The sequence below is a fragment of the Dipteris shenzhenensis genome, chromosome 31 (assembly GCF_047967505.1).
Source record: "Dipteris shenzhenensis isolate YYH24624 ecotype China chromosome 31, Dip_SZ_1.0, whole genome shotgun sequence".
Classification (NCBI taxonomy): Eukaryota; Viridiplantae; Streptophyta; class Polypodiopsida; order Gleicheniales; family Dipteridaceae; genus Dipteris; species Dipteris shenzhenensis.
The window spans coordinates 4,952,061-5,075,397 of record NC_141626.1 but is presented as its reverse complement, the minus strand read 5'-3'; the positions used below and the strand labels follow the sequence as shown (position 1 = coordinate 5,075,397).

Here is a 123,337-nt window from a genome sequence, read left to right as displayed (position 1 = left end):
ACTGGCTACCACCACTGGGTAGCACATGAGCTACCATGAGGGCAGTACAAGACAAAAGAACACATACCTGGCTATTCAAAGTAGATTGGAGTAGATCCACAAAGGTTTGATAGGACCATAATTAGAGGTGATGATGTCAATACTGCTATGATAATACGGAGCTGAGGCGCACATGTATGGGTAGATTAGGATGCCCAAAAAGGGCCACAATAGGGTGAAGTCATGGCGAGGGAGCTTAGGTAGCCCCCAATAAAGAGGGATGGTGGGGCTGGTTGGAGCCAACTAACTAGGCTAGCATGCAGGTAGATAAAAGGTTGGGCCCTAGCATGGAAGTGTGGACCAAGGTCCTTGGTTTTGAGAGCCCAGAGGGGGAAGTTTTGTGAGCAATAGAGTTGGCCATCAAGCCCTCATAGGGTCAATTTTGAGGCAGGGGATCGTCCAATATACCCCTTCTTGGTTGGTACTTTGGGCTAACCTTGGGGCCTATATAAGAGGAGGGTGGGCCCCATTCTACATCACCTAGAGTAGCCTTCCAAGGAGTAGATCAGCATCATCTAGGCCTCATCCAAGAAGAGAGAAGAGGATTGGAGTGCTGCTATTGTGAACTAAACTTGAAGGACGACTTAGGCTGAGGTTTTGGACAACAAGGTGGAGGGACCATTTGGACAGAGAATCTTGTTACACTCAAAGGAGCACATGGGCTCAGATAGGCATTTAGCAAGAGAACCTTTTGGTATTGTATCTTGTCTAGTTTGTGGATGGACAAAAATAAGAAGTGTTGCTTCTATATTTGTCTCTAAGCACAATCTATTTCCTAGTTTGCACATGCACATGAATGTTGTGAAGTACACACATGATGAAGCATTGATTCCATAGTGAACACTTCTGTGTGTAATTCCTGGGCTAACTATTAGTATTCTATTGTGGTATACACTCTATGTGAGAGAGGTCATCTTTTCTAATAGTGATTTGTATGCCACAAATTGATAGGCTTTTGAGTATGTAATTGATAGGTGTTGCTAGGTGTTGCTGCTACGTTGATATAAGTGTGGATAGAAATATAAAATGTTGCTTCTATATGTGTCTTTAAGCACAATCTATTTCCTAGTTTGCACATACACATGCATGTTGTGAAGTACACACGTGATGAAGCATTGAATCCATAGTGAACAATTTTGCATGTAATTCTTGGGCTAACTATCAGTCTTCTATTGTGGTATACACTCTATGTGAGAGAGGTCATCTTTTCTAACAGTGATTTGTATACTGCAAGTTGATAGGCTTTTGAGTATGCAATTGATAGGTGTTGCCGCTACGTTGATATAAGTGTTGGGTTTATAGGCATTGAGTAAGTCCCCATATATTTGTGGATAGACATTGTTGTTATGCTAATAAGCATTGGTACACAATCTTTCAACGATATGTGAAGGGGTTGTGTGATGAAAATATGGTAGTGGAGTGAGTATCGCACCAATTTGAGCTTTGGTAGTGATTTGGAATGTTCATGATTGGCTTTGCTTGTCTGGGTCTATGTGTAGATTTGGGCCATACTATAATTGGGGTTGCTTGTCTATGTGGATTTGAGGCAAAGAGACCTAGTAGAGTATGAGGTTTTTCCTCGACCTATGTGGTTTTCTTTTCTTTTTGCAAGGTTTCCTTCCACTGTCTTACGAGAGGCATGCCAGCTTCTAAAAGTCTATATCTTCGTTTTTCTCATGTGAAATGTTCTTGTGCCTCTTGTGCTTTGGGGCTTCTACTTCCAGTGCATGATGCAAATATGCTAAATGTTTTGGCTGATGTATAATGGGCAAACTGTGATATCAAATATTATCATTGTGCATCACATATGCCTTGTATGCTTAATCAAGGGAACCTAATGCAAAATGTTCTTCTTCCATGCTAATTTTATACAAACAAAATAAAAAATATTGTCTTTTGAATGGTGCTCATATATCCTCGTGCATGCTATTACAAAACCCGCCCAAGCAAGAAGAGGAACCCTTTCACTTTTAATTACCATGCTAAATGATCAATCCCTTCGACCAATGGAAGGAGGTTATGGGGCTCTTCAATGCTTAGTACTTAACTCTATCCAAGCACGTTCAAATGTGTTGAGAAGATTTTTCAATAAAGTTTGTCTCTAATTTGGGTTGTAGACACGTGCATGCAATAGGCTCTTCTACAATTTTTGTGCACCAACATTTAGCTTAATCCAACAAGTCAAGAATGATATGTTAACCTACAATGATTAGGTGTAGGATTCCAAAGTTCCAAGATATTCTACAGGACTCTCACTTTCCTAAAATCTAGGTCCCCAAGCCTTTGACATATAGAAATGTTCTTGAAGCAAGTAACCATCAAATGGCTCTCTACCATCACAAGTCACCATTTGACAGTGACTTGCTCACAAATTTTGAAGTGTTGATGTGTTTGCTTTCCACGGTATCAATAGTGATTCAAAGTAGTAACGAGGAGATATTGTAAGGTACCAAAACTTTCCCTTAGCTGTAGGATGACCCATTGAGGCTCCACACCCCTCAATATTAGCAAATACCCCTATAGGCTTCAGCCTAAATACCTCCCACATAGAATCTCCTCTTGGGCATCCACATCCTTATCCCCAAGGAGCTGAGTGTGCCCATCACAAGGGTTCAAGAAACTCCTCAATTGGAGTTTGGATGCAAAAGTTATGCCTTCTCGAAGTTTGCCCTTCTGTAGGGCTCTTAAGTGTGTGTGCAGTGCATTGCCTACCCACAATTGTAGCTCAATACTTCCCCTCTACTCATGCTCTCAACCTCCAAAATCCTAGCTCTCCTTTCTGTGTGATTTCATGCATGCAAGAATGCTTGTATTCACAAACGTGTCAAAAACATCCACACATGTTACACCACTTGAGAGCACCACCTCCCATATACTCTCACTGGTTTGATGGGGCTTGAAATCCCCTTCAAGCATTTTAGAAGTTGAGAACCATGTCATGATAGTGTCAATTATATGTGCCTCGAGAATGCAATTGCATTCTTTCATGGGCCTACCTTTAAACTTAATATAAAATTCCACCCTACTCTATAACATTATGTATATCAATATTGCCTTCAACTCATATGGCTGTCTTACAGTGTTAGAGAATGATGGACTTTCCTATCAAACTTAATGTTTGTATAGAAAGGATGCAAGAACTGTACATGAAAAACATTATGAATGGCAACCTTTGGTGGTAATTTCACCTTGCAAGTCACCTCATCGAGTGCATACAAGAATTCATACGGTCCATAGAACCGATGATTGAACTTTGGGCTCATGTTTTGCAGTAGCTTAATATTGCAAGAACTCAAAAGTACCAAGTCCAGTGAAGAGCTCCACGTGCTTGCACATTTTATCATGGTATTTCTTCATGGACTAGTTTACTCTTTTGCAAGTTTGATTTGCCTTTTTTGTCTGTCCCATAAGATATAGGTTGAAATGATGTGCTAAATTGCAATTGATTTCCAACACTTTGAAGAGTTGAGTCCACATGTCACCTAGGAACCTAGGATTCACCGATCGGAGATAATTGCTATCGGCATCCCACGATACTTAAAGATATGCATGAAATACAAGTGTGCCACATGCTTTGCAATGATGGGTGATTTGGATGGGGATAATATGAGCTTCCTTAAAGAAATAGTCAACCACCACCATGATTGTAGTGTAGCCATGGGAGTTGGGGAGCACGATTATGAAATACATGCTCACCACATCCTATGGCCTCGATGGGATAGACATGTTTTGCAATTTTCCCTTTTGGTACGATTGGCCTTGACAAATTGGCATTGTTGGGCTTGTATGCACGTACTCCACTATGTCTTCATGCATGTTGGGCCAAAAGAACCTTCCAGCCTAAAGTACAATTGTTGTAATGTTTCTATAGAGACAATAAGTTTGGTAGGAAAGTCCCTCCATCATTCTCTAATATTGTAAGCCCGCCATATGAGCCAGAGGCAATGTTTAAATATAGAATGTTATAGGGTAGAGTAGAACTTTATGTTAAGTTTAAAGGTAGGCCCATGACAAAATGCAGGTGGATTCTCGAGGCACATATGATTTACAGTATCACGACATGGTTCTCAACTTCTATAATGTTTGAAGGGACTTCAAGCTCCATTGAACCGATGAGAGTATATGGGAGGTGGTGCTCTCAAGTGGTGTAACACGTGGATGTTTTTGACACGTTTTGTGAATACAAGCATTCTTTTGTAACCGTCGTTCTTGGCTCCCTTGGTTTTCTTGCATGCACAAAGGGGAGCTAGGATTTGAGGGGTTGAGAGCACGAGTGAGAGGGGTGGTATCGAGCTGCAAGTCATGGGGTAGGCACTGCACTACACACGCTCTTGTTAAGCATGGTGTAAATTGCACCATCTAGATAGGGCAAAAGGGACAAACCCTAACCCTAACCTTGAGTGATTCACATGTAAATATATTCATCTTTATGTTCAATAGAACATAGTGTACAGGTAGCTATATTGTGCATACTCCTCTCTCTCTCTCTCTCTCTCCCTCTCTCACTCCCCAATTTGTCATGCCATCATAGCACTAGGTGTCACCAAGCCCTTGCATCTTGTCAAGGCATCAAGCCCTTCGCGAGGCATTCTCCTTCTCCGAGAGTGAGATTCATGATGTTCATCCTTTGTGAGAGAGTATAAGCCCTTGCTCCATTGAGGTGACAAGCCCTCCTCTTCCATTTTGAGAGAATGTAAGCCCTTGCTCCGTCTCGGCGAGCCATCCTCTTCTAGCTCTCATTGTAGAGCTCTTCTTCCTCTTTGTTTTGGACCAAAAGATTCTAATTCCACTTCTTGGAGCTCAAGTTATGCTCTTCTGAAGTTCCAAGAGTTTCTTGAGAGGTGTAATTTGTAATGTTCTTTGAGGGTGAGAGATTTTCTTTTGTGAGATTTTTGTCTTCTTATTGAGAGAGAGAGAGAGAGAGGTTTCCTTGAGAGAGATTATCTGTTATGGTAAACGATCCTTCTTGTGTGAGTTCAATTGAGGGAGAAAGTATCATTGTAAGGCCTAGGAGAGTAGATTAGACTATGTGTGAGAGCCTATCCTAGGAGCAACAACAAAAATAGGGCTTTAAGGCCTCAACTTCTATGACTTCTGAGTAGCTGGAGCTCCGAGTAGCACCCTCAAAAAATCCTTCAAACAAGCATCAGTTTCTACAAATGTCTCAAATGGCTTCTACGGCAAGCCATAGGACCAAGAAGTAGTAAACGACTTGCAAATTCAGCCCAAGCATTCATGCACCGTCTCTCTAGCTTCTTCGACTTGCCTGCAAGCAACAGCACCTACATCAACAGTCGAGATGATGGCTTCTCCATAGTAGTGTAAGGTCCCAAGGTGACTAAGGCAGTGACTCCAAATGTAGCTCCTACGAAGCAACACTCGCTCCATGCACCACAACATTGACCAACATCATTGACTGCTCATAGGCTCTGCTTTACGACTCCAGTGACCCTTCTCCAACACAAGCTCTGCCATCTACAGCCAAGCTAATTGTCTAAAGTATGCTCCAACTCTCTAAAACAGCAACGCCACAACCCATGCAAGAGAAACTCCACCAATGCTTGATGACCAGCTCCTCCATGACCTCACGTAATGCTCCCAAGCTACAAGCTCTAGGAATTCCAAGCTAAAACGGCAAGCCAACCACCCAACATCGACTCCATAGTAGAAAAAAATAAAATCTTAGAAGATTTCAGAGATCTTATCCTAGCTTTCTTTTCCACATCATTTGTACAATTGGCATTACCACATCATCAGTATAGTTGGCATTGCCACATCATCAGTATAGTTGGCATTGCCACATTATCATATGTAATGTTGGCATTGCCACAATAGCTCAATTTCTAGCTCAGGTCCACATCATCATTGACCATCTACCTACCATGTCATCATCATGACGCGTGGTAGTGCCATGTCATCATGTCCACATTAGCAAGCCATGTGGTAGAGTGCTTTACAGGCACAATTAGCATCTTCCATACACACCCATGTCACACCTTAGCATACAGGGTCACATAGGCACACCTTTGCACCTAGCATGTTAGCTCCCATTGCCACACACCCTCCATCCACCTCATCACTTTGATCACCCTCTTGGGATCAAAACTTGGTTATCCTTTTGAGAGCCATAACTTTTGATCCATGTGGAATTTGAGGTGGTCCAAAAAGAAAAAATGATCGCTAGATTGTGCTCTATGCATTGAGCACCTCAAATATGCAGTTTGACATGTCCATAGGTTAGCATCATTAAATCATCATCACCAGAACCACCTCTTGATCCACTGCAACATACCCAACACATAAAATGAACAAACTAAGATTTATTTTGTTGCATTTTGTGCTTTGACATCTAGTCTAATAGTAGACTAATGCAACCATAGAGGAAATTCAACCCCACCAAGCCAAGTTAGCCATTGCCACATTATTTGATTAGTTCCCATTGGCATCCATCCCAGTAGATCTATCATCAGTGTACACATTCACATGTACACATTCACACATCTGACACCAGCTCAATCTCTTGGCATTCAGCAATTCAACATGTCAGTTTGACACTTGGCAGTGATCTTCCTTGGATACAAGATTGTTGCACATTTGCACGCACACATCCCACCCATGTAAAGTCACACATTGTTGACTATTTTTTTGACATTGGTTCCTACATGCATACACATCAGCCTTGTATAGACTCTTGGCTACACCTGACACCCAGTTGTCATTATGGAAATGTACGAGAAGGAAAATTACTGAACAATGACGTTTTAGTACTTTCTTTATGCAAAAAAAAGGGGGAGGGGTTGGGAAGTAGGAGAATGAGCTAAGAATTAAGCCATAAAAATAAATGTTAAACAAGAAGTTTAAAGCTAGGCTAGTATATTAAGCGCTGCTTTAAGTTTAACTATATATAAGGGAATGGAGTGTGATTCATGATAATATAGAAGGCAAGGAAAAAAGGGAACACAAACTAAAATGTGTAGTAAGACGTGATAGTGATGATAGGGTATGAAAGAAGGGGAGGTATATGAAAGCAAGACATAGTATTAATGAGGTAAGAGAGGGGAATTTTTGAAAAAAGAATATCACTATCTAGGAGTCCATGTGGAAGGAGAGGCTGAGGGTGACCAATAGTTTTAGTCAAGCTACAATGGGGGCAATCAATAGCTTTGATGAGCCTTGAATAGTGGAGCATGTGATGGATTTGGACGAAGCGAGATGCACAGTGCAAGGAAGGAGGGATAACTTGTAGATGTGCAGGAAAATGGAGGTGGTGGCAAAGAGTAGAAGAGGCAAGCGGTGAGGAGCATAGTGCAAAGATGACAGCGCAAGCGGGTTGGCAAGCTGGTAGAGTAGGAGGCAAGCTAGTGGAGTTAGGAGGCACAGATAGTGAAGAAGGGCTCAGATAGGGGGGAGAGAAGGTGCAGTCGGCACGATTGAAGAAGGCGGGTTCAGGGAATTACAAGCAACGTGGCGGGGACGAGTGCAATTGGTGCAGTGACTTGACGTGGGGACTGACAGAGGTGACGGGTGAGCTTTGAAGGTGGGAGGGAAGGGTTGGAGATAGGGGTTTAAATAGGTGAGGGAGTGAGGCAGTCAGGTAAGTCGGGGTAGTTTGAGGGAGGACAGCCAGGGAGCGAGACAATTTGGCCAGGGGGGTTAGGTAAAGTAGTTGTGTTTAGGGAGAGCAATTTGGTTAGGGAGTGAGGTTGAGTGTGTAGGGTTGAGGGGGAGTAGAGAAAAATAGGGGGCAAATTTTGGAGGGAAAATAGGTAAAATAGGGGAAGTGGGGAAAAAATAACGGACTTTAGGGGAAAAATATGGGGCTTTAGAGAAGAAAAATGAAAACTTTGAGAAAAATAGGAAAGTTTAGGAGAGAAAAAATAAAAAAGGGGGAAAAAAAGGTTAAAGGGAAAAAATTAGAGGAAAATAGGGGGGAAGGGGCAGATGGGGTGGAGGGGAAGAAAAAATAGAAGAAATGGGGAAAAGGATTTATTAGAAAAAATTAGAAGGAAGTTAGGAAAAATAGAAAAATAAAAGGATTGGAAACAAAGACGGGAAATTAAGGTGTAAATTAGGGGGGAAACTGAATATTAAAAAAGGAAGCAAGAGTTAAAAATCTAGAAATAAATTAAAAGGAAATTAGTATGAAATACTAGGTAGGAGAAAAATAAGGAAAAATAAAGTGTCATATTGTGGCTTCTGCAGTGTTAATGGATTTCATTCAACATGACTTCTACTTTGTACCAAAGTTTTATTTTTCCTTTTTTCCTAATGGGTCGCTACTAATCGAAAATTCATAGCTTAGTACTAACCTATTGACAATTCTCAACGCAGATCTATTCCACTGCATTCCTATTTTTCTGAAGAAAATTCATGCACCTCTTCTGTTCCCAGCTCGCTCCGCCTCTCTTTCTTCTCCCTTCACAAGGCTTTTCTGGCTATGGCAACTTTTGCTGCATCCAATTGTTCTTCCCAGAGGCCTCCCCATGGCTTCATCAACTATTTGATTTCAGGTTGCGCAATATGGTCGTCGTTCCGTTCCGGCTGCCTTAAAGAGCTTAGAGATAGAAATTGAATCGCACGTTTTTGGCTAGCTTTCCCTATATGGGTTCCTTCAAAAATTGTCGTTCCTTCATCCCAAGTATGAATCTTTTGCCTTTCCCGCCACCGAAACCTTGGGAGCGAGCTCCCAGCACTGGTCCTCCTTCCGTCAAGGCGCCCTCTGCGATAAATAATACCATTGTAGTGGTAGAATCTATGAGTCATCGACACTAGAGACAAAAGGGATACCTCAAATGTGCTGCCTGCGAGAGATGCCCTCTCTGGTGCTTTATACAGTGCACGGGGTGGTGGAGAAGGATCTCGAACGCAAGAGCGCCAGATTTTTATTTCATGCTAGATTTATGTTTTGCAACACGTGGCGCTCCCATTAATCATTGATAACACTTAGCTTAATCAACCATAAAAATTAGGTTAATTGAACTCTCCCCCCCCCCCCCCCCCCCCCCGGCTCACTAATACTAATTCCATTTTTTCAACATCATGGGGACCTATTAGTGAGATAATACAATGAATCATCAAAGAAAGTGAGATAATACAACCATCAAAGAAAGTGAGATATTACAATGAATCATTAACACTTCTTATCTACAAATATTCTTAAACATTTGAGTTAATCAAGTCAAGAATTCCTCTTGCCCTACTAGTACTTTTACCAAAATTGGCTCTAAATTATTCCTGAAATAGTGAGCTCAATATTGCTTATTTCAAGTGGATGTTGTGATACATACTCCATAAGCATCAATTTACAAGTGTTTTTTGTGGCTTGGTCATGAGAGTCACTTTCTATTGTTTTTCCATATGGTTACACATGGCTCAATGGAGAAGTGCTTAAAAGTTGTGTTTGATCTAAAGAAACAAATGACATTTATGCCTAGTTGTCATTTGAACAAAACCCACTTTTTTTTTCTTTTTTCTTTTTTTTTTGAAGTGCCACTTTTAAGTGCCTCCCTTCCCTAAACCCCCTCCTAATCCATTCCCTTGGAAAATGAGAAGTCTATTTTCAAAACTTTTGTCACAACCCTTACCACACCACATTTCTCCTTGCACTCTCTCTATAGAGCCTTTAACCATCGTTCACTCGTAGGAAAACCCTTCCCTCTCCAAGGGATGCCTAGCATTGTCAATTCAAGAAATCTTGCTCCAATAACCACAAACCAAAGGACCAGAAATCATGGTCAATACTAGGGGTATGTAGCTTCATATAGACCTATGAAAAATAAGATGAACGATATGAAACAAATGTGTACATCTTTTCCACATAGTATATGCATTCTAAAAATTTGTCTTCATTAACACGTTTAATTCCCTTTAATGTTTGAATTGATCACTTAAATTTAGGACACCAGTCTCATAACATTTGAATTCATCATCTTTCCCAATCCGGGTGAAAGAATTGTAATGGTCTCTCGTTCAACCCACATCATCATCTTGAGGGAATACCACTTTGTGATATTCAGCTAAATTTGGGGAAGGCATTGAGGATACCATCCCAACTTCATCTGTGTTGGTGTATGTGATTGTGTAAGTGCATATAGCTGAAAAGCATTAAAGGACTAGAAACCTGAACCATATTATCACAACTAATCTAAAGAGTAGGTAGTCTATTGTGTTATCCTCTTTGCCTCACGCTGCATGTGCACTCCCATTGCTTTTACTACTTGGTTAATCAGTTTTTTTTTACTTTTAACACCAAATATGAGATCTAAAACCCAGGACGAGGTGGCCAAAAAACTGACATCTTGAAAAAAATGCATTTGAAGGGTTGAAACTTATTTTTTGGGTGATTCCTAAAATAGCTTTGAGAAATCTACCTAAATCCTAAAACCCAGAGCAACCCTGAACCCTTGACAAGCTACCAACACACACCAATTTGTTCTATTGCTTTGTGCCTCACAGATACAACACCATTGTGCTTGAAATAGTAAACTGTTTCAAGAAAGACGGTTACTTTTCACCTAAAACAGAATTCATAGTGGCAGTCTTACAATTCTCTCTTGGCATTACCCTGCTATTAGTCTCACCTAATCTACCAACACTCAAGGCTTGATGCAACATAATTTCTCTGAATTAAAAAAGCTAACATGCACTTGAACCTTCTCCATTTAGTCTAGCAATTGCCAATTCTGAAATTCACAAAAGAAACATATGAAGGAATCTTTTCGAATTCATAACCTTCAACTTAGCTGGAATCACTTTGAGATGAGCTGGACATCTGGAGGCCAAAAAACAAGGGGAAGGGGGGACCAGGGGATCTGTGTTTGCATCAACTTCAACTTGGTCTAACAAAAATAACCAAGAAGCGTTTGGATTAAAGTAATAAATAAACAGAAAAAAGGGTTATCGCTCAGGAAAGTCAAAAAGGAGCATCCAAACTGTCTCTGCTCATTTCTTTAAATTAAGTATATAATAGCATCCCACCAGGCTGAATGACAGCCTATTGATATGGCTAGAGCACTCAACTATGAGCCACAAATTATGGGGAACGGCATATAGACCTTACGGGATAGTCTTGCTGTTCCCAGCATATCAAAACAGACACACCCCTTCACATGAAATGGGGATATCATCCTTTACACTCCATCACGTGAATAAACAATATCACCGTGTTTACCCAAAAACAGATACTTTCCTTCAGTGCCACTGCCCTGAAACTGCAATGAAAGAGAGCATTTAAGAGACAATACTCGCGACACAGTTGAGTTGCCCACACTTGCTCTTTTGTATATGGTGAACCTTACGAACTTCCAAATGAGAAGTTCTTTTATTTTATTAATGCACCCCAGATGCCCTTTATATACACTGCCAGTGACCAAAGTGCAAGTCCAGCGGAAATGTACAGCATGCCAATACCAATTGCTGTAAGTAGGTGAGTCGTGCTGTTTTGACTGCCAAGGCGAAAAATGGAGACATCATGTCAGCACATATAAACACTACCAATAATTTAGGGGAACACCTGACAAGAAATTTTCATATCCGACCAGAAACATTATAGGATCACATACATTAAAGTCCAAAACGTGACAAAATTCAAAGGCCCCTTCACCGCAATAAATAGACGTGTGAGGCTGACAGAAATAGTATTGAATACAGTTTATTACCAGTAACTCGTGCCAAATCAGAGTTTACCTGCCGTCTCTTGTGGCAAGCAGGACTGTTAGAGCCACCATCTGAGATGCGGTTTTCAATTTACCTAGCCTATTCACAGCAACAGCCTGCAATTATAAAGCCAATGCTTGACATCAGTCAAACATCACCACTATTTTAGATGGCATGTTCCTGCCAGAACGCACAAGCTTTAAACATCGACATGATTTACATTTTCCAATTGTCATGCTGTTAAACCGTGTCAATAACTAGCCAAATGCAGGAGGCATGGGCAAGGGGTACACATGGATTACGGCACTTACTGCTTGCAAATCTCCTCCTTGACTTGCAGCCCATTCGCGAACGGCTGACATGGTAATCTGCCACCACCAAAGGATAAATAACTGAGATTAAAGGCCATCTTTATGAGACAAACTAAAACTTGAGTGGAAAAATGCACACAAACGATGAGAAAAGAGGCTGCTAACCCTAAAAGATAAGGAAACTAAACCATGGTTGTCTGCCGTGTACCTCTCTTCCAATGATTGCTGCTGCAGGTAAAGGAACAAGCCATGGAAGGGCAGCAGCCCAAGATACACTTAAGGGCTTGGTACATAATAGGACCAAAGTAGTTGCGACCATCAACTGCACAAAGATGAACTGAATTGTTAGGTCATGCAGCCTTTTTTTGAAGGCGATTTTTAAATTGCCCATACTCGTTGCCAAAAAGCAGTTTTATATATCTATAGAAATAGATAAGCATGGCAAAACCCATCCTCTTAAAACAAAACAAATAGTGCTGTTGGAATCTTAAGTCAGTCACCCACAAAGGCTAAAAACTATAAGCTCTATCATGCATGGCAGTGAATAGCTACTACATTCCATCAAAGAACCCCAAAAACAGACTTATTACAGATGTTCAGCTTAGTCACTTCCAAAAAGTTGTATGAATATAACAAGCATGTGAAGTAGGGCTACTGACTGAAGGGTGAGGGATAGATGGAGAGACAATTCAAGTAGTCACCTTGTCTGCAACGGGATCCAAGAATGCTCCAAATGTAGAATTGGAACCCATCTGCAATAAAAAGCAAGCAGATGAGAAACAGATACAATGACTCAGTCCCTTTGATGTTGCAACTCAAAATTATAAGATATTTTACACACAGGCCTTTCAAGGAATTCAGACTCATGAAACTTCCCCTTCGAGTTGGAGGATGAGGTGATACCAACCTTTCGTGCTAGAAAGCCATCGAGCCAATCTGTTATAGCTGCCAGAACGAAAATGCAAGCTACAGCTGCCGTGGCCCACCACTTACTTGAATAAAACACTGGCCAATGAATCAACAAGTGAAAAACCATAGCTATCGTTAAGGAGACGAATACTAAACAAAACTTCCATGTTGCATGTCAATGTAAAGGAAAGAAGCCCGATACTAATGTAAACACTGCAGCATGGAGATGTTGTATGTCCATTGTAAATACGACCGGATTTCACAATTCATCCTGGTGCTGTAAACTCAATCAAAATATAATTTCATATTCTTCTAATTACAGTCAGAGGAGGACTCTCAAGGTTTACAGAATGCACCCTCATCGCACCGGTATTTTAACTCGGGCAAAGACTGGGAGCTGGGAGGACAACAAATGGCATAAGCAGTTCATGTCCTTTAAACAGCCGTTGTGACGAGTCGTGGGTGATATTGACAGACGAGATAGTCCGACTTAATCATATATCCAGAGAGGCAAGGTCGACGACTAACGATAGTCGTTTCCACAGAGCAGTCGCATTAAGTCGCGGTGCCACAGCACGAAAGCAACCTAGAAATCGTAATACGAGGCCTCGTCGAAGCTCAGAAGCGCTGAAAGCCTTCTAAAAGAAAGGGAAACTTAAGATCGGAGGAAGGAGCACTTACCGCAAAGCAAAACCGGAATGGCCGCAACGCGTCCAAGGGTTAGAACAGTGGGAAGGGTGAGAACTTTAGAGGAAGCAGCGTGAGGGCGGAGGCGATCCTTCTCGGAGGCAGGCTGATGGTTGCCAGGGGGGTCGGCGTCGAGAAGCATCGCAGGGGGGTGGTCTCCGCAGGGGGAAGCGGAGATCCTCCGGCGGAGGGGGGAGGGGGGGGGAGGGGGGGAGGGGGGAAAGCGCTGCAAAGTGAAAAGGGTGATTGGCATTCCAAATTGGGGGGCGAGGGGTGAAGGGAAGGAGGGAGAAAAGCGAGAGCCGAAATGGGCTATTGTGGGTGCTGCTGCTGCTGAGATCCGAAGACGGGGGCACGCAACCACGGGGGAACGCACTTCTGGGGATGGTGATGATGATGAAGATATTGATGCACCGACCAGCATCTCTCTCTCTCTCTCTCTCTCTCTCTTTCTCCGACTCTTGAGGCTTGACCTCGCCTCCTTCCTACAAACTACGCCTCCTTCCTTCCCACGTCCTCTCTACATCACCATCCCGCCACCATCATCATCACCACCTCGTCACCTGCCGTCTCTGCTTTTGCTTTTCCTCCCCCTCTCTCTCCCCAGCCTACCCTTGCCCCCCTTCACTTCCCCCTCGTCCTCCCTCATCTTTGTCGGTCCATCTCCTACCCTCTCCTTCTCTTCCACCATGCCTCATCTTTGTCGGTCCATCTCCTACCCTCTACTTCTCTTCCACCCCCTCGCCCGTTTCGCTGGACCCTCTCCCACTTCGCCCCGCCGCGCCTGTCTATTGTGCCAACCGGCTCCCTACGTCAGCCTCGCAGATTATTTAGCGCAACATCGATATCCCTGCCCCCACCCCGTTACATCATCCTCTCATTGGTCCCCTGCGTAGAATGGGAGGCTTCACCTCGCAACCACCCCCAGCAACTGCAGCAAATGCTTCATTCGTGATGCATTCCACGCTGCGGGCAAAACGAATCCTCGCCAAGAATCTCATGAACGCACAACGAACAAAATCTCAATTCCCGTCGACTCTAGAGCACTGCATCTTCTCTACTCGACCTGACACACACCCTTCTTTTCAAGGTCCTCTTCTCTTGAGGGCGATCCTTATCACCAGGTGTACCTATTCCAACCCAGCCATTTTTGCAACAATGTATTACATTCTAGGGAGAAACGTTCAGCTTTTCAATATGTAATCCCGTCCGATGGTGCCTTATTGACACCTACGCAGGATGTGATGGAACCACATGGCCATGGGTTTAACCACATGGCCATGGGTTTGTTGAAAAGCTCTTCCATACACACACACACACACTCCATTGTCGCACAAACAACAATTGTTGCATAGGCAATTTCATCTTAACACTTCCAAATCGCCACTTGAAAGTTGCTCTACATGTGTCAACAACTAAGGTTTGGGCCAACTCCTCAACGGTGCAGATAGGTGGCGGAGATGAGTTGATAGAGACCAAAATCTGACAACTTAGATAATTCACTAGATGATAGAGATACAAATGTTGTTGAATGATTGACGGAGTTGAAGAGGAGATGAGGCATGGAGGGAGGTTCAAGATTTGTATGAAGACAAAGCTTCGAGATTTTGAATGTTGGGCTTTGCCGAAACCTTCCAAGGTTTGGCTTTTGATGGTCAGTTTGGTTAATGTTGATTTACCTCCTCTCATGACGATTTTCTCCTAATATGATCATATGACTTACAGCAAGCAACTGTGTACTTTTTGTTTCTGAAAAATTGACAAATCACATGGCTTTACCACTTTACATACAACTACCAGCCTCAGGAAAACTTTAATCATGTCAATTGTCTCAAGGAGCAATTTAATCTTGTCCATGAGTGGCAACCTTAGAGCATGGCAATTTGCATCTAAGAAATGCTTCAAAGGATGTAACACCCATGTCAACAAAGAGGCTTGTCTGCTACATTTCTACCCAACCTTGGGTCCTCAAAAGCTCCCGTTTGTGTTGTTCCCTCCTGTACTCTCTATGAGTTCTTTCTTTTCTTCGGTTCTGCTTAGTTAGAGCTTTCTCTTGAACCCTCCCCTGTGCCCAATGCATGCCCAATGGCTTAGCCTTATGGTGCCATGTGTCCCACTAGGGTCCCTTTCTTTTAAGCCCTCTCTTGGGCTACCCTTTGCACCTCCTCGCGAATGCCTAGGCCTAGGTGCCACCCTACATTGGGGCCTTCTAGGCCCATGATTTGCCAAGCACTATCGAGCCCTTTAGTTTCCCACCTCGCCATAACCAACTGTAGCTCGTGTGACATGGCTGACATAACAAAGAAGGACCTAAATAGTTGACAATCGGCCTCATGTCACACACCAGTGCCTTTAGGGATTATCTTATTGTATACAAATCCTTGAAAGGTGTAGGTTGACAATGAAGACACTCGATCTCAATTGAGGAATTTTATGATGCCTTTGTGGTTACTCTAGTACTTAGTGTTCAGTATTAGTGTAGTGTTAGCTAACCATAACTTCACTTTTGTGCATCATGTCATGATCTTTGGCCTCCATCGTGTTTTTGCTAGTAAGCATTGTGGAGACTAATGTTTGTGTGACGGCAACATGTTTGGTACCTTTTTAACATGCCCCATAAGAATTGATATCCCCTCCAACACCCTTCACCCTCACCTCTTTTCTTATTCTAGTTCTCCTCTAATATCTTATAGTAGCCTCGATGCAGTCTACCCCTTTGTTTTGGCCACCAAAACCACCCTCAAATTACATAGCTCCCATGTTCTACAAGCTTCATTCAATAAAAGAAAATTGTTCGTGCCCAAAAGAGTACAGCCAAAAAAGTGAGAATTCACCCTCCAAAAAGAGTATAGCCCCAAAAGTGATAAATGATCCCCTAAAAGAATATGGTAGTTGTCCTTGCCAAAGTGCATGTTCGATGGCTCTAAATGACACTTTTTATCTATCATGTGACATGCGACACGATTGGGCTTACACTCACATAATGCTTGCGCATGCACATGATGGTGTTTGTATCCATTAACGCAAGCACAAGGATGATAGGGGAGTTTCAACCTTGTCAACATTATCTATGCTCTAAGGTTGTTTTGCTATCATGTTCAAGCATAAACAAGTGTACGCTCTAGCTCTAAGAAGAGGGCAAGTAATAAGCACCAACTCCCCTCAGACCCATGTATTCTTGCAACAATGCTTGGGATAGGGGCATCAAATTGTCAGGTTAAGTCTAGCTTCACCTTTGAGTGGAAGTTTTCTCAAGCCAAACATGTTGGAAGTGCACTGCAAAATAGAATGACATGATAACTTAGGCACCAAAAAACGCTCTAGAACATCTGTGAACAATAGGAGCCTAAAAAGCAAGAAGTATACAGCTATGAGAAAGCTATAATGTCAATTTATTGGTACACATGTGTCACCTTTAGCATAGCTTCTCTCAAACCACATAGTGGGTGTTAATTCAAGGGATATATTATCTATACATGAGAAGCAATGAGTTCAGAAACCAATACTTTGCACACCATATTACCATTAATTTGTCCATTCTAGCTTTGAAATTCTAAAAGTGCTTAAGTAGTGCAAATCTTTCCTACCATTACAAAATACTCAAGCTCTATTTTTAAAAAGTCAATTACACATTCAACTACTTCTAGCTATTTTAAGTGCATGAAAAAATCTTTCACATTGCAATCATTTTACTCTCGTATACTTTATCCGTATTCTTAGAAACGTGAGTCTTTTGTTAAGAGTTTCTCGTACCTAGATATTAGCAAAGACAAAATGGAACATTATGCAAATGGAATTGAAGCCAAACTATTTGAAATACTAGATAGGATATATCTACGGTGATACATGAGCTTTTCTAAGATATTAGATAGGATAATAAAAAACACATCTAGGATATTGCTTGGAAGACAAAGGAACAAGATGCAAAAATCATACTCAATATTATTTTCAAAAAATTTAGTGCATGTCAATCCATCATATTGTTTTGGATTTGTTCTTCTTACATTGTCAAATTTCAAGAAATTACTCACAACTTACCAACTTAACATAAAACAAACCTCTAAATAGATATCTTCTATTAAAATTATCAAGATATTATCATTAGTACTAAAGGAGAAAAGTAATTTACAACAAAATAGTTGTGGAATTAATATAATCTATGCAAACTTTGGCAATTCAGCCAAAAAAGATGAGCTAAAGGTGATCAATGCAAAATATTGAAGAGAGTAGGCATAGAACTTGAAGAATTGAGTCTTCAATATCATAAATATTAACTAAAGTTGTAACTTGTAGCTAATTCATCATTTGCAAGTAGTAGCTTGCAAATGATGAATCATCAGCAATAGAATGCATGTCATAGACATCTTGATGGGTACCTTGACATTGTAAAGGTTAGCATATGATGGATGGATGGATGAATTTAGATGCATAACTAATGTTATGCAAGTTTCTCTTTATGCATTGAGTTACTTGAGTTAGTGAGGGATGATGAGGGCATCCTAGGATGAAAGATCTGGCATGGCTTGAACTTCTTGTTGCTACTAAAGATCTAAGTAGGCATTCTTTATTCATAAATCTATTTATTCAACATATCAAAGGAATAGTGCAATATTCTTTAATCGAATTGATAGATGAGGGAATGAAATTGGTTAGTATTCTCTAGGACAAACAAAGTGAAAATAGATCTATCTATAGCTATGCTTTGGTTATTTCAAGCCCTTCACTCACCTCCTAATTGTTCTTCATTTAAACCAAATTGTGAGGCCTTCTATCTAAGCTAGGGAACATCATTTTCATTGCATTGAAATGTCATGTCACCTTTAATGTAATGGACAAAATTAATTGGATTTCACTATGTCAAATAAAGAAAGTATTGAATGATGTCATGTGGCAAGTCACCTTCAAGTAGATGAGTTATTATTCTCTTTTGAATATTAGTTAATCTACGTGTTCCAAAAACTATCTTCAAAAGTTAAAAAAGCAAATAATTGATGTCTCTATCGGTTAGTTTTGTCTTGCCTTTATAATTTTATAGCTTTATTAGATTCAAATTTACTCTAAGGGTCCAATGAAAATAGAAAAGTACTTTGGTGCCCCTTCACTCTTACATTTATTTTCTCTGCCTTTCCACACATCCAACGCACATCTCCTTTTCCTTTACTCCACCTTTGCACATGATATATTAACTCCACATCTAATGCATGTCTCCTTTTCCTTTGACTTTTGCAATCTTCTTTATTGTCTAATTGTTTAACTATGTGATGTAGCACCCCAACTCTAGTACTCACTCAAAAATACTCTCAAGGACTAAAACCAAATGGGGGAAGACAAGCATAGACAAAAAATGTATTCTATTACTGCAAAAAGGAAATGGAGGGAAAGGACCCTCAATAAAAGCTAGAAGTCCACCATGGGCAAAATGCAAGCTAAATATAGAAGCATCATTACACCAAAAGACTATAATACGATTTCTTGTTGCTTTATGAACCCTCCTAGTGAAGGGAGGAATCAATGACATAGGTTCTTCAAGGTGCGGAGGAACATCCTCCACAAGCTATCACCATCTGTCTCACCAAGTCTTAAGATATAGCAGTTAGGGTTAGGTGAATATATGAACATCCTTGTTGTATTTGTGAAATCCCTTTGATGAGGATGTATAGTTATATGCAAGATGCATATTATTAGCTTTCGGCGCCAACTCCCTTTAGTAAGAATACCTATGAAAATTTTGAGTATGAGATGAATTTAGCATTATGCCATGATTAAAAGTTAGTCAAATTAGCATGATTCTGTTCTACATAAAAGAGCTTCAAATATGTCTTTACACCTTCAAATTTGGGTAACACATGAAAAAGTCACATAATTTTGAAAGGAGTTGGGTTTTTATATTTTAGTTTATTTTTTGTCTTAACCCGCCTCATCCAAAAGAACCCCCCCCCCCCATCTCACATATTATGAAAAATATATACAAATCTTAAAATCTTTCATAATTTTTTAAGTATAAATCTTATGCTTTGTGGTAGGGAGGATTGGAGATTGTCATATTTTTCCCTTGCATATTTAAAAATTTTGTAGGAAAGCCATGCATATTATGTATGGACCTTGTCCCCTCATACCCTAGATTTTGGACGAGGGTAGTAACATAATACATATTGAGTTGGCACCCCCTCTCCCTAGCCCCTCCTGTCCCCCACCTGCCCCCCCTTCCCCCCCATCCTTTCTCCTCTTTCCCCCCACTTTCCTCCTACCTCCCCATCCCTCTCCCCTCCCCTCCCGCTTCCCTCCTGCCTCCTCATTCTTTCTCCCCTCCTCCCTTGCCTCCCTAGGATTATTAGACGATGATTTGTGGATTTGATGGTTAAATTCTATAATAGGTAGGTGGGTAAGTGGAACCTCATACAATTAAGGAGCTGATTCCCAAAAAGAGGTAAGTGTTCAATGTCAAGTAATTGAGCTCAATTGAGGGAGTGGTTTTGAACAACCCTTAGTCAAGTCATGGAGTACCTACCATAATGGTGGTTTGACTTGATTAATCATAATGGCCACGCGGCAATGTTCCATTGCAAGGAGGTGCTTGGAAGATCCTTCAACTAGCAACCAAGCCTTCTCACTTTGATTAAGTTATTATGGTTGGTTCCATGGCTCAATACTAGACATAGATAATGACTTAATCTAAGACCTTTAGGCATTAAACCTTTTGAGTTCCATCTTGATTGCACAATCTTAGCTCTAATCCATAGCAACCTAAGGGGTAATATTGGATGAAGAAAGACAATTGTTGCCTTATTATTACAATTGAAAATAGCATGAAAGATCGTGAACCTATGATGGATCCATGAGTCAATAGCTACCTTTTGAAGTTTGAGGTTTCCCATAACCTTAATTAAGTGTGAGGTAAGAATGTCAAAGATCCATCCTAGTGGCCTTGGATGGAATATGGTTCTTTTTGCCAACAAAATACGAATGCTCGTGTCCCCTCCTAGCGTTTGTAGCATTCATATCTAGAAAGGTATCTTTTGCAAGAGGCTATTGATCATGAGGAATTAGATCCAAGAGAATCAAAGATTAGGGCTAGAGCCAAATCATAATAGAGAATTGGGGTATAGTAGGGCTTCAAAATTTTGACATTAAAAACTAGATGGAGAAAGAGGCTAGGGGGTAGATCCAAGAGATAGGCATTTGCATGAACTCGGTTGAGAACCTTGATGAGTTCAAATCTAAGTGTTTGACCTTAAAATGATCATTATTCTTCAATCATTCTATGGGCAGATGTAAATAGACCATATCTCCCTCTTCAAAGGTGACAAGATGCCTATGCTTATCAACTTGGAGTTTTGTACCTTATCTGAGTTTATAATATGATGCACAAGTTGATGGAGATTTTGGGGATGGGTGGAACTAGTGCGATCCATGGTGAAAGTTGCAAGAAGAGGGGGGATTCTGTCATACTATTTTTTCTTTTATGGGGGATAGGAAACAAGAGAAGCAGGCATTATTACAACAGTAGTTTCACCCTTGCCTCACCTAGGGAAAATGATATTATTGTTCTTCTACAACAATAAGTTATCCTTCCTAAAAAGGAGAACAATGAGCTAAAGCAAAAGTTCCAGGAGCTAGAAGAGAGAGTAAAAGTGGCTAAGAGAAAACTTGAAAAGGCAAGCCCCAATGAAGTTGTATTTAGTCAAACGGAAGAGATGCATGCGAAGCTCAAGGGAGAGATCCAAGAGAAGCTCAAAGGAGAAGTACAGAGCTCCTTAGATACACAGATGTCTACCTGACTACAGAAGGAAGTTAAGGAGCAAGCTGACCAACTGTGAATGCTCAGGATTGGAGGTTTACTAGACAATTGGTACATAGCTGAAGACTCTTATGAAAGAAGAGACTCATGAGAAAATTAGAAAAGCTTTACCAAGAGTTGAATGGGAAGACCTAGATTTTAATATTGTAAAAGCAAGAGAGCATGAAATCCTTACCTTTGAGTCAAAATATGAAAGAACTCAAATTGTCAGACAATCAAATAAACTGGAAGGATTAAGGGTGTGGATGGCACAGGAACTCACAAAAGCTTAGCTAAATACTAAGACCTCGGAGCTTGCAAAGGTAAAGGTGGCTAGAAAAGAAGGAAAATGGGTTGTCTTTCGAGATGGCAAGGCTTTGATCAAAGACTTTAAAGCCAAGATCAAAGACTCTCAGACTATAATAACTGATGTATGATTTGCTTTTCTTTCTGTCTCAATTTCCTTTTGTTCATCTTTATTAGTTGAACAAGTTGTATATGCTAGAAGTAATATAAAACTCTCTTTCTTTGGGGGGAAAAAAAAATCTTTGATATGCTAATGTTAAAGCTAGCCAAGCCTAGAAAGATTCTCAATTCAAAACATTAGTTGGAGTAGGCTATTTAGATAGGTTTACTGTCAGTTGGCACTCATCTATTTGTTGTGAGAGTTGTGTGATGTAGTTTGAGTTGTATATTTATGTGTTTAATATGTTTGTATGTTTACTATGTTTGCATGTTTAGATAGGTTTACATCTCAGTTTGGCACTCATTTGTCTGATGAGATTTGTGTGATGAAGTATGAATTGTATGTGTAATATGTTAGCATGTTCAAAGAAGTTTGCATATCTTAGTCTGGAACTCTAGTCTAGAACTCATCTCTCTAATGTGAGTTTTGTGATGCAATCTGAGTGTTATGTCTAGATATTGCTTTTATCTCAGTCTCGCACTCATCTCTCTAATGAGAGTTGTGTAATGCACCTTGAGTTCTGTGATTAGTGTTGCTTGGCACTCATCTCTTTATTCAAAATTGTATGATGTAGCTTACGTCTGCACAAATGCTTAATCTAGCACTCATCTCTGTCTTGCGAGTTGTGTGATGTAGTCTAAGTTTAGTATTTAGGGTTATTTACACAAATGTTTAGCCTGACACTCAGAGATGCATGATGTAATTTGATTTTATGATATAGAGATACTTGTACAACTTCTGGTATAGCACTTGACTCCCTCGATGGCCATGCATTACAGTATGAGTTTAGTGTTTTTTGCTTGTGTTTGCATACATAGTCAATTATTGGCACTAAATTCGATTTGAATTATGTGTTGTAGCTTACTTGCATATTAGATGGCTCATGCCGATGAGAAGAGGAAGATTGAAAAACCTTATCTTAGTAAACCTCAAAGGAAGCTCCTCAAGAATGAGATTGTTGAATTCTTGATGAGGCTTTCGATCAAGACATCATCATCGAGATCACTTTCAACAATGGCAAAAGTAGTGTGTGAGGTCTAGTGACCTCCATGGCAGAGTGCAGAGTAAGGCCCTTGCATGAAAATTTTTCATATTTTCATCAACTTTGTCTCGATCTGGTACACTCTCTTGATCACAACTCATAACACCATTGCTCCATTGCTACTTGCCATCATCCACATTGCCTTTACTATATTTTTTGTTCTTCCTTTCTTGTGAGTACATGCAACACCTAGTTGGACTCCAAACATGCACTTCAATTCTCCTAACATATGCCACTTAATGTTGAAATATCCAAACTCTTCGACATGAATAAACTCTCCCTTGGTCTAAGCATCTATAATGTTTGGAATTGGAGACCATTCAAAGACCCACTTCAAGTAAGAGTGGGTCTCTCAAGGACTTCAAATGTAGCAAGCCACCAAATATGCTTCTCTGATTGCACACTAGAATCTTTAATAAATTCACTATCTTGTGTGGCCTTATTCATAAGTGCAATGCTAACTCACTCTACCTTGTGTCCTTTCACTACTTCACACTCATCTAACTTGATAATGAATAGTGGTTTTTCATTGTAATCTGCAAAAGCACAATAGTAACACCGTCAAGCCTATGCACAAGTGTTCCTTAACACAATGCTTGAACATGAAATGAAGACCCAAATTATTATACTCACCTCTTGCCTTCATGTTGTAGAACTTGACCATTGTAGCTTGCACCTTATGTACATCCAAGAACACACACATTGTTGTACTCGGTGTACTCAAATGCATGTAAATTTTTTGAGATCTTTTTGACTGCACTATTTTCTGTGCAAGTTGATCATTGTGTACCATAATTGTGTCTGAAATGTGCAAAAAACCACCCAACATATCTTGAATAATAGAATTAGACCTTTTTCTTTCTTTCATAGTATGTTCATATCTTAGCAACATTAGATTCATAAGACCCTAGCCATGAAGTGCATTATAACAAATATTATAACGGCCAGGTATCCTTGCCTACTAATTTCAGCAACATCACAGACATGCACCACTTCTGACAGGCCGACTATGTTGCCTAGATCATGGACCACCTCTTGCAATGCTGCAAGGTGCAATGCATGTTGCCTTGGATCTTAAAGAATAGAAATGAATTCCTTCTTTTTTATGGCACTCTTCACATCATAAAGTTTTTTGCAAGTGTTCTTGTTAGCTACATTAATTTTACCAATGTCATTTGATGGATAGTGGCAAGTCCGTAGAGCTAGGATTGTGCCTTGGAGCCAAATAGGCCCAAGATGATTGTAAAGAATGATGAAATAGAGTGGTATAAAGAGATTAGAATCGGCCCTCTCTTCAAAAGGTGGCATGTATAAAAGGCCAAATGGTTGACTTTGGTCTTTACTTGTTGGTTGCATACATTGGAATACAAGCTCTCCTCTCCTCTTAGAGTATAGCATCCCCACATGCAAAACATCTTGAACAAAACTCCAAAAAGCAAGGAAATATCAAAAAACTAGTATTAGCCGGAAAAGAAATCGAGACCAGAGGCTAGAGGCTAAGTATGGCGACGCTCAAGGGCCATAGAGAAAAGGAGATCATGAGGGTGAAGGGTTGTCATAGGAGGGAAAAAAAAAAGGAATTAGAAGTGGAGGGAAGGAAGAGGGAGACTATGACACAAGGGGAAAAGGAGAGGGGGAGGAGAAGCATGTACATGATAGGAGGAGGAATGTAGAGATGGAGACATCAAGGGAAGAGAACCATACTTTATTTGAAAGAAGGGATGAGAGGGAAATATCAAAATACTAGCTAGGTGGCTTTACAAGAATGAGCGTGTCTCATCAAGGAATAGCCCCTTCCTTTTATAGCCAAAAGAGGGGGTCTCTCCCCATTAATGTATCCTCCCACATGCATGGTGTGTGTGGAAAAGTCTCCCATGTGGGCTAGGCGGTTACGCACTCTCAATTGTGTGCGACAACCCTTTGCCTCAATTTTCCACATAAATCAAGCCCCATATCTCAAGTCTATGATACTCCCTTGGTCTCCTTCCAATTTTATAATATGTTTAAACCTCTAGGAGGACAAGTGGAGGGTTGGCACAAGGAATCTTGCCACCTCATCCTACTTTCCCCATTATTTAACTTGCTCTCTTGGACCTTCTATACCTCCCCCACATGGGCCTATCCCATATGGAGGGAATAACTCAATATAATATCCATCTCCACCTATTTTATATTGCTTCTCCCATGGACTTTGAGCCATATCTCACTAAATGCAGCCTAGGTGGAGGGGTGGCACATGGAGGAGCCATGCCACCTTACATTTAATAATATTTCTATCATGGATTATGTACAACACACCTTATGGGTCCTCTTACATGGAAGGGTGGCACATGGTCATGCCCTGCCACCTCAACCTTGGGCCCTATGCACACCATATTTTATTATACTATTGCCACATATACAAACACACATACATATTAATGCCTTTTTCCTTGGACAATTTTATCCATAACACTAGTCGACAAAATTGCATGTTTGTGTTAAGCTTAATGCAGTGTTTCCTCAAGCCGCTACTATAATAGCACAATGATTGTTGCATTAATTGAGTCACTAGAGGAAGCATGGCAATAGTTTTGTATCACTCATTCTCTGGTGAGGTTCACATTGTGAGTTTAAGTGTTTAATTCTAGTGATGTAGCCTCTAAGAGACTCTGTTTCCTTTTGCTTGACCTTGTAGAGCTGGTTGATAGGGGTCCATTTTGGTCTATTTGGGCCAAACCCTACTATGAATGCCTTGCACAAAGTCTCCAAATTAATCTTCTTTCCTAGGTTTAGAGCCTTGAACCATTGTCCAAATTTGCCATGTAGAGGTCCTCGATATCACCAAACGTCTTGTAGATTTGTTCAAAATGCTCAACATGGGAGACTAGGTCTCCTTCCCCTAAGAACTTGGTGACTAACTTGGCCAACTCAACATCTCCAGGGGATATTAATAGAGGAGCAAGGGTAGAAATTTTGGTGCAAATAAAACTACCTCCATCGCTACTATCCAAGCTGTAAAACAACTCACCATCACCCAAAAAGCACTTGAAAAGAAAAAACAATAGCCGCCTTTGGATTGCATAGTCTCCATAATGAAAGAATAGGGAAAGACCACCAAAGAATACAAAGCTAATGAAGAAGAGAAAGCTTCATGCTCTTGGGAGGTGAGAGATAGCTAAGCTCCTCCTAATCTCATCAGTATCTCTGTCATTTAAGAGAGAGATGAAAAAAGATCGAGATGGCATGTAGCACGATGATCGACACCAAAGCATACAAAGCTAATGATGAAGGGCAAGCTTCATGCTCTCTTAGGAGATAAGAGAGTAGCTAAGCCCCAACTAAGTTCAGAATCTCTCCCATTTGAGGGAGACATGCAAAAAGATCCTTGAGAACTCGTCTAAGAAGTTATAGGATTCCTCCCCATCTACCCTTTCCAGAACATGTTCCATGAATGGCAAAGGGTAGTGATCATGCCAAGATGGTGTGTAGCATGATGATAAGAAATCTTCATCTTCTGCCCTGCTGTTTCCATTCTGATCGAGCAAAGAGCTAGTACATCTAACCCCAATGAGGGGTTCCACATTGCACCACCCCTCTGGTGGTGAACCACTAAAGAAACCCTTTGTATCACGTGCGTTCAAGAGCTATTAAAAAAATCCCTTGACTAAAATTTCCCCCCCAATAAAAACACCCCTCTGAACTAAGTGATTGTTTCCTAAGTTGAATTTAAAAACCCCTTCTATTTGTGAAGAGAGTGGGAGAGACATGAGGAACAAGTTCGCATTGTATGTGGTATGTATGCTATCTAATAATAACTCTCAATGAATTTTCTTGTCCATAATTAGCTCTTCACAAGTTTCTTCCACTTCATGTGGCATTAGCATGCAATCACTTAAGCTGTATATTTGTGTCTAAGCTACACATGATGGAGTCCCTGTGAAGATTGTAGATGATCCTCATCTTTTGATCCTCTCTTAATGCATCGTTTATTTTGTGAGACCTCTTGCAGCTCCCTTTTAAAACTTCAATAGGCTAAGAAGCCGATGCAGGAATTGAATCTGATGTCATATTTGTGAGAACTCTTGCAACTCCCTTTCAAATTTTCAATAGGTTGACAAATTGACATAGGAAAGGAATCTGGTGGCATATTTGTGTGCAATGAGTGGCCAAATGCATAATTGCCAACTTGCACTCCTAAAAACCTGCTTGCATGTTGCTCATAATCTTTTCTTCAATCTTAGGGTTTCCCTCTCCATCCATCAAGGGGAGACCTTTATCTCCATCCCCCTTGATTCTAGAAATGTAACATGCATTACCTTCGTACATGGATGCTTCCTTTGCTCATGATATCTAATATGAGAGAGGGAAGAGAGCCATGTTTACTACTGTCTTTTTTCTTGAAATAGCTCACAAAATCATAACCTCCTTTTTTTGTGATTGGATGTGTACCAAAATTTGCAATTACAAGTGATAGCACATAGTGTGTTTCTTGATGAGTGTACCTTAGATATAGTATAGTGAAATTTGTTTTGGATTCCAAACTTGGATTAATGTCACATCTAGTAATAACCATTGAATGAAGGTAACACATACCTAAGAGCCCCTTGATGGGGACATTAGGCTTGCTAAGGGACACATTGTAATGGTCTTTTTATGTCTTCATATGGGGAAGGCACCAAGGAGGAAAGAGGTATTTCACAGAGCTTGACCAACCCAACCCTGTAGTCTATAGCAAGCTACTATATATATGATCTTCTATTGTGTGTGTGTGTGTGTGTGTGCACACGCATGCGTGCATGCACGCACACACACTCACACTATGATAGCATTTAATCTACTATTGAGCTATAGGCCCCAACCAAGAAACAAGTTTTGCCCCAATTCGATAGAAGGATTCAACAAAATTTGTTGTTGTTATGAGGCTATAGCAGACACCTCCAATCATCCCAACAAAGTCCTTAAAAGCAGTCTTTCAAATGGGCAGCCATGGCCCAATATGAGGGCCTATTTATAGGCTAGCAAGAGATGTATTTTAGCCCACCACTTAAAGATTTTACACCCTTAGCCACTTTCTCCCACATTTCCCATCCCATCATCCAAAACCTGATGTTCCCACCAACTCTTAACATTATTGTAGGTCTTTATGACTATTAGGTGACATCACAGTCATCAGGGCCACATGTTCTAGCCTTACAACATTGTTGTGAAGTCACCCTTTGGTCTTCTTTCATTCTTCGGCTTGCCACCTGTCCACCTCTCCTATTCCAACTTGGTGCATGGAGTTAAAAGACGTATGTTTATCTATGGATTATTTTATTTATGCTTTAATTAACCTATGTTTTGCCATGGTTTAATCTATTTATGTATTAATTAACCTATGTTTCTCCATGGCTTAATTTAGTGTATGCATAGACTATGTCCAAATGGGGCTTCCCCACAATAATATTATAAATCCTCCCTCACCCCCCTCCCCCTTTGGGATGTCCTTTCCTCTTTAATGCCCTCCCTCTCCAACTCATGGGTCCCTTCCTCTTTAATGCCCATCCCCCTCCACCCTTTTTTAATTCATTAAATCTCTCCCCCTCCCCTTCCCCCCTTTATTTAATTCAAACCCTCTCCCCTTAATCCCTAAATATTTTATCATATACCACTTCCCCCTCCCTCCACACTAACTAACTAATTAATAGGAGTTTTCACCAACTAGGGGGCCCTATTCATTGGCATTGCCCTTTGCCCTTTGGCTTCACTTCAGTCTTTCAATATTTGATCTTCCCTCATCCATAGGTTCACCCTGATCCATCGGTCTTGGAAGTAGAGTGAATCCCTTCAATCTACCATTTGACCTTAGATCCTTAGAGCTATCATTCATCCCTTGGCTTTGCCCTTGTTTTGAGTCGTCAACTTTCCTTCGTCTTCAGCCTCCTCCATTTTTAGTGTTAATACCACTTTTTATTGAGTGTTAGAATTTACCCCTCCTTTTTAACTTGTCGCTATCCTCATGGACCTCTTCAATGCTTCCATGAACATGTGGTCTGGGAGTTTCCTTTCACTCCATTGGTTGTTGTTCGCCTTCTTTTTGGTTGAGCACCCAATGGCACTCTTCATATGTGCTTCCACGCCCCATGGTCATCTATTATCATTCAGTCTTCAATCTTTGGCTTTCCTTCTATCGTTTGCATGCCAACTGTATGTTTTTTGCCCATCCTTTAAAGACTTAACCTTATTAGGACCGACATTCTGCCCACAAACATGTGGTCTCAAAGTTGCCTCCACTTGCATCCTTACTGTTGACCTTCATTTGGTCTTGGGCAATGAAGGTATGCTGTGTTTGTGTTTCCCCACTCCATATCATCCAACCTTCTATTTTCTAGTATTTGATCACTTCTTTCATGTTGTTGCACCTTATTCTTCCTCCCTATGACATTGAATTACATATATATGTGTTTATGAAGTCACCTTTCATTAAACCCCCTTGCTGCCAGCCTTCATTTAGCCTCACAAATGCAAGTTAGTGACGTATGTGCTTCCATGCTTAATGTTTTTTTGGAGGTTGCACTTCAAAGATTACATGCCAAAACTACATCTTCTTCTTTTCTTCATTGAGGCTGCATCCCTCAAAGGTCCTTATTGTTGGTGTTTTTTTTGTCTCGTTTAGTCAAGTCCTTCTTCATGCTTGCTTAGCCTCTTTGTTCTTTCTTCTTCTGAGGTTGCACCCCTCAAATTTATTTTTATGTCTCCTATTTTTGATCTCACACATTCAAGCACTCTTTCTTTTGTTTGAGCCATAGGGATACCAAGTCAAAGGAAAGGAGGAATTGGTATGTAGGTTGAAGAAAGCTTGTATGGATTAAGGAAAGCTCCAAGGTAGTGTATTTGAATTTGACAGGTTTATGGCAGAACAATGTCATAATAGATGTTATTCAAACTAGAGGCTAGTAAACATATGATTTGGTTGCAGAGGTTTATGGAGGAACTTGGAAGAAGCAAGAAAATTGTAGCTTGTATAGTGATAGCCAGAGTGCTTTCCATCTCATAAAGACTTAAGCCTTCCATTCAAGAAAGAAACATATAAATCTCAAATATCATTTCATTTGATCAATTGTAGAGAATGGACAATTGAAGCTAAAAAAAATACACACTAGCCAAAATCCTACAAACATGTTGACTAAGGTGGTAACCAGGGAGAAGTTGAGCTCTTGCTCAATTTGAATCAATCTTGAAGAATGAGGAACCATATAAGAGATAGCCAGACCCAAATAATTTTAGCGAGTGTAGTAACGGTGGAGTTATTATGATTAGTCTCCCAAGTGGAGCTACTATGATCAATCTCTAAGTGCGAGATTGTTGCATGTGGAGACCGTCTTTAGAGGTTGTTTTAGCCATGCTTTGGACACATACATGTTTATACCCACTCTATGAAAGGGGGTTGTAGGGCGGGCAACAACCCCACTCTTGCCATGCGGTTCTAAGGGGGGGCTGATGATAGCTATTTAGCCCCCTCTTGGTGGGGGTTCAGGAGCACCACCCTTAAAGTAAAAAATACATGGAAATTGGTGCATGAGTTGTGCAATCAAAAGTGTAAATAAGGGTGTGGCTCACATAGCATGAGAACAGTGGGGATACATTGCTTGTATCTTGTATTTTGTCTTGGTTGGATAAGAAAATGTTCTCCATGGACATAGCCCACAGTGGGTGAACAATGTATATTAATGTCTCTCTTTTTCTTCCATTTTGTATGGTTTCTATATTGTGTATTTTATGCATTATGCTTCTTGCATTTTTGCTCCGTTATCACGTTGCTCCTACCATCTTCTTACTATCTTCATTGCTTGCTCTTTCTAGCATCTCTTCTAGCTTTGTCTTCGTGTCTTCTTAGTCTCTACACTCATCTTGTGCTACTCTATGAATGACTTGTAGCCTCTTTGGTTTCTTGGTTTTCCCTAGAATTTCCTCATCATTGCTGTGTCGCGCTTGCATCATGGAACTCCTTCACTTCTCATCTCAATCCTAAAACTATCTATTCCTACCCTTGCTATTCATCCTATCTATGCCTACTATTGGAGGTCACTCCCATCCTCCTGAAGCGAGGCATCCACCTACCCAGATCTAGTACGACTACCAAAATATTAATTAGGTTTTTTGTCCCATGTTCTTAGTTTGTGGAATGCTACAATAAGGGAGGCAGAGAACGATGGAGAGAGAGGCACGTGAGAAGTATGCATGTACCTAAATGGTTGTGCAACATAGACACATAGTAAAACTAAGAGATCCCTAAAGAGACATATGTGATAGCGGAAGTGAGAGAGGGAGAGAGAGAGGAGTGCACACACTATAGCTACCTGTACACTAAGTGTATTGACAATGAACATGAAGATATACATGTGAACCCCTTAGGGCTAGGGTTAGGGTTTGCCCCTACCCTATGTGGATAGTGCAATTTACACTATCTTTAACACCCCTCTTAAATTGCACTAGGTAAGTAGAGTGTGAATGTACAAGACCTGTTAGTGGATTTCGTTTGGTGCATACGATAGCATTCAAAACAGAAAAGAAATTAGAGTAGTATGTACGTATGTGAGCACACTGACTATGTAGCGGAAGCATGTACAATGAGTACAACTTATGATTCTGTACATAATGTGGATTTCCCCCTCTTAAGTTGTGGATCATCCTTTGCCTTTGGGAATAAAACCCAGAAGATAGGCTAAAGGAAGAGGAAGAAAATGTGCAGAAAATTAGTTCCACCTGGATCAAAGATTGGTCGATCGAAAGATGACTGCATGAAGGTCTCATGTATGGCTGCGTGCTAAACATGTCATGAGTCACTGTGGACTATGCAGCTGCTCTAAAGAAGAGGCATCTGGATGTGAGGCTAGTCGATGTAGTAATGGCGATGTGATCCGGTAGGTTGTGACATATGAGGGTGTCACCAACCCAAAAGAACTGACAGCAATATGCGAGGTATGCTGCAGTAATATAATCTCTATCGAATGATGCGGGGTCAAAAGACTGCATAATCAATGTGGATAGAGTGATCTAGAGGTTGAAAATCTGGGGCCGAAGGTGCAGGTATGATACACTGCACTGCTGATGAAGAAGCCTATATAAATGACAAGGTATAGGAACCTGTCCAACCTATATGCTCAACTGTCATGAGCTGGAGGTTGCTAAACATCCATCAGCATGGGATGTCGTGTCTATCATTTGAGAAGGAGCTGACGGTATAAAGGCCTAGAAGCCTATAAGATCACTGAAAATGCATATGATGTCCCTGAGGCAAATGAGGTGCCGAATGCTGATGAAGGGATCGATCAGTAGTCATGGATCCAACCACTAATCTGCATCATGTAAGGACTATATACTACAGTGTTGGCTCTTTCCCACGGCTTTTGCAGGAAGAGCATGGTATTCTCAGTATGCATGGTTCCGAGGCTTTTCGTCACCTACAGATATATCGAGGTTGTCATTTGTAGTATACGTGTAGCTTAGGACCTCGAGTCGTATTCCAATGAGAGATGTAGGCTTAAGTGTGGTAAGCAAACATACTGCATGCATGTGTGAAAGGAATGTGCATCATCATGGTTGAGGTAATAAAGGCTTTCGCTTTCATTGGGGGTTGCAAGGTTTAGGAGGAGTTTAAGGGTTAGAGAGAGGTTTAGGGTTTAGAAGGAGATTCCAAGGTTTAAAACGAGGTTCAGAGTTTAGAAAGAGGTTCCAGAGTTTAGAAGGAGGTTGTAGAGTTTAGAAGAGGTTCCAGGGTTAGAAGGAGGATCCAAGGTTTGGTTGAGGTAATGAAGGCTTTCGCCTTCATTGGGGGTTGAAGGGTTTAGGAGGAGTTTAAGGGTTAGAGAGAGGTTCCAGGGTTTAGAAAGAGGTTCCAGAGTTTAGAAGAGGTTCAAGGGTTAGAAGGAGGTTCCAAGGATCGGACCAAAGGGTCCCATTGCAATTACACACTGCTACTTTCAAACCTCTTTATCCAGCCAATTGGTTTGACGCTTGTTGAGATATGGTGCCATGAGCACATAGATTAAAGGCTAAGGTATGGTATAGGAAAGAATTAAAGTAGCCACCCTAGGATGTGGACTACATGATGTGAGGATGTGGATCAAGGATATCCACAAGGAGAGATGTGGATCAGAGGATCCCACAAGTGTTGACTATTTTAAGGGCACTCTCTATATAAGAGGCCTATCATGTATTGTTGAATAGAAGAAAGAAATGCACCTACACTCAAGATTCTGTTTATGAGTCCAAGCTAATCTATCTTGGAATCTAATTGACTTGAGGTACATGTCATGAGCAACTCAAGTAGATGTCTCCCATATGTTGTCACTGGTGCATCTGCATCTGCTGACTACCTCACTATCCCCATCTCTGCTGCATCGATCTTCGACACTAAGAGGGAATCATCATCAAAATCTAGTACACCAACATTTCTATTTCCAATACATGCATTGAAGTCACCGAGAACCAGGGTGTCCCCTGTCTAAAGAGCTCCATGATATTATCATGAATAGTATCGTATGGGCTGCGCTCTTCCATGGTGACTTCCCATGCATAGGATGATGTATCTAGGGAAAGTAACACACTGCAATGGAGATCGGATGGATTCTGAATTCGCACCCACATATGTTGTGCGTGCTTCTCTCTTCGAATCACATATATGAGTGGTCTCAAGTGTGCTTTAAAAAGGACAGCCACACCTCCCAACCCCTGTATCCCACTGTTTACCCTCATCTCCTTCCTATGAGCTGATTCCTAGATATATCCCATCACTGTCAACAGCCCTCCTTTCGAGCTTTGTGGGTCTCATGTAGAATATCATGTCTCCTTCGGTTTTGGTTTTCAAGAAACCCTTGACCATGATTGATAAAAGGCAATGGGATTCTTTTAAGGATCCTATGTCTACTAATCATGTTTGCATGGCCATCACCAACGATAAATGCTCCTAAGAAATTGCTAGAGCATGTCTAGGTAAGGAAAGCAGGTTGCTTCCATACAGAATAAATCATGTAACACTTTTTATAGCACAAGGGCTTAACGACTACATTCATATCATATGCTAATTATCCCTATCCAAAAGAAGTCCTCCCAAGAGATTTGCCGTGGAGAAGTTGAGTTGCCATGGGCAATTGATGCTTACGTCATGGGTTTAAAACTTACCCTCAAGGCTTCTATAGTAGTTTTAGCAAGTGCCTATTGTTGCTTTTGGGCCATGAGGGATGAGGAAAAATCTTTCGTGCTATTAGGAAAGAAAAGTTTGCCCTCTTTCGGGGATTTCCACTCATGGGATTCGGGTGGAGCAAGCTGTGTGGTTGATGGGAGCTCTTAGGAAGCCTCTCTTGGTGGGGGTTACACTCATGAGGAAGCCACATGTTTGAGTCACATGGGAAATAAGAAAGGCACTAGCTTGGGGATGTTCTCCATGTTATAGTATTCTTTTTCTCCCCTTGTCACTCACCCACAGGGCTTGCTTGTATCTGACATGCATAACTTTTAAGAGACTTGGGTACAAAACACTTGCAAGAACCACCTTGAAGCTTGACTTCTCATTTCAACTGAGAGACACATAGACACATACATAAGGAGGGGGGGTGTTGATAGCCCTAGAAACAGCGTTAGCTCCGAGCATCCTTTAAGCGGGTAGTGCTCATGGCGGCGAAAGCATAAGAGATGAAGGAAGATGCGAAACCATGATGTGCATGCAAAAGTGAAAGGTGACTTGAGGTGAAGGGAAGGGAAAGACTCTCATACAAAGGACACACACACACACACACACACACTATATATATATAGTGTGTGTCTCTGCCTATACAAAGGTGCCTCTCTCTCTCTCTATCTCTCTCACACACACACACACACACACTATATATATATATCTCTCTCTTTATAAGCAGCCCGTTTTCTCGTTTAGAGTCAGGGGGTTCACGGCATATCACAAACCCTCATTTCCATCTCCACTTGTGCCTCCATCGCCATCGGCATCCTTATCACCATCGCCTCCCTTCAATCTCAGGTAACCATCTCTTCTCTCTGTTTTTGCGCCCTTCGATCTCGTCCGTAATCGATTCCCTTCCTACTGTGATCATCTTTTGCTCATCAATGCCTCGCATTTCAGTCTCGTCCCTTGACTGTTTCCCTTGTGTAGTTTCCCGGGCGTGCCCGGAGCACAGTAGTTGTTCCTCCTCCGCCTCTCGAATCTCAGCGATTCCACCTCTGGCGCGCTGGGATATCGCCTTCCTTGTACGGCAGTGCGTTTGTCGGCTCTGGGAATTTGCATTTCGAATTTGAGGTAGCTCCCTTGCGCTCCCACCATCTTTGAATTGGTTTTTTGTCTCACCACGGTGAGGTCCCACTACCTTCTGTCTCATAACGCCAGCATCTGTTGTAGGGGAAAGGTTAGTTTACGATCCACGTGTATTCAGTCGTACTACTTCTTAGTTTCCATAACATATCTTCCGGTCAAAAGTTTTCCTCGAGTGGCTAACGGTAGATCTGGATTCATTTGCCTACAGTCTCCACTATGTTGGTCGTAGCACATGGTAGAACGCGTGCATGAAAATTGTGTTTTTAAATATAGCAACGATTACCAGATGCCAACTGCAAAAAACTGTCTGAATTTGGTGGACTCGTCTGAGAAGGTTGCCAACGGTCACTGTAGAATTGCTATTGATCGTTGCATCTACCGTTCTTAATGCAGTGCGTGCTGTAATGCTTTTGCCAAGGAAGTGGTTGGAGCTTTTTCGCAACAGAAGATATTCGTTTGATGAACATCACGGGGTTATCCTCTTCAGCACAGAAAGCTGCAGTTGACCAATGTCTTATGCAAGGAGACGGGATTATTCGGTTTAAAGAAGGGAGACAGAGATATTTCAGCAGTGCACCATTATTGGATAGGGGAACTTGGCAACTGGGACAGAAAGATGACTGTTCCCGAAGGAGACTTGTCCATTACTACCAGGGACGTAAAGTACCCTGCCACAGCAGCTGAAGAAAAGCTCGCTATACTTGGCATTTTTGAGGCGGCTGCAACACAAGTGAAGGAAGGCGACAAATTCTTTCTCGTGACTTTAAGGTATTGCAAAAATTGACACCATGGAAACTATTTCTTGTGACTTGCAGTTTTTGTAATAATAGACACCATGAAAACTATTTTCTTGTGACTAGGGAAGGCGACTAGAAGCCCTGGAAACAATTCTTTAGATTGTTTCAATTGTAACAGTTTTTAGCAACTTTGTTAATCATTATGATATCCGGGACAGTTGGCAGGACCAGTGTAGTGGAGGGAGAGGGGGGTTGTTGAGACATGAATGTTTTCAACTCGACAATTTAATGTGAAAACTTATATGGAACACAGCTCCTTCTTACCCTATAGTCACGGAGCTTTTCCTTTGCAATTACTACTGGCAAGAGTTATGCCTTCTTCAATGTTTTAGATGTGTAAATTGCTTGTCATAACAACATACAGTTAGTTGTCTTGTTGGTTCCTTTTGGATCGTTTCTTACTACTGGCTTGGGTCTCTGCTAAAGATGCATTCTTCTACACATTGAGGGTTAGGGAATTCTTGAACATCTATTGCGAGTTTAGAAAAATTTGTAGTCTGCATTTTGTTTCAATTGCATGGCAAGATAATGGATTGGAAGTTTGGATTTGTTGTTTTGCTAGGTGGTGGAAACAATGGTCAGCTTACGTGGGTGAAGAAGCACCCACTAACAATGGTGCAGAACCTGGACCTGTATACTGCTCCAACCCATCAGAAGAAGCAGTAACAGTCCCGAAAAGGCCATCCAGTATAGATAATTCTGATTTGGTTATAAAACTGAAGCGGGAAGATGACCTTGAGCTTCGGAATACTTTACTGGAAAATCATGATTATGTTCTTTTGCCAGAGCAAATTTGGGAAGCCTTCCAAAAATGGTGAACCTCTTCACATGCAAGTGCATCTGTGAGGATGGAGATTGAGCTGCCACACTTTTGGAAAATAAAGTGCCTTCTTAGGATCTGTATAGGGGAAAGAGCTGCACTGTGAATTGAAGCATTTTTGGACAATTGACTTGCCTTGAAGATTCCGCTATTTTGACTGAATTCTTTCCTCGCTTTCTGTTTTTCTTGTGCCAGGTATGGAGGGGGTCCTGCACTCGAAAGAAAAGTCATAAACACTGGTTCAGTGCCAGATGATCGTTTAGCAGTAGAAGTATATCCCTTACGCCTACGGCTTACGTCTACACCTAATGGAAATCAGCTGTTTGTGAGGGTTAGCAAACAGGTGAGAGCAGTGGTGATAGCATCTGTAGTAGCTCCTTTGATGCTTAAGTCTCCAAATTCAAATGACAAGTTTTTACCTGTTGATGCGACAAAGGAGCTATTGGGGGCCTTATTGACGAACTCTGATGATAGTTTGATTGATAAAGGTGTTTCCAACAGTGATCCAAACTCCACAGTGAATATACTACATCTTTGAGTGCATTGGTGTCACAGGCACTGGGTTCAAGTCATCCCATGAGTTGTACTTAATTAGCAGCGACAGACTGGTACAAAGATATAGTCAAACGATGTGATATAAAAACCTGAACCAGCTCCCACTATGCATGTTACAAAGTTGGACATTGCGTAGAGAGCTTTTGTTTTACCACCTGTCTGTCATTGCACTAAGAAGTGTGTTGGAGTCAACTATAAAAGGCTCAAGCGATGAAACTTCATCTCTTAAACTCCAGGGATCTGGAGTTGGTAGCTGCAATCTATCTTCTAAGCTTTGTAGAGCTTAATTGAGTTGATGTCTCTGTTTGATCATCCTGGAGTCGGTTCACACAGAGAGAGAGAGAGAGAGAGAGAGAGAGAGAGAGAGAGAGAGAGCTGAAACTTGATTAGAAGTGTAGAGTTCGCATTAAAAACATCAGGCTATGAGAGTGGGAATTGTAAGGAATCCTAGTTAATCCATTTTGTCAATGAAACAAGCCTCCAGAAAGATGGCTGTTCCTGAAGGAGACTTGCCTATTACTATGAAGTACCTCGCTAGACTCTTGTCTGGGAGTGTAAGGAATCCTCATTTTGTCATTGAGACAAGAAAGCACCATAGAGTTCGCATCAAACATCAGGCTACGAGAGTGGGAATTGTGAAACCGGCCTCTAATCACTCAGAGGGCAGTGGAACTAAACCTTTAATCACTTCAGCACTTATTTACAGCTCACAAAGCATATATCACAACCATTAACCATTGCATGATCACCATTTGGCATTCACCCATTTGTTCACAAACAAAACCACTGAAAAAGGGATGGAGGCTAGAATGCCCCTGCTCAACAAACATAGACAAGTGCACCCGATTGGCCCCAAACACCGGAGGCTGCACACGAGGCCAACCAATAGCTTATGGCAAAAAGAAATTGCAGTAGTAAAATCACAACTCACCAAGCCCTGAAAACTCGAACCAAGTCCTCAATCGCCAAGAGGACATAGTAGCCAATGTCCAATTGCATTCTCAGCCAAAGAGGAGTGCAAAAGCATGAAGAAAGAGCATTTACAAGAGCCGACCAGCAAGAATTCCACTGAAAAATGCGAAAAGAAGCACTTCTGTCGCGAAGAAATGGGAGTTCTTGGGCTCAAAAGAAGCGTGCTTCAGAGAGGAATGCATTGACAAGGTTTTGGAGAAGTTTCATCGCCGGAAAGTCCTCCAAAGTTGAGAAAAACCAGTCAAACAGGGCGCGGGACCACTCGAAATTCAACAGAAAGCTGTAGCTTTGTAAGAGGAGAGGCCCAGGAGGCGGTAGAAGCAAAAAGGTCCAGAAAAAGCCACTTTTGCAAATTTGACCAGTAAAAGAAGTACTCAGCTCTGCTCGTTCTACCAAACGCACGAAGGGAAAAGCATATCACTACGAAGGGGAGGCAGAGGGGAAGCCATCGGGCCAAACGGAAGTCGAGGAATCCAAACGGGTGAGGAGTTATGAAGGAAAACGGAATTCAGCTGAAGGAGGCTGAAAAACCAGTCCAAAATCTCAACAAAGGGAGAAGATGAGAGAGAAAACCACACATGTGAAGTTTAGAAGGCCCAGGAAGGTCCAAGAATGGCAAAGGAGCATGTAGAAGGCACTAGAGCCACCTGGAACTCTAGGGGGGCCATTGAAGGTACATGGCCCTCTAGAGGGTCCATTAAAAATGCCACATCATCATTTTCCAACAACCACTCTTTTAATTCCTTGGAATGCCTTTGGACCTCGGGATTAATTACGCTTATGTACTAGGCACCATGCCGCGTTTAATTACACATTATTAAGCCCATGCTTGGACTTTTAAAACCAAAGTTGTCACGGTCTTGTAGTACATTAAAGTACTTAGAATTTCACGCCCCGTGACATGCCCCTCTCTTGAAACAGCAAACCACAGTTTGCTGTCCCAAAACACAGGAGTGAGCATGAAATATAGCATGAAAGAGTATATAAGAAAGCTGCAGCTATAGTATACAGAGATAGTGAAAATATGGCTAGGAGAGGCATGCATCCATCCATATACACTGCTCAAAATCTATGTGATCCTCGGCGATCAATAGTCAAGATGCATCAATATCATGAAGTCTCACAGTAGAAATACTGTCAGCTTAGTATCTCGGATGAAACATACAGTGTCATCTAGCGATCTCATGAAATCACAGTGAGCTCGTCTGTACTGAGGGAGTGGAGGTGCTACCCCCCTCTCGAATACCACGTAATGCTCCAGACGCTCGCTCTGTTGAACTACCTGTAGGAGCCCGGATCGCAGTTGGCTCTAACTGGAAAGCATCAAGATAAAGCTGCAATATCCCAGGTGAATTTGCCAGTTCACCTCCTCCATCCATTTTGCATCAAGTGATGGGTAATTTCGAAATTTTACCAAGTAGCGACGGATAACTTCACCCTTGAGCTTTCTATCTCTGTGTGCCAGAATCTGCTCTGGGACCAGAAGGTCATCTTGTTCTTCCACTTCAGGCTGCACCTCATCATGTTAATCCTCGGGAATATCTCCATGATATTGCTTTAATAAGCTCACATGAAAGGCATTATGTATCTTCCAATGCGAAGGCAACTTCAGCCTGTAAGCTACCTCGTTTATCTTTTCAAAAACCTGGAAAAGACCATAGTAACGCATGTTCAGCTTTGTGTACAACCTTTCCTTGCCTTTCTTATTTTTCAGCCTTGCCTTTTGAAAACGCAGCAAAACCCAATCACCTTCTGTGAATACCAATTCCTTGCGGTGCTTATCTGCTGCTCTTTTCTGCTTGTCCTGACTTCTTTGCAAGGCATATTTGATCTTCTTGTAAGCCTCTTCAAGGCTTTCCACAAAACGATCAGCTTCGAAGATTTTCTCTTTTGTATGCAAAATGGGAGGTATCTTCCTGGCACCTTCCACTATTTCAAAAGGTGCTTTACTTGTGGATGTGTGCACCGTATTATTGTAAGCATATTCCAGCAAAGGCAAATAATGCTCCCATTTGCTTTTGTGGTCTGAGACATAGCATTTAAACATATCCAAGATGGTAAAGTTTTCTTGCTCCGATTGTCCATCAGACTGAAGGGTGAAAAGATGACGAAAAATTCAGTGTAGTGCCCATATTTTCAAACAGCCCTCTCCAAAAGAGGCTGGTCATCCTCGGATCTCTATCACTGATTATGGATTCAGGCATCCCATGATACTTGAAGACATGCTGCAGGAACAATTTGATCTGCTGTAATTTTCTTTCTTACTAGCACAAAGTGGGCTTGTTTGCTAAACCTGCAAATTATTGTCCACAATCCATCATGTCCGGTAGGAGTACGTGGAAGATCAAACACAAAATCCATAGCTATGCTTTGCCATGGTCTATCCGGAATTGGCAAAGGGTGTAACAACCCAGGTGCCTTCTGCCTGTCAAACTTTACTTTCTGACAAACCATGCATGTTCTCACATATTCTTCCACATCTTTCCTTAAAGATGGCCAATAAAAGTATTGCTCCACTGCTGTAATTTCCTTATGTCCTGCATATGGAGGAGCATGACTTTCCATTATGACTTTCTGTCGCATCTGATCAGTGACACAGAGTCGTCCATGCATCAAAATGAAACCCTCTTTCAACATATAGTGATCATGCCTTTGACAAAAAAATCAGCATCATTAACATATTGATCTTTCATCACATCTAACACATGGTTGTAAGCAATGCTCACTGCTGAAACACTGGGTTTCTTGGAGACTGCTTCAGGTTGTGGTCTCCTGGAAAGTGCATCAGCCACGACATTTTTGTTACCCGGCACATGTACAATTTGAAAATGAAACATTGAGAGGAAGTTAGCCCATCTCATGTGCTTTTCAGATAATTTTCTCTGTGTGAGAAAATATCTAAGTGACTGATGATCTGTCTGCACATAAAAATCAGCTCCAAGAAGGTAATGTTTCCATGTGGTCAAAGCATGTATCACCGCTAACATTTCCTTCTCGTATGTCTGCAAGTACAATTCAGCATCTTTGGGAACTCTACTCTCATATGCAACCACTCTGCCATCCTGCATCAAAGTGCCTCCTATGCTGTTCCCACATGCATCACAAGTTACAGCAAAGGGTTTTGCAAGATCTGGCAAGATAATAACGGGTTCAGAACACAACTTTTGCTTCAGCTCTTCAAAAGCTGCATTTTCCTTTGGTCCCCACCGAAATGGTACAGCTTTCTTTTGTAAAGCATGCAAGGGAGAAGCAATTTCTGCAAAGTGCTTTATAAACCTCCGATAGTATGAACACAACCCAAGAAAGCTTCTGACTTCATGCAGATTTTTCAAAATTGGCTAACTCCTTATGGCCTCAACTTTTGCAAGATCCATCTTGGCTCCATCCTTTGACACTATATGACCGAGAAAATGAATCTCATGCATAAAGAACTCACTTTTCTTGGTGTTTATTAATAGCTTGTGTCTTTGCAACTCTTGAAACACAATAGTGAGGTGTTTCCTGTGCTCCTGCTCATTTTTAGAGAACACAATGATGTCATTGAAGAAAGTGCCCACAAACTTTCTGTGCGCTCCAAAAATTCTGTCCATCATTCTATTGAAAGTGGCAGGTGCATTAGTTAAACCAAAAGGCATCACAAGGAACTCATATAAGCCAAATGAAGTGCGGAAGGCAGTCTTGTAGACATCTTCAGGCCGTATCCTTATCTGATGGTATCCACTTTTAAGGTCTATACGATTGAACATTGAGGAACCTTCCAACCGATCTAATATATGATCAATGCGTGGAATTGGAAAATGGTTCTTAATTGTGACTTTATTAAAGCCCTATAATCAATACACATTCTCCAACTGCCATCCTTCTTTTGCACAAGCAACACAGGGGAACAGTAAGGAGAATTACTTGGCTGTATTAATTCCTTTTGTAAGAGTTCCTTCACTTGTGACATTATCTCTTCCTGTTGTGCCTTACTGACACGATAGGGAGGTATATTAGGCGGTGAGCTTTCTGGAATTATATCAATTTGATGATCCTCGGGCCTCTTGGGAGGTAATTCTTGAGGAAGTGCATCTGAGAAACAATCCTGAAAATCTGAAATAAAAGCAGCCCTTTCTCTATCTAAAGCAGAAAGAGTAGAGCCTTCCTGAATTGGTTGGCTGTCCTCTTTGACAAAAGTCAAGTATGCTGAAATATGACGCTTTATTACATTGGAAATACAAGAAGCTGAAATTACAGGGATGGACTCCCCTTTCAACTTTACATCAAGTACATGATTTTTGCCTCTATGAGTTAAAGAAATCTTCTTGTTTCTCATCTGCACATCAGCCCCCACCCTGTACATCCAAGGCATCCCAAGCAAAGCATCACACTCTGGCAAAGGCATAATGTAGAAGTCCTTTGCATCCTTATATCCCTAGATATGCATCCTCAACTTGCCAATGATAGGAGTGACAGGTGGGTTGAGTTCAGGGCTGGCCATATCACACATGCCGGATGGCCCCATTTCCTCAGGCTTGATGCCAAGCCTTCCTGCCATATCAGGAGTTATAAATTTGGCTTTGCCCCAGAATCAAAGAAAAACAAACAATTCTGATTTCTGATTTTTCCCCATGCTTTGCACATCTCAGTCTTTATCGTTTCCTCTTCATCATGTGCATGTGGCAAACTCCCAATCACATCTGGAAGAAGTCTTGCGGAAGGTTTAGGCCTTTTGCCCTTCCGATCAGCCTGTTTATCACCATTCTTATCATCATCAGACCTGTCTCTTTTCTTGGATGGGCAATCATAAGAGTGGTGTCCCTCTCCTTTGCATATAAAACATTTGTTTTGCTCCATGAGTGACTTTTTCTCTTCATCAGATAACTTGCTACGGGGCTGTTTATTAGGCTGTCCACGCCTTTGACCAGCTTTGAATTGGGCTTTTCCTCCCTTTTGAAACGGTCGTTTGCCATAATTTTTATTTTCAGATTTGATGTCCTTATCCTGGTGTTTGGCAACTCGTTTGTTGTCTTCTTTCTTGCTGTCCATAAAGCCCAAATTCTTCTCTTGCATCCATGCATATGCTGTCCTTGCATTCTCAATTAATTGAGTCATAGAACCCACCTTGGTTTTGATGCAATAATCACGTAGCTCACTAGGCAATCCACAACAGTATCTCTCTATTTGCTCTTTCAAAGAAACATGCCTGTAAGAGCTCAATGGCAGCAAAACATCCCAAAACCTCTTGGTGTAATCATCAAGATTCTTGCAAAGTTTGTATGACAAGTCATGCCAGTGTGAAAGTACTTCAACTTCAAAAGTTGGAGTAAGCCAAGTAGAAGAGAACACTTGCTTAAATTCCAGCCAAGTAGCAGGTGCATCTCCATGAAGCATAAGGTTGGTGTACCACTTAAGTGCATTGCCTTTCAAAAATGTGGCAACCTTCCTCATCTTGGATGCTTCTGTAAATTCCAGCCAAGTAGCAGGTGCATCTCCATGAAGCATAAGGTTGGTGTACCACTTAAGTGCATTGCCTTTCAAAAATGTGGCAACCTTCCTCATCTTGGATGCTTCTGTAAACAAACCCCCAAGAAATGCAGCATCAAACTGTTGAAGGAATGTGAGGGCTTTGTACCTGTCCTGTACTACATTATATGTCTCAAACTTGACATGAGAACCACCATCCTTAAATTCTTTATATACATTTGATATTGGTTGTCCCAAAGATGGCTGTATATTTGCAGCATTCCCTTCACTAGGGAGAGCCATGCTTGGCTGAACATTAGGCATGGGAGCATATGTTGTGGCTTGCATGCCTGGCTGCATTCCCACATTGTCATACATGGCTTGCTTTCTATGCCCAATTGGCGGTGAAATCAACATAGCATCAAAGATAGAATCTGTACCAAAATATTCAGGTTGCTGCCTCAAATATGGCTGAGGTGGTTGAGCCACATTTATGGACTGTTCATTATTATTTTGAGGAGTAGAAGTACCCAAACCAAGGCCTTGTGCTGGCTGCTCATACTGTTGCACTGGCTGTACTTTTTGTACCTCTTTCTCAAGTGCTCTTTTGGGTGATTCCTTTCTCTTGGAAGTCACTTTCTGAGTCATTTTTGATGGCTGTCCCTCATGGGAAACTGATGCATGAGTGTGCGGTCCGCCATGAGAAGCTGATGCTTGTGTGTACTCACTCTTTCCGTGCCTGTGCTTTCTTGATTTCTTCTTCTTCTTGGCATTTGTTTGCACAATCTGAGCCAAATTTTGAGCCAGCTGAGTCAAAGCAGTCACTGCACTTGCAAGCTGTGCATTCAACATAGTAGCATCATCTGACTCATTGCTAGAACTAGTATCACCGTTGAGCTCAGTTGTAGCTTCATGTGTGGCCTGCTCAAAAGGCATTTGTTGTGCTCCCTGCAGCTGTACACTAGCTGGATCATTAAGGCTTTCATGCCTTCTCCTTTGAGGAGTTGTGGAGCTCTCTTGCGCATGGGTACTCACCATGTTTATGGTTGTAATATTCAGATGTCAAAAAGTGCAGCAAAGATATCCTTCCACCAAACTACTGAGGCCCACCTCTTGAGAAAGAGTGTGTGGTATCCCGGCAATGGAACCAATGAAACCAGCCTCTAACTCAGAGGGCAGTGGAACTAAACCTTTAATCACTTTAGCACTTATTTACAGCTCACAAAGCATATATCACAACCATTAATCATTGCATGATCACCATTTGGCATTTACCCATTTGTTCACAAACAAAACCACTGAAAAAGGGATGGAGGCTAGAATGCCCCTGCTCAACAAACATAGACAAGTGCACCTGATTCTGCCAATGACTTTCACAATTAATAAATCTATAAATCTTCCCTAGCACACTTTGGCCAAGGACTTTCACAATTAATAAAGCTCCCAAACACCGTGGTGCCCCTTTCGGTATTTCTTTATATTTCACAGTGAAATGATTACAAGTTGCATCTGGGAGGCCTTCCCTGCAACTGAGCACGCAGCCCCAATTCACTAAGCCTTCGCAAGGCTTTCAAGCATAGAACACCATCACATAAGTGCACTTAACCCATAGGCTCAATCCAAAGGCATTCTCTTTTCCGAGTGCAATTCCACTGGCTGTCCAGATGCAATCACACTGCACCCCAGTTGCACTCTCTTTGAGTGGTTTCCAGATGGCCTTCACAAAGCTTTTCAAAGCTCCAAAATAAAATCAGCAAAGTACCCAACCAAAGAATGACTCATGTAGCACTGCTTGGGCACCTGTGAGCCAAGAAAGAGGTGGCACACGAGGCCAACCAATAGCTTATGGCAAAAAGAAATTGCAGCAGCAAAATCACAACTCACCAAGCCCTGAAAACTCGAACCAAGTCCTCAATCGCCAAGAGGACATAGTAGCCAATGCCCAATTGCATTCTCAGCCAAAGAGGAGTGCAAAAGCATGAAGAAAGAGCATTTACAAGAGCCGACCAGCAAGAATTCTTCTGAAAAATGCAAAAAGAAGCACTTCTGTTGCGAAGAAATGGGAGTTCTTGGGCTCAAAAGAAGTGTGCTTCAGAGAGGAATGCATTGACAAGGTTTTGGAGAAGTTTCATCGCCGGAAAGTCCTCCAAAATTGAGAAGTCAACCAGCGCGTGGGACCACTCGAAATTCAACAGAAAGCTGTAGCTTTGCAAGAGGAGAGGCCTAGGAGGCGGTAGAAGCAAAAAGGTCCAGAAAAAGCCACTTTTGCAAATTCGACCAGTAAAAGAAGTGCTCAGCTCTGCCCGTTCTACCAAACGCACGAAGGGAAAAGCATATCACTACGAAGGAGAGGCAGAGGGGAAGCCATCGGGCCAAACGGAAGTCGAGGAATCCAAACGGGTGAGGAGTTATGAAGAAAAACGGAATTTAACTGAAGGAGGCTGAAAAACCAGTCCAAAATCTCAACAAAGGGAGAAGATGAGAGAGAAAACCACACATGTGAAGTTTAGAAGGCCCAGGAAGGTCTAGGAATGGCAAAGGAGCATGTAGAAGGCACTAGAGCCACCTGGAACTCTAGGGGGGCCATTGAAGGTATATGGCCCTCTAGGGGGCCCATTAAAAATGCCACATCATCATTTCCCAACAACCACTCTTTTAATTCCTTGGAATGCCTTTGGGCCTAGGGATTAATTACGCTAATGTGCTAAGCACCATGCCGCGTTTAATTACACATTATTAAGCCCATGCTTGGACTTTTAAAACCAAAGTTGTCATGGTCTTGTAGTGCATTAAAGTACTTAGAATTTCACGCCCCCGTGACAAATTGTAAGGAATCCTAGTTAATCCCTTTTGTCAATGAGACATCAGGCTACGAGAGTGGGAATTAGAAGTGTAGAGTTCGCATCAAACATGAGGCTACGAGTGGGAATTGTAAGGAATCCTAGTTAATCCATTTTGTCAATGAGACAAGCCTCCAGAAAGATGGCTGTTCCTGAAGGAGACTTGTCTATTGCTATGAAGTACCCCGCTAGACTCTCGTCTGGGAGTGTAAGGAATCCTCATTTTGTCATTGAGACAAGAAAGCACCATAGAGAGTGGGAAGCTGCAGATACTGAATAATACACCATGTAAGCGTAAGGATACCTATTAATCTCTCATCTTCATTGAGAAGAGAGCGCACCCAGGAGTGGAAAGGAGCAAATACTGATATAAGCTTTGCTGCGAGCAGAGAATTTTACTCCTTGCACAGAGAGAGAGAGAGAGAGAGAGAGAGAGAGAGAGAGTGATTAACGTGCGCAGAAAGCCTCATGGGCGTATGGGACAAAGTACAAAACAAAATCCTTACATCATCTGGATAAACCAGAGAGGGTCGAGGAGTGCACATGGCAACTCAGCTCTAGCTTATTTTAGCACACATCTAAGTTGTAGATTAACGTCCAAAGTACAAAGTACAAAACAAAATCCTTACATCGTCTGGATAAACCAGAGAGGGTCGAGGAGTGCACACAGCAACTTAGCTGGAGCTTATTTTAGCACACATCTAAGTTGTAGTCCTATACCAAAATGGCCTTCATTACATCAGTTTAAGACTGAGGGTCTTTAGATTTAGATTTGAAATCTCGAATTAATGCTATTCCATCTCGGTAGACTGCCCATTTCCAGCTTTTCATGCATCCTTGACTTACAGTGAGCTCACTATTCCTTTGTTTGAGTTGAGTCGGGGTGAGCTCCTCATATATCCATATCTTTGTACCCTTCAACTTATTTGTCTATTTGAGGATATTGACTCTCTCTGTTCTTTCATTGAAGTAAACCTGCACATGTGTTCCCTTTCGAGCGATGTAGCTAATATGGGGTTTCATCCCATTCAATTTGTGGTATATTCTTCTTGAGGCATATTGTCTTCTCATCTTCTGTGAAATCTGCATCCTCACTAGAGCAGCCAAAGCAATCCTTGGGCAGCCCCCCAATGCGAAATATTTTCTTGTTATTTACTACTGCTTCCTGCTCTTTAACTTCTGCATAGAGATCTGCTCTATTAATTTTATTGCTGGCCACAATAGCCATCTCTTCCTTGGCTGAGCTAAGCTGAGTATTGATCATCTCTTTGACCGTAGAAACAAGTGTTGGCATTGTCGGAGAGGTGCTGCATTTTTCCATGACCTCTGCAATGATCTCCTGCTTGTTCTTACTCTCCATCTCCTTCACCTTTCTTCCAAGAGCTGCAACCATAAGCTTGAGCTCTCTAACTTCTTGCTGTAGGTAGTAAATTTGTTCCTGTGGATCTGATCCAATAATTCTTTTGAATGTCAACGCATAGGGGCTAAGTGTGGCTGCAACGGAGGAGTACGAAGGCTTACTGGTCAGGGTAGAGGCAAACAACTTAGTCTCGGGAAACTCCATATTGGCTTGCATAAGTCTAAGAAACCCGCTTGTTGAAGCTATAACCCCTAAGCTGGGCTAGGGGTTCAGCCCAGCCTAGGGTTGTAGGAAAGAGGGTGACGCTGCTGGCGATGTCCTAGTCGAAAGGCAGTACGGGCTGTATGGAGGTACATACCCTGTATGGCGGTACGGTGAATGCAAGGTGCTGACGGCTGTTGGTACGGAAGTACGGCTGATAGTAGAGGTACGGGCCTGTACGAGAGAGGTACGGTCGACGGGAGAGGTACGGTCGACGGGGGGGAGAGAGAGAGAGAGAGAGAGAGAGAGAGAGAGAGAGAGAGAGAGCTGGCTGGTTGATCAACAAATCCGAGCTAATTGATCGGCTGGTGTATCAGGTTGTTTCTGTTAGAATTTAGGGCACCTCATGAGCGAGGGCTTCTATGTGGGTGTGCCTGCCTTGTTTGCCTTGGACAGGAGTAGTATTTTTCGTGAGTTTGGGGCCTGGTTGAGGCTGTATCTGGGGCTGTTTTTCAGGACTTGGGGCCAGCTGTCTGGGGTTAACCGGGCCACCAAGGTTGGCTAACCCTGTTGGGTCAGCCGACTTGACCTGTGTCGGGTCAGCCGACTTGACCTGTGTCGGGTCAACCGATCTGATTTGGGGGTCGGCGAATTGACAGTCCGAGGGTCGGTGAATTGGCAGCCTATTTATAGGGCCTTTCCTCCACAATGGAGGTGTCTCATTCCACACACACACACACACACACACACACACACATGCTAGACACACACACACACACACACAAGTAGCGAACCTATTGGGTCAGGCCAGCCGACTTGCTGACCTGGGTGGGGTCAGCCGACTTGATTTGGGTTGGCCACTTGGCAAGCCATTTGGCAGCCTATTGATAGGTCCTTTCCTCCACAAATGGAGGTGTCTCATTCAAAACACCCACATACCCACACACCCCCACTGTAGGCCATCTTCTCCCGGTCGTATTGATGCCCTCTGGGCCCTAGTATGTGCCATGTAGCATTAGTTATTGGCACTTAGGTCACCTAGTACTTTTAGTGCCTTATGACATCTAGTACTAGTGGTACCACTAGGACACCAGATCCTAGGGTTCTCTTTATAGTACTTTGTACTTTCATTTTCGTTCTAGTTGATGTGACGGCTTCCACTCCTTGCTTCACTCTTTGCATCATTTTTCTTCCGTGAGCCTACAGTGGTATCAGAGCACTTCCTTTCCGGACCTACTCCCTACTCCTAGCTTCTTGCTTCCAGCTCGAGCTCCTGCACTTCAGCTCCATCGTCAAGCTTCAGTGCTTGGACCTCCCGCACAGCTTTGACGTGACCTGTTGTCCGAACAGTTCGTACAATGCGTCAGTTCGTCCATTCACCCGCGCGTTAGTTCGTCCGTACAATCGCACAGGTTTTCATATTGTGGTCCGTACAATCGTCAAATTTTTGAACTGCGCCAGATTCCGCACTGTAAGTATTGTGTCAAATTTCGTATTGTCCGCACAGTCGTACGGCTTTTCGTACTGTCCGTATAGGTTCGCATTTCGATATCCGCACAGTTTTGCGTCCGTACCATCTATACACTGTACAGATTTTGTACTTGCAGATTTTTTTGCAGGCTGAAGGTGTTCGGTGTTTGTCATTTGCAGGCTAAGTTGTGGATCAGCCATTGTTTGGCTTCGAATTTGGGAACAGACATTGCATTGCAGTAGATTTGCAATTTTTGGTGACATTTGGGGCTTTTGCATTTGAGCTACGATTTTGCAGGCAGATTGCACGATACTTTCAGATTTGTAGTGAAATTGGCAAGAAATTGCAGGCCATTTGATCACATTTGCAAATTACAGCTTAATTTGGGGCTTTTGCAGATTTGGACAGCAAGTCCTATTTTTTTACAGTTGCAAGCCTTGAGGCTATCTTTTGGGTCACTTTATCAGTGCATTTTTGACTTGTTCCATTTGCAATGGCTGGCAACAATCATGATTTATTTGGCATTCTTCGTGAAGATGATAAGTTGGATGGCACCAACTATCCGATGTGGTCTTATCTCATGAAACATATTCTTGTTGCAAGACATTTTTGGAACATTGTTTCCGGGATTGCATGAGGCCAGCCAATGCTACAGTGGATGCCCCTAATGCTGGTCCCTATGCAGAGGGGACTCCTCTTGATGCTTTGTCCTCTAGCACTCCTCTTGCTAGTCCTCCAACTCAGGAACAAACAAGATGGGATGCAAGAGACGCAAATGCACATTCTTGTATTGTTTTATCATGCAAGAGAATCATTATTCCACACATCCGGTCGTGCAGGTCAGCAAAGGATGCTTGGGATAAATTGGCTTCTCTTTATCAGATTCACAATGAGGCACATGTTGCATATTTAAGAAGGCAATTGCAGGAAGTCAGCATGAATGAAGGTGACTCTATGGATGCATACTGAACAAAGGTCAAGGACCTCATGGGACAACTTGCCAATATTGATGAGATGGTGCCAAATTCTCAGCTTGTCAGTACCACATTGAATGGGTTGCCAGATACATATCAAGGGTTTGCTACAACCCTTCGACTAGTGGCCATGGGTAATCCAGAGCACTACTACTTTGATCAGTTAGTCACTTTGCTTTTGCAGGAAGAGCAAAGTCGTGCTAATAGGCAAGCTACTATTCTGGATCATGCATTTGCTTCACAGCAGACAGGAAAAGGCAAGGCTTCCAAGCCTATGGGCAAGCCTAAATGTGCGCCTAACAGTGGCAATTCCTCCAATGTATCTCAAAATACAGCAGATAAGTTAAAGAAGAAAAGATGCAACTATTGTCGCAAGCCAGGGCATGAAATTTCAGAATGCAGGAAGCGCATTGCTTCGGAGAAGAAGAAAGCAGGATTGACAGTAAATGCCTCACATGCAATTGAATCCCATGAGCCAGTAGATGCCTCACATGCACATGCTCTCTAGGATGATTGGGCATGGGCTGTCCTTTGCTCCTTTGATCTCTCCAAAGTTGATGCATTCTTACTGCTAATATTTCTCAGTCTTGGTATTTTGATAGTGGTGCTTCCAAGCACGTCACCTCTTGCAGATAGTTGTTTCATTCCTTAGCTAATGCACCTCGAGGGAGGACTGTCACATGTGCTAATAATGCTTCCTATGCTGTAAAAGGAATTGGAGATGTGCAGCTCACATCCATTTCAAGCCATCCTGTCACTCTGACAAATGTTGTTTTTATGCCTGGAATTGAAGTCAAGTTGATTTCAATTTCAGCCATTGCCACTTCAGGTTTCAGAGTGATATTTGATGGATACAAATGCTTAGTATATGATCTTTGTGATGACAATGCCATAGTTCTCAGTGGCACTTTGAAAAAGGGGCTTTATCACCTTGATTATCACTCAGCTGCACTTTCTATTGAAGCATTTGCTATTTCAGATTCACAGCTTGTTGAAACTCATCTTTGGCATGAGAGAATGGGTCATCTCAAGTGTGTGAGGGTTGTCTTTGGGTAAGATGCATTGGTTTCCTTTTCAAAAGGATTGTCCAAAATTCTCACAAAGGAAATTGCAGCTAGTGCACAGTGATGTTTGTGGTCCAATGAGGACAAATGCCATTGGAGGGTACAAATATTTAATGACTCTAATTGATGACTTCACAAGATATTGCTGGGTATATGCTTTAAAAGCCAAATCTGAAGTGTACTCATGCTTTTCAGAGGTGGCTGAATATGGTTGAGAATGAATCAGGATGCAAGCTTGTCACTCTCACAGATAGGGGGGGAGAGTATATGTCAAAGGAGTTTGATGTATTGTTGGCTTCACGGGGCATTGTTCACTCTTGCACTACTTCTTACACTCCTCAGCATAATCCTATTCTTGAAAGAAAGAACAGGTCCACTATGGAGATGGCCAGATGCATGCTGAAGGCCAAGTCCTTATCCAATAAATTTTGGCTTGATGCAGTGAAGTGTGCCAACTATGTGCTGAATAGATCACCTACAAGGGCATTGAGGACTGTTACACCTTATGAAGCATGGAAAGGCAGGAAGCCTTCACTTTCACACATGAGAGTTTTTGGGTCTCTTGCATATGTCCATGTACCATCTTAGCTGAGACATAAGTTTGATGATAAGGCAATCAAATGCATATTTATTGGTTACAGCCAGGAGAGCAGAGGGTATCGGTTGTACCAACCAAATACTGGGAAGATTATTGTCAATAGAGATGTAATCTTTGCTAAACATTCAGCTTCTCCTCTTGTGGACTGCAAAGCTAAGCCAGAAGTTGACATGTTTGATGCCTTTGACTCTTGGTTACCTCTTCTTCCCTCAGAGGGGGACTTTGACCAGCAACATGAGCCTCCTTCAGGCCCTCCAACAAGCAATGATCAGCCAGCACCCCATGCTGATTTGTAGGTTCCTCTTTCAGCACAAAATGATCCCAATATTCATGATGTAGTGATTGAAGAAAGAGCTGTCAATAGACAACAAAGGCAAGTTCCCAGATGGCTTCTTGACACATTGAGGGACAGCAAACAAGATCAACCTCTTGCTGCCTGGACAAGATCAGGGAATAGATAGATGCATGGTCACTTTCTTGAGTTTGCACTCCTTGCTATAGCTTGCAATGAAGAGCCTTTGTGCCATAAAGTTGCTTTTGACAGCAAAGAGTGGATGGATGCAATGAGAGCTGAGCTACAATCTATTGCAAAAAATGACACATGGGAATTAGTAGATCTACCTCCTGGCAAGCATGCCATTGGTACCCGGAGGGTTTACAAATTAAAAAGGAAAATCTGATGGCAGCATAGATCGACACAAAGCACGTCTTGTTGCAAAAGGGTATGCCCCACAACAAGGCATTGACTTTGAGGAGACCTTGGCTCCCACTTTCAGGATTACTACTATCAGATGTGTCATTGCCATTGCAGCCCATTACCATTGGCAAGTGCATCAGCTTGACATCAAGATTGTCTTTCTTCATGGGGATCTGCAGGGAGAAGTCCCTGCTATGCATGATGGAGTTTATGGTTTTTAATCTTATGAGTGACTCTCGTGAGATTGAAACTGTACTATGTTGTGTTTTTAGAGGATGAGTTTGGGAATGTTCCTGGATTCATCTAGGTATATGCTTCTGCCGTATTAGCGGACATGTAAATTTCACCTTGTGAAGTTTTCGTCCAAGTTGCGGCCTGCTGGTATTGCGATAATTCTTTCTATCTTGAATGGTGCGTTGCCCTATCAGCTAGATTTAGATTTAGATGCTCGTTTGGGAGAGACTAAAATGAAATTGTTTAGACTTCACGAGCAGTTGTAGCTTGAGTGAAGAGATTTGGACTACTTTTTGATTAGCCTTCTCCTTTAGTGCTAGCCTTCGTCATGGGTGAGTTTGCCCTTCACCTCCAGAGTGCCGACAGAAACTCAATACGAAGACTTTGTATAAATGGATGCTCAAGTATGTGTGGGTGTGTAGATTTGTATGTGTGAGCATACTTTTATACTATGGTCTACACCCACTGTTCGGCGTTGATGACGTCAGTGGGGATGTCATAGTAGCTAGTCTTTGCTATGCGTGATGGAGTTTATGGTTTTCAATCTTATGAGTGACTCTCGTGAGATTGAAATTGCACTATGTTGTGTTTTTAGAGGATGAGTTTGGGAATGTTCCTAGATTCATCTAGGTATATGCTTCTGTCGTATTAGCGGACACGCAAATTTCATCTTGTGAAGTTTTCGTCCAAGTTGCAGCCTGCTGGTACTGCGATAATTCTTTCTATCTTAAATGGTACGTTGCCCTATCAGCTAGATTTAGATTTAGATGCTCATTTGGGAGAGACTAAAATGAAATCGTTTAGACGTCACAAGCAGTTGTAGCTTGAATGAAGAGATTTGGACTACTTTTTGATTAGCCTTCTCCTTTAGTGCTAGCCTTGGTCATGGCTGAGTTTGCCCTTCACCTCCGGAGTGCTGACAGAAAGTCAGTACAAAGACTTTGTATAAATGGATGCTTAAGTATGTGTGGATGTGTGGATTTGTATGTGTGAGAGCATACTTCTATACTATGGTCTACACCCACTGTTGGGCGTTGATGACGTTAGTGGGGATGTCATAGTAGCTAGTCCTTGCTATGCGTGATGGAGTTTATGGTTTTCAATCTTATGAGTGACTCTCGTGAGATTGAAACTGCACTATGTTGTGTTTTTAGAGGATGAGTTTGGGAATGTTTCTGGATTCATCTAGGTATCTATAGGAAGAAGTTTATGTGACACAACCTCTTGGCTTTGAGGTTGTTGGCTTTGAAAGCAAGCTATGCCGGTTGAGAAAAGCCCTTTATGGTTTGAAGCAGGCACCCAGGGCATGGTATGCTAAAATTCATGCACACTTACTGTCCCTTGGTTTTCAGAATAGCCCCACAGAGCCCACTCTTTATGTCCGTGGGAGTGGATTTGATTTTATATGTGGATGACATGCTGATCACGGGCCCTGATACTCAGCATATTGCAGCTTTCAAGGCTGATTTGCAGCAAGCTTTTGAAATGTCAGACATGGGACAGCTGCACTATTATTTGGGCATTTGGTTTGCTCATGTTGAGGGGGATATTATGATGTCATTGTCCAAGTATATTAAGTATATTGGACAGCTCCTTGATCGTTTTCAGTTTGAGGATTGCAAGCCAATCTCTACTCCAGTGGATCCTGGCTTCAAATTTTCAGTTCATGATGGGGGCCCACCATGTGATATCAGCATGCTGTTGGATGTCTCATTTACTTATGCCACACCAGACTTGACTCACAGTATGCAGTATCCCAGCTCAGCAGGTTCATGCACATGCCCAGTTCACAGCACTGGTAGGCAGTGAAGAGAGTCTTCTTGATCCAGTGTTTCATGCGCGTACCAAGCACATTGAAGTTCACTATCATTATGTTCGAGAGCGGTTGTCAGCAGGAGACATAGAGTTGTCCTACCTTCCCACAGAGGACAACATAGCGACAGGCTTTACACTTGGTTCCGTTTGTTACATGATCTAGCATACCTTGTACATTCGTAGGTGGCTATATCCTTTCGGATGAACATTGCCACCATGACCATAAAATACTAGGTATTCTACTTCAGCTCATACCATGGGGGGGGGTTTGTAGGCCATCTTCTCCCGGTCATATTGATGCGCTCTGGGCCGTGGTATATGCTATGTAGCATTAGTTATTGGCACTTAGGTCACCTAGTACTTTTAGTGTCTTATGACACATAGTACTAGTGGTACCACTAGGACACTAGGTACTAGGGTTCTCTTTTATAGTACTTTGTACTTTCATTTTCGTTCTAGTTGATGTGACGGCTTCCACTCCTTGCTTCACTCTTTGCATCATTTTGCTTCTGTGAGCCTACACCCACCCACCCACACCCACACCCACACCCACCCCCACACACACAAACACACACACACACACACACACACACACACACACACACAAAGTTTCCATGCTGTAAACCGGAGCTCCTTGCCTCATTTTGCTGTACACAGTTTCCATGCTGTAAACCAGAGCTCCTTGCCTCACTTCTCAGTCGCACTTTTCTTCTCTCTTGCTGTCTCGAGTTTTACCCTTTTGCATGCGCAATGTTTGACATAGTATCGACTTCTGCAGGTGTCTAGATCAAGGTTATTTGCTATTGTTGGAAGTGGGTTAGAGCAATTTTGGGTTTGTATGCATGTTGCAGGAGTGGCGCCAAATCGAAGTCATTTCAAGTTGATGTGGGGATATTGTTTCGACCCATATCCCACCCATCCTAACTACATTGCGCATGGATGAAACCATTGCCTGTCTCTTGAACTAGATCGTGTAAAGATCTAATTGGGGTTGACAGAGTTAGCCGCTAGAAGAGGTTGACTATTTGGGATTGCAAGAGGAGATCAAGGAAGCTTGGGGCTGAAGTTGTGCCTAAGAGAGGCTGAAGTAAGGCGTGGATAGGAAGAGGGGAAGCCTATCCAATTGGGGCTGACAGAGTTAGCTGCTGGAAGAGGTTGACTTTTCAGGACTGCAAGAGGAGATCAAGCAAGCTTGGGGCTGAAGTTGTGCCTAAGAGAGGCTGAAGTAAGGCGTGGATAGGAAGAGGGGAAGCCTTTCCTCCTTTCCCTACCTCTTCTTCTTTCCCTCCCCACCCTCCCTTTCAAAACAGCTGCTCATTTGACTCTTAATATTAATTGTGGGAGTGCTTGGAGTGGGACCATGGGACCCCCGTGTGTGAACAAGGAGGACAAACGGAATAGGACAAATTATGCTCATTGGAAGCTGAATATGAAGGTTTGGTTCATTCACAAGGGCCTTTGGAGATCGTTTGGGGGTACGAGTGGAAGCCCAAACATTCGAAGAACTTGATCTTTTGGAAACTGATCGGGAGGAAGCTTTCCTTGAGAAACTACAGGATTGGGAGAATTGTGACTCCAAGGCACACTTGGCATCATTAGGAAGGAGGTCTCCCCGGTAGTACAAAGTGTGACTAATGTCTTTGAAGTGTGGTCTAAGCTGGAGGATCTTTATGTTGGGGATTCCTCTATGCGGGTTGTCACTTTGGAGGGTCAGCTCTACTGTCTTGAATTTCCTACAGGTAGCTTGATGCAACTTAATGAAGGCCAAGCTCATGCATGACTAGCTCCCTTATCCTTTCCTCAATTAGCTGCCCTTATCCCCACGAAGATTCCCCTCGAGTACGATATGGTTTCTCGAGCACTGTGGTGTCAAGTCATGAGTACTCAATGAGTTGGATTTTTATGACCTTTGCTCGCTACTCTTGGAGGAGGAATCAATTCAAGAGTCTTAGGGCAAGCTACGGGTAACTACGGGTGTTGATCAAGCACTTTCGACAGTGCATAAGAAAGGACGGAGCCGGTGCTATGATTGTGGGAAGAGAGGTCAGCGGCCAAAGATTACCAGCCGAAGCACAAGGGCAAATCAAAAGACAAGGACGAGACTAATGACAAGTTTGATGATCCGACAGTAGCCCTTGCTTAGGATACTAAGATTATACTTGATTTATAGCACCGAGTAATGGGTCCCCCCACTTGAGAGGGCTTGTGGCGGGAGAGTGAGCTGATTGCAGCTCCTATAAGTGACCTAGATGTGATGTGTTCACTAGGGGATATGGTTTGTTCTAAAGCTCACCGTTTGTTACTTGGAAGTGGTATGGGAAATCAAAGCTAAGGACATCACTTTATTGTTTGTGGTGGCCATAGTGCGCACCTGGACTGAAGGAGAAAGCTGATGAAGATGCTACCATGCACCCTCCTAAATACTGGATCACGTCGGAGGGAGCACCTAACAGCCTAGATCCTCAAAACATAATGCAGCTGCAGAGAGGGTTTTAGAATTTAGGGCATCTTGTGAGTGAGGGCTTCTATGTGAGTGTGCCGGCCCTGGACAGGAGTATATTTCTTTGAGTTTGAGGCCTGTTTGAGGTTGCATTTGGCGCTGTTTAGGACTTGGGGCCAGCTGTTTAGGGCCAACCAAGCCACCAAGGTTGGCTAACCCTAGTCGGGTCAGTCGATTGACCAAGGTCGGGTAAGTCGACCTGACAACCGACCTGATCTGGGTCGGTTGACTGACCTTGTGTCGGCCGTGCTGTTTCAAGTTTTACGCTTCCACATGTGCAACATTTGATAGTTGCCATTGCACTTGAGGTTAAAGGCAACTATATGGCAGCTTATGCTTGGGTACTGATGAGAACATAAGCGTTGCCTTGCTTACTAAGTTATCTTTATTCTTATTTTTCTTATTTACTCATAATTTTGCTTATTTACTCATAATTTTGTTTTAAGTCTACAAACTGCCTTCTTTCCTTTGTTCTCTCGCTTGTTCAATAAACAAATTTAATTTGTAAGATTGAATATATTCTAGTCTTATGAATGTATGTACAAAAGGAAGCAGCTTGTGGCCCAGCATGGGCCCTTGGGCACAGCTAGGTACCATGAGGAGGTTTTATGGCAGATGCTAGACGCTTGTCTAATTTTCAGCCCTCCATGATATTTCAGATGGAGCAGTTTATTCCATAATATGGGGTTTATACTGGCCTTGATGGCACATTCTCTACACCTCTAGGTGATTTCAACAGACATGAGGTGACCATCTAGTTTTGTAGCTTTCTGACAGAGCCGCCTATTCTTGGTTGGCCTAGGAATGCATCTTCCGTTGGGCATGCTGATGTGTCTTCTTTCACCGTGCCAGTTACCATGATGTGAGAGGAGTGGGGTTCATGTCGTCTCAGCCCTTTGGCTCACAATTTCTGCATCATGATGCATTTGTTAGGACTCATGGTTAGGAATTATGCCTCATATCTTACTGCAGGTGAGCATTTGTAGCCAGACACAGCCCATGCTTCAAATGAGAGGTTCCATAAGTAGAATTTATAAAAGATATAATGGTTAAACAGGAGAAAGGAATTGCTACTGGCTTACACTTTTCAATATATGGTGTGAGAAGAAACATAGGTATGCACCACGACTGGAATCATTGAACAAGCTACTGGGAATTTTGCAGGACACTGTAGGAGAACTCTATCAAAGGGCTCGTGAACTTTTCAATTTGGGCTCGGAACAGGTAAGCATTTTTGTTATACCCTCAATCTGGTCATGGATACAGGCTTATGAATGTGGGTATTTTAGTTCATGGGTCTTGATTTCTGAAAGTCGGTATTTTATATGATGGGTCTTTTGATGTTGCAACCTGAATCGAGTATATACACAAGAGGTATGGGTGAATGAAAACAGTTCTGAACTCATCAACCGCTAAGGCCATCATGTTTCAGTCAAGTCCATCAGCTTCTGAGAACTGAGGAAACTTAGCATTCTGATATTCACATTTATATTCAATCACCAAGGCGGGATTTCCCCCCAAGTGACAATTGCATACTTATGGGGGCAGTGACTTAAGCTGTTATATCAAATAGGGGTAGCCATTATGGGATCTTGTGTACTTTAGAACAACACAAAATCTAAATTTGTACGATTGGATATATTCTAGTCTTACAAAGGTATATATAGGAACTAGTGACCTACAAAATGGTTTAAATGGCAGATACGTATATGGGATTATTTCGGAAAGACAAAAAATGGTCTCATTAATGATCCAGAGCAGACTCTTGAAGATGCCGAGATTCAGATGGATCATGAGGTAAGATTGTGTGGTGTTTTTGAATGCTTTACTGGAAGAGTCGAGTTTTGTTCAGACGGGGGATCTCAGCTTTCTTAGTGCATCTTTTGGGGATCCATGCTCAACTTAATCTTCTGCCCATCTTTGTATAAGTATATTGGATGGTCTATCAACAATTGCAAGTGTTGTTTGGACAGGGGGGATCTCACCTTTTTAAAAGCATCTTTTGGGGATCCATGCCCAACTTATTCTTATACCCAAGTATCGATGTCCAGTTGACTATAAAATCTTTGTACCTTTTTTAGCTCCTGTCTTCCTTTTGTTCTTTTCTCTTGTTGTTCGGCTTTCCATTGAGCTAGCAGATTACCCTCATTATATTCGATGTATTTCAGGGATCTATAGGCTTTTCCCAAATGTGTGTTAGTTGATTTAGAGATGGCTCCACTTATGTTACCAGCCTCTGCCTTTCTAATTTTGGTTCAATCTTTTCTCAATCCATCTTACAGAGTGTGTTGGGATTTTCTTGATCTGATCCTGCATATCCAGCCTGAAGAACTTAAGTTCTTTCAGAAAGCTTTGTGGATATAATTTTGATGGTGCATATACTTGTATCTTAGTGTAATGAAGGCATCGCTGTATTTTAATGCATTTTACTCCAAGATATTCTTTCTCGAGATCTTCCAGAAAATGTATTTTGAGGGTGCATATGCCACAACAGATAACTTGAGCTTGGATATATCCTAGTGTAATGACGGTATTGCAGTATTTTAACGAATTTTACTCCAAAATATTCTTTCTAATAGCTTATGGAGTTACTGCTATATAGGGCATTTTTTTTCCTTAGAAAAGAACTTTTTATTAATGCTTGCAAAACCAACCGTACAAATCAGCTGCCAACAAGGTGCTGATCATGGGAACGTAAGGAAGAAAACTGGAAGTAACCAGCCTGTTTTCAAAGAACCCAGCTCATTGGGGCTAACAACCAGGGGGACAGACTGTACAACCAGCGAATCCCTCGTAAAGCATGATTTTCCTATTGTGGCTAATTCTACCTTAGCAGGATCCATACGCACTCCATCCTTGGAGACAATGTGTCCCAAAAAGTGGATCTCAGGCATAAAGAGCTCACTCTTCTTTGCATTTATGACCAACCTATGTTGCATGAGTTCTGCAAACATTAATGCAAAATGCTTCTTATGCTCTGCCTCATCCTTTGAGTACACTACCATATCATCAAAGAAAGTGCTCACAAAAGATCTGTACTCCTCTATCCATCATTCGGTTAAAAGTGGTAGGAGCATTCGTGAGTCCAAATGGCATGACCAAGAAATCATACAAGCCCAAAGGTGATCCTGAAAGCTGTCTCAGACACATCCTCTGGCCGAATTTGTATCTGGTGATACCCACTCTTAAGAACCATACAGCTGAAAATGGGTGATCCCTCCAACTGATATCCTTCACTTGGCTCATGATGTCTTCTTGTTGGGCTGCACTGACTCTATATGGTGGCTTGTTCGGTGTACTACTACCTGGCACTACATAATGCCATGATCCTCACGCCTTTTAGGTGGAATTTTCCCTAGTAAAGAGTCAAAAAAAGTCCCAAAATTGACTAAGGAAATCTGTCCGCTTAGAGAAAACAAACTGTAGATCATCAGAGATAATGTCCTTTGCAAAAACAAGTACGTAGAAAGCAAATAGTAGAAGCAGATACAACAGGGACTGAGTAGAAGCAGATACAACAGGGACCGACTCTCCCTTAAGTTTGAAATGCAAAACATGAGTCTTTCCTTTATGCACCAAAGTGATCTTTCGATTGTACGTATCAGTATAGATCGAACCTTGTGATACCATGGCATTCTCAACAAGACATCATAGCCCTCAAGTGGCAGGACATAGAAGTTCTCACTGTCCACAAAATTCAAACGAAGCTTCCCAATGATATAGGTAACAGGTGTACAGAACCTAGGACAAGCCACGCCTGCCTCCCTCATGGGTCCTATTTCTTCTGCAGGATTTCCAACTTGGCTGCTAACTCAGGAGAAATAAATTTGCTCGGGTCCGTGGGTCAAAGAAGATCAAAGACATCTGATCTCTCACCTTGCCCCTTGTTTTGCAAAACTCTGTAGCATCTCCATTTGGCTGCTCACCAATAACATTAGGCATCAATCCTGCAGTTGGCTTAGGCTTCTTGCCTTTCTGTTCATCCCTATCATCAGCTTTCCCCTTTAATTTGTGCTTTGGGCATTCTTGTGCTACATGTCCCTCTTCTTTCCTATGAAAGCACTCACTTGTTGGCATCCTTTTTTCTTTATGTGACAGCCAGTTAGAGCTTGCTCTATCACACTTCTTCCCTCTATTGAAAGGAGCCTTAGAAACATTTCTTGGCTTTCTTGCTTTCTTTAAATTATCATTGTTACTGCTCTTGTAACTACTAGTCTTCCCGAGCAACAATGCATCACCTGTAGTTGCATCTTCAATGAACTGTGACATGTTGGTTACTCTAGTCTCAGTGCAGTAATCTTTAATTTCTTTGGGAGCCCACAACAATACTTCTCAATCTGCTCCGATAGAGGCACATGCTGATAAGAGCTAATAGATAGCAAAGCCTCCTAGAACTTATTATTAAACTCTTCAAGATTGTGGCAATTGGCTGCATCCAACTTATGCCAAGCTGTCATTACATCCACCTTGAATGTAGTAGTCAGCCAAGCAACAGAGAATATCTGTTTAAATTGAAGCCAACTAGACGGTGCTTTGTTATGAAGTAACAGATTAGGCCACCACTGTAAATGCATTCCCTTCCAGAAAGGTGGCTGCCTTGCGCATTTTAGAAGACTCAATGAAGTTACTTGCTGAAAAGGTTGCATACAAACTGTTGAACAAAAGTCAGCTTTCAGCCTATCTTATGTCCCATTAAAGGTCTCAAACTTCATTACGGCCCCACTTTCCTTAAAGTCTTTTGCCTTGCCTTTGGGTGTCAGATTATCATAAATAGGTGGCCCTAGCTTGACTGACATTGCAACTACCCATAGGAGGGTTTGCCATACGAGCCCCTGCTCCTTGCATACCAAACATACCTATAGGAGCTCCCAAATTGCTATGCATCACACTTTGCAACCTTGGCTGCATGCCAATATTTCCATACATTACATTATGCATTCCGGGCTGCATATCCCCAAGCATAGACCCTTGCATATACTTTCCAGGCATTCCAAAATTATCCACAGCTTGACCAGCCGTTGCCTGGAACACTGAACCACCCCACCAAAAGATCCTGGATGCACTGTGAGATGGGGAACGACTTGCTGTCCCTGATTTGGATAGGGAAAGTTATTGCCTTGGCCATGCATATCAACACCAGGACCATAAGTAGACTATTGCAATGGAGCACCCTGTGCATTTGGTGTAAGTGATGGCCGTCCATCCAATGGCATAGGACCATAAGGCTGCCTCTGAACACCATGGAGTTTCCTGAATGTCAATGTCTATTCTTCTCTTTAGTCTTCAAAGGAGCATTCACAAACTCAGCAAACCGTGGTTCTTGAGTAAGCTGTGTTAGTGCTCCCAGTGCAATAAACAACTATGCCTTGAACAATGCATCAGCCTCCTCTGCATCCTCCTTCTCCTTAGACCCTTTAGGTGGTGAATCATTCACATCAAAAGTATTTGCAGCTTTTTGTCCATTGGCATTCTGATCATCATGAGAAGCTCCCTCATTCATAGGTTGTTCATCTTGCCCATCTTGAGTGGGCTCCTCTTCCATATCCCAATCTTCATCACTGAGTGACATACTTGCTGACTTCTCTTTGCTGTAACTCAATTACAGTGCACTAGAGACAACCATAGGCTCCTTAAAGAAGATGGTGATGTCCCGGAAGCGGAACCATGAAACTGGCCTTAAGACCAACAAAAGGGCGGCAATAAATAATGAGCAAAAACTCTCATAACCACAATTAAGCAAATATTCAACTAATATCACATGCACCCCTGCACTTGGGTGCAAGGTGACAATTGGCTACGTCGACAAGTGCACGTAGATCCCTAATGTAGGTGATTTTGTCGTATGTCGTGACCCCATTCTGAGCCCTAGTCTAGGGATAGTCAGGCACAAGCTATGTTGGTCAGTCTCTCAGCCTTAGGTCAGGTCAGAAATCAAGTCCATGTTCACTAGTACCCACTGGAGAATAGTGGGTTAGTGTTTCTATCTTAGGGTTTAGCTAGGTCTACGTCTCAGCCTAGGATAGCAGCCCAGAAGGGCCTCCAAGGGCTAGACCAAGAGTAGAGGACAGGAGCAGCCAACATAGGAGCCCAAAAGGACCCCCTGAGGCAGCTCCACAGCAAAGGAAATGGGCTGGGGGAAGGCAGCTTTTATATGCTGCCTTCTGCCCCCTAGGCAGCCCTGAGGGGTGGTCTTGAGGGCCAACCAGCCAGCCAACCAGCCGACTGTTTGGCTGGTTGGGCCAGCCACCCAACCCCCTCCTGCCCCCTATATAAAGGGGGGCTTGCTGCCCTCATTCCTCGTCGTTTCAGCAGCTTTCTTTTCTAGTTTTTAGCTCTTTTGTTAGATTTTTTTAGCTCTCTTTAGTGTCACATCTGTTAGGTTTCACACAGTTTCCCAAGCTCCATATCTCTCAGTTTTCCTTTTGTCCTCTCTCTCATGCAGCTCCGCTGCATGCTTGGGGATAGCACAAGCCTCTTCAATAGCCTTGCTCACTGGTCTACATCGACGTTGTGTGTAGCATTGGGGTTGAGATTGGGTTGTTTCTCAAGTATTCGTGGGTCAGCTCTCAGTGTCGAAGGGTCATCCTTGGAGTTGCATTCCGTGCTCTTTCACAATTATCCAAGTATAAAGCAAATACTTCCCTATTTGGGAAAGGGGGTCCTTAGTGGGTACAGAGACCCAATCTGGTGTCATCTACGTTCTCTCTAACCCTAAAACTCTCTCTCTCTCTCTCTCTCTCTCTCTTTTCCTCTTTGTGGTGGATATGCATATGCCTTGCAAAATGGTTTAAAAAGGTCTCACTGCGATTACACGATCATTAATCGTTGCAAGTTACATTGGTATTAGAGCTTCGGTTTGTAGTGTGCATACTTCCCACGAGTAACTTGTTCAATGACAAAATTTTAAAAATAAGTACTATAGCCTATGATGTAGCCAATACAAATCATGATCCATATTGGATCCAAAAATCTAACAAAAATCCTAGTGCAAGTGTAGTAGCATCATGCATGCCCCAAGAATCACTCCTCAGCATCATCGGAATCCATGGCATCATTTGTCTTCTCTGACTCGTGAGTGTTAGCCTGAGATGAAGATAAGAGAGGATCTTGCTCCTATGGCTTTGCTGAAGTTGAAGCGATGGACCCCCCCCTCGATCTTTGCCTTTGAGAGCGGGTGGTGCGGGTTGATGCTGTAAACTCCTCATAAAGTAAGGCATCATGTGGGATCTCTGAGAAGGCTCCGGATTCTTGGCATTTCTATTAAGGAGCTGGAGGTTGCAATGACAAAATACCATCCGCCCTAGGTGAGAGGTACTCAACCTATTTCTTTTCTTTGTACGGAAGAGTGCCCAATTCGTCTCACATGGACCGGAAGTGCAATCCTGAGAGAGCACTCAAATGGCAATGCGTTTCTGCATACATAATTAGAAATCATAGTCGGGTCCGTACGCGTATGGTTGGTTGAACCATAGGCCTATAAAATAATTATCCCGTATGCGTGTACAGCCAATCATACTTGGTTTTTTTGGGGGGGGGGGGGGAAAACGGGGTTCCCAGACCTTTATGAAATCGTTTTTTAATCAGTTTCTTGACTTTACAATTAATACAAGTTTAAAGTTGAAAGTTTTGTAGTTCTCTATCGATTAAATGCATACAATGTATATTTTGCTCGATTTTTGGGGGGTAAAATTAGGGTCACGTATGATTGAGTCCCAAGGGCTGATCCGTACTCCAATCATACTTTTGTACCTGTATGCAGTATGCGGGTGGTAACATATGGAAAAAACTATGTTAGAAATTAGAATTAAGTAGAATGTAAGTTGTAACTCACATTGTACTGTTGCATGTAGCTGAAACTTTAGTGTATGGGTAGTGAATAATTAGTGTGGGAGCACAATGGGTAGTGAATAATTAGTGTGGGAGCACAATTCCCATACTTCTCCCACCATTAGGCAGGCTGAGCTTAAAGCTTTGCAGTCTCTCGACCAAAGCTTCCCATGTGGTTTTGGAAGGCCAAGAGATCATCCTCCATATGAGAGCAGTAATCCATGATGATGGGTACATGTGCTACTGCATGAATTCGTTTGTGAAACCAATTCAATCTCTTATTCCACACAACCTTGATCTGCTCAATCCTTTAGGGAACAAACTATGGACAAAAAACAAGAGTCAAGAGTCAAGACCAATGTAAAGCATCAAGACTCAAGACTCGAGAGTGAATTGAAAATTTACATATAAGGAAAATCGTAAGGAGAGTTACTACTCTCCTCTCAAGTATTGTTGCTTGTTGAGAGACTGTGTCACGAGGCCGTGAATTCTAATGTAATTGAATTTACGCGTGAATACCTTGGACCTTGGTGGCACGGGAATCCAGGAGTCCTGGTATGTGTGTCAGGCTCGGGATTATTTCTCATGATCCGAGGCAAATTGTGCACGTATTGATGTATTAATTGTGCCTTGGGGTAGTTTTCTAGTGATCGAGAAGATTGGTAAATATCCATTTGCTATTTTTAGCTTAAAATCAGGCAATTGTATCAAGGGGCCAAAAACAGCCCAATTTAGGTGCAAACTGGGGCTAGGCCAGGTTAGTTGCTAGCAAAAAAGCATTTAGGAAAGATTGCGCCCACTTTGGTCCAAGCATGAGGTAGAATTATTGATAAATTCTAGGCAGTGACCAATGTAAAGTCAATAAGTGGGTTAGGGGCACTTTTTCCTCATTTAGAGGTTTTTTTTCCTAACCACAGTTAGTTCACTAACTACGGTTAGTGAAGGATAAGGTTTGTCACTTAGACAAAACCTTATCCCCTCTTTGTATTGCTTTACTTCATTCTATTGTATATTCAACGTTCTGCTCTCTCTCTCTCTCTTATTTCTTGCTCTCTCTTCCATTTCTATCATTTGATATCAATCCAAAGGAGGCAATGCATCAACCATATCATGCCTCTGAAGTGTCATTAAGCTGCCATAGCTCATGTGCCCATACTTGGCATGCCATAACACCACATTCTGCATCGCAGCAGTGGGAGTGCTAACTGATAATGCAAGATCGGATCTTTTTTCATATAGATCAAGCTTTAAAAGACCCCGATACAAAGTGCCAGACAACATCAAAGCATAGTCATTCTCTTTGTCTCTGACTGCATACTTGTCATCATCAAAAACAACCTGAAATCCTCCTCTATTGAGTGAGGACATTGAAAGCAAATTCTTCTTTATCCCTAGGACATAGAGAACATCTGAAATTCTGAAATCTGTGCAATCAATGGATGTGTGAATAATGTCTCCCACTCCACACACTGCATAAGAAGAATTATTCGCACAAGTCACCTTCTTTTTGGTGGGTGGAGGATGTAGAGATACAAACAAACTCTTCTTGGAAGTGACGTGCTTTGAAGCACCACTGTCAAAATACCAAGTATGAAGTGTCTCATCGACACTAAGAGAGCATGCATCCTTTGAAGGATCAAAAGCATATGGATCATCATCATTAGTTTCTGTAGCATCTGAACTACCCACTGAAAAATCTGAAGTGCAAGACAGAAAGGCATAGTGCTCTTCCACAAAGTTGGCTACAACATCTCCCCCATCATGATAATGTGGAGCTGATGCATCTGACACAGCCATACCGGAATCCCTTTTCTTCTCTTTGGCTATGCGCTTCTTGCATTCTCCAATATAATGACCTGGCTTCTTGCAATAATGACAAATGCCCTTCTTTTTCTGCTTATTTGTTTCACCCTTTGCCTTATAAGAGGGCTGTCCTGAATCAGCCTTATGCTGATTTGTGGGCTGATTTGCATGTGGCTTTTGCTGCCCTTTACCCTTGGGCTTGAACTTGGAGAGCATAGCATGCTCGCCAGCCCGGGTTGCCATATTTCTGCGAGTCTGCTCCTCTTGTAACAGAAGTTTTACCAACTCGTGAAAAGAGAGAGGATTGCTGCCCCCCCTCAATGACAAATTCAGCGAGGTGTGAAAACCGAGATAGGACTCAGGAAGAGAGTTCAGAGTGGTGGTGATCATCTCTAAATCTGGAATGACTTCATCAATATTCAGCAATTGTTCCCTCAAGTCTTGAAGCTTTGTGAGGTGAGAATTCATGAGTCTCCCTCCTCCATATGCGTATGGGAAAGTTCTCGCTTCAGAAAGGACACCCTGGCATCATTTCTTGCTTCAAACATACTCTCTACTATCTCCCAAGCTGCCATAGATGTCTTGCATGACCGAATATGAGGTATAATGAACCTCTTGAGAGAAAGAGAAATTACTGAAAGAGCTTGTGCATCTCTAGAGTCCCATCTTTTCTGCTTTGTTGTGGGAGGTCCTGGAGCGGCTGCTCCAACTACTTTTGCTGCATTTGTACCTCTACCCTTGCCTCCACTTGTAGGAGTGACAGGTGTAGTTGTTGTATCTGGTCTTGCTTCATCTCCACTTACATAATCCCAAAGATGTCTGCCAACCAAGATATTGCGAACCATGAAACTCCACTAGGAGTAGTTGGTGCCATCCAACTTATCCTCCTGTGTGAGAACTCCGAACACCTTATTGGGGTTGTTCTGAGCCATTTTCAACAGATAATTTCAAAAAATACAGCAAATTGACCAAGTAAAATCCCTTCCTGGGATGTAAAATGCACAAGTGAAATTTGGAAAGAAAAATATGCCCACAGTGACAAATACTGTCACAGCCTATCAAAGGCTCAAAATGCACTTCAATTATCCTGCAAATGCTCTCCAGTGTCACTCAAAATGAGTCCAAAATTGCTTGTAACAGTCCCAAAATGCTTTTACACTGCCAAATTGCATCAGAATGCCAAAAGCCCCAATTTCTTCAAGGAAATTGCATCCAAAAGAGGACAAATTTCCTGAAAGTCCCAAAAATGCAAAAAATTGCAGTGTAAAGCAAAAAGCCCCAAAATTTTGCAAGAAATTGCAACTCAAAAAGGGGCGAATTGACTGAAAGCCCCAATTTGCAATTGATATGCAAAAGAACCAAATTCTATCGCCAATGTGTGCAAATGAGCACACCCACAATCTCAAAATGCACCTGCTTGAATCCATAGTCAAACAATGGTTCAAAATGCACCAGAGTAAAATATCTGTACTAAATTCCCAAGTGCTCAAATGTGACTCAAATTGAGTCCAAAAAGCCTGCAAAGCTCCCAGATTGCTCTTCTACTGTAAAATTGCAATCCAATTGCAAAAGCCCCAATTTCTTGTGGGAAATTGCATACAAAAGAGGACAAATAGACTTGCAAAATTGCAGTGCTAAATGAAAAAGTCCTTGTCCAAATATCTGCAATGTGCCTCCAAATAAATCAAAAGCCACAGTTTCTCTACAAAGAAATAACTGTATGCGCGAATAACCTGTAACGCTGATGCCTCTACGGACGGGACATGTACATAACAGTACGAAAGGCTGTCAGGCACCTGTACGGACCTGCAGATTTGTACGGTGCTGAAGCTGATGCAGATTTTACGGGCAGATGCGTACGACGCTGATCTGGTACTGAAATACAGACGATTAAGCTCACTGCTGTATGGACGATGCCAAAGCAGTTGTACGGGAGGCAGCGTACAGACATATGGTTGGAGCTCTCTCTGGCGTTGTACGAAAGCTACAGATTGTACGGTGTCGTACGATACATGTATCAGATGTGCGCTTGTAAGTACGATCGTACTTTGTACGGTTGGAGCGTCGTACGGACAAATAGCCGTACATTGTACGGGGCTACGTACGAATGGGATGATGCAAGTGTACGGACGATTGCGTCAGTCGTACAGACAATTAGTCCTTCACGTACGAAGACCTGCGTGCTCTACACGGAATGGTAGGAACTGTTATATAGACGATGACAGCGTGGGTTGAGCGTTGTTTGTACAAACGGCTGAGTAGTAGAACGTCGGGCAGCTCGATTTGCAAGAGGAGCTTGGGCAGGGAGCTGAGCTTGGCAAGGCTCGGGAGGTTATCCTGCTTTTGGGGGTTATCTCTATTTTGTTACATTCATAGATGACTTCACCAACTACACTTGGGTCTATGGTCTCAAGGCAAAATCAGAAGTGTTTATGCATTTCAAGCACTTTGTGGCTATGGTTGAGAATGAGACAGGACTCAAGGTGCAGACACTTCGCACAGATCGAGGGGGGGAGTATATGTCTCATGAATTTGAGACATTTTTGAAGGAGAAAGGCATCACTCATCAGCTTACAGTGAGGCTTACACCTCAATAGAATGGCAAAGCTGAGCGGAAGAATTGCATTGCCATGGAGATGGATAGATGCATGCTCACAAGTAAGAAGTTGCCTCACAGGTTTTGGCTTGAAGGCCTCATGTGTGCCAACTATATATTGAATCGAGCTCCTACAAAGGCTTTGAAGACAATCACTCCCTATGAGGCATGGCATGGGAGAAAGCCTTCAGTGGTTGTGTTGCATATGCCCACTTGCCTGTGGAGTTTAGACACAAGTTTCAGATAAGGCACTCAAATGCATTTTTGTGGGATATAGTTCACAAAGCAAAGGCTATCGTCTCTACAACCGTGCTACTCGCAAGTTTTTTGTTAGTAGAGATGTTATATTCTTTGAAAATTCAGCACATACACATGTTGAATTTCAGATTCCAGCTTCTTCAGATGATGTATTTGAGGGGATGCTTCCTATAGCATTGGTTCCCGCGCTGAAACTCAGAATTTACAGCAACCTCCTCTAGATCCACATGTCTAGATTCAGCCACCGGCTGATTTAGTACCACCTCAAGGTGTGGATGAAGTTGTCAGGCAAGAGATTCAAGAGATACACGCAGCCAAAACAGTCCTGAATTGGTTGCTTCAGACTCTCAGGGAGAGTAGGCTTGAGGCTCCATTGCCTGGCAGGACTCGTAGTGCAGTAAGGCACGCAGGGGGGGCTCTTTCAATTGAGACATCTTATGCAGGGACTCTTCTTGATGAAGAGGAGTTTGACTCTTTTGAAGAAGCAAAGAATAATGTGCATTGGATGAACACCATGCACAGTGAGTTGCAGTCCATAGAGAAAAATCAGACTTGGATTGTTGTGGATTTGCCACCAGGTAAGCATGCCATCGGTACAAAATGGGTTTTCAAGGTCAAACGGAACCCCGATGGGTCCATTGACAGGTACAAAGCAAGGCTGGTTGCCAAAGGATATGCTCAGAAAAAGGGCATTGATTATGAGGAGACATTTGCTCCTACATCCAGGATGACAACCATCAGAACTGTTATTGGCATGGCTGCACATTTGGATTGGAATCAGTTGGACATAAAAACAGCATTTTTAAATGGAGACTTGTTGGAAGAGGTGTATGTGAAACCACCTCCAGGCTTCGCGGTATCAGATGATGCACGCAAGGTATGCAAGCTGAATAAAGCTTTGTATGGGCTGAAACAAGCTCCCCGTGCTTGGTATGCAAAGATAGATGCCTTTCTGTCCAGCAAAGGGTTTCAGCAATCGTCCTCTACATCAAGAAGGATGGGGGGGAAATCTTGGTCATCATTCTTTATGTAGATGATCTACTGCTCACAGGGCCAAATGGTGATAAAATTGCAGATTTCAAGGCTGAATTGAGAGCCACTTTTGACATGTCAGATTTGGGCATGCTACATTATTATCTGGGGATCCAATTATGTCTCAATCCAAGTATGTTCAAAAACTCTTGGATGGATTCGGGATGCAAGATTGCAAACCTATAGCTACTCCCATGGAGCCAGGGCTGAGGCTTACAATGTATGATGCAGGAGAATCTGTAGATGCCACACTCTACAGTCAGGCGGTTGGATGCCTCATATATCTATGCAAAACAGGGCCCGATATTCAGTTTGCAGTATCTCAGGTGAGTAGGTATATGCACAGCCCAAAGACAACACATTGGCAGGCTGTAAAACACATCTTCCGTTACTTGCAGGGCACAAAGTCTTATGGCTTGATGTTTCCCAGAGGGGGTGACTTGCAGATGCATGCTTTCAGTGATTCAGATTGGGCTGGAGACTATGACACTAGGCAGTCCACAAGTGGTAATTGTTTCTTTTTGGGCAAAGCTTGCATTTCTTGGCTGAGCAAGAAGCAATCTACTGTGGCTACTTCCTCATGTGAAGCTGAGTACAGGGCAGCTTTCACAACGACAGTTGAATGTGTTTGGTTGCGTTGTTTGCTTGCTGATCTTCATCTTTCATTGGAGGGTCCTTCTCCAATTCTCACTGATAGTCAGAGTGCTATAGCAGTGGCAAAGACTCCTGTGTTTATGCTCGCACAAAGCACATTGAGGTTCACTATCACTATGCCAGAGAGAAGTTGCGTGCAGGAGAGATCAGGATGATCTATGTGTCAAACACATGACAATGTTGCAGATATCTTCACCAAAGCACTTCCACGTGAGAAGTTTGAGGCATTTCGCAGGGCCTTGAACTTACCTCCTTTTGGTGATTGATCATTTCCTTGTACATGACATTGGTACTACAGGGGGGTGTTAGAATTATTGATAAATTCTAGGCAGTGACCAATGTAAAGTCAATAAGTGGGTTAGGGGCACTTTTCTCTCATTTAGAGGTTTTTTTTCCTAACCAGAGTTAGTTCACTAACTACGGTTAGTGAAGGATAAGGTTTGCCACTTAGACAAAACCTTATCCCCTCTTTGTATTGCTTTACTTCATTCTATTGCATATTCAACGTTCTGCTCCCTCTCTCTTTCTCTTCCATTTCTATCAGAGGCTGCCAGAGAGAGTAGCGATTTGTTTTCTACAGTTTCAAGGCTGGTCCAGGGTGGATCTGGCCAGGGCGAGTTGATTCTGGGGGTTTGCAAGCAGCTTTGGAGCAGGTTTTGCATAGGCGATTTCATTTGGGGCTGGATTCTGGCTGTTCCAGGTGCTAGGAGGCAATGGGATTGCATGCAGGGCTGAATCCTGCTGATTTTGGTGCCAGGGAAGGGATGCGATATCACCAATAGGGGATTTTTGCTGTTCCGGGAGCCAGAAAGCTGGGTGAATTTCTTTTGGAGATGTTTTTTACTGATTTCTTGGTCTAGTAGTAGGGCGACTTGGCTCTGGGGCTGAGTAGGTGCTCCTGGAGTGTGCCAAGTCAAGGGCGAATTGGTTTGTGCAGTGTGGCAGTCCTAGGCTGTTCCGGATCCTAGGCTGTTCCGGAGCTCCTACATGCTAGACAAGTTGCGTTTTGGGCTCTTGGGCTGTGTTTTTATTGGCTAGCCTTCTCCTTTAGTGCTAGCCTTTGTCATGGCTGAGTTTGCCCTCCACCTCTGGAGTGCCGACAGAAACTCAGTACGAAGACTTTGTATAATTGGATGCTCAAGTATGTGTGGGTGTGTGGATTTGTATGTGTGAGAGCATACTTTTATACTATGGTCTACATCCACTGTTGGGTGCTGATGACGTCAGTGGGGATGTGGGCCAATTGGTGTATTGTGTCTTTGAGCAGGAGCATTCTAGCTCCCTTGTGTTTTGTTTCTGTTGTGGGTGTTTTGCCAGTGGGATAATACTTGCTAAATTGTGATTTTACCGCCCTTATTTTATCATAGGCTGGTTGCAGGCTCTCCAATCTTTTCCATGTACTCATATAAAAGGCCAAGAGTGCTGCCCTCCATGTTTGTAATGTGCAAGACTGTAGATCAGATTGGGAGTTTTGATCAAACCCTCAACCTCTACCCACCACTCCTCTCTCATGACAGCACACATAAAAGCTCTTGCCTTAGGGCTCTCTCTCTCATCCCATGTAGGATGTCTTGGGGCAGTCTTCCTAGGGCACACTTTTGAATGATTATTTAGTTGCATGTATGTACATAACAAAATTTTAACGTTTTTGAATAAATTGCTATTACACAGTGCGTACCAACTCCTTGCGTACTCGCAGGAGTCTCTCAGGCACAATAAATATATATGCAAAATTGGTGGTTGCCGGCTGCAATAGCTCAAGACTACTATAGGCCCTAAATATGCTCAAAACTTTAGGCTTCTTCTTCACAAATTTTACCATGCTTTGTGCAGTGCGAAAGATGGAATCAACCCATTGTATTTCACCTATGTTCTCGATCAATAAATCGAGGCAATGTGATGCACAAGGGATTCACAAAAACATAAACGATGTATGGGTGCACTATATTGTGTGACGGATGGTCAGATGTACGCAGGCAAGATGTGTACAATGTTTTAGTGTCTTGCTGCAAAGGTACTGTGTTTTTGACAGCCATTGATGCCTCCCTCTCAGGTCTCACAGTTACCAGTGCGTTTATTCGGGGTCATATATGGGAGGCTATCATGCAAATAGGGCATGAGAATGTTGTGCAGGTAGTGACAGATAATGGGAGCGTCACTTTCAGTAAAGATTATGCTTTGGTTTCTTTAAGAGATGGGTCACATGCAGGTAGTGGTGCTAGGTAGATGGCACATTTTGAGTACAACCTCGTTGCTAAGTAGGCTGGGGTGGGGAATCCATGCTTATCCTTGGAACTCCGAGAGGGATGGTACACCGTACAGGTGTGACTACCATAGTGTTTGCTATGTTGTGATGCGAGTTCTCTTATGGGAATCAAGTTGATGTCGCAAGATGTATGCTGTCAATAGGATGAGAGACTATTGGTCATGGCAGTCCTAGACAGTGGAGAAAGCTCCTATATGCTTTTCCTTTTCTGCTTTGAGCAGATAGGTGGTTAATTGGGCACTAGTGACAGCTATAGGAAACTGTGTGGCCAAGCGTGGTTACTAGTAACAATTCTGGGTTGTGTGCAAGCCTTCTAGAATAGGAATGGAGGCCTATTGCTAGGATTGGTGAGAGCAGTGAACAATAAGGGGTATGTGGATGCCCAATGGGATGTGGAATGCCCCAGATGCAAGAGAGAATGTATCCTTTTTGTAGCTTGGAATTCTAGGCCTCTCACTTAATTAAAGAAATCGTGAAAGGGGCACCAAGGTTTGGGGCCAATATTTGTCTTTGTCTTGGTGCAGGGGTACTCTAGCTCCTAGTCGGCTATTAATATTTTTGCTGAATTGTTAATGTAACAGTGTTGATTGGTTACTTGTTAGTTTTACTGCCAGTTGTGGGGAACTGAGTGGCTGAGTGGGCTGCTAGTAACAGCTCTAGGCTGAGTGCAGTTAATCTGGAATAGAGATGGATGCTTATTGCCAGGTTTAGTGAGAGCGGTGAACAGTAAAGGCTATGTAGGGTATGTGGATGCCCACTGGGATGTGGAATTCTCCAGATGTAAGAAGGAATGTATCCTTTATGTAGCGTGGAATTCTAGGCCTCTCACTTAGTTAAAGAAATACTGAAAAGGGTGCGAAGGTTTGGGGCCAATATGTGTCTTTGTCTTGGTGTAGGGGCAATCTAGCTCCCAATCTACTGATAATACTTTTGCTGAATTGTTAATGTAACAGTGTTGACTAGTTACTTGTTAGTTTTCTTGCCCTTTAATTTATGGAAGGCCGGTTTCAGGCCACCTAGTTACTGGACCCTTCGGCGTTCCTTTGGGGACATTCACGCCAACAATGACCTTTCTGGCCACATCGGTTACATGTACGGGATGCCTTGAGAGCTTCTCGTTCCTCAGTTATCAAGCATGGTTGGATAGATACGTGTTTTTAAAGGTTAAAAACGTTAGAAACTTAGAAACCTACCTTAAAATTTAGGGCTTTTGCCCAAAAATTGCACCTTGGGTTAAGGTCGAGGGCTGTACGTCATACGGCGCCATTTCCAACACCTCGAGCTGCTCGACGCATGAAACTTGCAATCCTGTGTGTCGATCTTGAAGCCCTGTGTGCTTTCAGCTTGCCCTTATCAAAGTTTTGAGTACTTGTCTTGGATTTTGTATATTGTATGATGTATCATGTATGTTCTAGTAATAAGTGCAATGTGCATGGGCCATGGCACATGCAGCATGATGCATCTTAGTATCTACTATAAATTACTAATAACTAATGAGATATACATATATATATGTATATATAATTTATTTATACATTTCTAAAGTTTCTTAAGTTTAGGTACTTTAGGTACTCGCCCTAAAACATACCTAATGTTTCGTACTTGACGTTTTTGAAAACCATGCTGTCAAGTGTTGTCTACTTTTTTGATCAGCTGTCAAAGCCTCAGGCTCACTATCGTAGGTACGATCGATGGGTCAAGCACGATGGGGACCAGTTCCTCCTAGGTCAAGTCATTCACCCTACCATTGGTGATCAAGGATGAATAGAAGGCCGTGTTCTGAGAGGATAGCTGTGATAGAAGAGTAATGGTCATATCCTTTGATGAAATCCGCTGCCGCGCTTGGAGGATCTCCTACTAAAGTTCTTGTAACTTGTTGATGTGGTCCCACACCGAAGACTTTTGGGATCCAACAACCTCATTTGGGCCTCCAGTGAAACCCTCTTCATGGGAGAGGTTCGGTTATACATGGATGCCAGATGCTCCCATATACTTTTGGCCACTGTCATGTACTTCATGTGATTAATCACCTGAGTAGTATAATTAAGAAATATAAATGATCGTACCTTGGCATTAACACGGTCCTAGGCTCAAACAAGGTCTTGGTCTCTTTCTGCTCCAGGATGCCAAGGTCTTTCGTCAGGGGATTTGGTCAGGCAACACCTATCAAGATGAAATCTGCCAGGTCGTATGACTGTAACATAGACTCCATCATCACCTGCTAGACAGTGTAATTGAGCCCATCCAACTGCCGGTTGACTGGGAACGTGGGCAACACTGAATTCTAGTCTTGTTCTCTGGACAAAGTGGCCATGTCGGAGTGAAGAGGAAGCTGAACTGAAAGAGAAGGTGGATGGGATAGAAGGGAACTGAGGGTCGAAGGAAGGAGAGGGCTGAAGAAGAGGATGAAGGGGCTGACAGCCCAATGTACCTTTACACCTCGCTTTTTGTCCCTCGGGAACACCTCTCTGATCTGAAAACACCCTTCAAAGTCACCCTTTGCTGGTCACCCGAACAGTCCACACGCTCCTCCTCAAAGACACCTCCGAACAGCACCCTAATCCTCTTCTAAGCAGCACCGACTCGATCGGGAAGCCATGTTGTTCCAGCACAAATAGATGTTGGCCACTATGTAGGCTAGCAAGAGCAAAGCTTCCCCAGCAGGTTCGGCATTAACAAAGGTTCCGTGTGCAAACTGAGGGAACAAACTCGCAGCACCAGCTGAAGAACCAGCAAGTATGGCGGCTGGTATAGGACTCCAAAACACGAGCAGTCCTCGTGTGGACAAGTTGGCTGAGGAAATGGTCTTAGAGATTGCTGGAGCAGCTGGTCGAAGGCTGGAACCACTCAAAAACCTCCACAGGCAGGTCTGAAAGCAAAGTCAAGCTGAAGTAATGCAGCTGTAGAAGCCTGTAGCAGAAATTCGATGGCTTGGTCTGCTCCGAAATGCACACAGCAGCACTTGGAGAGGCTGGAAAAGCTCCAAATTGAAGACCCTGACCTCCATGCAGCACTCGGAGAGGCTCGGAGTTGCTTGAAGGTGTCGACCAGGATGGAAAGATGGCAGCAGCAGCAGGAAATGACCCGACCAGCAGGTAGAGATGCTGTCAAGAGCACCTGGGAATGAAGGTAGCTGGCTGCTATGCAAAAAATAAGAGGCGAAACAGAGGCAAATGAAGGGCTGTGATGCAGAAACCCTAGGCGGGATGAGCCAGCAGAAAAGAGAAGGCAGCAGAGGCGAAAATAGGGCAGCTGAGCAGATTTAGGGTTTCGAATTAGGGTTAGGGTTAGGGTTAGGTCTAGGATGGCAGGGCTAAGTGGCTCTGATACCAAGTTAGAAACATGGTGAAGGGAGAGAGAGAGAGAGAAGCTTAGGGTGTGAGGAAATGATGCTCAAATGAAGACATGACAAAGGCTCTCATTCATTCATCAAGAGTAACAAGACAAGTGAAGTACAAGCCTTATACATGACTTACACACATAGACTAGTACTAGATCACCTAGTACTACACACCAACACATCACATCACCACACTCTTTGACTATGATATCTCCAACAGATAAGTGCGACCACTTAACTATTGTGCAAGTTGTTTATCAGTTTCTGCTCACTTTCTGTTAGTGTGTTTATCAATTTTTGCCAATGCGCATTCAAGACAACAAGAATGTTAGGGTGTGAGGAAATAATGCTCAAATGAAGACATGAAGAAGGCTTTCATTCATTCATTAAATATATCAAGACAAGTGAAGTACAAGCCTTATATAGGCTACTCACTCACACACTAGCACCTAGTGCATATGGGATAAGTCCCATGATGACACGTGGCCCTCACACAAGATCACACACATAGACTAGTACTAGATCACCTAGTACTACACACCAACACTTCACACCAACATACTCTTTGACTATGATATCTCCAACACCCCCCTTCATAGCAAAGAGTGTGAGACCCAACACGCAAGAGTAGGCCGATCCCCCCTCCACCGCAATACTGCAAAGAGCAAGTGCAACTATCCAACACCTCCCGTGTGATAGTGACTTCTCAGTCAGTTTGCGATCGGCCAGGGCAAACCATTACTTGTCATTCCCCTTACTCTGAACGGGGTCAATACCATCAACCAAAGTAAAAGACAATACATTCATTTTTGGGGGACAACCCAGGGCAGAGTACCTCTTATTGACTCCAAATACATTTAATTTAGAGGGACAACTCAAGGCGGAGAACCTTTATGTAACTCAACACAAACACACATAGCATAGGGGCCTAGGAAGCCCAACCCTGGTCAAATGGATCCTCATCATCAAGAGAGAGGCCATGAACCTCTGCTGTAGCTGCATGTATCTCCTCCGGGGGCTCTTCAGGTTCACCTTCGTCTTTAGCCAGAAGATTGGCATGATGCTTCTCGTGTTCCTGTGCTTTCTTCTTGAAGCAATGGGCTTCAATGTGTCCTTTCCTCTTGCAAAACCTGCAAATAATGTTCTTGTTGGTCTTCCATTTGCTTGTGGAAGCAAATGCATGATCAATAGGAGAGGCAAGAGCGTCTTCCTTATTGCGAGGATCCTTCTCAATGAGGAGGGCCACCATATCATCAAACGTGGTAGTGACAAGACGAAGGATCTCAAGAGTGTGCTCAAAGCGAGAAATGCCATACATAATCTTCATAAGGACGGCCATCTTATCTTCATCATTTGGGACACTCTTCAAACTTGAGAGTTGTTGAACAAGAGATTGAAACCGGGCTAGATGATCACTCAGCTTTTGACTCTCTTCCATTTTCAGAGCATAAAATTTGAGCTTCAAAAAGACTTTAGAGTTGGTGATTTTATTACCAAAGAAGGTCTCGAGGCAACTCCAAATCTGCTTAGCTGTTGACTTGAAATCTACATGATGGATGAGAGAGTCATCTAAGCAAAGACCAATGAGGGCAATAGCTTAGCTTTATACTGCTTCCAAATCTTTTGATGTTGTTGATCAAGTAACTCAACCTGGTCATCCTCAACAACATCCCAAACTCCGTCACGCATAAGCAGCAATTGCATCTTGGTTCGCCATGTGGGAAAAGCTTCCCCTTTGAACTTCTCCACGAGCAAAAAAGTAGAAGACAACGAAGTCATGATGGCAAAGACGTTCGTGAAGGCGGGCAGCAAGCAGAAATGAGGACCCAGCAAAGGAATGGGCTAGTCTCGGTCTCCAAAATAGGTCAGCAATCTCCTTGTGTGCAAAAAAAGAGCAAATATAAATGTGTAGTGGTGCTTCAAATGTGAACCCGAATCAGAGAACAGCCAACAGAGAACAGCCAACATATGCCTCAAAATGTGGAATGGAATTCTGCAACATGTCCAGACCTCTCAAAACGGCTCACAAGAGCACTCCGAAATGCTGTAGCAGCTATCTGAAGTAGAAGACAGCTGATGGAGATGTGTTGAAGGCCTCAACGCAGCTCGGAAATGCCTCTATTGAATGCGGTTATGCAGCAGCAAGCTCAAAACACATCGGAAATGCCTCCAAAGGCCTCGAAGCGCTGCAAAAAATGCTTACAAGTGATCGAATACACAGCAGCAGCAAGATGAGGCTGTCTTGGGTGTTGAAAGACTCTGAAATAGTCTCGAAATAACCCTGGGAACCCTCACGTGCAGAAGTGTGCTGAAGGAAGTGCCAACCAGCTAGCTTTCAGGGCGCCAAAGCTGCCTAAACCTCCACACGTGTAGGCCCAGCTTGCAGGAGCTGCCGACCAGCAAGCAAGGAGAGGAAAATGGGCACCTAAAACACTCGCATGAAGGCAACAAAGGAGGCAGCACGAGATGAAGCGGTGGTTGGGTATGGAGGAGGCAGAAAACGGAAACTAATGGCTGCAGAAAGAGGTAGAATGAGGCAGGGCTGAGGCGAAATAGAGTAGGGCTACAGAAATGGAGGTTGCAAGAAGAAGGGCTGAAGCAGAATTAGGGTTAAGGCAAGGGTGCTGAATTAGGGTTAGGGCAAGGGTGACGTGGCAGCTATGGAAGGTGGCTCTGATACCATGTTAGAAACATGGTGAAGAGAGAGAGAGAGAGAGAGAGAGAGAGAGAGAGAGAGAGAGAGAGAGAGAGAAGGTTAGGGTGTGAGGAAATAATGCTAGAGAGAGAGAGAGAGAGAGAGAGAGAGAGAGAGAGAGAAGGTTAGGGTGTGAGGAAATAATGCTCAAATGAAGACATGAAGAAGGCTTTCATTCATTCATCAAGTATATCAAGACAAGTGAAGTACAAGCCTTATATAGGCTACTCATTCACACTAGCACCTAGTGCATATGGGATAAGTCCCATGATGACACGTGGCACTCACACAAGACTCACACACATAGACTAGTACTTGATCACCTAGTACTACACACCAACACACTCTTTGACTGTGATATCTCCAACAAAGACAAAGTCCACCAAGCCGCCTCTCATCTGACTGGTGAGGCGGTTACCTGGTGGCAGCATTGGTCTAGTGGTTATACTGACCCGATCACATATGTCATGAGCTTCAAATGGGATACGTTTGTATCCCCAGCCTCAAAGCTTGTTTTCTACCGCCTCAGTACCTATTGAATGTGTAAGATGAGTTTTCTAGTCTTGAACGGTCTGTCGGTGCTCAACCTACAATAATAAGGTTATTATCCTAGCCCAACAATTAGGCGTGTTTGAGACCGATAAGTTGAAGCAATTCATTAGGAAGTTGGACTTCAACATTCCCTTCCCTGTCTGAAAATTTGACCCCGCTTACCTATGAGTGTGCTATGAGCTTGGCAAAATCTAAAAATGATGCTGAAAGGGGGAAAGCCTAACAGTGTCACAAGAAACGTTTCTAGAAACGCGTTTCTAGATTTTTAGAGGCGCTTCGTCTAGAATCGCCTAAAAATACTATATTTTATAGAAGTTATATATACTTCATAAATAATTGTCTTCAGATTCTCTCTCTCTCTCTCTCTCTCTCTCTCTCTCTCAAAAGAGCTCTCAGATATCCATATTGTGCACACAATGCACACACATATTACACAGCTGAAAGAGTAAAAAGATGCGTCATGCAGCCTATAGATTGAGGTTTACAAAGACATAGATCTTCCAGTTTACAAATTACTATTAACTAATTAGTTGCAAGTGCGTATGGCTGCTAGCATATGCCATGGCCCATAGTTCAAACAATAAACTTTTAACTTTCTAATTCAAATTTCAGAATCAAATTTCAAGATTCAAGATTCAAAATATAACAAAATGTATTATGTATTACTTTTTACATCATACATGTAACATGCCATAATGATATACTGGTAACTGTATGGTGTAAACTGTATACATAATCAAAGCCCGTCGCCTGCAAGCCAGTTGCTAACAACTGCAGTGTACACAGTATACTCTAAAGTCTAGAGCTAGGGACCGTTGCCCTCTTCAAGATCTGCTACCTCATCACTGTCATCATCAGCACTGGAATCAGCAAATGGATCTACATCCTCTGTGGAGGAAGAGGAAGTGCCACCCTCGAACCAAGTAGGGGCTCGTAACTGATCTGAGTCCTCTGAGTCTGCACTGTCTACCAATGCCGCCTCCTCCTCTGGCTCATCTCTGCCTCGACGTCCTCGGGATGACGATGCAAGAACAGATACCTGTGATCCCCCTCGTGAGGCTCGTGCTCAACGTTGATAACCACGAATCTGGGGTGTCCCTGTATCCTCTGCAACAGTAGCAGCACATACTCTTGGTGCACGAGCTCGAGCCATCGAACGTGTCTGACGTCGGAATCGAAGCATATCATGTCGCAGGAACTTGTAAGCATCGTCATTCTCTTGACTGTGCTGGATGATGGACATGTCGACAGGTTTTAGCTTGATCTTGTCAGGATTGATTTGCTTGGGCTTCCACTCAATGCTACCGGTACCATCTGCAGACCTGTACTTCTCAAGTAGACGCAGGTTGGCATTGTATACCAACCTATTGAGCTGCTCCATGCTCAACGTGACATAGTTTACAAAGCATAAAGAAGTCAATTCTCACGACTTAAGAATTGTTTTTCAAAATGTTACAAGCTTGACGCTATACTATATAGCCTATAAATAAGAACTATAAGAAGTTAGAACGAACTTGTTTCTCTTTCTGGTGTGCATGTCTGCACATATGCTCCATATCCTCTCAGATGGACCTGATGTGCAATCTTGCGAAAGGATGTGGAGAGCTAAGTTCTGCAACGAGGGATTTAAAATCCCAAATTTCTCCCACCAAGTAAGAGCCAACAGCTTGTTGTCTCTTTCCTTGGCAATTGCACGGGAGAAATGACCCATGTTATTGCGGAACTCCACTATGTCCTCTTCAATGCTATTGCAATTTGCAATACAGAAGAAGACAATTAAATAAATCATAAATGATAATACAAAGTTGAAAGCACTTAGAAGTTAGTAGGGAGCAGGCTGCAAACTTGTACGCCATGCTACCTCACCTATTCTGGACCGATGAGTCGCATACTTTCTCCAAGTATTGGGTCCATCCGTTCACAAGCACCCGATCATTCCATTTAGCAGGCTCTTCCACAGGGATGGAGCATATGTGCAACAGTGTGGATTGGCCTATGAAACGAATCCCATCTCTTCCTTCAAATTCCTAATATGTCATCCTTTCTGAAAATTTAGCAAAAGGAATCAAGTTAGAGGCTAGAGCTAGGAGAACTGAGTATTAAACTTACAAGTTTCAACTATATGTACTTGCTCTGGTTGAGGATCTCAATAGGACAATCCTCCGTTGCTTTTCGAAGCTTCAGCATGAACTCGTTTAGCAAGCCCATAGTACAACCCTCATGGTCAAAGAGTCGAAGCACGAAGTACAAGGGCTCTATGGACATCTGAATGCAAAGGGCTTCCTGCCAAAACTGATTGTCAAAGACAATCGCCTCGACATTCTGTCCAGCAGGCAATCTCGAGTCACTCCAATCCAACCAATCTGAACTAGTCATCATGCGACGAAGGCTCTCTTTGGTCTTAACCAGCCTACAAATGATAAAGTTTAAACAAATTTAAACAATGAATAATTTGAGGAATTGATCTTGGAATGATGAAAATTGAATCATGATTCATGAATCATACCTGCTAAGAACCAGGAAGATGTAGCGAAAGCGTGTCTTTGAGGGTCTCATAAGCTCCCACTTACACTCCCTTCTGAATAGGGCCAGTGCATGTGGCTTACGAGTGATATAAGTCACTAGTTGCATTGCTTTTTCAACCACACTAGACACCCAAGGCAGCTTTCCAATATCCTCCATCATCAAATCAAGAGAGTGTGAGGCACAAGGTGTCCATACTATCTTGGGATACTTCTCCTCAAGAAGACTTCCCATTCTCTTGCAGTTGGAGCCATTATCGGTGATGATTTGCACCACATTGTCCTCACCAACCTTCTTGATGGCTGCCTCAATATGACCCCATATCCACTCTCCGGTGATGTAAAGGCCGGCATGTGAGGCATCAACCACCCTCAAGAATATGCTTCCCATACAACTAGTGACCAAGATATTAATCATGTGTCTCCTCTTTGTGTCACTCCATCCATCAGAGACTATGGTGCATCCATACCGACTCCAAGCTTCCTTGAGTCCCTCCATGTTTTTCTTGATTAATCCCACCTGCTTCTTCAAACGTGTGGTGCGGAGAGTCTCAGAACTAGCAGGTGTAAGGGATGATGCTCCTGCTCTACCAGCAGCTACAAGTGCATGATAAAACTTCCTGTAGGTAGGAGTCCTTGCAACATTGAAGAGAATATTGCAAGCGTAGAAAAACTGCTCCTCTGCAATTGCAGCCTCTTGCTTCAGACATTCTGCCCAAGCAGCGTGTATAGGAGTAACTCTCGGAGTGATAGCTGCTGGACCACGCGGCCTCTTGGCAGGAGGCGGTGGAGGAGCTGATGGCATAGCGGACAGCCCAACTGATACGGGGAACACTCCACATTCCCGGTATGACTGGGATGATGTGAGAGTGACGGTTGCCTCTATGCCCAACTTCTGCTGCTCAACCAACACATTAGCTTGAAGAACTTGATCAGTGATTACGGGATGGAATCGGGATCGAATCTCAGCAAATTTGGATGAGGTGCCTCCATATGCCAAGAAGATCCCCTCTGGAATGGCATGCCAAGCACTCTTACCCTGGCCTCCGATCCATAAAAAATGTGCTCGAACTCGAGGGGCAGATCCCGTCAAAGTGTCACCACAAAACTTGCATACTGACCTCCTCGTGCCAGATGTGCCATATCTCTTTATAAAAACGGTATCCTGCTATACATTCCGTTTTGTGCTTCCACTCGGTCCACCGGCACGTCTTGAGGCCATGGTATGGGAGCAGAGAGTAGAGTAGAGTAGATTGTAGAGGGTAGACCGTAGAGGGTAGAATCTAGACTCTAGAGTAGAGAGTAGAGAGTAGAGGGTAGAGGAGAGGAGAGGAGAGGAGAGGAGAGGAGAGGAGAGGAGAGTAGGGTAGGGTAGGGTAGGGTAGAGAGTAGAGAGTAGAGAGTAGAATCTAGACTTTAGAGTAGAGGGTAGAGGAGAGTAGAGGGTAGGGTAGAGTAGAGTAGAGTAGAGTAGGGTAGGGTAGGGTAGGGTAGGGTAGGGTAGGCACTAGGAGCAAGTCAAGCAATAGAGCGGCACGGGAGAGGAGCGAAAAAACGAAAACGGCGGCCAAATTTAGAAAGAAACCCGTCGCGGCGGATTTTTTGACAGCCACACGTTTCGTCCTAACTGCCCGTTTCGGACGTTTCTAAGAAACGTTTCGTCTAGAAACGTTTCTTCGCGTTTCGGTGCCCCGAAACGCGTTTTTTGGTGACCCTGAAGCCTAAGCAGGTCCAATTAGAAGTCAAAGCCCCAGTCTTCAGCCGTTGTTGCCACAACAGGTATATGTCCTCAGCAAGAGGACAATAGCTTCAGAAGAACTCAACCAACAATCAGCTGGTCAGAAGGAGTCTAAGCCCAAGATGACTCCGGATGAAAAAGCTAAAGTGGGCATCACAGTAGGTTACTTCTAACTCGACGAACATAAGCGGTACCACGCAGAGCATCGGTGTTTCTGATGACGTCAGTGGGGATGTCATAGTAGCTAGTCACTGCTATGCGTGATGGAGTTTATGGTTTTCAATCTTATGAGTGACTATCGTGAGATTGAAACTGCACTATGTTGTGTTTGTAGAGGATGAGTTTGGGAATGTTCTTGGATTCATCTAGGTACATTCATCTATGAATGAGTAGGAAAGCCTGCATTCATAACATTGAAAGGGCCACTGTGCTAGAGATTTAAGAGAAAGACCTTGATTCTATGAAAACACAATACACTCAATATTAGTTTGCCATGACTCTTGCTTCTGGCCATTATTCAATCCAAGATGGATTTCAAGACATCGCGATGGATTTTGTGGGACCCCTTCTTTGATCTGCAGGTACGAGAAAACACTCAATGTCTAACCATTGTTGATCATTTTAGCAAATTTTGTATGCTTATTTCGTGCAAGCAGACGGTCAGCGTAGAAGATGTAGCCCGCTTATTTACACGATTGGAGGATTGCCACGGACCATTACGACGAACAGGGATTCCAAATTCAACTCGCATCTGTCGAGGGCTCTGCTTGAAAACTTTGGCACCAATCTCCAGATGTCCAATGGGTTTTATCCTCAAACTGACGGGCAATCGGAGGTATGTAATCAATTGGTATTTGACGTACTAAAATCTTATTGTCTTCATGATGCACACTCAATGTGGAAGCAATATCTTCCACTTGTGTAGGCATATTAAACGATACATATTCATTGAGTGCTGGTCGTATACCGTATGGCAGGAGGTTCTCTTTACTTCTCAGTAGGATGATATCCGTGTCTCTCGAAATCAATAAAACTATAGAATCTATGGCAGAGATTACGGAGTCAGTTAAAGGCCACCTCGCCAAAGCACAAGCAACGTACATGCGCCAAGCCAACAAGTCCCTTCGAGATGTTAACTATCAGGAGGGTGATCGGGTTTATTAAGCAAAGGTTAAAGCAGGTGGGTGGTTGAGATTGGGTCGTTTCTTAGGCATTCGTGGGCCAGCTCTCAGTGTTGAAGGGTCATCCTTGGAGTTGCATTTCATGCTCTTTGAAGGAGTGTTATTTGCATTTCGTAGTTCTCCGAGTATAAACCAAATTCTTTCTTATTTGGGAAATGGGTCCTCGTTGGGTACATGGATTCAATCTTGTGTTGGCTACATTCTCTCTATCCCCACATCTCTTGCAACAGAGTTGGGGATTGTGAGGCAGTCGGCAGATGCAGACGCACGAGTGACAACATATGGGAGGCATCTACTTGAGTTGGGGGCTATACATGACCTGATCATATATAGCGGTCTCCGAAGATGGCCATCATCTGGCAGGCTCACTTGTTTCCCACATGGGGGGGGGGGAGTAGTACGGTGGACTATTTTACTATGTCTCCTCCTCCACTTGGAGCCGACCACGTGTGGGTCATCTTCTACTGATATCTTCCTCAATTGAGATCCAACTCTCTTGGGAGCCATAAAGAAGATCAAAGACCAATCTAAGCATTGTTGAGAGCCCGAAATTGGATGAGAACATATAAAAGCACTGTTTAAAATCCAATCGTACACAGGAGCATATAAAAGCACTGTTTGGGCTCAATATATCATTGTGATAGAAGGATTATTCACTGGATTGCATGAAACTGCTAGAATACTTGGCAATTAACTGTCCTGCGCTTGCTGTTGCAACCGAATTTTGAATTGCTCAGTAAAAAAAATTCAGATCACTATCAAACTTTATCAGCTGCATCCATAGAGCTGGGCGACCATATGCACTAAAGCTGACCCGAAATGGAGTTGTAATTCTGAATTTCGCAGCAGTCCTTCTATTCCATCCAGTCAAAATTGCTCATAGCTCCTCCATTTGAGCTTAGATCTCCATGAAAGTTTAGGAGCAACACCTAGAGGCTATGGCGACCAGAACAAGCCAAATTTGGTGCATTCCACTGGCTGTCAATTCCACCTGTGCCTGTATTACGATTGCAATGTGGGGTCAAACCCTAATAATTTCGTTATTCCAGCTCATACGGAAGATTAGGAGATCAAGAGCTTTCCATTGATGCAAAAAGCCCCAAAATCTCAGCACTTGGACAATTAGGGTTCCTTACGGGCTGATACGTGGAAGAGAACGGTTGGGACAACTTCTGGCGATGAAATTTTGCAGAGAGGTAGCCCTTGGCCTCAAGATAGTGTGCTCTAATTTTCAGAACCAAATAACAACATTTTCCCACAAAATTCCCTAGAAAAGGGCTTTGATACCAATGTAGAGAAACTAGCCTACTGCCTGCTAGTTTAACTCTAGTTCCACAGCCTAAGCAAGCAGGAATAACAGTAGATAGTAACAAAGGGAAAAGACATCGACCTCTAGTTTCCCTACATGGGAACTATGTGTAACATGCGACAGTTATCTGATCGTGTAATCACAACGAGGAATTAGCGTTATGCACCATGGAGAGAGAAAGGAGATGAGGGTAGAGAGAGAATGGAGTCGACAACCGATTGGGTCCGTGTACCCACTGAGGGCGCCCTCCCCCAATCAAGGGAGAATTTGCTTTATACTTGGAGAATTGAAAGATACAATAACACTCTTCGAGAGAGCACAGAAACGCGCTTTTGAAGATTACACTGTGCACACGTATTGTAGACCCAAAGACCTGAGACCTTGATGCTGTCCACATTGACGATGTAGGGCACTTCTACAACGCAAGGAAGAGGCTTGTCCTGACCACCGGGATGCATGGTTTTTGCATGAGTGAGAGTGTGAAAGCTAATAGTAATAGAATCTAAGTGAGAGCTGAAAGCTGTGCAAAACTTTAAAAGAAACTGTAAAGAGCTGCTGAAACAGTACCCAAACCTTACTAGAGTAATAGAATCTAAGTGAGAGCTGAGATATGACTTAGATATAGAGCTGAGAAGTAAGCTGTGCAAAACTGTAAAAGAGAACTGTAAAGAGCTGCTGAAACAGTGCCCAAACCTTACTCCGTTAGCTGGTCCGAATCCCTGACTATTGTACTGCGTAGACACCTTCCAGGAAGGCTGAACTGAGGCCAAGTGCTGAGGCTGATCAGGGCCAATCTTTGGAAGTGTTCAGGGCTGCACGGGAGGGGCTAGAGTGGAGCTGTAGGAGTGATGAAGGAAGTAGGAACTGAGTGAGGAAAGATACAAGGAGCCCCCCTTTGAATAGAGGGCTGGGGCTGAGCCAACCAGCCCCAAACTAGCCGACTTTTGGGTCGGCTGGTTGGGCTGGCTTCTAGGCCCTTTGCCCCATAAATACATGCCTAGGGAGGGGTGAAGGGCAGCCTATAAAGGCAGGCCTTCCCAGCCCATTCCCTTTCATTGTTCTAGCCCTGAGGGGGGCCTAGAAGGGCTTTTATCCTAGGATGGACCTAGACCTACCGAGAATCCTAAGATGGAAACACTACCCTATTGTTCTCCAGGGGGTACCAGTGAACAAGGACTAACTTTTTGACTTGACCTAATTCTGAGAGACTGACCTACGTAGCTTGTGCCCAACTGTCCGTGGATCCTTGGGTCACAACATACAACAAAATCTCCTAACACACTTGTCGATGTAGCTAGTGTGTCACATTGCACCCAAGTGCAGGGGTGCATGTGACATTCCCTCCTTAACTTGGCGGTAGCTTCATTGCTTCCAAGTAGTTCACCAAAAGTTGTGAGAACCCTTGGAAAAAGTCTTTGTTTAGCCACACTGTACCTCGATCACGGAACTTGGTATAAACTCCCAGATCTTGCGTCTTGACCCATGCTTCCATTTATGAAGAAGGAGCTGCTCTGGCTGCAAAACTTCGGCTTCATCAAGAACTTCAGGTTGCTGCTCGTTGGAAATCTCGGTAAGAGGAGGTCCAAAATACGGCCTTAACCAAGCTACATGGAACACATTGTGCATTGTCTAAGTCTCTGGTAGGTGTAATTTCATGGAGACATCATTGATCTTTTGGATAAATAGTGAATGGTCCAAAGCTCCTGAAAGATAGCGTAGGGCATCGCTTGTCCACTTGCTTCAATCTTTGCTTGATGATTCTTAAATACTCCCATTGACCTTTATACTGGCTCGTCTGGATTTGTTAGACTGGCGCGTGTACGATGCTTGAGCTTTGGCGATGCGCGTTTTCACTGACTCAGTAATCTCTGCCATAGATTACATGGTTGTGTTGGCTTCAAGAGATGGAGACACCATCCTAGTTGTGCGACCAAAGCTCGAAGAATATTGCCGGGAACGTACTCAATCATTCTCCCAAACTGCTTGGATATTTGGATCCACCGTTGTTGCCGATCACTCCATTGCGAACTAGGCATTGTCTGAAGCCACCAAGGGCTTGGTTATTGTTTTGACCATGAAAGTCTGTCCGTAGAGGAAAGACTTCCATTCTTTTAATGCCTAAATGACACCGAGTAGCTCTCTATTATAAACTGAATACTAGAAATGGATCATCCCAAGAGCCGATCTTCATGATTGGTGCTGTTGTGGCCAACCGTTGCAAGTCATGGAAGGCTTCCAAAGCTTTGCCCATTAACTTGAATCTTATGTCTTTCCCCCCTTTGATAAATTGGTAAGAGGGGCTGCGTATGTTGAGAACCCATCCATAGGTGAGCTGTATGCTTGACATAAACCCACAAACTTCAGAGGATCGGATCTCTCGAGCTGCCGTGGGACAGCCCAACTGGTAATGGCTTGAATCGCCTCTGGATTTAATCCAATATCTTGAGCACTAATGATGTATTCCAGATACTGGATCTCCATCAGCTCAAACTCACTTTTCTTTACCTTGAAAGACCACCGAGGGAACAACGTTCAATGCAAGGGCATTTGTAGCTGAGGCTGGTGGCGGGGCTGGAAGGGCCAATACATTGGCGATGGAAGCCACTTAGGACAATCCTTCTTGTCGTGCCCAGCGATGTGGTGGCAGTGAAAGCAACGATGTTCTTGGTGGTACCGTTTTTGCTCGCTGGACGATAGATAGCCTCTTGTAATGCCCGCTTAAGCCTTCTCATCTCGAGTCATCTTGGGCTTGGGCTCCTTCTTGTAACCAGAAGCCTGGTCATCTTTCGTTTTGTACTGGTTGTCCTTCTTTTGATCCTTACCCATTGTGTTGGTTGACTGTTGCGGGGCTTTGGAATCTTTTGGACCTGCTTTGGCTTTCCCCCGTTCAGCATCATTTTTTATTCTGGGCGAGAGTCAGTGCCCACTCGTAATCTAACGGGTCGAAGGTCCGGATGGAAAAATGAATGTTGGTGTCAAATATCCAAATGAATTGCTTCATCTTATCACTTTCAGACACGCCCAACTATTGCGCCAGTGTGATGATTGTAAGACAACACATGCAACCCATTTTAGGAGAGACGAGAAAACTCATCCTCCAGGTTAAGCATATACCAGGGCGGTAGAAAACTGGCTTTGAGATCGGTAACAAACGTTGCTTAAACGAAATTTGTCTTGACACTTGTGGGGTTAGTATTCTTACTAGCCCAATGTTGCCACGAGGTAACCACCTCACCGGTAAGGTGAGGGGCTGCTAGGCGGACTTTGTCTTGCTCATCTTGAATCCGTGCTAACGGAAAATGAGTGATGAACTGATGAATAAACTGAAGGATAGTCCAACGGCTTTTCTCCTTCTTTTTCTTCAAGTTGTTTTGTTGTCTGGTCCAGCAGTCTTCTGCTTTCTTCCAGCTGTGCTGAATGTTCTTCGAGTTACTGTAGGAGGACCCGATTCTACCCCATAAGATTCTCTCCATCATCTCTTGAGCACTAGGCGGAAAGCATATCTTTTTGGTTGTCTTTCTCATCTTCATAGTCTTCAAAGTTGACGTCTTTCCCCGACCCTTCCATGGCGCTTGATTGTGTGTTCTTTCTGGATCTCAGCACAACCTCGTAGTAGTCAAGCTGGATTTACAGACCGAAGCTTTGATACCAATGTAACATGCAACGGTTATTTGATCGTGTAATCAATGCAAGGCCTTTGTTAAACCTTTAGCGAGGAATTAGTGTTATGCACCATAGAGAGAAAGGAGATTAGGGTAGAGAGAGAATGGGGTTGACAACCGATTGGGTCCTTGTACCCACTGAGGGGCCTCCTTGTACCCACTGAGGGGCCCCTCCCCCAATCAGGGGAAGATTTTGCTGTTTACTTTGAGAACAGAAAGATACAAATAACACTCTTGGAGAGAGCATGGAAACACGTTTCTGAAGAGTACACTGTGCACACGTATTGCAGACCCAAAGACCTGAGAGGCAACTCCAACCAATACCGAGACCTTGATACTTTCCACATTGACGATGTAGGGCAATTCTACAAGGCAAGGAAGAGGCTTGTGCTGTTCATCGGGATGCAGGGTTTCTGCGTGATTGAGACAGTGAAAGCTAGGAGTAATAGAATCGAATTGAGAGCTGAGATATGGCTTAGATATAGAGCTGAGAAGTGAGCTGTGCAAAACTGTAAAGAGCTGCTGAAACAGTATCCAAACCTTACTCCGTTTGGTGGTTCGAATCCCCAACTACTGTGCTGCGTACCTTCTAGGAAGGCTGAACTGAGGCCAAGTGATGAGGCTGATCAGGGCCAATCTCTAGAAGTGTTCAGGGCTGCACAGGAGGGGCTGGAGTCGAGCTGTAGGAGTGCTGAAGGCAGGAGTAACTGAGTGAGGAATGAGGCAAGGAGCCCCCCTTTAAATAGAGGGCTGGGGCTGAGCCAACCAGCCGCAAACTAGCCGACTTTTGGGTCGGCTGGTTTGGGCTGGTTTATAGTCCCGTTGCCCCATAAATACATGCCTAGGGAGGGGTGCAGGGCAGCCTATAAAGGTAGCCCTTCCCTAGACCATTCCCTTTCATTGTTCCAGCCCTGAGGGGGCCCAAGAAGAGCTCCTATCCTAGGATGGACCGAGACCTACCTAGAATCCTAAGATGGAAACACTACCCTACTGTTCTCCAGGGGGTAACAGTGAACAAGGACTAACTATCTGACTTGACCTAAGGCTGAGAGACTGACCTACGTAGCTTGTGCCTGACTGTCTTTGGACAAAAGCTCACAAAGGGGTCACAATATATGTCAAAATCTCCTCTTAGGGAACTATAACGCACTCGTCGATGTAGCGAGTGTGTCACATTGCACCGGGGTGCATGTGAGAGTATGAGCGTGATGCCTATAAAATCTTGGTCGCATAGGTCTTTTCAACCTTCTACAGCTGTTAAATCTCTCTCTCTCTCTCTCTCTCTCTCTCTCTCTCTCTTTCCCGCTTCTAGCTTCCTCCTTCCTTTCATGAAGGAAAGAGAAAGTTGTAAGTAGTTTGCTGCTTTCAGCCTCAATCCACTTGTGATCAAATACTCCCCTCTTTCCTGCTTCTAGCTTCCTCCTCTGTTTCATGAAGGAAAGAGAAAGTTGTAGGTAGTTTGCTGCTTTCAGCCTCAATCCACTTGTGGTCAATCATGCATGGGGATGGCAACTTGTAGTAGTATTTCAGTTGAGCTAAGCAAATTCCACAATGATTAAAAATAAGCCCCGTGTAATCCAATGATGTCCTTATCAAAATTTTTGACGTCCTTCAAAATTATTATCACACTGAGTGTGAGAGTCTACTGGCCTTATTTTAATTTTTTTTTGTGTACCTTTTGTTCGTACAAATCATCTTGTACCTTGTCCTGCTATCATTCTGTAATGAAGGCCAAAAGTCGCTCAAGTTAGTGGGGGTTAGGGTTATTAGTACTTGGGGGTGTTTGCAAGATAAAGAGGTCAAAGGGGATATGGAGGTATATACAAGTACCCCCCCTTCATATGCAAGGTACCTTTGGATGGGATGCCTTCCTAATCAATACTCAGCTCTCTGTGCTTCGTTCACCACCATTGACTCTCTCTCTCTCTCTCTCTCTCTCTCTCAGATTTCACTTGACAGATTTGACATTATGTACTTTCACTTGTATTGTATTGCGTAGCGCTTAGATGATATTCGACGATGCCTCTTCTTTGTGGCACGTTGATTTTGTGCTATCTTGTATGCAGAGTTCTTGATGTCCCATGGGCCCATTTTGGCCTTTAGTGGACAATAATACACTTTCTTTCTTTCTCTCTCTCTCTCTCTCTCTCTCTTTCACTTATTTTCCTCCCTGTTTCTCTCTCTCTACTCCCTTTCTTCACTTGTCACTCCTCCCCTCCTCCCTCTCTTTCACTTCTGCTAATTCTGCCCTCTTCTCTGAATCTGCCTTGCCCCCCTTTCTTACACATTCCTAAAGGGATACCCTTGTATTATAGAATCTAATTCTGAGTAGCAGCACTTACGATTGTTGCTTGGATATCTCTTATGTGTACCAAACCAGTGTGCATTCTAGCTGAGTAAAACTTTGGAAATGGCTGCATTAAATCAGACGAGGCAATAGGATATTTTAGGACAGTTATGCCTATTGATGGACACAGTAGAGGTTCAATGCTGATAGTGTTGTGATTTTTCTGCAGTAACTATGCAGTTGTGTAGTGGTCACAAGTTTGTATTTAAAAAATTATTGTCTTATTGCAGCTAATTACACAATGTTTGCTGGATGCTCTGTTAACAGATTCTTTTGGAAGTACAGGTGGATGGCAATTGGCCAGATGATAGTTATAAGAATAATGATGAGAATGGTTCCATGGGGAAGGAGTTAGCCCTTGTAGCTGTTGAACCTTCCAGGTCGAGCTTTTCAATAGCAGGTGGGCCAACAGGAAGCAGAAACATCATAAGGAGTTCAAGTCCAGACCAGTTCTACTCTCATCCTCTAAGTAGCACGTATGATGATTTTGACGGTGGGGTTGGATATTCGAGTGGTGGACTGAGATCAGGGCCACGAGGGCTAGCTGGCCTGCAAAACCTTGGGAACACTTGTTTCATGAACAGTGCTCTGCAGTGTTTAGTGCATACCCCAGAATTGGTGGACTACTTTTTGCAAGATTACAGCAGAGATATTAATCGACAGAACCCATTGGGCATGGAGGTAATAATAATTAAATTATTAGCTTGTTGGAAACTGTATTTTTGATTGGGTAATGCATACTATCAGTCATGCAGTAAAAAACACGTGGAATCTTAGATCTCAATTGAAAGCAGGGCTTGGTGTGCTGAGGTCTCTCTCTGTAATGCCATGAGGGCCTTGGGAAGAACATACTAAAAATGATAGCTAATTGTTATTATAGTTGTGATAAACACATGGACAAAAGTGCCTAAATGTAAGAGGTCTTCTGCAATGTTGCATGGGTTTCTAACCAGCTCTGCAAATTCTGGTGCAGGGAGAGCTAGCAATAGCTTTTGGTGAATTGTTGCGGAAACTTTGGGCACCTGGCAGACAACCGGTTGCACCAAGGACGTTTAAAGCCAAGCTAGCACGATTTGCTCCTCAATTTAGTGGTTACAATCAACATGATTCACAGGTTGGTTTGGTTGAGAAATCTTAAATGCAAGTTGGTTTGTTTAAGAGACTGTCCACACTTCAATTTATTGACAAATTTGTCCGTGTATAGATGCTCAAAATAAGAACCAGGCTAAAGAACAGATGCTTTTTGAACAAGATATTGCTTCTTGGGGTGGGGTGAAGGCTGGGCCTTCTTGAGGTCGAGTTTGAGGAGGCAGGGTGCTCCTCCTGATGAGGTTATCTGCTCTGGCTGATGGATGTTGAAGGAGCGAGGAAGCCTTTCTATAGGCTGAAGACACTCCTGGCCCCCTGTAGGAATCCCCGCCTGATTACCGACCCTACGTCAAGCACTTTCGAAGCGCAAACTGCCAAAGTGGTAGGCGTATCTGTGAAGTTTTGGGGTAGTGCCCCATCTGCAGCTGTTTGAGGTTGGCTGCCTGTGTGGATCCTTTTGGCTGCCCTATGTAGCTGCCAAGGCCCTGGCTGAGGCTAGAAGAGCCAAATGTCCACGCCCTTGCAGGAGATGCTTGACAGCCTCTTCTGTTGAGGCTGAAACACTACTGAAGGTTGAAGGCTTCTTTGTATTGGGGAAATATCATTAATGACAGGCCCTGTGCATGCCTTTGATGTTTGAACTTGATGATGACAGCTTTATGGTCTCCAATCTTAGTCCCATGTATGTCTTGAGCGGCAAAACATCGCTCAAACTGGGTGCATGGTCCATCTGCAAGGCAATTGTAACTTCATGGAGACCTCGCCAATCATGTGAATAATAAAAAAGGTCCAAAATATTACTGTAAGAGCTTTGGGTACCACCTTCCTAATTGCTTTTGTCTTGTGTTGTTATTCACAGATTAAACCCAGTCACCCTCTACGGACTTGGTGCTTGTTGGCAGTTGTTGATATGAGCCTCGAGCTTTGAATATGCTGTGTTTCACTGAGATTTGTGCATTATTTCCTCACACCTTAACTCTCTCTCTCTCTCTCTCTCTCTCTCCACCATGTTTCTAACAATCAGGCCCATGCACATATTACGAAAAGATATGATGATAGCAAAGGCAACCTGAAAACCTATTGGAACAGCTAGCTACAAAGTAGGAAGCTATCTAAAAGAAAGTTTGGAACACCGAAATAAGGTACTTGGACTAGCACACAGCTAGCTCAACAAGTACTAACTACATAGCAAGTCCAGAGTATTTTTTCTCACCGGATGTAAAAGATCACTATTTGTTGATAGTGATCACAATCTTATAGATCCTTAAGGTCCTCAAGAGGACTTTAATACAATAGTATCATATAATCTCTCTCTCTCTCTCTCTCTCTCTCTCTCTCTCTCTCTCTCTCTCTCTCTCTCTGGCTTTCTCTTTCCCTTCTTGTCACTCTTCTTCGTCTAAGTCTGCCTCATCCTTTTTTCTACATGGTATCAAATCCCTATTCATTTAGTTCTACCTTTGCCTCCCTATTCATGTAGTTCTACCTTCTCCTTCAAAGCACGTTCCTAAACTCCATACCTTCACCTTGAGCTTGCTTCTATCACCTTGAGCTTGCTTCTATCTTCTGCATCTTCACCATACCTTTGTACGGGTAGGAATCATAGCGCAACTTGAGCCCAATCACGGTCGCTCAAGTGTATGGGCCACAAGCATCATCACGTATCAACTTGGAGTTACAAAGAGCACTCGTCACACGCCTTTGTTCTAGCTGCTCTTTCGTTTGCAACAAGCAAGTTGGTGAACATCAATCTTATGCAATGTTCCCTTCAGGAAGATTTTGTCACGAATGCCTCAAATCCACTTTGCTTCCATCACGTTGGGTCTTGCTGAATATGGGGCTCAAGACATAGGCCCCTATCGCTTATGTTTTGATGAAGTAGAGACTTAGCTCATAACCCGTCCTATGCCGCTCACGATTGCTTTGGTTGCCATTTGCTTGGTGGTGGCCATTGCTTTCCTAGTTCTAAAGTTGCAAACCTCCGTGACTAGGTTCGGTTAGGGTTAAATAGACTAGGCTAGGTTAGGTTAACGTTAGGTGGCTAAGTCTCCTAGGTATCTAGAGTGTCCCAGTGTCTTAAGTGGCTTACTATATTCTTCCTCAAAACTCCATATTTCCAATAAGCTTATTTCCAATAAGCTTTTGCTTTGGATCTTGGCATAGCTCCTAGATCATCGTGGATTCCATGTCTAATAACCGGATTTCGAATTCCATGTCAGGTAATTGGATCTCAAATTCCACGTTTGGCATGCGAATCCCAAATGTAATATCATCCCCCGAAACCTTGCTACTTTGCCCAAGATCTCGGATTCCACGCTAGCTCCTAGATTCAAAATTCGACATTCTTGACATACAGATCTGGCGCACACTTGTGACTCAAGCATAGACCCAGCATACTCAAGGCCCAAGCATCTTCTAGGCAACACATGCCTTACAGTAGAATCACGTGGAGGCAAAGACACAAAGTTGTAGGCTCATCGCGACTAGCCGATGAACGAGCAAGCTGTCTCAAAGGTTGGCGGCATTCAAGAGATAAGGGTAGAGAAGAGCAATAGTCGAGTGGTTGCTGAAGCAACACACATGCTAGTGGGCGTTTGTAGAATTGTACGATCTCTTCCAAAGGCTCTCATATGCTATATCTTGTGTCAACGTGCAAGGCCGTGGTTGCTGCTACCTTGAGAAAGAAGAAATTAAAAACTTTCTTGCATTGGTCGTGTGTCAGTGTGTGCCATTGTTTTGCTGAGTCTCTTCTAAAGGGCCCATCAATTGGCACGGTGTTGTCTATGGGTTCTTGTAGTCTATCAGAGGCTTAGCTTGTCGCAGACCCATTGTCCACACACAACATTGTCCATCGCATCCATCGCTGAGTGGCGTTAGCTGATACCAATGTAAGCAGAAGTCTCTTCCATCCCCTCCCTGTTGTGCAACAGCTCTAGTGATCCACACCTATCAAGGTAGCTACCATTTCCAAACAGTCCAGCTATACAAAACCAAGTTTGGAAGGCTAAATTTCACATTCTTGAATGGAGTCCTTGGAAGTAAAAACTTCCTTGAAAGGTTGCAAGCAAGGCATTTACAGGTTAGGCCTTTTCTGTTTGACTGCACGTTCTAATGCAAATTAGCAGCCGAGGGCTTCCATTTAGGGGTTTTTACTTGTAGCACTTCATATGAGATTTCATAGACATGGCTTTCAATAATACCCTAAGGATAATTCATGTCCAATTGACTCCTTTTGTTAACCATCCACAATTTACTATATCCCATTACGTGTTGTATCATGTGTTTTCCCCCTTTGGCTTATCAAGAAGATTGTCATGAATCAGATTTCAGATGGTCCATGCCTTGATACATTTTGTCTCACAATGTAGTGCATTGCAAGAACGAAACAATTTGCAAGGTCAGGATACATATGATGGTGGTTATACTTTACATATTCAGTTTTCAAATGTAATGGAGATGCAATTGAATGAGGTGTCATATAATTATAGGAACGCCTACAAAAATAGACACCTAACATTTAAGGGAAATGTATTTATGCCAATGCTTGTAATATAGCCATCCTTGCTATGCCTCTCTCTCCCTAGCAGCAGCCAAATCATGCTTCAACACCCAGTGATGATGCCTTTGTATGCAGGACAAAATTCTGGTTACTCCGAGGTGATTGCTACCAAATGATGGAAATGAATATGGACAGCAAGAGGGACAGTGCTTTATAAAAGCTTGCAGGAACAACACTGCTCTAGATGATGCTTTGACAGTTCAGCATCATAACACAAACCTACATAAAAGTTGAGCAAGGCTGGTTGGTAAAAAGATGGATCGTGATGAGCCAAACAAACATATGATAGAAATTGAGATGGGAGTGTTGGCCAACAAGGTTAGGATTTGGATTTTGCTCACGATTGACACCTCCAAGTTTGCACATTTGAGTATTTAGCACCGCCTAGTATCCATAAGGAAAGAAAATTTACAAAACCACGGAGGTGATAGCAAAGCTTACCACAGTAAATTTGCACACAACGACAAGGTGCAAGTTGTGCAACAGGACCAAGAAATGAATAAGACAAGGTGCAAGTTGTGCAACAGGACCAAGAAATGAATAACAGTTTGAGTCTTAAAGATGCATCACTAGATATTGAGGAGCATGACATTAAAGGAGACACGACTTACCAAGGAGTTGCCAAGAGTGAAGTGGTAGACGATGGGGAACATGGTCACACTAAGGAAGTCCTCCAGTTTGTCGGGAAGATGCAACATGAAAGCATGCTCCAGAATAGCAGCACCTGGATTTGACATTGTACTTTCAGATTGAGGCTCAGCTGACTGAAAAACTTACGATGATATTAATCTTGGGAATTGTGCCTTGTATGGAATGGTTAAGTTGGGGCAGCTCTACAAATAACTAATTGAGCTTGCTGCTTGGATGATAATGATTGCGAGAGAGTGTACAACTAGGCCTTGTCAATCCGATTTTAATGTTTATGATATATGCAACTTGGTGGTATTCTGTGGCGTGAGCTTGCAGCCAGTGAATGGTAATTTTGTTACAGATTTGGTTGTGACATTTCTTGAATGTCAACCACTTGCAAATTTGAGGACGAAATTATTTTTGCTGGGTATGGTTTAGCTAGGCCAAGTTAGACGGGTTTAGGACTGATTGGGCTAGGAGTTGTTTGGGCCTAGAGGGCTATATAAGCCCACCTCAGCTGACACTCGTACTAATTCCCTTCGCTCTCTACGTCATTCTCTCTTGCCTCAAAAAATCTCTCTTCCCCGCCCCCCCCCCCCCCCCCCGCGACCCCCTCTTGTTCCCTCTCCTTCCTCTCACTCCTTTCTGCTATTCTGTCCCCTTTCTCTAATCTGCCCCATCCCCTTTTTTCTACAGTATGCATGTATATATACCTACCTATATGTATTTTGTGTGTGTGTGTGTGTGTGTGTGTTGGGGGGGGCATGAGGTACATTTGATTGATCTGCCATTCGTGTCTGTCCATTCTTCAAATTTGTTGGGCTGAATCGTAGTAAGTTTTAACAATTTTCTCTGTGTTAGATCAAACTGTGCATTTTGTTTCTGTGAAGAAAGCGTTGATTTGAGACTGACCCTTTTCAATGAGTTTTTTAAAATAAAACATTTGGCTTTTTAGTTTTGTTTGTTTTTTTTTTTGGTTTTTTTTTTTTTCCGAAGGGGGGATAGTTGATGAAAGGGAGTTAATGGATTTTTTTGACCCTTATTGGTTTCTCTCTTGGGTTCCCTCTTGTTGTGGCATTACTTCAGGAGCTCCTAGCATTCCTTCTAGATGGGCTGCATGAAGACCTAAATCGAGTGAAGTCAAAGCCGTATATTGAGTCAAAAGATACAGAGGGACGGCCAGACGAGGAAGTAGCACATGAAAATTGGGCAAATCACAAAGTCCGCAATGATTCGATAATTGTGGATATCTGCCAGGTCCTCCATCATCTTGTAAACATTACTCATTATGATTTTCTAAACTGCTTGCCATAATTTCTTTGTCAATACATTGAGCAGTCCTCAGACTTACAATTCTAAGAGGTCCTCTGGAAAAGGAAGCTCTCAGTTTTGATGATATTTTGAGTAGATAGAGGATTTATAAATGAATTAGAAATAAGCTGACGATGGGGTTGTTCTTTATTTCTTATGGCAGGGCCAGTATAAGTCTACTCTTGTCTGCCCAGTGTGTAGTAAAGTCTCGGTAACATTTGATCCTTTTATGTATCTTTCTTTGCCTCTGCCATCAACTACAACTCGTACGTTGACTGTAAGGGTATTCAGTAGTGATGGAAGTGCACCCCCCACACCTTATACAGTTACTGTACCAAAGCAAGGCAGATGCAAAGATCTCATTTTGGCTATTGCCAAGGCTTGTAATTTGCGAAGTGATGAGAGACTTCTGTTAACAGAGGTAAATGCAAGTCATCTTGGAAAGCCTTCGTTGCATTTCTTTGTAAGAATCCTGATCTAGGGTTCTGGTTGTAATCTCTTTTCCTATATGTTAGTTATCATTTTCTTATGCTTTGTTTTCTTCAAATTCCAGCTGTACAACCATCGTCACTTTCGCATTCTGGAAGATCCTTCTGATTGGTTAAGTCCAGTTCGTGATGATGACCATGTCACAGCACATAGGCTTCCAAAAACTTCTGAGAAAGCACCATTGCTGGTTTTTGTGAATCGTCATGTGGAAGAGTAAGTGTCATCTATTTTCCTGCTTTTAGGAGAAAGGGTTTTCTACTTCTATATATACACCTATAAGTGCAATTCCATGCTTTTAGTTTACTGGTCTAAAAGAGCCTTTGCGTATTACTGTTTAAGAAGATGCCTCCTAATAGAATATGCGACATTGCTACCTCTTTCTAGGGAAATCCAAGCGTTGGCCATCTTCTCATTGCATTGCGATCCTACAAGCTCTATCTATGTGTAGACTTGTGGCTCGTTTTTATCTTGATTGCAACTTGACTGTCATGTACGTAGATGGGTTAGGTGACCGTGGGGTTAAGGGAAGCTTAACATGGGGCTAGATGACTTAGAACAATGGCAAAGGGCCGGCCAATTGGCTATATTTAGCTAACATGCATTGCCCTATCAGCTAGATCACTATTGGGCGAGTTGGGATGTCATAGTAGCTAGTCCCTGTGTGATGGAGTTTATGGTTATCAACCTTATGAGTGGCAAGATGGTGGCAACCTCTTCTACTTGATTAGAGGTCATCGCCCGTGAGGATTTGTGTCTCTTTTTCTTTAGAAAGCATTGTATCTACGTGAGTTTAATAGGGCAAGTATGACCCACAAGATTATGTGGTGATGACACTTGGCAACTTGGTGTGGTACCTCTATGTGAATCACACTTCGTAGCAGTCGGTGGTGGCACCCTGCTACAAGCTGTGCATTGGTTGTGTGCTTTTTGTTTGACTAGCAGTTTGACTTCGACCTTAGTGGCATTGGCTTTGTGTTACAAGTGGAGGGTGCACTTCGCGGGAGGTGGCAGCCCGCATGTGTGGTCTTATTTGATTCGACACTTGACCTCTGTGTGGAACCAGATTGGCGGCTCTTCGTGAGAGTAGTCGCGTTGTTAAGACTTGCATTGGGTAGTCTTGATTGGCTTTGTGGTTGGTGCTTGTCATGATGTTAGGACCAAGGAGAGGTGTTGAAATATAGGGCCTAACACCCTCTCGTGGCACCTTGGACTATGTGGATTAATGGAGAAATGACAGGTTTAAGGCGTCCTGTACTCGTGCGTTGACATGTGGATTGTGGTTTCGAGGACTAGTCCCGTAAGAAAATATGGGATCTAGATGACCTAGGATGTAAGCACTTGGTGAGATACCCTCCTCAAATCCTACCCAAGGTTTTTGGGTGTAAGGAGGCTGATGTGTTGGGTGCGGGGGTCGTACTCCCCGTCCCATAGTCATACTCTCGAAGCCACGTTGCCACGTGTCGACGTGTGAGTCCATGAAGCCTTCAAGCCTCCATTTCTCCACTAGTTCACATAATCCCAAGGTACCATGGAGGGTGTTAAAGTCACTTACAAACTCCCTTCTTTCCTTTGTTCTTTGGCTTGTTTTGTGATTTGTAAGATTGGATACATTCATAAGACTATGAAGGGGAAGGGGGGGGGGTGTGCATGCGTGCGTGTGGGGTTTTTGTTGGGCTCCTTCCTTTTGGACAGATTGCTCCTGCCACTTTTAGACAATATCTGTCCTTGTGGGAATCTATGCTCCATCTATTCTGGCATTGAAATTTTGGTTGTTTGGCTTTCATCCTTTCAGGCAGGCATATGATGTCCTCTTTTATTGGGTTTGCTACTGGGCACTATGAAAGGACCATAATCATCGTGTCTTAAATATCACTTCTTCTGGGCATCTCCGTAGCAATCATTCTATGATTGTCTACATGCCCGGGAGCTAGATTATCCTGCCTTCTTGTCATATAATACCTTGTAACTGGCTGTCCCACTCTTGTTTTCTTTTAATATAAAGACAAATAGATTTCACCCTCCAAAAAAAAAGTGTGTGTAGAATCAACCATGTCACTGAACAGCTTGACCAACGCAAAGTCTAGATGCACAAGAGAAGAACACATAGTTAGGAAACCCTAGATATGGTGTCTTTTAACAGAGAATACACATTTTCATGATATAGTAAATGAAGTAGGGATTTGGTGGCTCACGAATCGCCATCCAACCGTAGGTTCTTTATAGGAGATCCACCTCCAAGCTTGAGTTCTAGTCTGTGTAGGATCGGATAGAAGAGAGAGAGCGCAGGTAGCTAAGGGTCGCAGAAGAACACCCGTCACGTCAAGCTTAGATTAACCAAACACAAAAGAGTACAAGGTACAAGTACGTAGACCTAGGACTAAGTGTCCTAGGTGTCACATAGGACTATGTCCTATGTGGCCTAAAAGACACTAACACTATAAGTGTCTTTATTTATGCCTACAAGGCACATACCATGGCCTATAGGGCATCACTAGAACCACCAGAGGATGGCCTACAAACCCCCCTCCATGGGATGGGCTGAAGTACTCTGGAAACGTCTCAGAATACCTGGTATTTTCTAGTCATGGTGGCACATGTTCATCCAAAAGGATATAGCCACCTGTGAATGTACAAGGGATGTCAGATCATGTAACGAAGGGAACCAAGTGTAAAGCCTGTCGAAAGACTTCGAACTTGGGACCAGGAAGTGCCTTTGTAAACATCTCTGCTATGTTGTCCTCTGTGGGAAGATAGGACAACTCTATGTCTCCTATTGACAACCGCTCCCGAACATAATGATAGTGAACTTCAATATGCTTGGTACGCGCATGAAACACTGGGTTACACGCAATGGCCAAAGCACTTTGGCTGTTTGTGTAGACAATAGTGGAGGATGTCTGGCGAATACGAAGATCTGGAAGTAACTGTCGAAGCCAAACACACTCTACTGTAGCGGTGAAAGCTGTCCTGTACTCAGCCTCACAGCTAGATGTGGCAATTGTCGGTTGCTTATTGCGAGCCAAGTAAAAAACAATTGCCAGTATGTGACACTCTGGTGTCGGAACATCCTGCCCAGTCACTATCCGTGTAAGCATGCATGGTAAGTGAACCCTGATCACCATAGAAGACGGCTAAATCCTGAGTGCCTCTGAGATATCTGAAGACTCTCTTCACTGCCTGCCAATGCTGTGAACTGGGCATGTGCATGAATTTGCTGAGCTGAGATACTACATATTGCAAGTCAGGTCTGGTGTGGCATAAATAAATAAGGCATCCAACAACCTGCTGATAAAGAGTGATATGGCTGTTGGGATATCTCAAGGTGTATGCCTCAGGCACACCTTATGTTTCTATGTGTGAGTGCTAGAGGCACAGTTAGGTGCCCACAAGCACAGTTAGGTGGTGGAAAAGCCACATAGGATGATTGAGTGAATCTAGGAGCAGATTGAGGAGATGATTGTGGAGCTTTGAGGTCATCAGTGATGTCAGTGACCTTGTATGAGGTGCCTACTTAAGGACCTCTTTCTTCTTCATTCTATAAGCAAGTATTCTGATTTTGTGTCCACTCTACTCTTTCCTTTCAGTATTCCAACATGGTATCAGAGCCATTTGATCCCCCTTGAGCCCATTTCTGCCACATCATCATCTTCTTCCTCTTCTTCTTCTTCACCATCTCTTCCTCTTCTTCCAAAAATTTGCTTGAGCTTGTTCTCCTCTGATTCTCACCCATTTCCCACGCCCTTCCAGCTGGAGATCCCTCTTGTTAGGGCGAATTTCGGGCTGCAAGCAATTGGAGAATAACCCGCGCTGCTGGTCGCCATTGCACGAAAATCGTCGATCCTTCTTCCTGCAAGTTCTCTGCGCCTGCTCTGTCTTTTCCTAATTCCTTCCAGGGCAAGCTTCTCCATACCTAGAGCTACCTTGTGCTGAAATCTGAGCAACAATGGCTGCATATTGAAGGAGAAAACAGAGAAAAACCAGTCGACTTTGTTCAAGAAGGTGGAGGCGACCTGACGCATATTTTCGCCTCTTCTTCCCAGAGATCTACTGTGGTATACCAGCTTTCTTTTGCCTCAGAAAGCCCCCTTTCTTTTGCTTTGAAGAGTGTGATATGAGCCCTCCAAGTTCAGCTCTCTAGTTTTGACAGTTTTGACATACTTTTGAAAATGATGCTACATAAAATGCTACTCTAGCATTTCTGGTCTTTTGAAGTTTTCAATAACTTCACTACAAGTGATGCTTCAGTTTTGTTTTGACTTGCTAGACCTGGTTGTGATTGGAAAGTGTTTATTTCATCCACTCCTATGAAGCATGCAAAAGTAGCATCATTGTTTGAAAACTAGTCACTACTATTTGCTACATCAAGTGCCTATACTTTGGAAGTATTTCAGTTCTTTTTGCCTTGTAAGAGAGAAGACACTACCCAATACTTGGGTTAGAGCCTCTCATGGCTTGCTTATGCCAAATATGTGAAAAGCCAAAACATAAAGCAATGTCTTGTTATGCTACAAAGGATGAAAATGCCAACCTGACTTCCTTATTGAAGATTGCCAAAATAATGGTTGCCAAAAAGGAAGCAAATACAGAGATCTACACTCTCATGGCACTTTTATTTGACTCCAAGTACAAGAAAAAGATGAAGGTCAGACATCTAAGATATGCTTCTCTACACAACTATGGAGATGACAAGATAATTGTTCTCATGAAGGATATGACTTTCAGATCCACTTGTTCTATCATAGTACCATCTTATAAGGCACTAGACACTGCCCATGTGGTAAGACCTTGCCTTGACATGGATATTTTGCCTCCACAAGATGAGGCATCCCATGAAGATTATGCATTTTAAACACATCTCTATGTATGCTCCAGATCTCTCTTTTTATGTCAAGGTACTCAGCCTGGATAGTCCTCCAAAATGAATGAAAATAAATTATTGTGTGTTGTGTGTTTTGTAAACACCTCTGGTCACCTTATGATGTAGGCCATGTGTATGTTTTGTTCCATGGTACCTCCTACAGACATTGTGTGCATGTACATGTAGGGGAGATAACCATTGGAAGGTCTTTCTGTATCCCTTTTTTGTTTACCTTACACCCAAGGGAACCCTTGCTAGCATGAGAACCTAGCCATAGATTAATCCTTGACCACCATGAGATGGCATGAGAAACTATGAGACTAGATGTATCCATGACATAGCCTGAGGCATTCCCTTGAGGGGGGGTTTGTTGGGATATCTCAAGGTGTATGCCTCAGGCACACCTTATGTTTCTATGTGTGAGTGCTAGAGGCACAGTTAGGTGCCCACAAGCACAGTTAGGTGGTGGAAAAGCCACATAGGATGATTGAGTGAATCTAGGAGCAGATTGAGGAGATGATTGTGGAGCTTTGAGGTCATCAGTGATGTCAGTGACCTTGTATGAGGTGCCTACTTAAGGACCTCTTTCTTCTTCATTCTATAAGCAAGTATTCTGATTTTGTGTCCACTCTACTCTTTCCTTTCAGTATTCCAACAATGGCATGGTGGGCTCCCATAAATATTGTATTGACAGGTTGAAGGTCCAGATGTCAAAAGCCCTAAATTTTCCTGTTGGAAATTAGGGTTTGACAGTCAAATACTGTCCAAAAACAGTAAAAGACTGCAAATATTGATTGTGTACTAGCTTCTGGTCCCCTGAGCATAAAGCTGAGACTGAAAAGATTTCAGTAGATAGAGTATAACGGGCCACGAAGCTGATGCAGCAGATTGAAGTGCAAAAACGACTGGAGCGTAACTGGAACTGCCCTTAGGCACCTCGAAATAAGTGCGTAACTGAAGGTGTCTTGTGTGGGGATCTGAACAGGTCGCGATAGCAGAACGACTCTTGCAGACGACTGTGAAGAGGTCACTGAAGGTTCACGGAAGCTGGGCGCCTGGATCCACTGAAGCGTCGCTTGAACTAGGCTCTACTGAAGGGAAGTACAAAAGTGAGGATTGATGGCCACGTTACTGTGTAGAACCTCGAAAATGCTGCAGCTGGAGCCTACGAGGAGTCGCCTTAGTCTGGGAACAGCAAAGAGACGCTTGGTGGCGACGAAAAAGCTCAGGAAGCCTTGGACAACAAACAGAGGAAACGTACGGTGATCCGTACGTATTTGTACGGACAGTACGAAAAAAGAGGCTCAGGAAGCAGATCTTGCTTTGATACCACTGTAGGATCGGATAGAAGATAGAGAGTGCAGATAGCTAAGGGTCGCAAAAGAACACCCGTCACGTCAAACTTAGATTAACCAAACACAAAAGAGTACAGGGTACAAGTACCTAGACCTAGGACTAAGTGTCCTAGGTGTCACATAGGACTAAGTGTCCTATGTGGCCTAAAAGACACTAACACTATAAGTGTCTTTATTTATGCCTACAAGGCACATACCATGGCCTATAGGGCATCACTAGAACCACCAGAGGATGGCCTACAGTCTGCTCACTAGATGCATTTTTGGTGTTAGTGAGTTGTGTGTTCCTTACTTTAGGATCTAAGAGCCTTAAAATATGATTAATGTCATTATGAATCAAGGTAGGACATAGACTTTTGTCAGTTGATTCCATCAAAATATTCTCGATCCATCCATTCCGTACGAAGCACATTACCTAACCATAGACTTCACCTGAGCATTGACACAAAACTGCATGCCATAGTGTCCCATACCACTATGTGTAGCGCTGGCTTACCATCCTTAGGGTGTTTGGTTGTTGCTCCTTGAATGTTAGGTCTCAAGCTAAGCCTATTTAGCTTGTACCTAATCTAGGATATGCATTAAGCTAGGCGTAATAGGTATTAGCCAAGGTGGCTAACCCTTGAAAGGCCAAGGGCCATTGATGCAACCTGTAAGAGCTAAGCTCACCCGATGTATCCAAGATCTGTATTGATCTAGGGACATGGACGCAGTCTAATTGGGTGTTGAAAACAACCTGCAAGATTGAGAATGCTAAAAAAGATATGTACCTTGGTTTGATAGGAACCTATTTTTGTGAGGAATGTCTCTTTCCTACTCAATCTCTTTATGCTGTTTTGATATTCCCCATTACGTTTTTGGTTTATTCCTCCTTTCAACTGGAAGTATCTTTCTTGGTTTTGATACCAAAATATTTTTCTGCTGATGTTGTTGGGTAGTACGTGATTTTACTGCTACCTTGGTATTATCATACAAGTTCCCATTCCCCTTCTCTTTCTCTCCCCACCTGCCCAAAAGAAAAAATGAGCAAAAACAGCTTTGAATGCTTGCACTTGAATTACTGGACCTCTTTTGTGAACTTTAGGGGGTAGTCTCCCCATGCATGCGAGACTGGGGATGTAACCTTTGTTTTGTCAGTAAGGTTTTGCACTTAGCACTCTGATTTCCTTGGAAGGGTTTTGATGTGCAAGTGATATTGATTTCATGTTTGGATTGCTAAAGGAATGCATTTGCCTACTCAAATTTCAATAATAGGATTGAAACTGTAGCTGATTTTACCCAGCATGTCTCTCTTAGTATCAGGATAAGGTTGCCATACACGGTGCTATCTTTTCTAGCATGTTGTGCATACTCAAGGATCCTGTAGGTGATGATGGATTGTTGCTTGATGCTGTATGTAATGACCTTGGATTTTGCCTCTATGCATAGGGACACGGTTTTGCAAAAGCAACTGAAGAATTTTGGATCCCCTTTGATCACATGCCTTCCAGATGAGGGTTTACGGACAGGTGCAGAATTAGTAAAGGTTCTGGAAAACCTCATACATCCCTTGGTCAAGGTCAGCGATGCATTACCATTGGAACATTCAGAGAATGGGGGACGGGAAAATGGAGCAGGCACTCATGTGGATAAGGATACAGATATGTTTGAAACCGAGATGCCTGCTTCCAACTTTGGGCCTTGCATGGGTGATGATTTAGCTGACCCCACTGTGAATGCCTGTGAAATCAATGGGTATACACGAGACTCTCATCATTTTCAGTTTTGGCTCACAGAAGAGAGGTTCATGGGAAAGGAGGTACTCATTGAACTGGATAAGCCCCTACCTGCAGTGTTAAGCTCTGCAAGAATGAACACCAAGATTCACATTGCTGTGAATTGGTCAGAGGAGGCATTGGAGCACTACGACATAAGGCAATTGGATGCTATGCCAGATGCCTATCGGTCTGGGTTTTCCATTAAAAAGCCACGACAAGAGGCTGTATCCCTCTACACTTGTCTGGAGGCTTTCTTGAAAGAGGAGCCATTGGGGCCAGAAGATATGTGGTAAGCAACTTTGGAGGCAGCAGCAGGAACTTAAATATCTTTGAGCTCTTTGGTTTCTCAATTATGACATCTTATTTGTAAGGGTTTTCTTTCCATGATTGATCACAGGTATTGTCCTCGCTGCAAGGAGCATCGGCAGGCCAGTAAGAAGCTAGATTTGTGGAGACTCCCGGAGATTCTTGTTGTGCACTTGAAAAGGTTTTCCTACAACAGGTATTTGAAGAACAAGCTGGAGACATTTGTGAACTTTCCTATTCATGACTTAGATTTGACCAAATATATCACTCGAAAGGATGGTACACTATATGAGCTTTATGCTGTGAGCAACCATTATGGGAGCATGGGTGGCGGCCATTATACTGCCTATGTAAAGGTATTGGTTTTTCTGCAGTCCTCAATTAAGTATCTTGTCAGTAATCTGTGCGTTGTGGACAGGCTCCATATTTATGCTGTAATAAAACCAATTGTTGTGCTTGCAAAAAGCAGCGCAAATCCTGGTGGTTAGAAGCTGTTAACTTTTTTGTATTGTTTGTGTTGGAAGTATTTGATTAGACTTACAGATCCTCTTTTTGTAAATGAAAAGGCAGTAATGTGTGGAGTTTTAGCCATGTTCTAGGAACTGGGCTATCGATGCTGGTGACAAGTGTCAAATACTTCAAATACTTGAAGTGGGCTATAGATGCTAGTGGCAAGTGACAAATACAAGTTGATTTTTAGCCATGGTTTATAACAGCATTTACTGGGGTAATGCAGGTCATTGAGGAGAATAGGTGGTACAACTTTGATGATAGTCATGTCTCTGCTGTTGGGGAAGATGAGATCAAGACTGCCGCAGCTTATGTTCTGTTTTACCGCAGAGTTCGAAGAGAAAATGGCATATTGACCAATGGTGCACCGATTTATGATGTCTCTAACTAACATTGTGAATGCTGTAGTCTATGGCGAGTTGAATGGATGTGTACTCGGCCTCAACGAGTTGAGGATGACCCACGGATCTGCACTTTTCACAAGGCTGCCATATATGGCCTTCGCTTGGCCATTGCCAGTTGCACCTCTGTGTCTGGGCTCAGAGTCTCCGACTAGCTCTGGGCGTTGAATGTGGGATTCCCAGGCGCAACAGTGGCAGCCCGTCTTCTCACCAAGTTGATGCGTGCATTCTTATGCTGCCATTGCAAGAGCTGAGTGACGCGCTCCAGTAGGGGTAGAGGGAAAAGAGCTGTTGAGTTTCACACATGCAAAGCTCACCTAAACAGATTGACAGGAGCTGGATTGTTAAACTTGGGCTCATCCTCGACGGATTTCTATTCTACTTTGTGAGCTTTTCTGCATGTATCACAACGAAATCCAGCACGTGAGATCGATTTCCTACTGCCGACTAATCTACAAAATAAAGCAAGTTTCTGCTAACGTTTCTCTCTGGATCAGAACGCAAGCCGATATTCTGTTCTGAAATTGGGGCAAAGGCAAGAAGAGGTACCGATGCAGGAGGAAGCCTCTCGCTCCTGCAAGTTGTGATCACAGGAGATTATCAGGAGCATCCTCAAGGCCATAATTGAGGATGCCTAGAGGCCCGATTACCACATATGCTGCAGGGTAGTTAGAAAGTTGAAGTAGTTGCAGTCATAATCTCAATACATGGTGTAAAACTTTCAAACCATTTAGTTCTTAAAATATCCTTTTAATTGAGTATTTCTTAGGCCAGAGCGAAGCTAGTAGACGCAAGGTTTGAAATTGAGTTCATTTTTCCGTTTCAAGGAACTAATTGCTGGGCCATACAAAACTCTCTGTGAGCTTGTCTGTTTTGCAACCTCATGGTAAAGGACGCATAGGAATGGGCCAACAATCAAGTGGAGATCCACAAGAGTGCCCTGTTGCTTGCTCCCTTGCAACAAGACAAAACCAAGACATGGACTCTCTCTCTCTCTCTCTCACACACACACACACACACACACACACACACACACACACGTGTGCAACACAACAGCAATGGCAGCTCCTCCTATTGGCCAATTCTCGCATGCCTTGGATGAATGCCCAATTCCTTGACCCCTCCCTCTTATCCAAAATTTAAGCTCCTCCTAACCTCCATGTTCTCCCTTTGATTGTCGATATTCATCAAGTTCGTCAACTCCCCTCATCAACCATCCCTCTATCCTAGTTCCCTCTTGGTGGGGCACCATTCAACTAGAAAGTGCTACCTCGCTTCATTCCCCCTCATGAAGGGTTTGAGCGAGGGGTTAATATTTTTAACCTTGGGTAGGTGAGGTGTAACATGCGTCTCTACATGACTCACCCTCAACGTCGAACATTAGTCCTTTGTCGGTGTCCTTGAACGTGATGTTCTCACCCTCCATTGCCTTCCTCGTTGATCGTGACCACTCATGTCTTCACCTCTGTTCCTTTCCTCTCCAAGCATTGCAAGTTCCATGATCATGGCTTTCACTTACACTTCTCGCTTTGTCGAGTTCATCTTCACCTTCTCGCTTTGTCGAGTTCATCTTCACCCTCGCTTGGGAGTATTGCTTACTCCTCAATGCCTTCAACATTATTCACATCAAGAGTGTTGCTTTGCTTGCCCACAAGGTCGTCTGGTTTTGGTATGGTATAGTCTATGAGATAATACACTTAGACATTATACAAGATCTAGATTAGAAGCTAGAGGAGGCAATGTTCGTGAGTTCGCTAGAGAAGTTATCACAATAGGCTAGTTTAGTTTAAACATGGAGAAGCAATCTTTTCGTGTGACAATGAATTTAATTGCACTTCAAGAGATAGAGCTTAACTACTACTTGAATTGAAGCCTAATGATGTGTTTGAAGCACACTTGTTGGTAGAGAAAAGCAGCAAACACACCAAGATCCTTTATTTTTACAATGACAAATGCAATGAGTTCAGGTATCATGGATTCAAAGAGAGTTTACTTGCAGATACACTTTTTGCAAAATGTAGTGAGAATGTAGCGTACAGCTAGAGTGGTAGGCACCCCCCCCCCCCCCCCTCTCTCTCTCTCTCTCTCTCTCTCTCTCGTCTTGGTTGAGCCGAACTCCATGGCTCAGCCTAGGGCATTATTCAAGACATGGAGTATTAGCCCACCACTGGAACCCTAGGAAAAAACAGCCTGCTTGAAAAGGAGCGCAACCATGGAGTGATGCAACAACCTGAAATTGTTGCAACAACTTGAACCTCGGACCACAGAGCGTTGCAAACAGCTCGAACCTGTTGCCACAACTCAAACCTCTTGCTCAACACAGAACCATTTGTTGTCGTTGCCACACACAATGATCAACTGTCAGTCGTATTTGTAGTTCAATGAACGTTGCGTAGTTACAGTTTGACGTTCGTCTATTGTAAGAGGTTGAATCGTCGCTCAGCCTACAAATACATCGTCAGATCATTGAGGGGTTTTTCTAGGTTGTGGTCTCCCATTGCACCTAGCTCCATTACAGAGTGGGAGGACTCCCAGAAGGCAGGTACAAAGAGGAGGATTCTTTTTGTGAAACTTTGGCACAAATCAAAGTAGCAATGCCTAGCATTGAATGGAGGTTGATGAGGATGATGATGATGATGGAGCAAGTAATATTCGACACTTTAGAGGACATGCTATCATTATTATCAAGTCATGAGATCTATGGGTAAAGCTTCTCCGTCAATCTTACAAGTTGAAAGGGACTAAGGTATGGATAGCCAAGGAACTTATGCGAACTCAATTGAAGAATAAGGCAACAGAACTAGCGAACTAGCCAAAGTCAAGGCTGCTAAGAAAGATGGGAAATGGGCAGTATATCGTGAAGGCATAGCAATCATCAAAGACTTTAAAACTAAACCAAAAGACTCTCTGATGTATTGCCAATCATGGTTTTCAAAATACTATGTAGGTGCTCTAAATAATTGGAGCTACTTTTTGCACTCCTTGAAAGTTGTCATGTGCCCTCCCTCAATAGATGTACTAGATGGTTTTCCCCTGTCCTATAGACCTATTGGTCTTCCATGGACATTAATAGAGTTTCTTTTCTCTCTCTCTCTCTCTCTCTCTCTCTCTCTCTCTCTCTCTCACATACCTGTTGTAACATGGTATCGCAACTTGTGGTCTCTTGTATTTGCACCTACCTCAGTTGTAGTGCTACCCATCTTGTAGCTTGAGAGGAGAAGAACAACTTTGTTTTCTATAGAAGCTTGATTTGACCTTTCAAGCTCAAGATATCTTAGTTCAAAGCATTCAATTTCTTGTGTTTTCAAATTTTCGTGAGTTTGACAATGCTATCTTAGTTCGAAGCATTCAACTCCTTGTGTTTCCAAAATTTTGTGAGTTTGACAATTTTGGTTGATCAATTTATGGAGAGATTTCCTCTTTTCTATTTAGTTTGTGGAGACGTCACGGGGACGTTCCCTATTGCAATTAATTGCTTGAGGCCTTGGGGCCATCTCTTACTGCTCGACCTTTAGCGGTGGGATCCCACTACCACCAAGAGATCCACGTAGACCGCGAGTGTTTGGCTCCATTTTTGTCATTGTGTTTGCCTCTTGGCTAGACGACTATCATGAATCATGATGCTCTCCTTTCCTACTAAACCTCTATTGCCATGTCATCCTCTTCTCCAACTACTTCACAGTAGCCCAATGGCCATCGTGATCCTACTCTCGGTGCTCTCTATATTATGTCGAGAGACCAGTGCAGGCCTTTGTCCACTGCATGTGATTTGCCGCAAGAGCCTTTTTTGGTATATTTGGAAAAAACATAACTATTGTAACCCGTTTTGGCAATAGTTGTAATAGTTTTTGCTATATCTTGGCCTAATTAATTAGTTTTATGTTTTGCCTATGCCAACCGCTTTTATTTAGTGCAACCATCAGCCTTTAACACTCACGCATACTTTCATACGATCAAGAACTAGAAATTGTTAAACATCATGACGGAACATCCCTCAAGCCAAGTCAAGAGTCTATTGGTTTTAAAAGCAAGTATTGTATTTTAAATTGAAAAAAGGTACACGTCAGGGATTTTGTTAACATTTTCATGTTTGCGTTAACTTGCTATTCATAAACTTCATTTTCATACAAAAAATTCATGAAAACAATGTGATCATGTTAGTCACTGGTAAACTGGATGATATATTACAGTGGTAGGCCTCGTACCACTGATATAGCAGGCCATAGTATCGTAGTATTAGGCCTATCACCGTCAGTAATATGTCATATTATCGGTGGTAATAGGCTTGTTACTGGAGGTTTAAGACCTATTACCAGTGGTATTAGGCCTATTAACGACAGTATTGGGCCTATTATCTACGGTATTTATGACTAGCTTTCCTGCCTACTTTATGCATATAGACGTTTGCGAGAAACGCAAGCTCTCTTCATTCAACAAGAATGTAGTCCATAGTATCATGACAGAAAGAGAGTGTGTTCATTGTGGTTGCAAAAATGGTAGGCTCCGCGAATATCTACAACTGCAAGCCAATGAATGCGAAGGAGAATATGTAAGGTAATGGGTCAACTTTCATCCCATGCCTTTGAATTTGTTTGTAAAGTATGTGACTCACATTAGATGTGTTATGTTTTCTTTTTTAACAGTCCTCTCATTGTATTCACCGTCTTCAGCCCCTTGATGGAGGCTAGAAGCACGAGGTTTTTCTTAGGCAATAAAAGAAGTTTCTTTTCTCTGAAAAAAAAGGTAAGAGGGGAGGTAGTTTGTAGGGAGCGAGGCCGATGATCAAGAGTGCATGCAATTGGATGGGGGGAAAGATGGGTGTTGTGGAAGAGCCATCATGGGAGGAGAAGGCAGGGGGGGTAGTTAGGGAGTAGTAAGGGGGTGTAGCTAGGGTGAATAATTAGTGAGGCATAGTGAGAGAGAGAGAGAGAGAGAGAGAGAGAGAGAGAGAGAGAGAGGTATTTTTTGAGAAGAGAGGAAGAGAGAGGGGGGGGAGGTAAGAGAGAGAGAGGTTTAGTAAGAAGGTAATTTAGAGAGAGAGAGAGGCATAGTTAGGGAGAGGTGTAGTTAGGGAGAGGCGTAATTAGGGAGACGTGTAACTAGGGAAAGAGGGGGAAAGATTGGTTAAGGAGAGAGGGGAGAGGATAATAAGAGAGAGGGGGGGAAGTAAAGGAGAGAGGTTTACTAAGAAGGTAGTTAGAGAGAAGGGGGGGGAGAGAGGAATCTAATGAGAGTGGAGGTAGGGTGCCAGAACTATGGAAATTAAAGGGAAGGGGGAGTAAGTATTGTGTGAGAGAGAGTGCGCTTGCTTGTGTGTGTGTGTGTGTGTGTATGTGTAGACTTGACAAAACCCTCTTGCATAGTGAAATGAAACAGTTTTGGTAATGGACACAAAAGAGAAACCTACTATGAACATTACCACAAAAAAACAAGAGGTGCAAAAATTTGTAAAAGGGTTTGTAGAATGCATGATTGTACAAACAAGTTTTGCTTTAATAAGTCGTAGCAAGCATCACTTTTATTGAAGAGGGGATTCGGCATACTTGACACCATCCAACAAGAAAAACATGACAAGAACCATCTTAAACCAAACTTATCAAGCTTGGTGAGAACTTATGAATGTAAAGTTATTGAAGTAACCATGAAGAAAATAATGAGAAGTAAAGCAAAAAGAAACCAATGTGAGCATTTAATTACACCAAGATTTATAGGAGAGATAATAAATATATAGATATATAAAGGGGGAAATGAAGAGAAACATATTAAAAATGGGGGAATTTAAAAGGGGGTAATCAAAAATTAAAGAGAAAATACAAAAAGTGGGGAAGGGGGGTGTTTAAGCAGAGACATATTAAACAATGAGAAAAATAATAAAAATGGGAGAAATTTAAATAATGGGGAAAAGACGAGGGAATGAAAGCTTAAGAAGAGGTAAAAATAATCTTTGGAAAGTGTGGGGTAATAAGTTAAATAATGAGGAATAAAGAAACTTATGCGAGCATTTAATTACTATAAGATTAATAGGGAAAGCTAATTAAAAAATTAAAGAGAGATAAAGGGGGTTAAGGAGAGATGAATTTTAAAGTGGGATATAAGAAGGTTTTAAGGAGAGATATAAAAAGGTTTTAAGGAGATATAGAAAAATGGTTTAAAGGAGAGAGATATTTGAAAAGGGGGTTAAGGGGGATACGTACATAAAAGAGAGATAAAAATAGGGGGATAAGGAAAGAAATAAAGTAATAAGTATAGCAAGAGTAGGGGAGATAATAGGGGTTAAATAAAAACTAAGGAGACATAAAAAAGGGGGGATAAGGAGAGACACTTCTAAGTGAAAGAAGGGTATTCAAAAAATGAAAAAAGGGAGGGCTGTCACCTTTGGTCCATCGAGGTCGCACGAGTGAGGGGGTAAGAGTAGTTAGTGGTAACACAGATCAAGTTGACTAGGAGGGGGGTACAAATTGTGTACATAGAGTCGGTGGGAGGTGTAAATGTAGTGGTGTGCAGAGGGCAGATCGACAAAGCGGTCTAGTGGGGCAGACAATGGAGGGCTAACAGTCCGGATGGAAAAGTGTGTAGTAGGCAGAAGGATAGTAGTAGTAGGCAGCGGGATAGCCGAGGTGTGGGAGTATTATTGGTGAGTAGGGGCAAGTGGGAGGAGCAGTGTGGAAGGAGGTCTTTAAAAAGGCTATGTAATGATAGTAGGGGGAGGAAAAGTCAGGGAAGAGGAGTAGTTGGTAGGGGGGGGGGAGTAGGGGTAGAGAGAGAGAGAGAGAGAGAGAGAGAGAGAGAGAGAGAGAGAGAAGGGGGGGGGGGGTAATTAGAAGGATTGGGTAGTTTGTTAGTTAGTGTAGTTGGAGAGAAAAGTTAGGGGTAGTTAGGAGGTTTGGTTAGTTAATTAGTGTAGTTAGGTAGATAAGTGTAGAAAAATAGAAAAATTAGGGAGAAGAATAAGGAGAAATTAGGGAGAACTAGGGAGAAATTACAGAGAGAACAGGGAGAGATTAGGAGAAGAAAAATTAGAAAATTAGGGGGAATAAAGGGGAAAAGGGGGAGGGGGTATAGGGAGAGAATTAGGGAGAGGAAAAAAGGGGGGGGGAAGGGGAAAATAGGGGGAAATAGGGAGAAAATAGAAAATTAGGGGGGAAAGAGAAAAAATTTGGGGAAGAAATAAGGAGAATAGGGGGGGAAGGATAAAATAGGAAAAAGTAGAGAAAATAGGGAGATTTAGGGAGGCAAGTTGGGAAAGGGAGAGGTTAAGGGAAATTAGGAGAAAGAGAGGGGAAAAGGGTAGAGAGAGAGGGAGAGACAGTGGAGGTTTTATTTGGAGAGAAAGAGGGGGGGAAAGTAGTTTAAAAAGGTTTCCAAAGGAGTATAAATGGAAGAAATGTAATTTGCATGCATAAAAGAGAAAAAAGGAGTTTGTGTGTGTATGTGTGTGCGCATGCGTGGAGAGAGAGAGAGAGAGAGAGAGAGAGAGAGAGAGAGAGAGAGAGAGAAGTTTGGAGGGGGTGAAGAAAAAGAAGTTACTCAAACTATAAGTCAAGGTTATTCGAAACAAAATTGAGACGAAAGTATGGGTGGGAATGTAGGACACACGGACACTGAGGTGATGTAAAATCAGAGTTATTTAAGGAGGGGTTCAAGCTAAAAGAGGGACATTTCCCAAGCCCATGCAATGCATGGGTTGGATGCATGGAAAGTATATGAGACCCAAGGTAAGGAATAGTCCTTTTTGTCAAGTTTTTTATGTTAAAGTGGATGCACAAGACCATCGTTTGAAGGTACTATTTAATGCTTGCTAAACTCAAGTTTACTAATACCTTGGGATACATCTTTAAGTGCACTAGTGGATAGGACACTCCTAATATCGCTATTGGTTTGAGGTAAATCATCTCCTCTCTTGAGTTATTGCTAATTAGCATTTACCTTATCTCCTCTCTTGAGTTATTGCTTAAAGGATTTGATTAGTATTTTCTTACATCATGATAATCAACTAGTTTGTCTTTTTCAAAGCTTGATCATGCATGCATGGTAGTATATTAAGGTGGTATCCCAAGTTATTGTTTCATTGGTACAGGATGGTAGTCGTTTAAGTGCTTTGGAATTTGCTGGAAGTGTGTGATTAGAGAGCTTAGTGTTTCTCTTCGACCTCTTTGATGACAAGTCCATGTTAAATTAGCATCTATAAATGCCATATGCTCTAAAATCTAATCAAGGGCTTATAGGATCTCATTGATTATGTGTGGTTGCCAATGCCCTTGAATTGGTTTGATTAGATCTTTGGGCTAACTACTTAACAAAGAAATTGCTTAAGGGTGTGTTGAGTCAAACTACACCTTTATATGAACATACACTCTTGCCTTTGAATTGAACATGATGCCCTTTTGCCGAGCTCTATGAAGTAGTTTGACTCAATGATCTGTATATAATTTTGTCACTTAGACATATAATCAATTATATTGTAAATATATATGTTGGATAATTATTTAAACCTCATAGAATTATAAAATTCTGAAATGGTTACCTTTAAATTATGACACTTTCTTGAGGTTTTAGTGACAATGATATAGGACATGCGATATATTTTTATGAAAAAACTTAAAACGAGTTTCTCAATCTAAAATTTTCCTTTTGGTTACCTTTAAATTATGACACTTTCTCGAGGTTTTAGTGGCAATGATATAGGACATTTGATTTATGTTTATGAAAAAACTTAAAATAAGTTTCTCAATCTATAGCATTTGTAAACTAGTTAAACTTGCAAGACTACTTAGTCATCAATTAGTCAAATAACTACAAGATCTTGAATAAAACTACATAGCTCTCACAAGAGCACTTATGACAATATGAAATTAACTTTCCTAGAAGAAAACTACTCCAAAACTTAAAAATAATAGTTAAGTATATCACCTAAATGTTGAAAAATGGGGAAAACAATTTTATTAGTAAGTCCCATCCTCCTCTCTAAAATTAAGGTAAGCTTAATTCCAAATAAGGGATGCACGCAATAAGCTAAGGTGGAATTAAGGTGGGCACATGTCTAGGTGTAATCGTTTGTGTGAGTGGCTCACATTGTTGGGACATCTTTGTCACACCACATTATTTCAAATAGTTCTAGAGAGTCTCGCTCTTAATATTTCATCCATGAGCAAGTGTGAGAGGCTTGTCTGACAAGTATTCCGACTAGTGAGCAAAGTTCCTACCTCACCCCTTTCCCACTCTCCCTCCCCTCTCCTCCCTACTCCCTCTCGCCTTTCCCTAGTTCCCTGAATGCTCCATCTCGCCTTTGCCTCCCTCCCTCTTTGCTCCTTATTATATGAATATGTCCCCCCTGATAGAGTAAGACCGGTTATTCTTACCTACAACAATCAATTTGTTTATAGTGCCAAAGAAGCATGATCCTGTTTCCTACCACACTAACATTCAGTAGAAAGGGAAATGTGTTGAGTGGGATATTGACCATCTAAATTGGATGAACAAACTAAAACAATTGATATCGGAAGGAGACAAGAGAGAGACACGATATGTATTTGATTAACAAAAGACTATTAGCCTTTAAATGTGGTATCGAAGAAGACGATACGAAGGTTATGATGAAAAAAAAGGCAAATGGCATGTTGAGGAAATGGTGGGCATGAATGTTGTGTGATCACATGTGCTACATGAGAGAGGGAGGAGGATACAAGGGAATGAGAGAGGGAGGAGGGTACAAGGGATGAGCAAGAATGAGAAAGCAGGAAGGGTGGGACTCGGGAGGCTATTGTTTTATTGATTGATGAGAGGCATGGGGTTACAAAAGAGTGCAAGGACGTGACATTAGATGATTACATGATGTTTAACAATTAATTTTTGTTACCTTTGATAGCTTGCGAGAGGGACAGATAGTGAGAGAGGGGGGCTAAGCAAAGGGGGAGAGAAGCTAAGCAAAGGGAAAGGGGGAGAAACACAACGAGGAAGGAGGGGGGGCTTTGTGGATTGACGAGGACTTCCCGAGCACAAAATCGCATAAGACAACAATTTGGCCGAGAGAGGGAGTAGAAAGCCTAGCAGAGGGAGGGATGCAAAGGCGGAGGGGGTGGTCTGATCGAGAGAGGGTTGAGTGGAGGGATGCATGCGGAGGGACAGAGAGATGTTGAGGGGAGGACGCCCACAGGAGCGGGGGCGAGGGCAGGGGGCAGAGAGAGAGAGAGAGAGAGAGGGGGGGGGGGGGGGGCAACACGAGGAGCCCTCATAATTTTTTTTTTGGGGTAGCTTTGAGAGAGGGGCATAACATAGGTTAATTTATCTCCCTTATGAGAATTAATTAATCGAATTTTGAAGTTAGCGAGTATGTCAAATATAGTAATACCAAGTATTACTTACAGTCAAAACTCTCTTAAAACAAACTCCATCCCTAGTAATGTTATATTCTTTATTGCAATATGGTTGATGGCTCTTCGAGCTACCAAAAATCATAACTTTGCATGCACTTACTGAAATGGGATAAAACTTGTTGCAAAACTAAATTTTCAAACTAAAGGGTGCCACAGGATGCATGATGAAGCAAAGACACGGTAATCTTTTATAGAAGGATCCCTTCTCAGGTGTGACGAACTGGTGCAGAGGATGTCGTTGCAATCGATTGCATGCAACCTTTGTGATGATTGATACCTCAAGGTTTGCACTGGCAAGGTGAATGGATTGCATAATCTAGAGTGGATCAGCCTTTATAGGAGGAACGACAGCAAATCGTAGTTGGGGTAACTAAGGCGTGAAGATCATGCTGTCATTGAAATTTTGTCACCAGAGGACAATGACATAGTTTTTTGATTCCTGGACTCGGCGAACAACACTTGCATTGAGGAGGGAAATTGATTGATTTCCTGTTTGTGTATGTATCTCCGCCTATGGCCTACACCTGACGAGGACGCTGGGGACCTTGCAAACACAGTACTACTGAGGTAATGCTTCCTTGCTTTCATCGACGGTGTAGAACCCACAACAGTTGTTCGTTGGGATGATGCACGAAAAGCGCACTGTTTGCAGGTTTTTCAATTTGCTTCCCTTCAAGAAATCAAAAAACTCTCCGCTCTTCTCCAAAACTGCAAGGATGGACTGTCTGTGATGCTGTTAGCGAGCTTCATTGTCGAAGGGGGCGAGCAGTATTACAGGATAGACAATGCGAAGGTGTAGGCCGAGGTTGCTTCCAAGAGAGAGACAGATGGCACGACGCTTCTCATGGAGACAGATTTCCACGACCACGAAGAGCAAGAGCAAGATCAAGAGCAAGAACTTCAGCAATTGAGATTTGTTTCAAAGGATAGGACCCCTCCCCTGCACACGTCCTTACCCCGTTGGATGATCGCCATCTCCAACGCATCCTTTGCATGCTTCGGCATCTAGCGCTACCTTGTGCGCATGCACCCCCGACTCCTCTTCTCCAACATGGGGTTTGCATGGACACCTTCTTTCGTTGTGCCAGCGACGTCGTCTTCAACATGGACGATGTACAGTGGTGCTTAGATTCTGTAAGCAAGATGCGTATGGTCAAATGTTGCATGTGTTATTTTGATGTCTGTGCTTCAACTAGTCGAACCTGCCATCGTTGGATTCGGGTACAAGATGTCGCCAACTTTGTGAAGTACCACAGTCTTCCTGTATGTTCACAGCGGTTTGCACTTTGATTGTTCTGTTCACGATCATGGGTGGCGATGTTGAAGAAAATCAGTTGTCTGGCGATTCAAAACAGCAGGTGTCTAAAGATTCAATGGACACTAGTAGCAGTGGACAGTTTGAAAAAGGTAGCGACTGATTTCATGTTTTGTTTCTGTTCTCATTTCTACCTCTTCAACTTTTGTGTTTGGTTTTCCGCTTGATTTTTGGATTGCTCACAGACATGATGAGCATAGCTGAGCCTCAGCCAAGGTGTGCTGAAGAAGCTACCTCACGCTAGCGTGGTGATTTTGCATTTCTTCATCTCTAAAGAAGCAATTGTACTGCTGGTTTGTCGCTTTACATTTTTAACTCCTTTTTGTGCAGATGTCGTCGAAACCTCCCAAAACCAAGCAATAGCATTAGCTACAGACAAGGGGAAAAACAAAGGATGAGGATAGCGGAGGTGGATCACACGAAATCAAGAACCAAGGTGAGTTCTCTGCGGCTACGCTCTTCCTATTGGGTTGTCACAGAGCCAATTATTCCTTGGCTAAGCACAGATCGAGTTTTCGATTGTTGCCTTGGTCTGATTTATGTACGAACGTTTCTCTAAAGGGAAAACAAAAGTTGCGGAGAGTGGAGGCGGATCACATGAGATTAGAAACCAAGGTGAGTTGTCTGCAGCTACGCTATTCCCATGAGGGCGTCACATAGCAAATTATTCAATCGTTAAGCACAAATCAAGTTCTCGGTTCTTGGCTTGCTCCGATTCCTGAACCATCGTTTTTTGGTCCACGAACGTTTTCTGTCTTGCATGTGAGAAGTTTTTGTGCAAGCCAATTCATGTCTTTGCGATCAAATGATGAGGTCTGTGGCAAGCATGGTCATGCTTTTTTTGTTTCGTACCACTGCTAAATTCCATGGCACAAACGGTTTTTTGCTTTCGGCCAAGCATGGTGATAGTTTTCCTTTTCGCCGTCATGTCTCGGATAACTTCTTCAAACAGTATGGCGGTCTAGAGCTTTCGGGCCAAGCATGGTGGTAGTTTGCATTTTCGCCGGATTATTTCTTCATACAGTATGGCGGTGTAGATTAATTTGCATTCAGTTTTTCTGAATAATATTTTTGGTTTGCGATTTTGAAGAAGTCTATTTTTTGTTTTCCAAGGTTGGATACTCGCAAAATGTGTTGGATCAGATTCAATCTAAATTCATCCAGTGATTGTCATGGAAGATGTACGTACTCTTGCCAACAAAGACTACGTTTTCGTTTCCAGAGGCTGTTTACAAAAAACTACAGCGCCTGGCCCAACATGTTTGATTGATGTGCCTCTTGTGTTAACATCAACGACAATGGAGACAAAGCCAGATGTATAGACTCCATGGGATTTACACAAGCCAGCAAGTTGTTGACTTTGAGGACAAACCAATAGTAGTAGCTCCATCAGAAGGCTTTAGCCCCCTTAGCCTTTTGTACGATGAGTACTGCAAGGAACTAGGATTTCCAACTTTGTTTTACAACCAAAGAAGACCATAAAAAAAGTCATCACAGAACAAACTTACCAAGACATTGTGAAGTGGGAGCTAAGACACAAAGACCGTCAATTCGCTTTTAGCACCAAGAACCCATTTTTCAAAACCATGAAAATCGTGGTCCAATAGGTTCTATCATTAAGTTGGGTGCGTATGCAGAAGGAAAAACTCCAAGGAATGATTGTGCAAGCATAATTTATGCTCGAGGACACTAACATCGAGAGACTTCTGCAATCAAGGATAGGCTACAGGGACTTTGTTTGTTTGTGCACATCAGCAGACTATAAACAAAGGCTTAAACAAAACATTTTTGCGATGCTCAGGGGATTAGGCCCCCCCACATTCTTCGTGACTTTCTCTGCAGCAGCTGAAAAATGATGGGTACCATTGTTGGAGCACAACGACAACTCAGTTGCGCTCCAACAAATGATCCGATCAGATCCTGTCTCACGATTGCACAATACTACGTGCACAAGTTTCAAGCATTGAAGACTTTACTTTGTCAGGACAACACTATTTTAGGCCAAACAAAAGATTTCTTCTTCGTCACAGAGTTTCAAAATCGAGGGAGCCAACATGATCATGGCTTGCTTTGGACTGTCGACACTC

General features: G+C 42.8%; 2 protein-coding genes across 5 annotated transcripts; one reads left to right on the top strand and one right to left on the bottom strand.

Annotated features, from left to right (window-relative positions):
* Positions 1-10,900: 10,900 nt before the first annotated feature.
* On the bottom strand, positions 10,901-14,167 carry LOC147880938 (CDP-diacylglycerol--glycerol-3-phosphate 3-phosphatidyltransferase 2-like). The gene is made up of 7 exons (XM_087370198.1): positions 13,596-14,167; positions 12,913-13,010; positions 12,707-12,757; positions 12,214-12,327; positions 12,006-12,062; positions 11,725-11,810; positions 10,901-11,483 (listed from the first exon to the last, which is right to left on the bottom strand). The coding sequence occupies exons 1-7, from the start codon at positions 14,023-14,025 to the stop codon at positions 11,360-11,362; spliced, it is 960 nt and encodes a 319-aa protein (XP_087226324.1). The 5' UTR covers positions 14,026-14,167; the 3' UTR covers positions 10,901-11,359.
* Positions 14,168-34,722: 20,555 nt separating this feature from the next.
* LOC147880937 (ubiquitin carboxyl-terminal hydrolase 9-like) lies at positions 34,723-110,397 on the top strand. 4 transcript variants are annotated; one of them, XM_087370218.1, is made up of 15 exons: positions 34,723-34,884; positions 35,017-35,160; positions 35,569-35,943; positions 36,535-36,786; positions 36,988-37,135; positions 58,683-58,742; positions 59,220-59,315; positions 93,586-93,981; positions 94,274-94,414; positions 99,662-99,832; positions 100,050-100,307; positions 100,440-100,588; positions 108,017-108,634; positions 108,743-109,007; positions 109,388-110,397. In XM_087370218.1, exons 3-15 carry the CDS (start codon positions 35,792-35,794, stop codon positions 109,550-109,552), a joined length of 2,871 nt encoding a protein of 956 aa, XP_087226344.1. In that variant the 5' UTR covers positions 34,723-34,884; positions 35,017-35,160; positions 35,569-35,791; the 3' UTR covers positions 109,553-110,397. The 4 variants fall into 4 exon arrangements, with proteins under 4 accessions (XP_087226344.1, XP_087226340.1, XP_087226342.1 ...); XM_087370214.1 differs by having other exon boundaries at positions 93,568-93,981; XM_087370216.1 differs by having other exon boundaries at positions 34,987-35,160; positions 93,568-93,981.
* The last annotated feature ends 12,940 nt before the right edge of the window (positions 110,398-123,337 follow it).

Coding starts and splice junctions, on each gene's coding strand:
- LOC147880938 (XM_087370198.1), bottom strand. CDS start 14,025: ATGCTGGTCGGTGCATCAATATCTTCATCATCATCACCATCCCCAGAA. Junction 12,758..12,912: donor ATGGCTTTCTAGCACGAAAG/GTTGGTATCACC, acceptor TTTTTATTGCAG/ATGGGTTCCAATTCTACATT. Junction 12,063..12,213: donor CAGCAATCATTGGAAGAGAG/GTACACGGCAGA, acceptor TGGTGGTGGCAG/ATTACCATGTCAGCCGTTCG.
- LOC147880937 (XM_087370217.1), top strand. CDS start 35,792: ATGACTGTTCCCGAAGGAGACTTGTCCATTACTACCAGGGACGTAAAG. Junction 35,944..36,534: donor TTCTTTCTCGTGACTTTAAG/GTATTGCAAAAA, acceptor TTGTTTTGCTAG/GTGGTGGAAACAATGGTCAG. Junction 36,787..36,987: donor TGGGAAGCCTTCCAAAAATG/GTGAACCTCTTC, acceptor TTCTTGTGCCAG/GTATGGAGGGGGTCCTGCAC.